Here is a 136195-nt window from a genome sequence, read left to right as displayed (position 1 = left end):
ATTTTGATTTTAACTGTAAATGTTTTAATCTATTATTGTAAGCTGTCTTAAAGCTTGAAGAAGGGTGGGGTAAAAATGTTGTAATAAATAAATACTGCTACAGAGAAAACTAGGCTCCATGGCCCTACAATTTATCTATTAATTAAATTATTTGTACCCTGCTTTCCCTCTTGACCTCAAGAATCTTTGCCTTTTAGAAAATCAGGTTGTAGAGCACGGCCTCCGCAGGAGGTTTAAGAAAAGAGGGAAGTACACAGAGTCTGCAGTCTGCTTCCATTTCTCTCCTTCCTTCCATATTTATAGCCTGCCCCATCTCAAAGGTTTGGGGTAGGTAATAAACGCAAAAAAAAAGTAAAAATACAAATTAAGGAATGGCACAACGCATGTTCCAGCTATTCTGACTGAAGAGTGAATGTATCTGAATATAGCTTGAGTATAAGAAGCAACAGTCTCTTATCTATGTTAGTCTGTGCAAGCTTCTCCCAGAGCCGTCCCCTATCTATCGAATCGAAGGCAGGGCCAGATCAACGAATGCCACATAAAAAGTTTTGGTTGGGCCGTTCAAACCTGCGTAAGCTAGCTGGAGAAGTGTTTGACAGTGATCTCTCGTGCAATGCCCTCTTCTGAAACCTGCTTGGTTGGGGTGTAGTATGTTGAAGAGTGAGAGGTTATTGATTAATTCCCCTGCTCTCCCATAATTTGAAAATATATTTGTATCAGGGATCCTACCCTGGTAGAATTTGGCTTCCTTCCCAAACCAGAAGAAAATGTGCTGTGCCCCACTTAGCAGAAGCAATCTCTCTTCAGTGCACTGCAGTTCAGTTTGTTCTGCAAAGTATTATCACTCACAAAGGGAGCATTGGTTTCTCGCGTGCCTATGAGCAAGTGATGACAGAGAGGCCCCTTGGCCAAGCACTCTGATCTCTGGATCTTGCCTAGAAAGCTCTAGCGCTGCGGATGGTGCCTCCGATTGAGTCACGCAGGGTGCGACGGAGAGACTGGAGAGGATTCTACCACAGTTTGAAAGTGTGTAAGAAATAAACTCAGGATGAAAGGGAAAAAATGGGAATTGAAAAAGAAAGCTGCTGCTATTTGCATGATCATGGTTAGAGATGGGCACGAACAGCAATACGAACAAAAAAAAAGCCACAAACAGCCCAATCTGCTGTTCGGGAACAAGCTGTTCGTGTGAGGCCCCATTCTAAACGAACAGGTGGTTGTTGCAAGCTTTGTTCGTTGCTGTTCGTCAAGCCAGACAGTCTGGCATCTGCAATCAGTTCCCATGACAACTCAGGCAGGGATTGTCTAAACTCTGTCTGAAGTCCTACTGTTGCCCTGGAAACCCCAATCTAAGACCAATTTAGCTTGATAGGCAGGTCTTCCTGGAGCTCCAAATTTGTTACAAGAGGAAAAGACCAGGGGGGAGGGGGGCTCCCTGCTCTGGCTTTCAGGGAGAGACAGCTGCTGTTAGAGAGACAGGGTGAGTGCATTGGAGCTTGAATTTTCTTTGTGTGTGGTGGGATAGGGATCTACCCCTTCAGGTTCCAGGGCTGTTTCCAGGCTCTGGGACCAAGCTATTATTTGTTATTGGTACATTTCCTGCTGCCTGCTCAGGTAGGGTTTCTGGGAGTGGTGCAGGAGGGATCTTGATGGCTGGAGGAGATGCTGCTGGCCCCCACGAACAATGAACAATGAACATGTTCGTGACAGGATCATGTTCGTCAGTGTTCATTGTTTGTTGTTCGTGGACGGCAATGAACAACGAACACCATATTCAGGTTTTTTTCTGTTCGTGCCCATGTCTAATCATGATGCAACTGTTCACGAATGCCAAGCTTACTCAGGATGAAGACTGACATAGCAGCCACTGATAAATTTCAAAATATTTTTTACCCCACCTTTCAAATAAAAATGTCAGCTGGGGCTTCTGGTAGTCAAAATAAACACATAAAATCACCCCCACCCCATCAGCCAGCACCGAGAGTCCTAGACCAATAGAAACAGCAATTAGCAAAGAGGCAGAAGCACCATCAGCGTTAAAACAACCAGGACTAAAAACAGCAGCCAAAGGCCATAGATCAGTAAAATCCATTAATCAATAAAATGAACAAACAGTACAGGCAAATTAAAGAATTTTTGCCGGGCACTTACAATACAAATGAATGAATGATTAAATGCGAAACAAATAACTAGGGGGCGGTTGCTGAAAAGGCCCTGCTTCCAGTAGTTTTCCATTTCACTTCAGAAGACAAAAACAGTTGTTTCCCATCAATACAGCGATGCAGTCAGCTTGGAAGCCCTCACTCCCAAGTCTTTCGGGCTCCATAACTGAGTTCTACAAAGTTAGTTCTGCAGGTTTGTAGCAAAAACCAGCTGTGTCAGCCCAGATTGGCTAACATCTGCATACTGGAGGGTACCTTTCCATTCCAATTATTATTGTGGGTGTCTTCTGCTTTTACCTTGTAACCCACTTTCTGCCTTAGACACATTGTTCCCTGATTCTGTAATCCTAGTTCTATTGCATTATTCATTTGTTATCTTGTGTTGTCTGATTCTGTTTTATATTCTGTAATCCACCTGAGTCTCAGCAAGAAAGGTGTACTATAAATAAAGTAAATGTATAATAAAATAAATGTTTGCTTTAAAAGATGCCAGACAGAAAAAGAGCCCCAGCAAATTTGTGACATGCCTGTTTATGTGCTCCGGCAATCTCAGATCCTTGGAGTAAAATAAGGAGTGTTTAAAAAGACACAAGAGTGCACCCATTCTGTGAAATGTTGCAAAGAATGTATGCACCAAATGCAACATGAGCCAGAGAGAGGACGTACTGGTGAATCCAAAGACCCAGAGATGCAGTGACCCTAACACAGAAGAAGGAAGTGATGATTTTCAGAAGCAAAATAGCAAAGAGTCAAGTAGCATCTTTAAGACCAGAGGTCATTTCGAGGGGGAATGCGCCAGAATGCAGATCTGGCAGTTCCCCAAAGAGGTCACATGTCAGGTGGCCCCGCCCACCTGACTCTCGGCCATTTTGGGCCCGTTTCATCCTGGATTGGGGCCGAAACGGCCCGGATTGGGCCTCTGACGGGTGGTGGATCATGTTCCTGTTCAGCAGTGGCCCAATCCTGACCATTTTGGGACCCTTTTCAGCCATTTTCAGCCCCTTTTTGCCATTTTGGGCCCAATTTCGGCCCAGAATGGCCAGGATTGGGTCCAAAGCAGCCAGGATAGGTGACGTCAGGGGATGTGGCATATGCAAATCAGCTACGCTAACAACACATTTCCAGTGATGGCAAGGGACGTGGCATATGCTAATATGTTATGCTAATTAGTTCCTCCAGCTCTTTTTCTACGAAATGACCCCTGTTTAAGACTAACCAACTTTATTGTAGCATAAGATTTCGAGAACCACAGCTGTCTTCATCAGATGCAACCTGATTGCATCTGATGAAGAGAGCGGTGGTTCTCGCAAGCTTATGCTACAATAAAGTTGCATCTGACAAAGAGAGCTGTGGTTCTCGAAAGCTTATGCTACAATAAAGTTGCATCTGATGAAGAGAGCTGTGGCTCTCGAAAGCTTATGCTACCATAAACTTGGTTAGTCTTAAAGTTGCTACTGGACTCTTTGCTATTTTGCTACTGCATCTAAGCACAGAGAGCTCTACTGTGGATTCATGTTGTCGTGAATTGTGATTAAATACCTTATTTGTACCTTTACTGATATATTAATTCTTATTAGTAAGTTTACACAGGATTTTTTTTCGTTTTTGGAAGTCCTTGACCATATTACTCTCTGTGCTTAGATGCAGTAGAGCTGTCCAGTATACAAAAATATCCTTACAAGAACTCGAACCCACAGTTGGAGTAGTAATTCATACAAGTGCTACAAGATTACAGACCCTAAAATATAAAGTGCTAGTATTAAACTGCCATATAAATATATTATTGCACCTCCCTTATAAAGTGCAAATACAAACTTAGCACTAGAAAACCATTCATATAATGTATAAAGGTCGTAAGCACTATGTATCCAAATGGGGAGGAGTCCAAAAAATATTTACTCCAGCGGAGACCACTCCAAGTGGCTGTGAAAAGTTCCAAAACGTTGCTATTTGTCCTCTGGTGGGTTGTCTAGATCATATTTAATCCCATTTCAAATTCCATTCAAGAGTACACAGTCAAGCATTATTTAAAGCAGTTAAAGCATTATTTAACATAAACCAATCGGCACCTTCAGTAACTGTATCCACTGTTATTGAAGGTGCCAATTGGTTCATGTTACTCCATTTTGTTTTCATTGCTGCTATGAATGCAAAGGCAACAGAGCTTCCACATGGAAGTTTTATGTGTATTTTCCACTGTCAACCACCCTGAATTTTACCCTACTACACCACAAAGAGCTTTTTGAGGCTTTTGAAAAACTGGTCAATATTTATTTACTTATACCCTGACTTTCTCCCCAAATGGGGACACAAAGCGGCTTACAACATTCTCCCCTTCTCCATTTTCTCCTCACAATAACCCTGTAAATTGAGGTTAGGCTGAGAGTTTGTGACTGATCCAAGGTAACCCACAGCAGGGGGGGGGGGACGGATTTGAACCTGCATCTCCCAGATCCTAGATTACTGCTATAGTGATTTTTTTAAAGCTTCCAAAAAGCCGTCTAGCAGCATGGTGAGGAAGAATGGGAGCCACAAAAAACTGATGACGCACTATCTCCCCATCCCAACTGCTCCCAAAATGATCGTAGCAAAGCCAGTTTGAGAGCCAAACTACAAGTGATGCCTTACACAGGTTGGACACTAGTCGGCTTCCCTCAAGTTTTGATGGGACATGTAGGCGTCCTGGTTTTACAGCTTGGCTCTCCATTACAGCTGCAAGACCAGGATGCCTACATTTCCCATCAAAACTTGAGGGAAGCCGACTAGTGTCTAACCTGTGTAAGATGTCACTTGTAGTTTGGCTCTGAGAAACAGCACAATGAGGACAGGCGAGGGACGAGTGTGGGTGATCCACCCCCACCCCCCAAAAGCACTCCAGTTTAGGTGCCAAAGTAGAGATAAACCTCCGTGTGGAAGCCTCTTAGAGTCATTACTGTTCTTTGAGCGTTAGATTATTGTTTTTCTCCGCAAGTGTGTAGGGGCATGGATTGCGGCATATAAGCATCTACCCTATTCCACAAAAATGCTGTGTAAAACAGTAATTTGGCAGAATTGTCCGTTTCTGAAAGAATGACCACAGCCTGACAACATTTTTTTCTTTATTATTCTAGCTACTGTAGTCCTGTTTGCTTTCCAGTGGGGGAATGGGCCTCCCGCTGGTATGTATAGAAGATAAACAATTGAGAAATTGAGCCGTTAATCAAAGCAGTTTGGAGACACAGAGACTTTGGCTCAAGGGCCTGAGTAGTAGAACAGGAAATAACAGCTAACGAACTGGCGACCAGAGATTTGCTTCACCTTGGATTTGCAGATTACTGTGGGCAGTGCCATAGGAAGAAAGAACCTGGGCAGGCTATGCCAGGGATCAGAGATGGGTCAAAATGGAAACTTTTGGAGATATGGAGGGGATCTGGAAGCTCGTCACAGCAGAAGCTGATGGGCAAAGGCAGAACGGAACCTGGAAAGTTAGGGGAGGAACCTGCCAGAATCTAGAATTTGCTGGAGGTCGGGGGGTTTATATCCTAGTATTGATTAGCAGACACTATTTGTTATTTATGTTAATGAAGAAAGAATGGAATGGAAATTACCAGGCTCTGGAGAAGATCAATCAGTAGTGATCTTGTCTGATCAATAAAAACCAAGGCTTTTTTTTCAGCTGGAACGTGGTGGAACGGAGTTCTGGCACCTCTTGAAAATTGTCACATGACCGGTGGCCCCGCCCCCTGATCTCCAGACAGAGGGGAGTTGAGATCAGCCTCTGCCCCGCTGGTGCCGCTGGCATGGAGGGCAATCTCAACTCCCCTCTGTCTGGAGATCAGGGGGCGGGGCCACCGGCCATGTGACCATTTTCGTTGAGGGCAATTTAAACTTTAAAAAACTCCTCCCTTGTTCCAGTTGACCAAAGGTGACGTCATTGTGCAGTCCTGAGTTCCACCACTGAGTTCCACCACCTCTTTTCCCAGAAAAAAAGCCCTGATAAAAACCATGAACTGTCAGCAGGGTTGCCAACTTCCACGTGTGGCCTGGAGATCTCCCAGACTTACAAGTGATCTCCAGCCTATAGACGTCAGTTCCACTGGAGAATATGGCTGCTTTGGAGGGTAGGTTGTACAGCATTATACCATTCCTGAGGTTCTTCCCCTCCTCGAACTCTGCCTTCTGCAATCTGTACCCCCAAATCTTCAGGAATTTCCCAACCCCAAACTGGCAACCCTATAGGATTATCAGTCCCCTGGTGAAAGTGGGGGACCCCTGCTCCCAGCCTCTGCCCCTCATCACCACTCAGCTGGCCGGCGGGAGGAAAAGCAGGGGGGAATAGGCCCAGGAGCTTCAAGCATTTCCTTGTTGGCTGGCTGATTCCGCACACGTTGGATAATGCACTTCCAATCCTCTTTAGAGATCATTTTGAACTGAATTTTTCACGTGTGAAACAAAAAATCCACTTCCAAACGGTTGCTAAAGTGCATTGAAAGTGCATTATCCAACGTTTGCGGAATCAGCCAATGAAGAGTTCTGGAGTGCACATGTGAGGTAAGTCCCCCCCCCACCCCGACAAGTGGCCCCTATGACCCCCTGCCCCAGTTCGGGCTCCAGAGGACCTGGCAACTCTAAGTGAATAACTAGGATATTCTTCTGACTATGCACGTGTCAAGACAAGGAGTATCTGCCATAGGGTAGATACTCTAGGATGGGAAATTCCTAGAGATTTAGGGACAGGGTCTGAGGAGAGCGAGGCTTGGGGGAGGGAGGAACCTTGGTAGGGTATACTGCCATACAGTCCACCCTCCAAAGCAGCCATTTTTTTCCAGGGAAACTGATCTCTTGTAATCTGGAGATCAGTGGCAATTCTGGGAGATCTTTAGACCCCCTCCTAGAGGTTGACAACTGTCATCTACCAGCAGCATTCAGTTCACCAGCCCTCTCCTTTCTGAGACTCAGACAAGCTGGCCACACTAATCCTTACCTTTGTAACCTTATGGTTGGACTATTATAACAATATTTATGTTGGGGTTTGAAGACAAACTTGACGTTGCAGCTGGTTCAAAACGTGGCAGCCTGGTTGTTGTTAGGGGCTAACTGTAGGGAACACATCTTGCCTTTTTAAAATCAGCTCCATGCGATTCCAGTTTATCACCATCGTCCATTCAAGATGTTTTGTATGACTTTTAAAGGCCTTCATGGCCTGAAGCTCAGGTTGCCAGTTAAAAGCTAACAACGTATCTTAATTTTGCTTTTGTGTAAATGGAGCAATGACCAAAAAAGAAATGTTAATTTCTGGTCTACCCCATCTTAAAAAAAATATGATGGAGATAGTGGAAGAGGTCAAGGAAAGGGCAACTGAAATGATCAAAGGATTGGCACATTTTGCCTTCCAAGAAAAGCGAATGCCTTTGAGATTCGGAGATTCGGAAAAAGACTAAAGGAGGGGGGGACCATGAAGGACTTTTGTCAGAATTGCATACTAAATGTAGATAAAAATTGTTTTCCATCACAAAAAATACTACAGCCAAAAAGATTGTAGCTTCAGGGCAGACAAGAGAAAAAATTTCTCTCATATGGTAACGATCATTAGTTAAATAATATTGCCACAAGATGTGGCAATAACCATTGGCTTAGCTAACCAATCATCAGTGACCTCTCATGTGGTGCCATGCCGCCAATACATTTCCTGGCAGCCGCTTCCTTCTTCCACCGTGCATCTTTCCCACATCTCACAGCTGCTTTGGAAAAGCCTTTGTGTGTGAGGGGGAACACCCATTCAGAAACGTGCTTCCATTGTATAAGGGTGCTTGGCCAGGAACCTCCCAGCCTTTTGTGATTGTCGACAACCACCCACGGCAGCCATTTTGTGGTCAACGGCACCCCCATGGCAGCCATTTTGTCATGGTGCCAACTACCTGCTCTCAAGACTTCAAAAGTGCCCACCACAGACCTGACAAGGTTGGGGGCTCCTGGGTTAGACCAATGCACAGAGGACAGGTCACTTAGAGCGGAACCACAAGTGACAAAAGGCACAGGTTGGACACTTGTCAGCTTCCCTCAAGTTTTGATGGGAAATGTAGGCAGCTTGGTGGAATGTTGGACAAGTGACAGTTGAAAAGTCCATTGGATAGCAGTCGGAGGGCCAAGCTGCAAGACCAGGATGCCTACATTTCCCATCAAAACTTGAGGGAAGCTGACTAGTGTCCGATCTGTGCCTTTTGTCACTTGTAGTTCCGCTCTTAGCTAAATGGAAGCAGGATGCCTCTGAATACACATACTGGAATCCAGACAGCGGGATGGGCTATAATCTCCATGCCCTTCTTGTGACCTTCTCTGAAGCAAGATCTGTCTGGCCATTCGGATGGAGACAAAAAGCAAGACTTGATGAACCTTTGGTGTGATCTAGGAAGGCTTTTTTGTTGTTGTTGTTCTGGTTAACTGTGATCCTTTGTGAGTCCTCATGAGAAACGGGGGCTCAGAAACTGCCCAATTCTTCCTACCAGAAACAGGTTTCTCTTCCTTTGGGGTGAGAGAACAGGCCATCCATTGTTTTAGGATTCCTCAGAATTACGGGGTTTCTGTTGAGCTCATTCCTTTGTCTAAAACGAGGGAAATCCTCGCCACAGCAAAACGTGAAACCTTAAAGGGACCCAGCCAGCAACAGTCATATATGTTGGGACAACAGGGAAGCGTAGCTGCCTCCTCCTCCTCCCTTTTTGGCTCCCAGGACTTTTGTCTACAGAAGTGCGGTTCAAGAGTAACTCTACGCCCTCTGAATGGACTTTTGGCCTCTCTCCTGTCTGGGTATAAGCCCAATTGTTTTAATTCACATTGGTCACAGTTTTTCAAATTAGCAGGCTCAAATAAGTTGATTTCTGTTGACCAAAACGTTTGTTTCTTCTGCTTCAGACAGAACTCCCCCCTCCATGTTCTTTGGGGGCTATTCCAGTTAAACCTTTGAGGGTTTTTAATTACATCTAAGGTTGGATTTTACTAAATTTATCAACTCTACAAATCAGCAGCTGTCATGGCTTTCCCTAAAAAATGTTTTTTTAAAAAAAAATTTTGGTGAGGCACTGACAATTATCATTTAGCAATCTCTAGTGCTTGTCATTCCTCCAGACCTACAACCCCCAAAGTTCCCTGTCAAGAGAAGTGATTATCAACGTTAAATGTGCAGTATGTATATTCTTATAGAGGCAGTCTGAGACAACGCTGCTGTTCTCTGTCCAGATGTATATCTATAACTAGGCAAATGTATTTAAACAGCCATTCACAGACGGGCCCAGAAGAACAGGAATGTACATAAACCTCACATAGCTCTACGGCCCGGCCCAGCGTGCTTCGTTTCTTCTTTTTAGGTCTTTCGGTTATGTTGGCGTAATAATGAAGACAGGCATGAGAGAAATCAGCACAACTGCTTGTTCGTAAGGTCTACAAAGGTGTTGGTTTGTGTACATACACACAAAATGTAGAATGTGTGTAGGATATACATACATTGGAACACAAGAATGATCTTCGTGTCAGTATTGGCCATTTTCACGTATCTTACCAGCCGCACAAAATCGTGCAAAACTCCTGGAATGACTGTGTCTTCCTGGCGTGATTTCCCATCATGACTGGTTCGTGTCACAATTGCACAATTTTTGCGTCATTTTGCACAATTTTGCATGGCCAGTAAGATGTGTGAAAACAGCCGTTGTTGGGACTTTGAATGGGAATTGGGGATTGTACATTTATTTCTACCCCACTTTTGTCCCCAATGGGGATCCAACCAAATTTAGGCTGTTTTAAGTCTTGAAAGTAGGAGAAATGTATTGTGCACTAAACACTCCTGCTTAAAATAATGGGGTTTCAAAACGGGACTGCTTAGGTACGGTAGGATTAGCACAAAGATTATAACCTATTTTACATGCTGCCCCCTTTCATGAGTGGTGAGAGATTCCAGAACCAGCACTTCATGGGCTGCTTTTCTTTGCAGGAGAAATGTGGACGAGTATGGCATTTTTGTAATATTTGCTTTGTTTACAGATATACAAGTAGTGCAAGGTGGAAGCAAAAAGGCTCTTCCAGAGGGTATCAGGTCTACTGCCTCCATCAGATCCCCAAAGATCTGCTTTCTGTCTCTACAAACCCATTTTTTTTCATGGATGGCCTCTCCCTTCAGCTGAGAAGAGGGGGGGACCCCTCCTCCAAGCTCTGTTGGGTGCTTCAGCTGAGTTAATGGGGAACTACCTCCTAACAAAAAGAGCCCATTGAGAAAACATTTGCAGTGGTGAAGAAATATTAACATTCTTTTGTTATACACTGGGTGGGAACTAGGGCCTCCCACTTTAGACCATGCCCATTCACGCTGCGAGCACAGAACAAATTTGCAACTACACTCAGGTGCGTGTGCGTCCAAGCATACACACACAGAGTTATCTGCTTATAACAAGCTGATAACAAACTTGCAAAACTATTTTTCTTTTGTAGCAATAATACACTTGCATAAAGAAACTTTTCTGGATTAGGATTAGAGACGGCATGAACTGAAATACAATCAGGACTGGTTCGGGTTCACAAACCAGCAGTTCATGGGAGCTCATTTCTCATGAACCGTGATGAATTTTAGCTTGGTTTGTTTGGTTCCTATTTCGGTCCATCACTGCAGACAGCCCGGTGCCGATCAATCAGTTTCCTAGGCAACGGGGGGGATGGGCTTTCTGCAGCCCCATCTGCTGACCCGGAAGTGATGTTTTCACGAACTGAACAAATTGGTTTGCGAACTGGAGCAAGTTCGTGGTTCATGAAACACATGGTTTGGAATTTCCCCGGTTCATGCCCATCTATAATTAGGATTCATCTGTAACACTTGGGTGGCAGGGGGAGGGGGGACTGTTCTCACTTCCTTAGGGGAAAAAGATCTTCCCCAACTACGAAAATCTGCTCTCTGCATACTTAAAAACCTGATTGGGCATAAATAATGAGGGACTTATTAATAGGCATAATTAATGGGCATAAATAATGAGGGACTGGAATACAATTTCTTCTTAGCAAGTTGGAGGTACTGCTTTACCTGTGCTTTAGGTTAAAAAGTGGCTCGGTATTTAGCCTTTATGTGCATAGAGGTGGGGGCTCTAAACTAATAACAGCCATGTCAGTCCCTAGGTTAATGAATTTTAGATATACCTGTGCTTTGGAGAAGTGGGCTGTCTAACGATTCTTGGTGAGAAAGATGGCTCAAGTAAATTAATAAAAACCCCCAACAACCATAAATGAATAATGTCGGTCAGGGCCAGTCCCTCCCCCCACAACCTGGAGTTTAAAATGAACAAGTACCTGGAAGAAAAGGCAACCGTTCCCTGGCCAGGGCAATTGCTTTGTTCACTAAGAGGGTGCCACAGATCTTGCTGTATTGCAGCAGGACTGGATCTCTGGGGTGGGACTATGGCTCAATGGGAGGAGCTCAGTGGTTGGTACAGCATTTTCTTTGCCCACTGAAGGTCCCAATTTCAATACCCAGCATCTGCCATTACAAGGACACGGTTATAAATGATATGAAAGGCCCCTTTCTGAGACTCTGGAGGGCTGCGGCCATTCTGAGTAGACAGCCAGGACCTTGATAGACCAAGAGCCTTCCTCAGTAGAAGGCAGATTTAGGTTATGTTATAGAGACACATGAGCGCATGCACACACAGGGTTGCCAACCTCTAGGTGGGGCCTGAAGATCTCCCAGAGATCAGGAGGGTGGACTCTGTGGCATTCAACTCCGCATAGGCCCCTCCTCTCCCCAAACCTTGCGCACGCCAGGCTTCACCTTCCAAATCTCTGTATGTGTGTAAACAGGGTTTTTTTCTGGGAAAAGAGGTGGTGGAACTCAGTGGTGGAACTCAGGACCGCACAATGAAGTCACTTGGGGTCAGCTGGAACAAGGGGGGAGTTTTTTAAAGTTTAAATCACCCGCGGTGAAAATGGTCACATGGCTGGTGGCCCCGCCCCCTGATCTCCAGACAGAGGGGAGTTGAGATTGCCCTCCGCGCCACTCAGCAGCGCGGAGGGCCATCTCAACTCCCCTCTGTCTGGAGATCAGGGGGTGGGGCCACCGCCCATGTGACTATTTTCAAGAGGTGCCGGGACTCCGTTCCCCCGCATTCCAGCTGAAAAAAAGCCCTGTGTGTAAGTGTTCATGTGTCTCTTTCCAAGCCTGAAAGGATTATGGTTTGTGGTACTTATCTCCTGGTTCAGACTGCTCAAAGTCTCCTCAGAAGTCTAGTGTTGGAGAGATCAGGGAATCGCTGCTCAGGGAGTTTAATGGTACCTGGCACAGGGAGAATCCAAAGGTCTGCCCACAGTTCAGCTTTGTAATGGAAGTCAACTGCATAAGCATGTTTAGCTGTTCTGAATCAAGCCGATTGAGACGAAAAGAAAAAAAAATCAGACCGTGCCGGGATGAAAACGCCTACTTGGCCGGCAGACAAGCTGTCAGTGTGATGGGGAACACACCAGAGCTCTGGCAGGGGGCTGTTAAAAGTCAAGATTACAAACAGGAGAAGCAATATCAGCAAACAGGCAGCTGGGCATAACTACAGACTAGTGGGAATACTCCAGAGATGTTCCTTTGAAGAGAAACAAAAATGTTTAGGGAGCCCTCCTCCGCCCTTGTATGACCTCTCAAAGATTTGAAAGCAGTTTTATAGAGCCATCATAGCCATATTCAGTTGTGAGGATTTTGGTACTCTTACCTCATATAATTATCTTCTCATTTCACAGAATCCCAGAATCCCAGAGTAGGAACGCTTATATACTGCTCTTCTAGACATATCAGTGCCCTACCCAGAGCGGTGAACAAGTTAGTGTTATTATTATCCCCATAATGCAGCTGGGGAGCTGGGGCTGAGAGGAGTGGCTCACCCAAGGCCACCTACTGAACTCATGGCAGGAATGGGATTCGAACCAGCAGAGTGCTGATTTGCAGCCCAACCATTTAGCCAGCTCTCTGACCGTGGTGTGAAAAGGGCAATGTGTATCTTTTCAGCTTTGGTACACATGGTCAGAAACCCTAACACTCCCTCCCATTAGTTTCCAATCAGTTATGTTGCCCTTTTCACAGAACATGGCAACCGTATTTATTGAGAGGACTGTGTGAATAGGTTTCCCAGATGCCTGTCAGTGGCGGGTAATAATCTCCTAGGGGTTTGCCCTGTTGCCCGCTGATCGCTGGTGGGAAACTTCCTGAAGTGATATCATTGTGCCAGCTGTGAGCATGCTCCCATACTTTGCTGGGGCTAATTTGGGCACCAAACGGGCTGTATTTGCCCCATGCTAAGCACGGGCGTATGCCCATGGCTGGTGTGATGATGTCACTTCCCAGAAGTGATGTCATTGCACAAGTGCCAGGATTACATCTGAAAACAACCATCAACAAGGCGTGAGGTAAGTGCCAGGTCTCTCCCTCCCACCGGGAGGGTATAGGGACGTTGCAACCCTAACTGTGAGGTAGGAGCACCAAAATCATTACAACAGAAGAGGGTTTGTGTAACATGAGTTTCTCTATCCAGATAGAAAGAAGCAGGGCTTTTTTTCAGCTGGAATGTGGTGGAACGGAGTTCCGGCACCTCTTGAAAATGGTCACATGGCCGGTGGCCCCGCCCCCTGATCTCCAGACAGAGGGGAGTTGAGATTGCCCTCCGCGCCGCCGAGCAGCGCGGAGGGCCATCTCAACTCCCCTCTGTCTGGAGATCAGGGGGCGGGGCCACCGGCCATGTGACCATTTTCTCCTAGGGCAACCCACTGAGTTCTACCACCACTTTTCCCAGAAAAAAAACCCTGGAAAGAAGTAACATTTCCTACTCATGTATTTAGATGAGGGTGGGTTAATTAACTGTCTCTATTACCCCAGAGGCAAATGAACTGACATCCAGGGTCTCATTAGTTGTGGCTGCAAAAAGTCCATGGCTGGGTAGCCGAGCTTCTGTCACTTTAAAGGTTTAACAGAACCTCTTCAGCGTCCGTATGTTGGCCACCTGCAGGATTTTGGCCACCATAAGGCAAAATTGGGTGTGTCATCCCTTTCAGGGCAAATTATGGAAATCTTCAGCTACCAGAGATTGTATTTTTTAGAAATGGGCTCTTCCTGATCAGCAAAGTAGATTTTATATTTTTGAGCCGTTTTGGCTCTTCAGGCCGAGGGGCTCCTAGGCAGGTGAGAATCAGCCACGCAGACGCAGACGCAGACGCAGCAGCAAGCAAACAACAACCTTCAGGTCTCTGAAGAAAACTAGGGCACCTCCTTGCTTTCTCTGGTGTTGTGAAACTACACACCGTCGCCAGTAGCTCTTTGTGCCGTCTAAACCACCCTGATAACTGCATAACCCCTGCCTCCTTCTTCAGCCACCCGTTGCATTCAAGATGGATAACAGCCACGCTTCACATCTAGTGTCCCCCAAAGCCATGGCACAAAGTCATACAATATTAATTCTCATTAAACATTTCTGTTTGTGCTGTTTACAGAGCAAAACAACTTAAAACACATATATACAATTAGTTCCCATTAGTCTTGCTGGGTTTCTTATTTCGCAGTATTTCTGCAAAACAATGGAGCACACATTACCCACCCACCCCCTGCCCCAGACACACACACACACTGCAGTCCATGTTGTAGTTCTAGGAGAACTGCAGGCCCCACCCTGAGGTTGGTAGCCCTGTGCTGAGTTGCTGCTAAGAAGCTGCCCTCATGCCGCTCTGCTTAGCCCCGTTGCTCGTCCTAACTGTTAACAGCGTACAGGTTAAATGTCAGGCTAAGATTCTGGAGACCTGTTTGAATCCCTGTTCTGCCACAACGCTCACTCTGTGACCTTGGAACAGTCACACATGCTCTCTCTCAGCCTAACCTACCTCGCAGGGAGGAGGAGAGAATGTTGTAAGCCACAGAAAAGCAGGGCATGTATCTGAATAAATATAAATAAATTTATGCCCCAGATGCCTGTTATACACTCTGTCTTGGTTGTGTCTGTGTTACATAGGATTGCCATCTCTGGGTCGGGATATTCCTGGAGATTTTTAGAGTAATAACAACAACAACAACAGTTGATTTATATACCACCCTTCAGGACAACTTAATGCCCACTCAGAGCGGTTTACAAAGTATGTCATTATTATCCCCACAACAAAACAGCCTGTGAGGTGGGTGGGGCTGAGAGAGCTCTGAAAGAGCTGTGACTAGCCCAAGGTCACCCAGCTGGCTTCAAGGGGAGGAGTGGGGAATCAAACCCGGTTCTCCAGATTAGAGTCCCATGCTCTTATCCACCACACCAAACTGGCTTGGGGAGGGGGAGGGACCTCAGAAGGGATGTATTGCCATAGAATCCACCCTCCAAAGCAACCAATTTCCTCCAGGGGAACTGATCTCTGTCATCTGGAGATCAGTTGGAATTCCAGGAGAGCTCTAGGCCCACCTGGAGTTTGGCAACCTTGGAGTCCCTCTTCTCTTACCCTAGTGACACTACCGGTGAAAATACTCTGAGTTCAATTCAGCCACGTGACAGTATTCTAGTCCCTGGCAGTATCAGAAAAGCCTTGTAGGTACATCCAGCCTCTAGTGAGGCCTGGCGACTCCCTTCCAACCAGTTTCCTGTGCTTTGCTCAACATTGTTTAAAAGGATGGAGCTGTCTGCTCTAAGCCCCTGGGCCCCCTGAGGTCCAGCTATACCAGCTTTCTTATCAGAACAATTTCGACTCATTAGCCTTTTCTCTTAATGACTTTTCACCATTGGAATGTGGGGAGGGAGCTGTTACCAGGGCCTCACTTGATATCTTGGAAGCATTATTGCAAGCTCATTCCTTAAGAAATCACTATGACTAACTGAGTTGTGCATTACTAGAAAAACAACACACTGAAGCAGGGTTGCCATGTCCCCTGACCCCCCTGGCAGGAGGGGGCACCTGGCACTCGCCTTCCTTCCTTTCCTCATGTGGGGGCGTCCAGCATGTGCTCCCAGCCCTGTGTGATCATGTCACTTCCGGGAAGTGGCATCATTGCTCAGGCTAGGGACCGCGTGCTCTCAAATTGGCCCAATTCATCCCCATGTGAAGCACACATGCGCATGCTCCCGATGTGGCACAATGACGTCACTCTTCGGAGTGATGTTGTTGCGCTGCCCTGAGATCACGCTCTGGAAGCCTGTTCCCCTGCTGGTCAGGTCAGTGGTGGTGTGGGGAGAGACTGGGAACGGTAGCCCTACATTGAAGCAGCTGGCTATTGGAATATTCAGAGGGCGTATTTGGGTTATGTACCTGAAGAAAGTGGTCAGAATCTAAAGATCCAGGAAACTGGCCCCGTGCACGTAATGGGGGTTTGAATTTCTCAAACAGCAGCTGCTCATGTTGCCATGTGAAAACAGCTTTGCTGGCTCACACTGGGGCCCATTCAGTCTGGCCTTCAGATCCCAAGAGCGGCCAACGAGATGCTCCTATTGTCGGTCCGCAGGGCTCTAGGACACACCCCACAGTCTTCTGCACGTGACTGCGCAAGAATAGCAGTGTTAGGCACGCTGTCTTTCAGGGAAATTTGTCTATCATTCCTGTCTCCGCGAGAAGCCTCTTATAGATGTTCAAGGAAGACCGGGATCCCCCCAAATACTGGTTGAAACCTACAGGCCTTCAGTACACAAATACTAGTAAAGGTACATGCCGGCCACTAGATGGCGCAGTCAGCCAGCCTTCACAAGGCAAAACACGGTCTCTTAACCCCTGGTCCTTCCTTTGGGGCTAGGACGACTTTCACAAAAGTGATATTTAAACAAGGCTCACCAACAGGTCAAAACTCATCCTTGTCTCGTGGGGGGAAAAAAAAGAGCACTGTGGAGTTCAGCCCACAGGCAATTGTGGTTTGGTGCCGTGTGTGATTCAAACCACACAATTTCGTAATGCTGGTTATGTGGTGAAACTGCAAAAAGTTATCTTTGGAAAGGTGTGGGAGACGTGTATCAGCTATGTTGAATACTATATGATGAAATCTCTTATCTTCCCCACCGACTTCAGATTTATATATTAGACCGGAGAATATCAGAAAGTTATTGGCTGCTGTACTATGTTAGTTCAGAGTAGGGTAAGTTTTAATTGACTTTGTTTTGGGGTTTTATAGTTCACTGAAGTGTCTGACAGACAGTATAAACTCCGTGAAGCAAATATCATTTACTGTTAATGTTTGAACATGAAAAACTATCTTAAAGGAGGAATTCATAGGGGGGAAATAAAGTGTTCAGCACTATTACCAGTCTAGTACTATAACTGGAGTCTGGACAGCCTATATCTGTAGTCTGTTTCAGCGGCGGATGTTGACGTCTCTCTGTAAACTTACTGTAACACTGTATGTGTATTTCTATATAAACTTTAAAAATGTGTGCTTTGCCTTTCAGCTGAAAGATTCAAGGAGACTTAAATAAAAACACATAATAAAACATTAAACATCCCACCTTCTCCAGATACAGTGAAAAGGCCTGTCCAAAACTATTACAATCCAATCTATGCAGCAGTAGAGGGTGAACTGCAGAATCAACATATTATTCTGCTTTTCCTTGTTCTCTGGCATCAGTTACAATAACAAGAAAATAAGCTTTGCCAAGGAAGCCATTTGCCTTGTGCCACTCAGTGAATTTTGTGGCTTGGGGAGGGGGATTGAACTCAGGGCATCCCGTTAAGTCTAGCTTTCTACCCACTAATGCTATACCAGCTGTCCACATATTAGTCTCGCTTAGGAGTATCTATTGTTAGAACTTGCTACGGGCCAGTGCAATATTTTACATGAACGCCTTGACTTTATAAGGCATTTCAAGGCCTTTTCCAAGAAAGAAAGTGAAAAAAGGGTTTTGTTGTTGTTGTTGATTAGGAAACAGGAGGGGTGGTGGTGCCAGAACAAGTCAAGGCTGCAGCCCTTGCAAATGCTTTGAAACGTGGTCTTGGTTTAATACTTGATTGAAGGGGCTCTAGGGAAAAACACAGCACACTTAAAAGACTATGGAGATTCTGGCTGCTGACCCGGCTTTAGGTATGCCGAACTACGGATTGGGATCCTCACACGGATCAAAAGACGCATTATCAGGCCTGACCTGAGCGTTCAGGAGCAGCAGCTGGCCGGATTCTGCAGGTCTGTGTGGCTAATGGAAGCGCTTCCCTCCAGTGCCAGAAAAGGACATACTGCTCAAGGTGGAACAGATCTGTGGAACCTAATGAAGCCTCCTCCTTCGGCACATGGCTCTCTCACTGTACTGGAGCAAAAGTATACTCAATGGGATGGATTCAATCATCCTACAAGGAGCCTGGATCCAGCAGAAGACCCACTTGCTGTAGAAATAGTAAACGCTCCAGTAGCACCTTTAAGACTGACTTTATTGTAGCATCTGACGAAGAGAGCTTTGGTTCTTGAAAGCTTATGCTACAATAAAGTTGCATCTGATGAAGAGAGCTGTGGTTCTCGAAAGCTTATGCTACAATAAAGTTGCATCTGACGAAGAGAGCTGTGGTTCTCGAAAGCTTATGCTACAATAAAGTTGGTTAGTCTTAAAGGTGCTATGGGACTCTTTACTATTTTGCAACTACAGACTAACATGGCTAACCCCTCTGGATCTATGACTTTATTGTAGAAAGACTTCAAACTGGAGTAGTAGCGTAGAGGTAGCCTCCACCCCGATTTGCAATGCTGGTATCGCATCACAGAACATAGTTTTATAAAGCATATTCAACGTCCTCTGAACACTTCAAGAGATGGCTCCCCTTAAGGGATCCTTCTTTTGGGAGAGAAAAGGCCTTATCTGCTGTGGCCCCATTCAGGTGGAACTCCTTCTCTAAGGGGACTTGAGTTGAAACATGCAAGCTTTGTTTTTTTTTTCCCCATCAAGCAGAAAAGCAGGGTAAGTCTAAATAAATGAAGTATGAAATCATGTTTATATAATGTTCAACATTACACAGCATTTCTAAAAGAAAATTTGGGGCAGGAACGTGGTGGCAGAGGCTGAAGGGCAGAAACAAAGAAGAAACACACCATGTTGGCAGAGACCGCAAGGACTTGCAGGGGGCATCTCATTTTCCCTTCCCCCACCATGTCCTTTTTCCCTCCCGCCCCCAATACTCCCCAACTTTCCCTGCTTCCGTCTCTCCTTCCCACCACCTTTACCTGCCCGTCTTCACCTTTCCCCCTTCAACTCCCTGAAGCCTCTCCCCTGTGGCCCAGTTGTATGGCGCTGGCTGAGCCGGGCCTAGTTGCACGGAGGGGGACCTGCCAAAGACTTGCAGCAACTATTTCATGTCCCCCTATATCCCCCTTTCCATGTTATTTCCTCTTTCCCTCCTCCTGGCAGACCCAATATGCTCATGTTTCCTTCCCTCCTTCCCACCCTAAACAACTTACCATTTATCTGAGCCCCATCTTCTTTTATATTTACTAGTTTACTTCACTCATATGCTGCCTGTCTCCACAGTGGGGATTCAGAGCAGCTTCCATCCTGCTTCTTGCCTCCATATTATCCTCATAAGGTTAGGCTGACAGAATGGGGCTGGATCAGTCACCCAGTGAGCTTTCACAGCAGTAGTGATTCGAACCTGGGTCTCCCACATCATACTCTGAAACTTGAACCATTACACTACACTGGCTGGGGGTGGGGGTGCTGTTGAGCATGAGCAAGCCTGGGTGTCATGCAAGTCCAGTGGGTGTTTCTGGGCCTGGTCCCAATGAGTTGTCCCTCAAAGGCCCAGACAGCCCTGGAAACGACCCTGCCCCCTTCTCCCCTGCATTTTCTGACAGAAACCAAGACTGGAATACTGACCAAACTGTTACTTGGTTGCCTAGCAACAGCCACTGAGGGTATCTGGTTAAAACTATAGGAGCTCCATTAATAATTTGGGTGTTTTTTTTAACCCCCAATGCATTTTTTTTTAGATTTCATATTTTTCTGCAAGCCCGCAACCCTTGGGCATTTTTCAGGTGTGTAGGAAGATCTGTCTTGTCCATTCACGGCTCCAGTCTCCAGATTTAAGTCTCCACAGATCAGGGCCACTTTATTGGCATATAAGATGTTCTTTGTAACAAGAGGGGCAGGTATCTTTCTGAATCTCCCATCTCTCCAAAGTAATCTTCAGCAGTTCCCAGTAATAAATATATATGTATGTTTCTTCCAGCATATATTTGTTATTAAGGTAGACCATATATGATGGCAGTGGTCTTCATATGGGCTGTTTCTGAAAAACACACACTCGTCATTTGACAGCACATGTGCTTTGTTCTTCGCTTTTGTAAAGGACTATTCCAGTTTTGTAAAGTTAATCTTTTTTGCCACAACACAACTCTCAGAATCCATTTAGACTGCCCAGGATTAACACCCCCCCCCCAATTCTTATAATGTAACTCAGAAGTAACATATACACAAAAATGTGAATGCGGCCTCCAAAACCAAATAGACAAGTCTCTCCACCCTGCCAAAATGAGGCTCTTATGCAACATGCTCACATCAGCTGGAGCATTCTTCCAATGGTTGTACCCGCAAAAACTACCTTATTTTAATCAATAGCCATATTTCAATCAAGAGGTTAAAATGGTTGTATTTTTGTTCTGTGGCTTTTAAACGTGCTTCTTCATTCCTACGAGTTATAGATGTACTTCCTAGGTATGCCTCGGTCTATGCACTACAGAATTACTGCTAGCTGGAGTTTCTGTCATTGTGGAGCCACATCACTCCAGAGGGGGCCAGACGATGTTACCTGAAAGGGCTCTGGACTGTTCTCTAGATCCTAAAGCATGCCACGGCAATAGAGAAATAGCTACCCCTGTATTGGACACCACCACCTCTTGTCATAGGCAATTACCCAACCAAGCAAGCAGTCCAGAGAAGGGTGCTTAAATACAGCTGCTCCCATGGCTTTGAAATCAGCAAGATTGAGGAGGCGTCACTCACTCTGGGTTACATTTCTAGTAACAAACCCATATATATCACTTCATCCGATTACAATAAACCACACACCCTCTCTCTTTCAAGGGCAGAAATGGTAGTCATTGTTATTTAAAGTACATAGAATGGATGCCTAGATAGGCATTATGATATGCCACTATGAAGTCAATGGGAAGTTATAAATACTTTATTAGGTGAGTTATTTAAGAACTCATCTTTGCATGAGTGATGCATATACAAAGGAGACAAATGCTACCTCTTTAGTGCATCAAACACACATGATCTAGGTAGAAGTTAAGCACTTTTAATTGTTCTTATTTTAAACGAGAACGTCAAGCTTTTGCTTAAGTATTTCCTACTGTGTATATAAATCAGCCTGACAGATATACAGCTTGTGAAGTGAGCTATGATGCAGGAAAGCTTATGTTTTGTTAATCTTTAAGCTTCTACTGAACTCGTGTTTTAGTCTGCTGAAATCAGTAAAAAAAGTGCTAAAAATCAGGCACCCTCATACTACTGAAAACTTTCTTTCCTCTAAATCATTTAGGATGAAACGGGCAAAACAATACACTGGGAAAGGAATGGACCAAGCACCTTAAGAATACATCAATACACTGTTTTTTTTAAAGCACTGGAATAAATAAAAATGAGATTGCACAACGGAAGGCGCTTGTAAGCCAAAGGTTCGTTCCTGAAGACATGAAAGCAGGAGGCGACGTCCCTGTGGCAATTTTGACAGCCACCTAAGGAACTTTTCAGCTCTTCACAGGCGTGGAGGTTGCTTTCATGGTCTTCTTAAGATGGTGGTAGTTGGGCAGGATTTTCATCAGGAAGTCCAACTGCAACGTTTGTGGCTAAAAAGGAACAGCACGGGGTTAGAGAGAATACAAGACAGAACACAAACCGGGGCCCAGTTAACAATGACGATCAATGAACAGGAAGAAAAAAATTTGATCTGATATATTCATCTAGAACTGTAAGAACCCTAAAGGCAGAGGGCTAGGGGGGAAAACAAACATGGCGACCTGAAGGAAAAGGAAGAATTTCAGGACCATTTCCATTTCCAACCCATCCAGAGTTCTGACCCAAAGTCCTTAAATCTCACTCAATGACAGCCTGTCTTATAGGTCCTGCCTTTCTCCTTCAGCGGGTTTCATGTTTTCATCAGGGGTTCAGGTAGCCTTTACCAAACACCCTTAGGCAAAGCGAGACACCTGAAGGCCTCCTTGCTCTATCCGACCAGCTGAACCATCTTCACAGCCGGCACAGGATCAGGAAGACAGGCTGGCACAAGGAGGGGCCCAAACGGGGCAGATTCGCTGCCTCCCACCCACCTGCGGTCTCTCGGTCTGCACTCGGCGAAGGCAGTCGGCGCCGTAGATCACGGTGTTCTCAGGGATGACTTCGTAGGTGTTGACATTGCAGCAGGCCCCGATGATGCAGCCGCCAGTCAAGATCACATTCCGACCTACAAATGCTGCGGAGACGAGAAGGTCTTCAAGACCTGAATTACCCAAGAAAACACATGCCTGGAAAGGGCAGAATTATTGATCCCAACCTACATCCCCGTGCATTCCCCGTCTCATATCCAGCCATAGCCAAGGAGAACATTAATGCACTCCATTCCCAGCCAGCTTTTCACAACTTCTCTTACTTCCCTTGTTCTACAGACAAGACTTAGATCTTCAAACCACTTCTGCACTTGGTGAGAAGATGGAAGCAGATCGTAGAGTCAATTCTGGGCAAGCTTCTTTAGGAGAAAGCTGTAGCAATTCCACCGGAGCTTATTTCCAAGTGAGTATACAGAGGATTCCCATACAAGAGGAATTCTCAATCTAAATTTCAGCCCTGGAGGGGCCAGGTTAGAGGAAGAAATGTGAGCAAGCACAGTTACTCATTCTTTGGTTTCCCTCTTCCTGTTAAGATCTGAGGCATGATCGCATTCTCCTTGTCTGAATGTCTTAGTGCAAAACCTTCCCCCACAGATTAATCTGCTGAGGAACTCTTGTGCATATGCCATGAAACACTGGCACATGGGCATGTTCAGGGCATATATTCAATTTGCATAACATGTGCTGGCCAGGCCCAAGGAATGTCACTATTTCTTTCATCATATAATAGCTGTGTTTATATGCTGTCCTTCCAGATGGATTAGTGCCCTATTCAGAGTAGTGAACAAAGTCAGTGTTACTATTATCCCTAGAATTCAGCTGGGGAGCTGGGGCTGAGAGGAGCAGCTTACCCAAGGCTCGTAGTAGTAGTGGGAATTGAACCAGCAGACTACTGATTGGCAGCCCAACCACTTAACTGCTTTGCTACAGCATGAGCGACAAGAGTGGCACGAAACATGGCCAACTTTCTCCTGTGGCTGTGCATTTCAGAAGGTCATCAGTAGCAATGGGTAAGCTCTTTCCCCAGGAAAGTTGTCCATCATAACCATCCTCTCACTGGAGACCTCCAGAGGTCCCTTGAAGTTATACTTTACTGGGACACTTAAAAACCTCTATGGATACAAACCTAAGCCTGCTACTATCTTATTAGTGGTTTAGTTCTTTTGTGAAGAAAGTTAGGCTGGAAAAGCGAATGGGTCAAGGTCACCCAGCGAACTTTGTGGGAATTTGAACCACGGGCTCCTAATCCTAGCCTGACACTGTAACCACTACTCTACATTGGTTCTTCCTCCAAAGGACGTACTTAAAAGTGCAGTGGAAAGACAAGGGCTGAGGATAAGTGGCAGAACATCTGCATAGTATGCAGAAGGCCGCAGGTTCAATCGCTGGAGTCCCCAGTTAAAGGGATCAGAGAGTAGGCAACGTGAAAGACCCTCTGCCTGAGACCCCGGAGGGATGCTGCCAGTCTGAATAGACAACGTCGATCTTGATGAACCAAAGGGTCTGATTCAGTATACGGCAACTTAATGTGTTCGTGTAACACTGTTTCCCACAGGCAACTCCTGTAAAAAATTTAATTTTAGAAGACTTCTTCGTTTGCATTTAGAAGTTAACTTAAAGTAGGTATGTAAAAGGCTGAAGAGTCCAGTTTTGCTCACTAGATCTTCTCATGTTGGGAAGACCTGCACTTGGCACCTTAATCAGGAATGACCAACCAGTTAAGAGGAGGCGCCTATGCACAGGCAAAGACCCCGGTCTCTGAGGAAACACATGGAAGACAGCAGCTTTACAGAAGGGGAGAGGTCTGAGGGGGCTCGTGGGGAACCTTAACTCAGACTGACTCCAATTCTAAGAGCATCGTAGGAGCGTCCGGAGGTAAAGGGTGGGAGAAGCAGGACTTCCAGGTCCTTCCCGGCAGAAGCCACCATAAAAAGAAACACGCCTCAAGAACCTAGCAAAAAGACTGAAACCGAGATCCAGCCCATTGAAGATTATTCCAGGCTATTACAGTGTCCCGGCTTTCCACAAACTTGGCAAAACTGAATTATGCAGGAGGGCTTTTTCGCTCAGGTAATAGGGCAGTGCTGAGAGAGATGGCTCAAGGGATGCTTTGGTAAAAGGACAGCTATTGTAGACTACACTGCTAGATACTGTCTGCAGATGTCAATTTTCCACATGGTTTAATATGTCACCTCAAATTAATTATATTTTGTTTCAACAATGTTTCATCTCCGTTATTTGGAATTATGCTGGTTTTCAAATTTCTGCAATCCAAACCTTACTGTATTGTTCAATGAAACATCCTAGCTGTTGGTTATATTGACTTACAATTGTAATCCTCCTGGAGTTTCAGTGAAAAAGGCAGACTATAAGTGGCATAAATAAAAATAAATATTCTGCCTCTCTCAAGCGAGAGGGGTAAATCGAAGGCCTAGTGAGAGAATAATTAATTTCATTTTTCTTTTTTGTCGAGAGCCGTTAGAAATTTTTGCTTTTTGTCCTTTTTTGTAACCAATAATTTTAATTACCACTTTTTTTTTTCCTTTTTATGCATTCTAAACATATGTAAAAAGCATAATGTGGCCCAATTGTACCAAAGTACATGGAAGGTATCCAGAAAAAGCCTTTCGGGCTGGTACTCAGAAAGTCTTTAAGGACCCCTCTCTCACCAGAAGTTTTGGTCCCAGAGGGTCTAAACTAACATCTTTCTATAAACCTCTGGGAACAGTACAAATATTCTCATTTGTGTTGGGGTGAAGTGGAACAAAGCTCGATAGATGAACTCCTTAACAGGATCTAGTGACATGAGGCAGCTCAGGAAATTCCACCTCCCATATGAACGGAGGTACGTGCGGAAGGTATTCAGTCCCGTGCTGGACGCAAGATCTTCATCTACTTTGCATCCAAGTATATGGTCATACAAAGAGGAAGTTTCCTATATAAACCATTCAGATACAGAAGTGCCTGCTAGAAACAGGGGCAACCACACAGAAAGCGTAACTACAGTGCAAAAGATAGCTCAACATGTTGGGAGATTTAATACTTAACCAGCAGATTTACCTTTGGACTCAATTACATTGTTGTCCCCTATTTTCATTGCCTGCGAATCTACAAATCACTGTTAGGAAAATTAATTGGAAAAATTAATTGGAAAAAATTTATTGGAAAAAATTTATTGTACCTGTTTCCTCCCAAGAACACTGCACCGCTTTTGCAGCCTCCCCCTATTCAGAAAATTCATTGCCAACACTACCTTTACAGAAGTGGAGTCCCATATACACGCTTGCTTTTTCAACCGCAGATCCTACTTTACGTCAATTCCCACTGAGTAAGAAGTTCAGAGGCAACTTACTGATCTGCCCTTGTACAGGAAGCCCCTGGAATAAATACATCCTGGTGGTCGACACGTAATGGGCCTTTTGTCTCCGCTTCATAATTCTTAAAATTATAAAGGGCAAATTGATGAAAGGCAGAGAAGTGGATTTAATAAATCTCCCAAACAACAAAATCGTCAACTCACTGTACCTGGAGACCATGAGCTAGAACACATTTAAATGAAGACTATGTCAGAAAACAGTCAGGAAATTTAAAAAGAATTTAATATAAAACGGGTTTTTTTCTGCTTGTGGGCAGTGGGAGGGCAGATGGATTTTTGCTTTGGACTGGGAGAGTTTAAATTTGAATTATTAACTCAGGCTGCAATAGTTGGTCCTTTCAGCAATAATAAATCACTCAACTTTGGAACTAGAAAAGCCGTATGCAAAGGACGTTTTTAAAAAAGCATGTTCCCTGTGAAGGCCCACTGGAGAACCCTCAATTAGTCCACACAGCCCCATACTTTAATAGGCATCTTCAGAAGGATACAACAGCCAACTTCAAACACATTATTGGTGCCAATGATCATTGGTTTCGGTGTCACATCCTCTGTATCAGGGGTGATGTTCTCGGGATAGCTGTAAAGGATTGAAGACTGCGTCACAGCATTTACGTCACAAAAAGCTAGAGAACTTTAAAAGCATTAATATAATGGCCTTTATATTTGGCATCTTAAAGGAGACACATTTATTTCTGTCACAATGGTTTTGGTATGTTGCTGTAAAAGAGAGAGTAAAACAGAGTAACAGTTTGCAGTTCAGTACCTCAAAAAGACATATAAATAATGGATTTGGCAATATGTTGATATAAACATAATCAGGTAAAAGGTGGACAATTAATCAACTAAAAACCCAGCTGACTGATTATTCAACAGACAGCCCTATTAAAAGTACAATCAACCTCTGTTACGGTAATATGCGGTACATATATACGGTAATTCAGGGAACAATTCCTAGATCAAAAAGTATCTTCCCCTGGCAACACTCTAGTTAATACCACTGATTTACATCATTTTGGACTAAGAAAGTACTCCATCCTGAACAGTACTAACCCATTTATGATCACTGCCTGTTCTTCTATGAGGTTACCTTCTCCAATCACTATCGGACCAGCTTCGGCCACAATCCGGGCTTTGGGATGAACCACCGTTCTGGGTCCTGTGGGGAAACACCTCGGGATTAATCCTGGCACAGCACTAGTACTGAAAAGTTACCCAGGATAGTTCAAGGAAGCGAAGGGCCTCTGCAGAAGACAATAACTTGTCTCAGAAGATTGTCACTGCATTCACCACTGTACATGGAACAAGCCCATGCAAAGGTGGATAAAGTTCATTTTTCACTGCAGAAGCTAACAGACATTAGGTATGTATTCTGAGAACAGGTCGTTTTCCTGCAAGTGCTTGATGTGGAGAAGGCAAGGATATTTCAAATCTCATGTAATTTTTCCTGAAGAACAGTGGCATTTATAAACAAATCATTGGTTCTATCCAGGGCTTTTTTTCTGGGAAAAGAGGTGGTGGAACTCAGTGGGTTGCCCTTGGAGAAAATGGTCACATAGCTGGTGGCCCCGCCCCCTGATCTCCAGACAGAGGGGAGTTGAGATTGCCCTTCGCGCTGCTGAAGCGGCGTGTAGGGCAATCTCAACTCCCCTCCGTCTGGAGATCAGGGGGCGGGGCTACCAGCCATGTGACCATTTTCAAGAGGTTCCGGAACTCAGTTCCCCCACGTTCCCCCTGAAAAAAAGCCCTGGTTCTATCCCCTGACTGATTATTAAGTCAAATTATTAATTCAAATTATCTTCCTCCTGTTCATGATGGGGAAGCGACTTCTCACCCAACAGGCACACCCATCCTATTGAGCATCAACACAGGACTGTAACATTTCACTAGAGCCAAAAATCCAGTCGCCTAGTGCCTAAGATATACATGATCTGAATGTTTTGCTTCACAGCAGTTAAGAAAAATATGGGGACCAAGAAATGGAGCAGAAGATTAGCTGTTTGGTTTAAATATTTAATCAGATTAACCCTTAAGAGACAGTCAGTGCTACACAAAATACTTTTTCTTACCAATTGTCACATCTCCCTTGATTTCACTTTCCACACAGACAACAGCTCCAGGAGCAATTTTGACACTGAAAAAGAGCAGCAACGGGAATAAGAACAGCGTAGGAGAGCTTCAACCACAGAAACACGTATGTGGAAATAAAGCACACAATCCACAAGCTGCTGTCAATTGTTCAGGAGGCGGTGAAAGTTTCTCTTGGTAGGATAACAACAACAACAACTGCACTTATCTGCCATTCTTCTAGACAGATGACTGCTCCGACCAGAGAGAACGGGTTAGTGTTGTTATGATCCCCGCAGTACAGCTGGGGCCGAGAGGAGCGGCTGACCCGAGGCCCCCTGCCGGAGTGGGATTCGAACCGGCAGAGCGCGGATTCGCAGCCCACCCACTGGGCTCGGGCAGCTCTCGAGGGGCTCCGTTGCCACGGAAAGCTCACGACGCCCCCGTTCTGCTTAAAGCGGGGCTGGGGAGCCCTTAGGAGTTGGGCGGAGGACAGAGAAACGGCGGCCAATTCCCCTCTAATGGGCTCACGGGCGCGGCCGCGAAGGGCCCTCGCAGGCCCACGGCTTCAAACCCGCGACGTGCTCCTTGCAGTCCAACTTACCGGAGCCCCCGAAGGCCCCGAAATGCTTTTGCCACCAGCCCGGAGGAGGAAAGACCCCCCGCCCCGCCCGGCCCCTTCCCCGGAGGCGATGCCCAGCTTGGCCCGCCCGCTTCACCGGCGAAGGCCCCGGTAATGGGTCGGGGGGCGGCCTTCTTCTCCCGGCTGTTGGCAACCCTTGCTGCGCTGCCAACGGTTGCGCGCAGGCCCCAAGCCCGCGGCCCATCCAGCCACTGGGCGCCGGCCTCGGGCCGCCGCGCTCCGCGCTCGGGGCGCCCCTGCCGCGGGACGAGAGGCGAGGCCTCTGCGGGCCCCCCGCCGCCCCCTCCGGCCCCTCCGCGCACCTCTTCGGCACCTTCTCCGCCATCTCGCCCGGCCGGCTGGGCCATCCGCGGCTCGGCTAGCGACGAAGAAGCCTGCTGGCACACGGGAACCGCCGAGCGGCAGGATCAATCCATCATCCCTGCGCTCGATTCGCCAGCCTGAGCCATTCGGAGAGACGCGCCGGCAACTCTCGCGATGTTCTCGGCAGCCCGAGGCTTTCTGCGCGAAGCGTCGAAGAGGCCCAAAGGCCACGCCCCTTCTCTTGAGGCGGCCCCGCCCTTTTCTTCCGAACGGAGCGCGGCCCCGCCCGGCCCGGCGGTTGCGCGAGGCTGGCCAGGGGCGCTTGGGGGAGAGGAGGCGGGGACGCGCCTGCCGCGTGTTAGCTGCCGACCCAGGGGAGGTAGCCGTGTTAGTGTGTAGTTGCAAAATAGTCAAGAGTCCAGTAGCACCTTCAAGATTAACCAACTTTACTGTAGCGTAAGCTTTCGAGAGCCATAGCTCTCTTCATCAGATGCAACTTTATCGTAGCATAAGCTTTCTTAAGCATAAGCTTTATTGTAAAGCATAAGCTTTATTGTAGCATAAGATTGGATGCAATCTGACCAAGAGAGCTGTGGTTCTCGAAAGCTTACGCTACAATAAAGTTGGTTAGTCTTGAAGGTGCTACTGGACTCTTTGCTATTTTAGTTTTGTTATTTATATACAGTACACAATTCTGCCAATTACTCATTCCCAAAGCGCTTTGTTGGAGCCCAAACACCAGCTTGAGAGTCATGCATCGATAAGCGGAGGGGCCACAGCCTGCAGTCATGGCTCTGCCAGAGCAAATGAGAAGCTGCAGGCAGTCTCTGGGATTGCCAACTCTTGCCTGGGTGATGCCTGGAGATTTGAGGGCAGTGCCTGTGGAGGGATTTCACCTACAATCTCTGGCACGCCACAGAACCTGTCCTCTGGCTCTGCCATTTTGTCCAAGGGAAACAGTGATACAAAATCGTGAAGGCTAACCAAACCACAGATGTAGTCAGTGAAAAATGTTTATCAAGCTAATAAAGCTATCACAGAAAAACCTCTTTGGTGTGCTTGTAATTATTATTCCACGATATTTATGTCATTTATAGTCCTCCTTTCTCACTGAGAATCAAGGTGGATTACACAGTGTGAGATTTGTACAGTCAATTTCAAGGACATTTCCATAAACAACGTCATAGGGTAAATAAACACAAGTTTACAAATACACAATGTTAGCCGTAATCCAATACAGAGTTGAAGAAATGCTGAAACAGAACATAAGCAATTCTAGGGCTGATATAGGAGCACGTGAAGCACAAATAGCTCATAGGAGCACATATTTAAGACAACAGGTAGTATGTAAGGCAACACAGTGGTGAAGTCTACAGTCCTTAAGTCATTAGCGAAGCATCTGAGAGCCCCTCCCAACCAATAAATAATAATGATAAATAATTTACCAATAAAGTCATTTTTCACAAACCTCTTCAACAAATAGCAAGTACAGAATTGTAACAAAGCATTTGCCTTAACAACATTCCATATGTCACACTGACTGACTCACAAGTAAACCAAGTGGCTAAAGTGCTTGTGCCAAGTAAACAATCATTACTATGTAAAAGAGTTCTTTTGTAATTAGCGCGCAAGCCCATCATAATCTTGAATCAACTTTTCTCTAGGCTGTCGGTGGTCTGGAGATCAGTTGGAATTCAGGGAGAATTCTGGCCGCACCTAGTGATTGGCAGCCCTACCTCTGAACTGTGTGCTCCTAAGAACTTAGCACTGGGCTATTATATATTAAGTATATTTGTATCTCTTCCTTTCTCCAAGGAGCTCACAGGGGCATACATGGTTCTCTCCTCCATTTTCTCTCTGTGAGGTAGGCAGACTGAGAGTAGCAGTTTTCTCGCCAGAGTGGGGATTTGAACCTGGATCTCCCACAGTGCAATCCTGTGCAGAGTTACTCTAGTCTAAGCCTAGGCAGAGACTCACAGGTGAACGTGGAGGCACTCCTAAAGGGCAAGAGATCAGCTACTCTGCATCATCCCAGGGAGAAATCCCGCATCTCTAAGCTGCTGCAGCCAGCTCATGGCATCGTCTGTCTGCTCCATCTCTCAGTTTATTCCAGAACCTAAACAGCTCTTTCTTCATACACAGACAGAAGAATTGCTGCCCGCAAGTCCCGAAGGGTGCTTGGACACGTTGCAATAGGCGACTCAGCATGCCTTGGACATTGAGGGGTGTTACACGTCTCTCTGTGAGTATCCATTACTCGGTTGCTAAGTAAGCGGCTTCTGACTCCACCTCTCTTTCTTTTTCCTTTGGGAGATTCTTTTTCTTACCTCATGGCCTTCCAAAAGGAAGGATGTATTTTTCAGAGCTCCTCCCAGGAATGCCTCATCCACACACGTGCATGCAGCTTCAGACCAAGGCCAGACTGAGAGCCAGTTTGTTGTAGTGGTTAAGAGCGCGGGACTCTAATCTGGAGAGCCGGGTTTGATTCCCCCCTCCTCCACTTGAAGCCAGCCAGGTGACCTTGGGTGAGTCACGGCTCTCTTGGAGTTCTCTCAGCCCCACCCACCTCACAGGGTGTTTTGTTGTGGGGATAATAATAGCATACTTTGTAAACCGCTCTGAGTGGGCATTAAGTTGTCCTGAAGGGCGGTATATAAATCGAATGCTATTATTATTATTATTATAAGGGTTCATGTAGCCCAGTATCCTCTTTCCAACAGTATGCCAGTCAGACACCACAGGGAAAGCCACAAGTGGAGCCTACAAACAGCAGCTATCCCTTGGTGGCCGCTTCTAGGCATCTGACAACCAGAAGCGTTCTGCCAACGTACCTGGAGGATGCAGAGAAAGCCCGTGTGATGTGCATGCTGGTTAGTGTTGGACCAGGGGCTGGGAGAACCCAGTTTGAATCCTCGATCTGACATGGAGGCTCACTGGGTAGCCTTGGGCAAGTCACACAAACTCCACCTATGCTACCTCGTAGGGTTGTTGTGAGGATAAAATGGAAGAGAACAACGTAAACCAGCCTGGGTCCCCACTGGTGAGAAATGCAGGGTAAAAATGAAGGAGATAATTAAATAATTGGGATAGCTTGCTAATAGCCAGCAGTAGATCGATTCTCCATAAATGTGTTTGCCCCCCCTTTAAATTAATCTGGAGCTGGTAACCATCGCCACATCTTGTAGCAGTGAGTTCCACAAGTCAACTAACCAGTGAGTGAAGCAGTATGTCCTTTTGTATGTGAAGTGTGGCTCAAATATGTTCGACAGCAGGTATGTCAATAGGCAGCTAAGGGCATATATGTGGAAAGAAAGACATGTGCTGGCAGTTTGGGTCAACATGCATTCACATGTACATGTGCAGAGTTTGTGTGTGTCTCTTCTGCCGAACATTTCCAGTGTGTCATCCTAGTTTAGTTTAGGTGGGTAGCTGTGTTAGTCTGCAGCAGAACAGCTGGATCGGAGTCCAGTGGCACCTTCACGACCAACGTGGTGGAACGGAGTTCTGGAACCTCTTGAAAACGGTCACGTGGGTGGTGGCCCCACCCCGATCTCCAGACAGAGGGAAGCTTAGATCGCCCTCCACGCCACTGGAGCAGAGGGCAATCTAAACTCCCCTCTGTCCGGAGATCAGGAGGCGGGGCCACCACCCATGTGACCCTTTTCTCTGAGGGCAACCCACTGAGTTCCACCACCTCTTTTCCCAGAAAAAAAGCCCTGGTCATCCTAAACACCCTTCCTAGTGCATTGAAGTCAGTGGGATCAGAAGGGTGTATAGAGTTTCCCTGTTAAAGTCTAGGAACCCAGAAGAGGGGGATGGAACTTGAAAAAATCTAGTGTCTGTACATAGTCCAAAAACATTTTGAAAAAGTATCCTGATATTTCCCTCCACTAAATTTTCTTTACTGTGTTTTCGCCTTGTTCTACCTCCACGGAGCTCAGAGCGGCATACAGGGTTCTTTCCTCCTCCATTTCATCCCCAAAGGTCATTTGGTAAGTTTCAAGGTGAGGGGGCGGATTCGAACCCGGATCTTCCCTGTCCTAGTCCAGCACTCTAACCACTGTGAAACCCTGGCTAGAAAATAACAACTGTGCCTTGTATCATACCTTGTATCATACCTGTCCAATGTGAAAATTATTTTCCATGCCTCCCACCCTTGACTTGGCACTATGGATACTTTTCTTACAACTAGCATTCATCTGACCGAACCACTGAGGAAGGTGCACAACAACGTACTCTTGCCACCCTCTGAAAGTGTGCTAATTGCTGCAACTGTTCCCCATGTCAGGGAGGGGTTGAAACCGCTTGGCACTGAGGCTGTTATCTCTGCGTTCGCCTGCCCTGGTAATCAGTATTGAAAAGGAACCTGGCAGAACACGCAGCTAACACCTGTCCATCTAAGCGCTCATGACACAGAAGCTCAGAAGAAATGGCATTTGAGGAAACAACACGCAGATTTTCTTTTTCTCTTCAGTAATGTATCTCAGGAAAGCCGGTGCATAGCCTGATCTCCTTAGCATTTTGGTTTCAGACTCTAAAAGACTGACTTGACCTTGGTTATCTTGGCTGACCCTCTGTCTCTAGTCCACTCCAATATAGGGGAAATGCAGAGATGTACATATTGCAGTTCTTTGTCTCGATTAGAGAAGAGTGGAAGGCCTTTGGCAAAAAAGCGTTATGACAAACTGGATCCCCATGAACTGGGAAAAGCTGTTTTTATACCACCCGACAGCTTTATACCAGCTGGCTGTTTTTCCTTTCGTTGGTTTCTTTCATTATTTATGGATTTCTCAGTGTCTGTCTATAAATGCAAGGTATGTATGCTTATTTTCTTTCTTTCTTTCTTTCTTTCTTTCTTTCTTTCTTTCTTTCTTTCTTTCTTTCTTTCTTTCTTTCTTTCTTTCTTTCTTTCTTTCTTTCTTTCTTTCTTTCTTTCTTTCTTTCTTTCTTTGCTTTTTGAACGCATTTCTGCTTTTTAATAAAGTTTGCATGGCACTTCATGATACGATTGCCAACTCTGGCTTGGGAAAGTCCTGGAGATTTGGAGTAGGCCCTGGGGAGGGCAGGGCTTGGGGAGGGGAGGGACCTCAGTGGGGCATACTGCCTCCACCCTCCAAAGCAGCCTTTTTTTCTCAGAGCAACTTCTCTGACAGTAGCATTCTACACATCAAAGGGACAGCATCAGATAGAGCGGAGCATCTTCCTCTCTCTCTCTCTCTCTCTCTCTCTCTCTAGTAAGCCCCCTCATAACCTGAGACCAGGAACAGCATACCAGTCGATGGTTGTTGGGGGTTTTCCGGGCTGTATTGCCGTGGTCTTGGCATTGTAGTTCCTGACGTTTCGCCAGCAGCTGTGGCTGGCATCTTCAGAGGTGTAGCACCAAAAGACAGAGATCTCTCAGTGTCAGGAGCATACAAGTCCTTCAGTTCTTACATGTAATACCTTTCTTAGGACAAACCCAATGAGTGCAAACTTTTGAGAAGTCCAGAACTTTTTATCAGTATAAGACCTTTTATTCGGACCAACTCAGTGACACAAGCTTTCAAGTTCTCCAGGACTCTTTTGTCAGGTCAGATGCTATAAAATAAATAAGAGGAGGAAAGCAAATTTTTCAGGTCATCACGATCTTAAGACCTTCTCCAGCCAGGATATAATTGGAACTTCTGGCAGAGCCGTTTTGCTGTGCTATCACTTACAAAACGCAGCGCTTGTTTTGGGGGCCCCTGCATGATGTTGGCCGTTTTCACACTGCTTACCGACCACTGAGCATCGCGACGAGTTCCCAGAACGACAGCGTCTTCCTGGCGTGATTTTGCGCGGGAAATGCCGTTCTCGCACAAAATTGCGCCAGGAAGACGCTGTCATTCCAGGAGCACGTCACGATGCTCAGTGGCCAGTAAGCAGTGTGAAAATGGCCGTTGTCTGCTAGAAACACCTCCACTGCCTTCATATTAGGTGTGAAATGCTGGCTTAGGGTGTTGTTGGTTTTCCTATGCTACGCAACATTTCATTCCATCGTCATTTTCCTTATTCATCTCTATTTTGGAACCTCTGTAAGAAATGGGGGATATAATTCAGACAGAACTCTACAGTGGGAAATTCTCAGAATGGTTGCCTGCCTGACTTTGGAAACACTTCTGATTTCTTGTAGGTACATCTGTCTGCTGGCGAGCGGTTTCCTGCTGGCCTGCTCTGCAATGGGGTGCTATGCACTGCTGGTATTTATATCTACCGTGGGTTCTGTTGCTGTAATCCACTCAGCCGGCCCACAACAAGCCCACAAATGGGTATTTTTCTTTCAGATGGCTTGGCAGACAGTTTGCCACATGGGTCTGCACTATAAAGAATATTTCCTGCACGAGGCTGCAGGCATCAGGTAACGATGCAACTCCAGTGTACAAACCTGGTGCAACAATCTGTGCTGTACATAATTTTAGGAGCCGCTTGCTTTGCAGCACTTTAACGCACATGGGAAAAGCAAAAACGAACAAGAATCTGGTGGCATCTTAAAGAGCAACAACATTTTATTCCCACATAAACTTCCATGGGCTAGAGCCCCCTTCATCAGGTGCAATGTAGCGGAGCCACACATAGGCAGATATCTATGAGTGAGGAACAGAAGGCTCAATACAGGGTAATCAACAATTTCGTTTTACGTTTAGCCAGCTAGAATCCAAAGAACAGCTGCCTCAGCTAGATGATCCATTCGCTTCATTCTGAGTGAACTGTATGGCAATTATTCTCCTATAAAAAGGAACAGGAATATTTTTTATCAGGAATAATTAAAAATCACAAAGTAGCAAGCTGGCATTTTGTGTCATAGCTTTTCTTTAAGCTCAACGTTAAAACAAAAAGAAAGAGAAAATAATGTCGCTGGTAAAAATAATGACATAATATACACATAATACTCCATTAGGGTTGTCTGATGGGGTCTGAGAAGGGGTGGCAGCACTTGACTTTAAAAAAAAAATTAAACATTTTAAACTATAGATCCAGAGGAGTTAGCCGTGTTAGTCTGCAGTAGCAAAATAGCAGAGTCCAGTAGCAGCCATTTTCTCCAGGAGAGCTGATCTCTGTGGCCTGGAGATCAGTTGCAATTCTAGGAGATCTCCAGCCACCACCTGGAGGTTGGCAAATCAAATCCCCCAGACTCCACCCTCTCCAGGAACTGGAGTTGGCAACCCTAGCCCGGACTCTCTGCCCCCCAGAACTGTCTCAAACGCTGTCAGGCCTTAACTCTTCCCCAGTCCACCGCTCCTCCTAGCTGGTTCAGGCGCTGCTCTGGTTGGATCCTGTGTGTGTGGGGGGCCCATTTCTGGGTTCTGCCTGTCACAACAGCTGTGCCTCCTGCTCTGATTTGTTTAATTAGCCATCCCCTCTTTCCACAGAATCTCTTGAACTGCGTGAGTGTGTGTAGGAATTTCAAGTGAAGGATTCCTAGCGCCTTCACTAAACTACATTTCCCACGCTTCTTTGGGACAGTTCAACATCTACCAATCTCTGCTCTGGTTCCAGATTTTCTGTGGCTCTTTCGGTGCTCATGATGATGACCCAGAAGGCGACCTCACTAGCTCTGGATATCCAGGAAAGAAAAGTGAGGGTCGAGTCTCCGAGCCTTGCAGAGGGGAGTCGGCTGATGCAGTACCTGCTGCGAGCGTTGCCGTTTTCTAGCTATCTGCTCTCCCCCCCAACTTTGCTGGGGGGCCCCCTGTGCTCTTTCCACAGGTTCCAGGCATGGATAAAGAATCCCAGCGCTCCGCCTCCCAAGCGCTTCCTCTGGGCTGCCGCACAGAAAGGCTTCGGTGCTGTGATTCTGGCCCTCTTGAAAAACCTGGTGAGAGGATACGCTTGCCCACCGGACAACCTACTCAGCTGCAGGGGCCTCGGCTGCATCCCTGCGCTATGGACTTCTGCCCTGTTCTTCAGGCTGGCCTATTACTCTCACTGGATGCTCGATGAGTCCATCTTTATTGCTTCTGGCTTGGGGCTGGAACTTGGTTGTGACCGATACGCAGGGAGTGCCGGTGGTGTTCTCCTAGACACAGACATCTGGACCCTGGAAACAACCAACAGGATTGCCGTCTTTACCCGATCGTGGAACAAGAGCACCGCTCAGTGGCTCAAAAGGCTTGTATTCCAGAGGACCCCGTCTCGTCCCCTGCTGGCTACCTTTGCCTTTTCAGCCTGGTGGCACGGCCTACATCCAGGACAGATCTTTGGGTTTCTGTGCTGGGCTGTGATGGTGGAAGCTGATTACCGCATTCGTTACTTTTCCCGGTCTTTTGCACCCTCGCAGCCTTGGAGGCTGTTGTATCAAATCCTGACGTGGTGTCAGACACAGCTGATTGTGGCCTACGTTATGCTGGCGATTGAAATGCGGAGCCTGTCCCTGCTTTGGCAGCTGTGGTTTTCTTACAACAGCTTCTTCCCACTGCTCTATGCCATTTCACTCCCACTGTTAGCAAAGAGAAGTACGAGCAGCCCTGTGGACCCTCGAGTGTCCCGTCATTAAAGCCTTAACAATCATGACTACAGATGGTTGACAAATGAGGTTCAAGACAGGGGCAAGATTTAAAGAAGCATCACAGCAAATTCTTCCCTCCCTGAGCAAGCCCAGTTTTGTGATTTGCATTTTAGGCCAGTTTGTAAGTTTTCTATCATCTTCTCTCCTGCATTAGATGGGCTATTTGTCATTTTTTTAAAAAAAAGCTCCTCGATATTTATTTGGAAAACAGACATCCACCCCCCCCCCCATAAAAAAGAATTTCACAAACATTTAGAAACCGTCGCAAAACTCCTCCAAGGTAGAATGGTATGGGAATGTTAGAAATGAGCTGATGATGTTACAGGTACTGATTGATGGTTGCCTCTTAACGGGATTTCCCCCACTGAATCTGAAAACCAGAAGAGTCTTTCTCCTTAGAACTTGCTGTAGGTGACAAAAAATGGCCCGAGGTTACCCAGTTTGCTTTTCATGGCAGAATGGGGATTTGAACCCGGGTCTCCCAGAAACTAGTCTGACTACACCACACTGGCTCTCAATTAGACATCAGTGTCTAATTCTTAGAAGGAAGCAAATTGTCTCACCCGTACCTCTCTTTATAAGTCAATGGGCTTAGACTGGAGTAACTCTGTTTAGGATTGCACTTATATTTTTTGCGTAATATATGCAAAATGATTTCCCCGCAAGCACATCCTATGCACATCAGTGCCAATAACTTTTTGGAAGACTTCCAACTTTATTTTGAAGGTTACAAACTTTCCACTATCCAACACATCTTAGTTAAACATAGCATTAGAAGGTTCAATCTGTATAGGACAAGGCATTCCCAGGAATATATTTAAAACAATTTTTAGTACGGTACACTGAAGTCTGTCAGTAGAGAAAAAAGTTTAGCTCCTGAATGCCAGCTGTGCAGGTAAAACAAGAAATGTATTTCCTGTGGTTAGCAAGCCCTGTGAGAAGAGAAACAGGACTGTGACGGACAGGACTGGCTCCAGCTCCGCCTCTCCTGAGAAACAGCCAATGGGAGTGGGTGGAATGCTGGGCCGATGGGAGTGAGGGTCGGTTGGAGGGATGGGAGGCCCAGGAGAGGCTGAGAGCCAAGCTACAAGTGACACCTGACACAGTTGGACACTTGTCAGCTTCCCTCGAGTTTTGATGGGAAATGTAGGCATCCTGGTCTTGCAGCTTGGCTCGCCAACTGCTGTCCAATGGACTTTTCAACTGTCATTTGTACAACATTCTGCCAAGCTGCCTACATTTCCCATCAAAACTTGAGGGAAGCTGACAAGTGTCCAACCTGTGTCAGACATCACTTGTAGTTTGGCTCTGAGAGGAGAGAGAAGGGCTTTGGCCCTGCTGAGGAGAGGCGGCGGAGCTACGTCTGGCTGGGCCCAAGCCTCTTCTGTTACACTGTTTAACTCCAGTGTGTTTATTCGTTTAACATCCATTCACTCCAAGTTCCATCTTGTCAATAAAGCTTATTTTTGTTTTGCTTAACCCTGGCTGGCTCGAAATCATCGGCTGAGGGGAAATAAAACACACACAGAGACTTCAAACACTCTGGTCACGTCGAATGGGCCAAGTTTAATCTAAATGTTGGCAGCCTATATAGGGCAGTGAACGAAGATTGTATGTGGGGGTGGGGAACTAGGGTTCCCAGGTGCCCGCCAGTGGTGGACAAACTCCCGGGGGTTTGCCACATTGCCCGCTGACCCGCCAGTGGTCGGTGGGAGGTGGCAAGCTCCCAGAGGTTGCCTGCTACCGGCAGGAACCTCAGGAATGTGCCCCATGTGCACACGCTCCTAACAGGCATGGCAATGTCACTTCCAGAAGTAATATCGCAATGGCCACGGGAGCATTCCTGCGCTTCGTTTGGGGCCGATTTGGGCCCCAAACGGGCCAAATCAACCCCACATGGAGCATGGGAGCGCTCCTGTGGCTGGAGCAACAACATCACTTCCAATGGTGACATCATCTCACAGGTACTGGAGTGCGCGCATGTGAAGAGGACCTCGCTGCCAGCACGAGGTAAATGGCAGGGCCCCCCCTTCCCGGCAGGAGGGTGTAGGAGTGGAACGTGATGGTACCTGCCTTCCAGGAGGGCTGAAGGTAGAATGTTGTGCAAGGGTAAAAATTCTCTGATATTTGGGGATCTCAAGGGATCTAAGAAAATCTGCTGGTTGGAAGCATTTGGCATACTGTAGAGTAATTGGATATCATATTTCTGTATCTGTGCCCTATCTGATTGTAAGGTATGATCCCAGAGCTGCTGTTTAACTGTTTCTTTTGCTTTTTGGTACCCAAGATGCAATAAAACTGGGGGTGGGGGGGAGAGGCCATATGCCTGGAGTTTCCCCTCTTTCCTAGGTTGAACGGTGGCTATCGACAAGGATGAAGGGTACTAAACTCACTGGAGTGAAGATTTTTACCCAATAGGAAGATGCGTGCAGCCACGTATGAGACTCCAAGGGGATCAGCCCAGTCTCTATTATAAAAAGGGCATTTGAGCTATATCGCGGGATACCAGGAATCTTTTATAGGAACTTTCTACAACTTCTGGTGAGCACCTTTCTTTGTAGATACAGACCTGAGAACCATATACAGCCTGGATCGCAGGCTAACGTGCCCCTCCAAACAACAGCCAGAACATGGGTATCCCATTCTCACTGACACAAAGGTAACTCACATAAGCCACAATCAGGGTTCATCCTTTAACTCATTTCTGGAGATTGCGGCAAAAGCGTTGGATTCCCCCATCTCCCAGTAGGTGATAAGTAGTTACAGAGCCAAGCTACAGAGCCAAACCAGGACGCCTACATTTCCCATCAAAACTTGAGGGAAGCTGACAAGTGTCCAACCTGTGTCAGGCGTCACTCGTAGCTTGGCTCACAGAGACAAAGACAGGAAAGGCAATCAAATTCACACACCAAGGAGGAAGGAAGTCAGAAAGGAGTATCTGACTTCAAGTCCCATGCGTCAGTGTCCTTAAGGGGGCAAATTCATTCTCTAGCATTCTCTAAGGCTAATACCCAAGCTTTCTTATCTCACTATAACATCACAGTATAGGAGCTGATACCACCTTTCCTTGGAAGACCTTGATTGCTGCTGGGATAAAGGAGGCTCCTTTTGTGAAGTAGAATCTTAAAATGGCAGAGGACGCATTATGGGCAGTCCCCCTGGCGTGCAATGCCTAAGCTCTCCCACGTCCAGATATTTAAAGGTTTGATGTTGTGGCCCTCTATTTGGGTCAGGGCTCTCTGCCTGCTATAGTGGAGGCTAGAGGGGGCGTACGGTGACCCAGCCTTTACTTGACTGGGAGGCCCCAGATCTGTGAAGGGAGGTTTGGGATGAGCGGCAAGGAGTGTGAAAGGCTGTAGAGGATGGGAGCTGGGGATCCCCCACTCCCGCTGGGGAATCTGGTAGCCCTCATCATAGGTGACATAGGGGACTGGCACAATCAAGTGCCTGGCAACCCATCACTGAAGAACTGGTGGCTAAGAATGATATTGGTGCTACTAGGGAAGCAGTGGCTGTCGCTCCTGGAAACTCTACAAGTGTTACATAAAAAGCCCTGTGGGATAAGAGCCGTGGTCCCTCTATCCAGCATCCCGATAGACCCGTCCTCCATGATTCTGTCTCCTCTCCCGTTAAAGCAGGCAATGGCTGTGGCCATCTCTAATTCCACTAGCAGTGTAAAAAAGTATTTCCATTCGTCACTTCATTGGATGCCCCTGAATTCTAATATTTTGGGAGAGGGAGAAGAAGTGCTCCGTACCCAGTTTCTCTACCCAATGCATAATTTTATAAACCTCTATCATACCCTGACCCTGGTTGTCTTTTTTCTAAACTAAAAGGCCTGGATTCTCCAACCTTTCCTCATAGGAAAAGTACTCCAGCGCTTTAATAAAGTTGGGTGCCCTCTTTTGTACTTTTCCAGGCTCCGTAATATTTGGTATTGCCAGGGCTTTTATTCTGGGAAAAGAGGTGGTGGAATTCAGTGGGTTGCCCTTGGAGAAAATGGTCACATGGCTGGTGGCCCCGCCCCCTGATCTCCAGACAGAGGGGAGTTTAGATTGCCCTCCGCGCCGGCAATCTCAACTCCCCTCTGTCTGGAGATCAGGGGGTGGGGCCACCGGTCATGTGACCATTTTCGAGAGGTTCCGGAATGCCATTCCCCCACGTTCCTGCTGAAAAATAGCCCTGGGTATTGCAAATGGACAACATAGTATTCCAAATGAGGCTGTATATAAGGACTTCTTGACACGGCTGTTTTATTTTCAGTCCATTTCCTTATCATCCTTACTGCCTTAAATATAACAGACATACCCTGTAATGAACACCAGCAGAATCTGGCAATCTATTCTGGCAGCAGCTCCCACTTTTGGGGAGGCAAAGGTTGTTCTAACTCCCCAATGGATGTTGGTGCCAACCTAGCACGTAGTACAGAAGTACACCAATGGCTTGGTGTAGCTTTGTTCCTCCCCACCCTTGCCTTCTAGCTCAGCAGCCAAGCGGGAGCAAGGAGGAGAAGCAGACAGAATGGCCAGCCTGCCTCTATCCATGCCCAAGCCACATTACTTACTCCCCCTGCTTAGATGTGCCAGTCCTGAAATACTTGCGGCTGGGGACCAAAATCAAGATAATCCTACTATGGCATTCCCTATTTCTATGTACAGATTGTAAAAGTTGGACAATGAAGAAAGCGGACAGGAAGAAAGTCGATTCATTTGAAATGTGGTGCTGGAGGAGAGTTCTGCGGAGACCATGGATGGCCAAATAGACAAATAAGTGGGTTCTAGATCGAATCAAGCCTGAGTTCTCCCTAGAAGCAAAAATGATGAAACTGAGGCTATCGTACTTTGGTCATATCATGAGAAGACAAGACTCTCTGGAAAAGGCAATTTTGCTAGGAAAGATGGAAGGAATAAAGAAAGCCACAGCCTCTCATTTGCAAGATCTGAGCAATGATAGGTTACTTTGGAGGTTGTTAATTCATAGGGTCAGCATAAGTCGGAAGCAACTTGATGGCACGTGGCATCCAAAGACGGCTCATAGCATCCATAGCAATCCAGAGGGTTGTATTCGATACAAAGCCCACCAGGTGGCAGCATGATCCAATATTTCAACCCAGGTCTGCATATCTGAAGGGCGGTTTTTATGCCCAAAATTCCCCTATCCAGGCAGCACATTGATGGTGTCGCACTAGCCATTGTTGTGCAAGCAAGAAATGTAGACTGGGCTACTGGAGTGGTTCCTTCTTCCGCATTATGTGACTGTGAACTTTCGTTAAATAATAGTCACTGGATGTATGCACAAGCAAATCTGCGCCTCCTTCCCGTGACACGCGTTCACAGCCTTTTTTAACGGCCCCTCCCTGAACAGGTATTTAAATCAACAGAACAGTTTAAAAAAAAAAAACAGCCACTAAAAGAAATATTTAAGGATTGCCAAGACCATTGATCACCACAAACTATTCACTGAACTATGGCGTGACCCACTAGCCTATATAACTTTTTAAAGGGACTGACAGTAGCTGTTTGTCTAGCTGTTATAGCGCAATGGAACCTCCATGTCCGACGGCCCTATACCTGTAACTATCAGCTTTTGTAGGGAGGGAGCGAGGGTGGGACTGTTGCCTTCATGCCCTACTTGTAGGTTTCTTAGGGGCGTTTGGCTGGCCCCAGTAGAAACTGGATGCTTTGCTGGACGGTTCTCATCCAGAAGTGGTGTTTTCTCCTTTGGGACCTAATAAAAGTCGAATATTAAACCACTGAAAGACACTTTAAAGAGGCAGCGCAAGCGGAGAGAATGCCTCCCCGTGCATTGCTGGAACCCTTACACAAAAGCCACCACTGCATCGGGAGGGGAAGGAGTGATTCCTAAAACGTGCAAGCCCCAACCCGTCTGTTAGTTAAAACCAGTAACCCGAAATTACTCCTGGGACACTCTTTGATGATAACGCCCATCAATAAGGCTGCCAGATCCTCAGTTTCGATCTGAAACCTGGTGGCCCACAGGACAGTCTGTATTCTTTCTTGGAGGAAATTTTAACCGCCCCCAACCTCATTTCCTGTGCAAGGAATCTGTGCATGCATACTATGAATCTACAGGGGGGCAAGCTCCACAGACTCCATGGTGGGGTGGGGGAGCAAATGGGCCTCAGTTTTTAAATGGGGAAAAATTCCAGGCAGAAGTGTTAAGCACCCCCGTCCCTCCCCCTGCTCCCATGTGCACAACCCACGCAGCCTCAGTTGTGGCGCCTACTTTGTGGATCGGCCTGCCTGTGGAGGTCCGAAAGGATCCCCCTCTACCATCTTTCTGCAGAATAGATAAAACAGAATTATTCAGGAAAAGCATTCCTATTAAAGTCGAATGTAAATGGAACTGGTGAGCAGGGCGCCTTCATAGAGGGTGGAGAGCGTAGTTTACCGTTTATTACCTTTTTGTGGTGCATTGTCTTTGAATAACCAGGAGGGTATGTTATCGAAGGAAGGGGTTGGAGTAAATGGACTTGGTTAGCTTTTCTACAGGGAATAGGGTTACAATTTATTGAACTGTTTGTACTATGGCTGCACATATTATAGTGTTCGTACCACATTATTTCATATCTTTGTAATGCAGTTGCCGCATTGTTTACAGACAGTGTATCTTAATACTGCTTTCTTTTTTCCTTTGATTCATGTTAATGTTTTAATCTGCTTAGTCTCAGTTAAAAAGGTGGGCTATAAGTATAGTAAATAAATACACAAAATTGCAGCTTTGGAAGGCTTTTTCCACCTTTAAAAAACCCCAGCTGGTCAGCGCTAAGTGTAACATGCAGTTTGCCTGTAAGCAGAAATTTTTTTTTTTAAAGACACTACGGGTCTTGGGGCCTCAACACATCACATTTGGATCTGGGAGATCCAGGTTTGAAGAAGTCACTGAAATTGGCTGGGTGACCTAGGCCGAGTTGCACACTCTCCATGTAACCTACCTCACAGGGTTGTTATGTGGATAAAATGGAGAACAATGCAAGTAGCTTTGAGTCCCCACAGGAGAGAAAATATAAATCAAGTAAATTAAAAAAGAAACAAAAATAACGCTCCCTTGACAATGTTCTGAGAACACAGCTGGAAAAAGTAAATGGCTTTTATGTTTAAACTTCTCCCACAGATTGCTTATGGTAGTATTCCTGTACCTCTTCTACCCCTTTACGACAATAAATACCAGCTTTCACCCCCCTGGTGCAGAGTGGTAAGCGGCAGTACTGCAGCCCAAGCTCTGCTCACGACCTGAGTTCGATCCTGGTGGAAGCCGGGTTCAGGTTGCTGGCTCAAGGTTGACTCAGCCTCCCATCCTTCTGAGGGCGGTAAAATGAGTACCCAGGTTCCTGGGGGTAAAGTGTAGATGACTGGGGAAGGCAGTGGCAAACCACCCCGTAACACAAAAGTCTGCCAAGAAAACGTTGTGATGTGTTGTCCCCCCATGGGTCAGTAATGACTCGTTGCTTGCACCTTTACCTTCTTAACTTTCACCAACAGTGTAACCTGGGGTGATCTGGTAGAAAGGAATAGTATAAAAGTTACCGGATAAAAACACCTGAGGCTTTGCTGAGTTGGGACTGGCTGCACATTCTTGTTGACTGTCCACACGCCGGCCTCTCTGGGCTTATGGCCACAGCATATGCAAAACAGAGTGCAAGGAAAACTCCTGGGGAGTAATGAAAAAAGTTTAAATAAAGCAGCATAAGCAAGGCCAGTGCATACCCCCACTATCAACGGTTGTGGGAGCTGTGTAAACGGATAGCTTATGCACCCGGCAGGTTTGGGTCAGCAAAGTCTGTTTTGCAGCCCCGCAGTTTTGCTTTGTCTCTTCCCAATTCCACCTCTAGGGCAAAGGCCTTCAACAAGGATGTTGTGCAAGAGTTTGAGCTTTGGCCAGCTGGCTTCAGCAAGCGCACCGCCTTACCTTTCTGCATCTTATCCAAAGATATTCTCGGAGAACAAGATAACCCACCCACTGGCTAATGACCTCCTGTCCTATGTGATGCGAGTAAACATCTACCTCCAGCTTTCCAGCTGTTGCTAGCCTCAGTGTACTACGACTGCATTGATTCTCTAAAATATTAATGTACACCCAATTCTTACCAGGAAACAAACGAGAGTATTTTCAGCGGGAATCTGTTAGGTAGATGATTCCTCCGCAGGTCCTGCATAGGCAGGATCGTGGCTTAGAAGGGAAGGCCAGGGCTTTTTTTCAGGGGGAACGCGGGGGAACGGAGTTCCGGAACCTCTTGAAAATAGTCACATGGGTGGTGGCCCCGCCCCCTGATCTCCAGACAGAGGGGAGTTTAGATGGCCCTCTGCGCTGCTGAGCAGCGCGGAGGGCAATCTCAACTCCCCTCTGTCTGGAGATCAGGGGGCGGGGCCACCAGCCATGTGACCATTTTCTCCAAGAGCAACCCACTGAGTTCCACCACCCCTTTTCCCAGAAAAAAAGCCCTGGATAAGACAAACAGGGTCTAGAGGCTAACTGGGGATATAAAAGCCTTCCGTACAACCTCTTTCCCATCTGGTGATTCTCATCCACCTCTCAACGCGTTCCAAAGTACAGTTCTTAAAAGCACCCACCTCTTTTTGGCTATTTATCCATTCTGTATGGAAAAGCTGGAAGCCGTCCAAACCAGAGATTCTGCAACTGATAAACCAGATACAGCTATTCTTATGCCTGGCACAAAGCCTGCAATGTAAAGTCTCGATTGTTCTTCTCCTTCCTCTGTGCACAATTTAGCTATCAAGAAGCGAACACTTCCTTGACGGCTTCAATGCAGCTTTCATAAAAGAGGATGTTTACCAGATTGCAGGCCCGACATCTCCAGAAAGCAAAGTTCCTTTAGCAAACGAGGCATACCTTGCACCACCCTTTGCATTGGCAAAACACAGAGAACCATCTTTGTTGGGAAATGAATGTGCTTTATGAAATGAATCCTTGCTTGTCAAAGTTACAAGGGTAGTGCAGTGTCAGGGAGGAACTTGCCAGAGCAACCAAACGTTCTGTCAACCTATTTGGTGAATGTTAATAGCTGCTTCTATCATTATAGGTAGTTTTACGTTGCAACCCCTCTGCAGAGTCACTCCAGTCTAAGCCAGCTGAAATCATAAGGAAGCAGTTTTTAAAATTATTTTATTTTCTGCAAGTTTTTTGGACTGGGCCACTTATATATCTTTTCCAGGCAAAGGCACTTTTGTGCTGTTCAGGCATTCCTTTTCCACAATCTGCTTCAAGCAATTCCAACACAGGCACGTCATATTGTATGATGTTTCCCACACAAACCCAGCAGTGCCCACCTCATGGTCAAGATCTAGCTATTAGTTACTGAGAAGGAACTCCCTTTCAGGAGGGCAAGCAGCCTAGCGTAGCTCAATCTCATCAGACCCTGAAACTAAGCAGGGTTGGTAACTGGATGGGGGACCCCCAACGAAGGCTCTGCAAAAGAAAGGAAGGGCAAACCACCTCTGCTCGCTTGCCCGAAGGGTCTCCATGAGTCTTTTGCAACACAACACAACATACCTTCGTACGCAACTCCCTTTCAACCAAATTTTCTCTCTCTGCAAGTTTCGCCCCATCCGTCCTTTCTCCACTCTGCCCCAACCATTTTGCCTCCAATCTCTCCCTCCCTTCAAGGTTATCTTCTCCTTTTCTTACTCTGTCCCATCATTTTGGTGTCACTCTTTCCCAGCCCCCCCCCCCCACTCTTTCTCTGCTCCCTCTTTTTGTAGAGTTCTTCTTGCTTCTTCTGACTTGGGCATCAGATTTCAGGGGGAGCTATTCTTTACTTTTAGATAGTAGGGAGAGAGCAGTGAAATATGAATGGTAGCATATACTAATAAAATGTTAAAGGTGTGCCTAACATCTCCCGCCAAGGTAAGACAAAATGGAAACAATTCCAACTGGGTCACTAGTTTAGCCTATTGTGGCAAAAATAAACTGGATACTTGTGGCACCTTAAGCACGAACACACACACACACACACAGGCTGATTCCGCACACGTTGGATAATGCACTTTCAGTGCACTTTAGCTATCATTTGGAAGTGGATTTTTTGTTTCACACTTGAAAAATTCAGTTCCAAATGATCTCTAAAGAGGATCGGAAGTGCCTTATCCAACGTGTGCGGAATCAGCCGCACACACTCCCTCTCTAGCATAAACATCTGACCGTGGCCTCCTGTATGCAAAAGTTTGTTAGGATTTTTTTAAAAACTTGTAAGGACGTGGAGAAATGCTTCATCCCAGGATTAGCCCCAAGAATTCAACCGATGGGACGGCGTTCTTTTCACGAGCCGCAAACTCATCGCTGGCAGAAAAGGGGGCGGGGGATGAGCCATCAAGCCCCGAGCACGGAGTCCTTTAGGGCTTGCTGATGCTGACGGCTCTGCCGGAAGTAGAACATTAGATCTATAGATCTGTTTCTTGGTCCGGCTAATGTGGATCAGAAAAACAGATCGACACAGATATTTGATGGAGAATAAAACTCGTGTCCCAAGAATGATCCTTTTTGCTATCAAATCATTATATTGGAGGAAAAACACCCAACTTAAGAAAGCACACAATTTGTTTTTATTGCCTCTATTAATTATCTAAAAACCAAATACTTGGTGGAAAGGGCACACTGTATCTCTTTACAATTTACAAACAATCCACAATGAATATTTACCCTGAAATTTACATGGGGCGTTGATCTTTTGGTGCGCGTTTCTGTGCGAAACACAGCCCTGTTTTACTTCACCTTCCTTTCACAAAGGGACCCACAATGTGTACCGTTTAGTATAAGGAGGTCTCCCAAGGAACTGATGTCATAATTTAAAATACTACGGCGATCAAAGCAACTGAAGAAGTTTCAGCGACTTGGAGAGAGAAGATGGATCCGCGGAGGCCAAATACTGACAGCAGAGCCAGTCCTCCAGCTCGATCTTCCGCTCGGCATCCACCGCCCTCTCCGCGAACTTCATCATGAGCAAGGCCCGCTTCATGTCCACCCAGTTGTGCAGAGCGCCATGCAGGGCCTCCTGGTGGTGAAGCGGCTGCTCCATTAAGTCCTTCCTGGGCCCCCAGAGCAGACACTGCAGGACCCGCTTTGCCTCGGCGATGCAAATGCGTTTGATCGGGTCTGCTTCCAGCAGGAGGTGAGCGAGCTGCTGGAGCCCCCGGGAATAAATAGAAAGGCTGGGGAGCGGCGGCAGGTCATCCGGACTGTACTCCTGTTCCCTGAGCTCAGCCTTTACTTCAAATGGGTTGGGCTGATGAAGAAGCTCATATATGAGGATGCCTGTTTGGAATTCATCAAACTTTTTGTACTGGGAAGCAGACACAATCTCCGGAGCCAGCCGGGCCCGGTTCTTTTTCACTTTGGACTCCGCAGGCCCAGATTTCTGCTTGGCTTTCAAGAAGTTGCTGATGATGAGCCTTGGCAGATGCTTGTCCTCTTTGGTTTTGTTGCAGCCAGGAGAAGGCTTGCAGTGTACCAGCAGCAAGTTCTCCAGGCAAAGGTCTCTGTGAATCACATTGTACTTCTTGAGATGTTCCAGCCCGTTGCAAAGCTGCAGGAGCAGGAAACAAACCCGCCGTTCGTACAGCTCGGGCTTAGTCTTATGGAAAGTCATGGTGTCCCGCACAAAGTCGGTAGCGGTCTGGTGTGGCACTTCACGGGTGATGACAACCACGCAGTCCTGCTCGGAGGTAACGCGGGAAGGACACTGGCTGTCCACAGGAGCATTTTTCAACATGCTGGAGGGTACCGAAGCGACAAAATGCCCACAGTCCTGCTGGATGTTGAAGTGAATGGGGACCGATGGGCTGCAGCACGATGAGGCGGTTTTAGTGTCTTGAGATTTACAGATCTGTGAACAGAAATCAGAAAAGTGACAGGAACAACAGCGGAAGAGCCCATACAGGGTGGGGAGATACAACAACGAATTGGCTCCAGAAAAATGTGAACGCTCAACAGTGCCAAGCTAACAGTCTGCACTTAAGCTGGTGCTGACCTGATATTCAAACTAAGAAGCCATCAAGCTGGTAAACAGGGACCTGGAGAGCAGCTCCATTTGCCCGATTGACAGATTGGGCAGTCTGGGAAATAGGGCCAAACTCTGAAATTTTAGAGGCTCAGGTAAAAGCCTATCGGTCCCTGTGTTATGGGATCCCTGATGAGCTGGTAGCTGCAATACCACCCTCAGCCACTTGAAGCAGTAGCTCTCAGATTAAGGCAGATGAATCTGCCTGCCGGAACCCCTTATATGAGGCCCCTAGCACCACACCGGAAGTCTGACATCATAACTATCAGGGCTTTTTTTCTGGGGAAAGAGGTGGTGGAACTCAGTGGGTTGTCCTCGGAGAAAATGGTCACATGGCTGGTGGCCCCGCCCCCTGATCTCCAGGCAGAGGGGAGTTGAGATTGCCCTCCGCGCTGCTCGGTGGCGTGGAGGGCGATCTAAACTCCCCTCTGTCTGGAGATCAGGGGGCGGGGCCACCAGCCATGTGACCATTTTCAAGAGGTTCCGAAACTCCGTTCCACCGCAGTCCTGCTGAAAAAAAGCTCTGATAACTATAATACCTATTTTTAAAGCATCTATACCAGTCTTTTGATTATAAAAAGTCTCAAAATGGTGTACAAATCTAGACTAACCTGTATACAGAAAAATTTAATCAACAAAAAAAAAAAATGTGTAGTAGCAGGAGAGAGAAAGACACCGGGAAGTCTAAAGATACGCCTATTTAGAAGTAAAAACAACCTCCCAAACCTAAATCCAGACTTGAAAGCAAAACTCAGAAATGGCTAAAAACAATTTTAAGCACCTGACAGAAGCGAACAACCAAACAAAAGGTTTTAATTTGGTGTTTCAATCTCAGCAGGGCCGTCCAAGCAGATCTCCCTGGAAGTGGGAACGCAGAAACTGCGGGTAAGACCACACCTGAATCGTGTGAAATGCTGTCTCATTCTCTTCCTTGTGGGCCTAGGGCCAGAAATGTTGTCATGCAGAGCAGTTAAGGGAGTTTGCATGTGCATAAGTCAACGCAAAGCAGCCAAAACTTACATGCAACTAGGCTAACGTTGACTGTGAGCCTAGAAGTTTGGCAGGTGAGAAGTGGTGAAAGGGAGAGCGTAAAATTCCCACCCAGGAGTGTTGTTTGGCACCATCTCTATTCGTTTTTAAATTTTATTTAGGCAGGCGTTTACCGCTACTGGCACACTGCTGAACTGACCTGCTTCTTGTCTCAGCTGCTCTGAGTACTTCTGGCCAAGTGGGTGGGCTCCCTAAGCTGCGGGGGACGGGACGGGACACAACGTCCTTAGGAATCAAGGCAGCACTGTGCGGCTATTTTATTTACTAGACCTTAAGCAGCAGGTGTTTTCTAGGGGAGATGCATTAATGGAGTTTTATTGTATGGCTGTAATTTGAAATCGTAAGATGCCTGGAGCTGCAAAGAAAAGGCAGGGATAGATGTGTTTTAATAAAGAAAGAAATAAAGCAACCACTTTAATAATAGTGACCTAGAGCAAACCACCTTCTCCTATAGAAACGATTCTGCACGTACTGGATCTTCCCCAGGAGGCTGTTTACTACTTGGCTAGCTTTGAGCCAAACGCATGTGCTGTGCTCACTGCCCCCAAGCCCCCTCCTTGCAGGAAAGATCACCAACAGCAAGAACAGCTTTGCACGGAGGGGTGGGAGTGGGCGCTGGAGAAGGGCAGGGCTTTGGGACACTTGTGTGTGCGATACAGAAGGGCTTTCGTTCACCAGGACAGGCTGGGGTACACTCAGGACAATGGGCTGCCAGCCCAGGGCCAGAGGGATGACGGAAGGTGGGCCAGAACTTAGCAGAATCCCTCAAGGGATCTTCTCCCGCATATGTAATTCTAACGTACACACACACTTGGCCGTCACCCCCCAGAATCACGGCCCTGTATGGCTGGAATTCTGAAAGCAAAGGACACGTTTAAATCGTCGTGATGCCTGAGTGACCCTTAACACCTTAGGCAGGGGGTGCCAGACGCATGGAATGCCCCGGGGCCTTTAGGGGAGTGAGGAACGGCAAGGGGGGTGTCGAGGCGTCGATGTCACTTCTGGCTAAAACTGAAAAGTGACATCATAGATCCTCTAGAATTTTGCCTAATCTCTTTGGTTTTTATCACAGATGTTGGTGCAATCCTCGAGCATGGGTGATGTGACTTCTGGGTTTTAGCTGAAAGTGATATTGATGTGTTGATAGACCCAGAGGAGTTAGCCGTGTTAGTCTGTAGCTGCAAAATAGTAAAGAGTCCAGTCAGTAGCAACTTTAAGACTAACCAACATAATTGTAGCATAAGCTTTCGAGAGCCACAGCTGTCTTTGTCAGGTGCAAGATGATGTGTTGATGATATCCTCCCCTTATTTTTCCCCACTGCTCATTTGGGCACCAGCAGGGAACAGAGTTGGTTCAGCGGGGGGGGGGGGAGGGGTTTCCAGTCAAAAGGAGACAAATACCCCCCCTTTCTTAGGCTCCTTCCGCTCAACAACCATCAAGTACATGAAGGTCTCCTGTTCTCTTAAATCACTCATTCTCCCTGTTTGCCCCTTGGGCCGTCCACATAGTATCACCTCTTCTTTCCGTTGCCTCCACAAACCCACCTTTCCTGTGATGTCTCAGGCTTAATTCTGCAGTCTTTTTCTCCAGCCCAAAGCAGGTCTGGTTTGCAGGGGGATAAAGTGGCAGAAACCAGGGACAGAGGAATGGCCTTGAGGGGTGTGTGTGCATCTGTGCGTGCGTGCATGTGTCAGTCACAGTTTGGAATATTCCGCTTGGTTAAAAACTCCCTGCAACTGAAAACCACCACAGCAAGTAAAGCAGGGTGGGTGGGGGACCATGAAAGTGATTGTACCCCCCACCATCTTCCCATCATGTACCACTCCCTTCCTTCCTTCCAGTTTAACATACATTCAGGATAACATGAAGAAGGGGGAACCATATATTCTGCTCTGAACTGTTGGACTCCAAAAATCGACTAAATATGTTTAAGGGCAGAGGTAGACATTTGGCAGTAGACCTGGGTAGTTTATATTAAGTGTTATTTTTTAAAGTGGTGGTAGGGGTGGGTAGGATTGGGAAAGGGAGGGGTGGTTTAACTTTCCGCCCCGTCATTGCCTGCTGTTTCTCACCTGCTCATTTTCTTCCAGTTATGGCAAAACATACCTGGAAACCCCCAACCGTGGGAAAAAAGAACAGGAGAAGGTAAAGGGGGGAAAGTGGTACAAAGGTGGGTAAGGTGAGTCAAGCACACACACAGAATTTGCCAGTTCTCTCCTCCAAATCTGGCCAGCCACCTGCTCCTTTTTAAATGTGGTGGGGAGAGCTAGGATCCATCCCCTCAGACTTCTGCAGAGCATCTAGTTTAATGCTAAAGTGAAGCATGGGAAATGACGGTATTTTGGCTCCCCTCCCTGTAATCGTGTTCATCATGCTGTATCTGAGAAAGAGGAATAACAGCATCTTGGCTTGAAAGAGATGACAGGAACTTTTGTCTCGGCTCAAAACTTTCCAGCAGCCAGGCCTGTTGAAGCCTGACTCCAGGCGACGATCGGATCTGTGGCTGCTTTCATGTCTTTAAGCCTTGCGCAACAATTCCACATGGAAAAAAAGAGGAATAACACAGCTTTCTAACCCTGAAACTACTGTCTATCTGAAATATTTCAGCAATGAAAATGAAAGCATTCCTGAAAATTGCCTAGCTACTTAGAACTCGTGTGAGGAAGGCCAGCTTACAATCTTTTGTTTTCTGGCTGGGCTTCAATGCGCCACTGTCTGCCAGCATCAGACAATAAAGGCACATTCTGTAATGGGAGACACATGTGTGGTCTACAACCAACACACAAAAAATGTCATCTCCATCTCTTGCAATCACACTCTTGTCTCGAGAAAGCATCCACTGAGAGTCAGAACCGAGCCAACTAACACAAGCGACAGGAAGGCGGGTCTTTCCCCTTTGTCAACTGGCGTTGGTACAGACGGAGATCCACGGGGTGCACTGAAAACGAGTGCCCAACTCAGACGCAGTGTGAAGGAAGAGATGCTGGACCTGGGAACTGTGCGCGGTTCAGACTCTTCAGACTACAGTTAGGATTTATTTAAAGAAAATGGGAACGGGGGGCAGGTTTAATTTAGAAAAATTAAGTTTAAAAAAGTTATTCTCCAGGCCTGATGACTACCCTATGTTGAGGGCAAGGGTGGTCACTGGGGGGGGGGGGGTTGTATTGCTTTATTTGCTCTTCTTAAGATCCTGAAATATTCATTGTTTAAATAAAAGAAGTACATTCCTGGACCTCATAATCGGGAAGAAAAAGTCAAAAAAACCACAGCAGTAAAAAAACATTACTATAAAATCACCCTGAAAAGCTCTGAGGAAATAAGGCTGCACGCACACTCATTTCCCACCGAAATCAGAGGGCCTAGTTACTGCACGGTCTGTGAAAGCAATGTGTGGTATGATTTCTTAATTTTAAAGCAGCCATGATTCTGAAATTTAGAGACAATGGGCTAGTTTATGTTGAATGTAAAGTAAAAAAAAAAAAGGCTGAACGTCACGATTAACTAAATAAGGGTTGAAAATTCAGCTCTAGCGGACTGCTTCATTTAATTTGCGCAAAACACTGTGACCACTGAAAAAGCGTGTTAATTAGCAGAGCTTGGTGGGATCGCAGCAATTCCCTAGCACTGCACACACATTCTTCGGCCTTGGGGCACAATCGACTGGAAATATCTCCTACAAAAGCAAATTGAAATGGGAGCTGCACCAAGCGCAACTGGCAGAAATGAGGCTGGCTACTTAAAAAAAAAAATTCTGTTCCTGCACCTTGATCGGAATCCTGATACAGAAATTCAACAGCAATGCTTCCCCTTACTATTTATTTGTGGGCTTGTGAAGAAGGAGAGACATTGCCTAGTACTGTTCTGTATGCCACACTATTGTTCAAGGGATATTTTAAAAAAAAAATCACCCTGTGCACATTGACTCTTTTATTTTGAGGGACCCCATGCGAGAGAAGTCCTCACTGAACTACGTTCAGGGCCTTGAAATGTCCTTTCACCAGCCTTCTTTGTCAATTTAACGTCTCATGGATTACAGGCAGGGCTTTTTTTCAGCAGGAACGCGGTGGAACGGAGTTCTGGCACGTCTTAAAAATGGTCACATGGCCGGTGGCCCCGCCCCCTCATCTCCAGGCAGAGGGGAGTTGAGATTGCCCTCCGCGCCAAGTGGCGCGGAGGGCAATCTCAACTCCCCTCTGCCTGGAGATCAGGGGGCGGGGCCACCGGCCATGTGACCATTTTCACCAAGGGTGATTTAAACTTTTAACCCCCCCCCCCTTGTTCCAGCTGTCCCAAAGTGACGTCATTGTGCGATCCCGAGTTCCACCACCTCTTTTCCCAGATTACAGGGATGCTTCATCAGACAGCGGGTGGGAGTCCTGCTTCGCTCCCAGCCTCCTCTCCTACACCTGCATGGAGAAGGTGGTTGCAAGCCCAGCTGCACCGGCTTGGCTGGGTTCCAGCCTCCCAGCCAGCCTCCTTAAGAAATGGGAGGAAGTTGCAGCCACGCTGGTGAACAGGCAGTGCAAGAATTTCGTCTCCCCTATGGTTCTTGCTAGGCAGCTCCTAGACTGATTCCTTGGAACTGACACCTGGCTTTACTTTGGATTTCTAAGTTGCTTCTGTTAAACATTTCAGACTAGCTTGTTTCCTGAGGTCTGATCGCTGTTCAGGCAACTCTCTGCACTGGGTTCTGAAGGACTTGATCCGGTCAAGAGAGAGGCTTGCTACCAACATTTTCCCTGAAGTGAAACTGGATGTGAACTGGGAATTTCTCCTCAGACCAAGATCTGAGATAATTCTAAGAAAGGAAAAGGTGTTTCCATCTGAATGGCAACATTGCTGAAAGTAGTTCTGGACACCTCTTGGTTCACAGAGTATCATGCCTCAAGTGAACTTTAATGTGGCTGTGGAACAGAGGTGAAGGTCACCTTGAAGACTAACAAAATTTTAAGTATCTTTAACAATAAATCTCTCTCTCGTAGGAATGTACCCACATCTGAAGGAGCTCTGACTCATGAAAATTTCTGCTGAAATAATTTTTGTTAAGTCTTTAAGGTGCCTTTGGACCTATCTGACCCTCTCAGCAGTTGGATATGGAAGTATCTTCATAGTCAAAACATGGGAGAACTTTCCAGGGAAGCCAAATCTATTTTGACTTGTGAGCTTCTGTCTCAAACCCCTCTAGGCTGACACTAGATTTCCTCTGGTGAAATTCCAGTAAAGATTCTCTCTCAGGCAAAACTTCTGAGGGATTCTGAAGAAAGCCAAATGAGCCCGGCCACATTTCTATGAGGGATTCTGTGTGCCTCTAGGCTGATAATGAATTTTGCTCTAAGGTCAAATTCAAATCAAATCCTCCTCAAGCGAAACATCCAAGAGAAGCCAAAATTTAGATAGCCGTTCTGAAATTACTTGGTGGGGGGAAAGGCTCACACATCCTACAAGAAGCATCAGACGGGCTTACTTCCTGATAACAGCAAATCAGAGCAACAAGGCAGAAATAATTCAGTACAAAATGGTGTCCTGCAGTTACGTACCTTGACAGCATAGGTGCTGGAGGGGTCCTTGGCGCAGGTGGCGCAGTAATAGATCGCGTCCCCTGAGTCGCAGCAGGGTTTGTTGCACTTCAGCTTGAAGAGGGACCAGTTGTTCTCACTGAAATGCAGTTTGCTCTTCTGTTCGCGCATGAAAGAGTCTTCACATTTCGCAACCAGGCGGCGCAAGGACTCTGCATAGAGCCCTCCCAACTTGGCGTACACCCCTTCCTTGTTATCAATGTTGCTGAGGAGGTTGTGGAGCTGGAGACTGGAGCCCGAGGAAACCGGGGCGGACGTATTGGGATGGGAGGAGGAACAGGGAGGCACACTTCTGTTCTGAGCGCAGCAGACGTTGCCGTTCTTACCAGAAAGTGGAACCGGGGCCTGGGATGCTTTGAAGGCTTTTTCTAGCGACTCAGATGATGAAAACGTTTTGTGGGTAGTTCCCAAGGTGGCGCCAAATAGAGATTCTTCACGGATGCAGACATTGCTTTCCGACTGACTGAAGTTCAACTTGGGGCTTCTGGGAATTGCTGTTCTAACTGGAGAGGCTGGGCCCCAGTAAAAACCATCGGGAGATGAAACCGCTCTGCTGACCGTTTTCTTTTGCGGCAGCGGAGGTGGCTGTAACGGTACGCAATGTGGTCCGTCTTGGCTAGAACACCCAGAGGCATCCGCTGGAGGAAAGAGACGTCTCTCAGCGTGAGTCGGCGAAGGAAGACTCCCCTTGCATAACTGTCCTGTTGTGGAGGTGGAAAGAAAACAAAGTGTGTCAGAGGTTCCCCAACATCCTACCAGCATGGGAAAATACAGATGGTTTTCAACTCGAGGCCTGCTATCAAAATGCATCTAAATACGTAAGCACACAAGCAAAAGAGAATGAAATTGTAACTAAAGATGGAGCACTTCGTATCTGAAGATTGATCCAAACACCGTTTCTGTGGCATGTGACCTCCTGAGTATGATTAAGTATAATTTGTAAAGAAGGACCAAGAGGGCAGACTAGGAGGCCGTAACAGCCCCGGAAACGCCCCCCCCCCCAACAACAACAAAGGGAGGAAGAAAGTTGCAGGATCGCTGCATCCTATCCCCCTTGTGTGGAGCAGGGACTTAGGGTGGCCGACCTCCAGGTTGGACCTGGAGTTTGACCATAATGATAATAAATCTGCAGACTACCAAGATCAGTTCCTGCAGAGCAAATGGCTGCTATGGAGGGTGGACTTTATGGCATTTTATCCCACTGAAGTCCCTCCCCTCCCCAAGCCCCATCCTCCCCAGCTTCCACCCCCAAATCTTGTGGAATTTCTCAGTCTAGAGTTGGCAATCCTGCAGAGGCTGCTGGTCTTCCACGAGGCAAGGGCTGCTGGTTTACGGTGGCCCTACCTCCTGCCAACCGCACACAGGACAGTCTTGGACTTGGGGTGGCTCCAGTGGGGAGCGGGGAGCAACTCCCCAGGCCGTCAGCTCACGACTTTGACTGGTGGCCTTAATGTGAATCTACCCTTAAGGGTTATGCAGGCAACCAACAGGCCCATGTGGGGGAATGGGTATACTTTAGGTAGGTCCAAGGAGGGCCTGCCCAGGTTTGCAAGCTCATTACCACTTTGTGGTCTGTATGTGTCATTTCAAAGACAAAACAGAACTTTCTGTGACTCGTAAGATTGTACACGTGGAATGGGAGTTTGTGTGTGCATATTCCTGTTGTCGCCCATATTTTGTTCTGAGCCCAAGGAAAGGATATTTCACAGCCTGCCCACCCGTGCCACCACGGGGCAACAGGGATGTGAATCAGCACTCCATGGGTTCAAATCCCACTACTGCCATGAGCTCAGCAGGTGGCCTCTGGGTCAGCCACTCCTCTCAGCCCCAGCTGTATTGGGGGGATAATAACAACACTAACTTGTTCACTGCTCTGGATGAGGCACTAATCTGTCTAGAAGAATGATATATAAGTGCAGTTATTGTTGTTGTTGTTATTTAATTGACTATTTTGGCCTCTATCTTGTTTAGTAACATGTAACTATTAGATGTGGTATGTGTATGCGTGTGGAGTAGTACTTAAGGGTGCTGGACTAGGACTATATCCCCCCTCCGTCCCAGAGGGTCACTGGGTGATCTCAGGCCTGTCGTTCTTTCTAAGCCAACATGCTCCGGCAGGGTTGCTGTGTGGACAAAGAGGACGAGAGGAGCACTGTGTTGTAAGTCACTTTGGGTCCCCACTGAGGATAAACATCTGAATAAACAAACAAATACATAAATGTTACTGTGCTTGCTGATTTCTCCTGTAAACGAAACTACAATCTGTTACCTGTGCCTTCAATTCTATTTTAAACTATCTCAGATTCTTGTAACGCTTAAATGGCCACCTTGCTTAGAAAACTCTCTATCCTCAGACGGTCTCTCAAGATGAAACTAAATGTGATTTAAGTTAGTTTTATCCTCGCTGGTACACCACATGAGACAGAATGTTGCACCCGTATTTTGACATTTCCAGCACTTTCTGCTGTAACCCTTATTAGCTTCTGCAATGTCCTTAGGAGTAATATACCATCTGAAGAACATTTTATACCAGGTCAGGATTCAAAGCATCACCAAATGCAGTACTTTTAAAGCTGTTTTTCACCTCTCTCTCTCTCTCTCAAATATTACGTATGTACCTAAGAATACTTTATAATGCCTTTTCCCTAGCTTGAGGAATAGCAAATGGCAAAAATCACTGGTCACAATCCAGCCAAGACTTTGAAGTCTTATTAATTTCAGCGGGAGACTCACTTAACTTTCCCTTTGAAACCAAACAGCCTTCCAAGTGCTGAATTGTAACCACTACGAAAATCCCAGGAAAAGTTCTGATTTAACACAAGTTCTTAATTTTTTTGCCCTATGCTATGTTTATGATTGGGATTTTATAATAAGGATCACATCTTACTATTTTCCCCACAGACGGCTGTCATATCTATGCTCTGATCAGAGCGTGGAGAAGTCCCAACACAACATGGGAACTATAGCAGCAGTTTTCCTTAGAACAATAGTAAAACTAGAGCTGTTAACCCTGACAGAGTACATTGTCAAAATGTACAGCCATAAAATATATCTGTGAACAAACCAATCCACATTTTGGGCTCCCAACCATTAGGAGAGTAGGGCGTTTGTTCACAGACTCCACCAGTCCCTTACAGTCAATGTCTTGTTCTCACACAAAGTTTATCTAGGGTGGGAGCACGACATCTCAGCTTTCTTTCTGAGGGGACAGCGATCATGGGGTTTAGCAGGTCCTGCAACCCCCATAGTTTAAAATCTCTTTCTCTCTTTTCCTCCAAGGAGCTTGAGATGACAGATTATATGGAATTGTCCCATTTTTTTTTCCAAAATGATCCTAGGTTATTTATTTTATTTATTTATTTAAAACATTTCTATGCCACCTTTCCACTCAACTCAGGATCCCCAAGCTAACATTAAAATATTCCAAACATTAAAATATTTCAAACATTAAACCAGCCTTTAAAATACATTTAAAACAATTAAATAATAATAATAACAATAACAACAACAACAACAACAACATTTGATTTATACACCGCCCTTCAGGACAACTTAATGCCCACTCAGAGCGGTTTACAAAGTATGTCATTATTATCCCCACAACAGAACACCCTGTGAGGTGAGTGGGGCTGAGATAGTTCTGAGAGAGCTGTGACCAGGGCTTTTTTTCTGGGGAAAGAGGTGGTGGAACTCAGTGGGTTGCCCTAGGAGAAAATGGTCACATGGCTGGTGGCCCCACCCCCTGATCTCCAAACAGAGGGGAGTGTAGATTGCCCTCTGCGCCCCAATCTCAACTCCCCTCTGTCTGGAGATCAGGGGGCGGGGCCACCAGCCATGTGACCATTTTCAAGAGGTTCTGGAACTCCGTTCCCCCACGTTCCAGCTGAAAAAAAGCCCTGGCTGTGACTGACCCAAGGTCACCCAGCTGGCTTCAAGTGGAGGAGTGGGGAATCAAACCCGGCTCTCCAGATTAGAGTCCCGCGCTCTTAACCACTACATCAAACTGGCTCTCCAAACTGGGAGGAGGGCTAGTAAGAGTAAGGCAACTCTAAATAAAACAAAGAGGTCTTCACCTGCTAGAAGACAGAGATAGAGGGAGAGCCAAAGTTTTGGTGCTGCAACCGAGAAGGCCCTTTCTTGGGGTGCCACCTGTCTAGCCTCAGATGGTGGGAGCACCCAAAGCGGGGCCTCTGAAGACAAGTGGTTAGGCTTAAAGCCAAACTAGACAGAGAGGCCTTGAATGTGTCCAGCAGAATGGAGTTTACTTTTTTATTTATTTATTTATATGTTATTTATAGTCCGCCTTTCTCACTGAGACTCAAGGCGGATTGCATAGCGTGAGATTAGTACAATCAGTATTGAGAACATTTCCATACAGAAACAAGGACATTTCTATACAGTGTTAAGGACATTTCCACAACAATGTCATAGAATTTTACAAAGACGTAGCATTAGCAAGGATCCAGTACACAGTTGAAGAATTGCTAAAACAGAACATAATAAATTCTAGGACTGATGTTAGATAAACATGAAGTACGGGTAGTATAAGAGTTCATATTCGAGCAACAGATAATACTCAAAGCAACGTAGCGGTGAAGTCTATGGTTCCTAACTCATTAGCAAAACATTTGAGACCCCTCTCTATAATGCTTCCCTCTGATCTGAGTAAAAAGCCTTTTTGAATAATTCGGTTTTGCATAGTTTGTGGAAAGCCAGGAGGGTGGGGGCTCTCCTGACCTCCTCAGGCAGACCATTCCATAGGGTGGGGGCCACCACAGAGAATGCCCGTGTGTGGGCTGCTGTTGATTTCACCCATGTGCAGGCCGGCACCTGCAAGAGACCCAGTTCTCTGACGAAGTGAACTGTGTTCTCGAAAGCTTATGCTATAATAAATTTGGTTAGTCTTAAAGGTGCTACTGGACTCTTTACTATTTAGCCCCTGGATGGTAACCCTACTCATGGTGTTCTTTACACTCCCATATAATCCTACTCAGTCATCTTCAGAGGCGCTGCTTTGAACGCCATACGGGGCTAGAGAGGTGGCACTCAAAGAAAGGGCCTTCTCAGTGACCCATCTCCCGAATCCTGGCCCGAGGAGGAGCGAGGGCGCTCCGACAGGTAAGACAGAGCTGAGGAGCTGGCTGCCTCCGCTTGCTCAGTTACACCAGCCTCCCTACTCCCATCTCTGGCGCCAAACGCTGGCCTCTGTGGCCGAGGCTGGCTGTTGGCGGGGTTGGGGGTGCAATCCCTGCCTGTGACTCCTGAGTCGCTGGGTGGCCTGGCAATGCAGGTGGCAGTGTTGGGCCAAGAACACCGCAGGGCTGCCCACGTTTGGTGCCCCTGGTGCCACTGCTTAGAGCTGCCTGGTGTCTGGGGCGCCTCTGAGTGTAAGACTGCTGTTCACACAAGTATCACAATCCACACCTAAAAATAATTTAAAAAACAACTACCTCCGTTTCTGAATGCATTTGTGTCCAAATTCAAACTATCTGAGGAGCCCGCTGTGAAAGTGACGTGGATGGCCTGGAAAGGCGGGCTGTGGTTTTCTGCTGAGTCACCACTGAACTTCTCCAAGTCGGAATTACTCTTGTTCATTTTTAAAAAATGCCTAGAAAAGGGAAAGAATTACATGTAAGAATGTCAAGAGTTCACATCAGATATACATTGCACCAGGCTTGGAAGACTGCAGGGGCGTCTATACTAGACCCAGAACAACGGAGCTTTGGACCCGGTTCGTTCTGTTTCAATCCAGTCTCTCTCATCTTCTGCCCCTGACTCTAGAAAAAGAGGGGCACAAACTAAGTAGGTCTCTTGCTCCTTCAGTGCGGAGCATTCCAGAAGAAAAACGGGATAACAAAGGGAAGAAATAAAAAGCACTTGCTTTTGAAAATTCCTGGTGACAAGCCGGTGCTTATTCATAAGAAAGTAGGCAATTAAACCGGTCACTCAAAAATGCAAGTGGCAACATTTACTCACAAGAACATTTACTTAACGCTGCAGCATGCCTCAACATTGGGGGCCAAGGGTCTTTGTGATGTCTATCCAACATTCATATGCGCGAGGGTATTCAGCCTGCCTCACTGGCTACCCACACTGCTCGCTTCTGCATCTGTGTCCCCCAGTTCTGCACTGCAGTTTTGGGATACGTTACAAGACAAATCTGTAGCTCCACTCTACTAGATTCCTCTGTTTCCAGCCCGTAGAAGGATTGTGCCTGGGTTTCTGCATGCGGAAAGCACGGAGCACATTTAGTCTTATTTTCCACACACTGCACAGTATCCTAATCATGTGCTTCTGGTGACCAAATTGGGTTGAAAATTTATTTTTTAAAAAAGAGCTCATCCCAAGGGACAAGCCATCTTTCCGATTAAAAACAAACTTCTTACCTACCCTGATATTTCTTTATTGGATAGCTGAAGATCCCAACAACCCCCCTGCAACAACTATGGTCGCACACTGCTATGAATCAACTTTCTTTCTGCTGTAGGCCGTGCCCTCAGATTTGCCAGAAGCCCTTCTACATAATATTTATGAATGACACTTTCCCCAAACATTCTAGATAATATCCTTTAAAAGTAGAACGGTACTTTGATAGTCATATTGGAGATAAAGCGGATGCATGTTTGGAATTCTGTGTTTGGAAATCTGGGTTATTTAAAAAAAAAAAATTTAACAATCAGGACTCTGGAGAGGAAGGGAGGCTTAAAACCTTTCCTCCGGGTGGTCCAGATCGGAATCACCTCCTCCCGTGGTCCCTGAAAATTAAGTTTTAAAAAAATCTCCTGGAGGTGTGAACACAACGTTCAGCACACGTCTGGTCTGGCCCCTACGAACAGCGAGCCAGTGGCTTGAGACACTCATGTCCGAGGAGACATTTGGACTGCGGCCGCTTCTACAGAGCTCTTCCTCTGCATTCCCCAGCAGCGGTTTTTATTCTTGTTTCTGTACAACACTCTTCTTCTTCTGCACCAAAAGCAAGTTTGAGGAAAGTGTGAATGGGAAAGTCCAGATTTCCTCTTCCCTCTCTACATCCATCGCCGTTTGCAGGCATTCCCCCCTCCCCCCACCTCTAAAAAGTATCATTTGTAGGTACGTTACTATTTTTTAAAACTCTGCCAAATGGCAGAAGGGGAAAAGTACAGAGAAAATCTCTGGATGGAGGTTTCACTGCAATGTCAGAGAAACAGAATCATCCCCATGTAGAAGCATCTTGGGGCTTCCCTGCTCTCAGCTCATGCTGTTAACTGCTATGCCCACTTGGCAATAGTCTCTACCAGGGCTTTTTTTCTGGGAAGAGAGGTGGTGGAACTCAGTGGGTTGCCCTCGGAGAAAATGGTCACATGGCTGGTGGCCCCGCCCCCTGATCTCCAGACAGAGGGGAGTTGAGATCGCCCTTAGCGCCGCTCGGAGGCACGGAGGGTAATCTCAACTCCCCTCTGTCTGGAGATCAGGGGGCGGGGCCACCAGCCATGTGACCATTTTCAAGAGGTTCTGGACTGGAACTCCGTTCCACTGCGTTCCCGCTGAAAAAAAGCCCTGGTCTCTACAGACGCATCTCGAAGACTTCAGCTCATTGTTTTTCTCCGTCCAAAAAACTAAACCAAAACTATGAGATTGGTTATGTACTTCCCCCAAACTCCTTTTCTTTTTAGAGAAAAAGGGAGCACCACAGACCTCTCTCATCATTCAGTTTTATGAAGGAAAATGCAAGTAGAAATAGGATCCATGTCTCAAAGATAGGGACAATTCTCAGTGTCGGCTGTGATCAAATCGGGAAAACCAAGACACATTTCAACTTGGCTACACTTTTGAGGAAGTGAAGTCTTCATCAATTTCATCACATTTAGCTCCCAAATAATTTCACTTTCCTATGCTGAGTTTACGACCCCAAAGCTATCATCCTAAGCATATTTAGTCAGTCCCAGCAGAACTTCCTTCCAGGAAACATGTAAAGAATCCGTTTTCAAGCATGTTGCATACATTTATAAGAAAAATCAAACTTCACCATCCCTCTCCCACACTTTTTGAGTCACCTGATAATAAGGGGGCATGGTAATGTGATTTTTTTTTAACCTGTGCATTTTTAAACCACTAGAAAGGGTCACATGGCAGCATTTCAAACACTCCATAAATTGCGTTTTTTTAATTTAAGAGTTTTGTTCGAATGATAATGGGATCAGCTGAGCCCAATTAAAATGAATGAGGGAAAGCAAAAGGAGGGTTAAACACCCTTAACAGGTTTGAGTTTTTTAAAATAATTGTGGGCCAAATGTCAAGGGCTGGTAGGATCCTGTAAAGGATTAATAGGATGCATAACAGGTCACATTAATTCACAAGCCTCAGACATATTCCCTGGAATATCCCCGCACTGGTAACACTGAACCTTAATACAATTTCTTATTTTCCCCTTAAATTGATACAGCTGTCAAATACCGTTTATTAAAAAAAGTCTTATTTGACCTTAACATTTGATGAGTAAATTGATTTCTATAACCCTTCTGGGCTTATAACTGACATCTTCAATGCCTACACAAGACAGATAAAGGCCGTTTTCACACTGCTTACCGGCCACGGAACATTGTGTCCAACTCCCGGAACGACAGTGTCTTCTTGGTGCAATTTCGCACGAGAACAGTCGTTTTCGTGCGAAATCACGCCAGGAAGACGCTGTCGTTCTGGGAGCTCGGTGTGACATTCCATGGCCGGTAAGCAGTATGAAAACAGCCAAATTCATGTGGCTTGGAGGCCTTCAAAAATTTCCTGCATGTGACAGGACTTCCTCCCACGGAGGGTGACTCCCCCACCTCCCCATAGCTGCCACACAAAATGTCCCTCCAAACGCTACTCTGCAGAAACAGCACGGGTGCTGGTGGCTGAAGGGCTGTTACAGGTGCGAGAGAATCTGCAAAAATCACCCCCCTCCCCATGAACACAGATCTGCTTGAGTAGATTCATGATGAGATCTTTACCAGAAAAACAGTTTTTTGCATACGAACAGTTTAGTCCAGGGCTGCCTCCAAACAATCAGAGACAATCAGAGACAATTCAATTTCAATTTTATTATTCCCATTTTAGTATATGTGCTGCCAAAGCGAGCACCAATTTTATTATTACGGTCATTGACCAGTAAACAGTTTGTTAGAAAACAAACAACAGTTAAAATAAAATGATGTTAAAAAGAGAATACAGTCCCATATAAGCAAAGTTTTAAAATTCAAATATTCTAACAATTAAGATAAATATCAAAATTGGAGCTAGATTTAAACCTATCTGTACATCTTTCTCTCTCTCCTAATTCGATAGGCCAGCCATCCAAATTTGGCAACCATCCTGGTTAACTTTTGATTATTACCCGCCAGCATGATTGACAAAAGCATTCTTCGGTTTTGACCTGGATAGGCATTGATAATAGGTTTGATAAAAACTTCCCTAATATTAAGGTATAAACTACAGTAAAAAATGACATGTTCTAACGTTTCATCAATTCCCATCCCACACAGACAGTCTTTCTTCAGGGATCTAGTAAATCTTGTCTCCAGGATAGCTGAGGGTAGGGCATTAGACCTTAAAAGGGTAAAAATCCTCCTATAATTAAAATTCTCTAGAAATTTAATATATGAACTTAAAATTATCTTATTAGAAGTACTTACATCAAATAGAGGATTCTTAATACTACTCACATTTACCTGTCGTTCAACATCTACAATTCTTTGTTTTAAGATGGATCTAGCCTGAGCATAACCCAAAGACTGTAAAAATTGTTTAGTAAAACCAGAGTAAAACAATTTGTCCTCTACCGTCTTCCGCCCTGGGGGAACAAAGCTATCTTGCATCATGGTCTGAGTAAGGCCAATGGGTGAGAAAATCAATTTTAACCAATAATAAAAAGCAGAAATCCATAGTTTTGTTTCTACTGAAACCAGACCAGCCTCTAGACGAACTGCAGCATTTGAAACCCTCGTTGAGACTTGGAAGACAGCTCTTAAGAATTTCGATTGCGTTCTTTCAAGAGCAGTCACATCAGTCTGAAGGGATAAAGGTGCTCCATATAATAAATGGGGTAATACTTTAATAGAAAATAACTTAATAGCAGCTTCTAAATTATGGCCACCTTTAGACTCAAAAAACGTTTGGATGGCACCAGCGCTTTTCTGCACATTAGTGGCCAGATAATCAACATGGCCTTTCATGTGACCGGACGACTGGAATACAACTCCAAGATACCTATAACAGCAGACCTGTTCTTTGGGACGAGTGTCTATAAACCAGTTAAACACCCTAGGCTTGTTGGCAAATGCCATTATTTTGGTCTTAGGGTAATTTATTTGCAAACAATTTTGTCCACAGTATTCAGAAAGAGCATGTAAAGATCTCCCATGGCCAATCAGGGTCCGAGAGAGCAAAACTGCATCATCTGCATAAAGTAATAATGGAACATGCCTATCTGGAAGCCTAGGAGGGTGGAAATCAGGCTCATGCATATCGTTAATATAGATGTTAAATAAAAGTGGCGCCCGTATACATCCTTGTTTTACTCCTCTATTTGTAGTGACCATCTTTCTTAGGTGTCCTTGTGGATTACATCGTTCCCTTATAGAAGTATTTTTATGCAAAGCTCTTAGAAGGAACAATAGGTGCCTCTCTAATGTAGTAGATTTCAACTTATCCCATAAGATAGTTCTTGAGATAGAATCGAACGCAGATTTAAAATCTACAAAGGCTGCATACAAGGAAACTAGAGATCTTGAGGAACACTTTGAGATTAAACGGTCCAATATCACACATTGATCTAAACATGACCGTCCCTCTCTAAAGCCTGCTTGCTCATGTCCCAAAAAACCTTCCTGCTCCATCATTTTAACTTCCATTGTAGATGTTTTGAATAGAGCTTACTTATTACGCTCAAGAGACTGATTGGTGGGATCCTCTCTATTTCCTCTTTTATAGATAGGCACAATTATTGCTCCCCCCCCCCCACAGTCCTTAGGTATTCTACCAGTTCTATCTATAGTTGTAAATAAAAGAGTAAAAACCGGGATCCACCACTCAAGGTTTCTCTCAATCAGGTCCGCTGGTATAAGGTCAGAAGAAGATCTGATAGATTACAGTTAGAGACCATACACCAAAATAAAGAATGTTTATCTTCGACTGCTGAGCTAAGTTGATCCCAAGCAAGGGCTGAGACAATTCAGCATTTCAAAGGATATTCCACAGAATGTTTTCAAAGCCATAAGCCTGATTTTGAAAGCATTTATATAGCAAGACATTCCTGTCAAAACCCGTTCACACAGAGACTTAAGCTATCAAACTTGCACACATTTCCCCTGGCCAAAACATTCATTGGCTCAAACCACTACATCCACAGGCAACTTACCATCCCAACACAGAACGTAAAAACAGATCAAACTTTTGTTCAGAAGACGATGACATCTTCATGCATAATTATCCCAACACCATCAAAGCCACGCTGACAGAACAGAAGCATTCTGTGGCACCATTTTGGGATCAGAAAGCGAGCTAGTTGCATCTGCTGTGAAGTCACATGAAAGGAGGCCTCTCTTTTTATGCCCACTGCCTTATGTAAAATGCACTTTCTGAATAGGGGTAAAGTGAATAAGAATAAAACTGGCTCTTAAGTCTCAGCTATTCCTGCCATGCCAGAGCATAACCTCCAGCACTTTCTGGAAAGAGGATTTATAGGACCTTTAATGTAAATGGCATTTTACGAAGAAACATAGGCAACAATTACAACCGAAAGCTATGGCCCCTGCCCCAAGGAACTTACAGTGTATGTGGGAGAGACCATTAAAGAAGGGAAGGGAAACAAAGAGTCTCTCTACATAAGACTTCTGACACGTGTTCTTCACGTGTCAGGAGACACAAGATTAGCCGGGAAGCATAGTTTTAAATGACAGAGCCAGTGGAGATTCTCTTACAGCCCTTTGCTGCCTCTGGCGTGCCAGACTGTCTCCCCTTCTGGAGCCTTTGCCCAGCCAAGGGTTGGTGAATCCAAAGTTTTAAGCAGCGAGGGCGGCTAACATTGCGTCTCCCGGCAGTTAACCAACACACGCCCAGGCTTCTCAAGTAGAGACACTAAAAAAGGGTAGGGAATGGACGTGAGCAAATGAGATGATACATACGTAGCTTCAGACAGCCACTGTACTCTAGTGATTAGATCAGAATTGGGACTTCAGGGTACAAACCCTTATTTCAGCCATGACCCCGGACTATTCGCTAACTAGAGGAAATGGCCATGGGGGGCGGGGTCTATTTGCCCTGATGTGAGGCCCCACGTGCAGTGATCTGCAGCACAAGGAGCCCCACAGCAAGGCAAGTATTTATTTATTTACTTTCATTCTCCCAAATGGGAATTCAAAGCAGCTTACATTATTCTCCTCTACTCTATTTTATCCTTGCAGCAACCCTGTGAGGTAGGCCAGGCTGAGCGGGTGTGACTGTTCCAAGGCCACCCAGTGAGCTCCCACGGCAGAGTGAGAATGTGAACCTGGGCCTCCTAGATCCTAGTCCAACACTAAACACCGTACACATGTTCCCCCCACAGCCTTTTCGGCTTGGGAAAACAGCGTGAGAGGGAGGGCTGAAGACCGCCCCCCCGGCCTCTCTGCCACGCCCCCAAGCAGATTCAGGCCCACTTGGGAACATTAGTTCCCTGACTGCAATTCGGGGGAAATGAAATCCGGCCTTCAAGTCAAAGCTGACTCATGGTGACCCCTAGTGGGGTTTTCATGGCAAGAGACTAACAGAGGTGGTTTGCCATTGCCTGCCTCTGCAACCCTGGTCTTCGATGGATGTCTCCCATCCAATTACTAATTATGGCCAGCCCTGCTTAGCTTCTGAGATCTGATGAGATCAGGCTCTCCTGGCCTATGGGGGTCCCATTCTCCTAGTGGGGGTAGGGGATACACAGTTCCCTGCCTCCATCCCCTACCACCTGTCACCTGGCTGGTGGGGAAAAAAGGTGCGTGAATGAGTCAGGAATGTCCCAGAGCACACTCCAATGTGCTCCGGATCGCTTCTGTGCCGTGCCAGGAATGACATCATTTGCGATGCGGAAGTGTTCTGGAGTGTGCAGGCGCTGTGTGCACCAGGTAAATACTCCTGTTGCACCCCCCCACCCCCTGGTTTAAGTAGCAGGGGACCTGGCAACCAGCCAATTTGGTGTAGTGATTCAAAAGCAGCTGGGTGACCATGGGTCAGTCACAACTCTTCCAGAGCTCTCTCAGCTCCACCTACCTCATAGGGTGTTTGTCGTGAGGATAATAATAACACTTTGTAAACCACTCTGAGTGGGTGTTAAGTTGTCCTGAAGGGTGATATATAAATCAAATGTTACTGGAAGAGGAAGATTCAGCGCTGTCCCTTTCCTGAGGTTTCAGAGGGGGACAAACCAAAGAGTGAGAAAGATAGAGAGGTCAGGGCACTCTGTTTACTGATTACTGCTCTGACTGTCCTTTGATATGCAGATTGCTGTTTTCAGGATTTCCTCCTCCTGACTTCCTCCCTCTCACTTCTTCTCTTCCTGGCTTTAATCCAGGCAACCACCGTTCCCAGCTCAAACTCACCCAATGTATCATCAGCGATCTACAGCCCATCCTGGAAAACGATGCCTCTCTCTCACAAGCCCTGGGTGGAAGACCTCTCCTTGCCTACAGACAGCCCCCCAACCTGAAACGACTTCTCACTTACAACCATTTAATCGGCCAACAGAGTTATCTCTGGATCTTACAGCTGCTCATCCTCCAACATGATATATGCCCTCATGTGCCAACAATGACCATCTGCTCTGTACATAGGACAAACCAACCAACCTCTGCGCAAAAGAATAAATGGTCACAAATCTAAAATCAAAAATGGCAATATCCAGAAACCGGTAGGAGAACACTTCAATATACCAGGACACGCCATCGAGGACTTAAAAGGTCACCATAGTTCAACAGAAACATTTCAAAAGCAGAATCCAACGGGAAGCTGCTGAATTGGAATTCCTATGTAAATTTGACTCAGTCAAGCTGGGATTGAATAGAGACTCTGGATGGCTCTCTCATTACCAGAAGTAACTGCCTTCCAGACATTCCTTTCAGATTCAGCTATGGAGGGAAGGGGCCACACCCAGCCTTGATTGTGCACTTCACCTCTTTCGTGACTTTTGCAACTGATTTGCATCTAGTCCCCCCTCCCCTCACCACCTATATATATCTGGCCAGTTTCTTCATACCCTCCATGCATCTGACAAAGAGAACGGTGGTTCTCGAAAGCTTATGCTACAATAAAGTTGGTTAGTCTTAAAGGTGCTACTGGACTCTTTTACTATTATTATGTGTGTATGATTTTCATTAACTCTCTCCTCCTCTGCAGACCTCCACATCATGCCCAGCCCAGCCCCCCAGTGGCGGGTTCCCAAGCCAGGGGGCACCATTTCAGGGAGCACAGTGGACTGTGGCAGAAACGGGAAGTTCCAATTCAGGCCAGAGGCGGGGCCTGAAGATCTCCCAGAATTGCAACTGACCTGCAGGCCACAGAGATCAATTCCCCTGGATAAAATGGCAGATTTGGCATTGTATCTTGCAAAGATCCCTACCCAGGCTCCAGGAATTTCCCAAACTGGAGTTGGCAACCCTACCACTTGAAGTTTGTTGGGTAGACTTTGTACTGCCACATCTGGAAGAAGTAGCAAGCGTGGCTTTGGGCACAGTGTAAGCTGGGGAGGCCACCTGGTTTCTGGTGGGGTTTATATGGTCCACAAAGCAATTTTATCTTTCCCCCAGTTTTCATTTCATATTTTAATCAAGGTGTTTTTTATTGAGATTCTGTATTTCAATGTTACAGCTTCACGAGGAAGTTGAGTTCTGCAGCCAATTTTTTTCTCTTGCTTCTGCTATGACTGCTAACACTAACTAAACAAATTTACTTACCTGGCAGCTTAAGTGCCTCTGATGTCTTAATGCGATCTATTCAGGCCACTCATCAAGTTACTCTTTAAAAATGTTTACGTGGTCGTGAAAAAGCCAACTGACACAATTCTGGGGACGTGCCTAGCCATTATCTTTCCAAACGGATATTTTCATCTGCTTACAATGCAATTCTCAGGAAGTCTGAGAAGTAAATTCCACAAAGTTTAACACTTACTCCCAGGCAGGGCTTTTTTCTGGGAAAAGAGGCGGTGGAACTCAGGACCGCACAATGGCATCACTTTGGGTCAGCTGGAACAAGGCAGGAGTTTTTTAAAGTTTAAATCGCCCTTGGCGAAAATGGTCACATGGCCACCGGCCATGTGACTATTTTCAAGAGGTGCCAGAACTCCGTTCCACCACGTTCCCGCTGAAAAAAAGCCCTGCTCCCAGGTAATCTTGCACAGAATTACAGCTGTGGTTGGTGGTAATTGACTGGACACTCTATCAAGGACATAAACGCAAAATATGCCGTTGCTCCACCTACTTTGGCACTGTGAATAGCCGGCAAAGTGCAAAGTGCAAAAAGCACTTTAATCTTTAATATAAATTTCCCCTTTCAAAGGGGTCATGGCATTCCCACCAAACAGCCAGAGACGAAGGGTCTCCACCTGTGATATGGAGCAGGCAGTGGGGCAACTGCTCCTCCCTTCTTAAAAGCCCCCATCTGTAGTGATGTGCTAATGTGTGGTTTATGCCTGCAACAGTGTTCAGATAGGCATGCCAGAAGCCAGACTAATAAGGAATATCCACCAGTAATATAAAAGGTAGTATCCGCCTGCCCAAAGATCAGTCCTCATTCATCCAAAGAGATTCTTGCAAACCATATTAGCAAATCAGTACTACGGGCTTGTGAACTCCAGATTCCCTCGGAAGCTCTTGCAAACTCTCCGTACCCTGAATCCCAGCCGTCTTTATTTGGAAACAAGTCCTGCTAACTTCAATTGTGCACACAGGACTTCAACCTTATATTTAAAACCAACCAAATCAGAATCCTATTGACTGGTTTTTAAATCAGTCAGAAATGGTGGCACATGCATCTTCAAGGACACCCCACATTTGTCAGGTATCATTCTAGTGGGGATGAAGTCTCAATACAAAACGGAGGGAGAAGGCAGACAGAAATGGGTGCAATATCAGTGTACAAAAGGAGGGGGAACATTGGGCTGCATTGAGGCATCATGTGATTAAACAGGGGCTTGTCAGTGCTGGCCTTAAAAGTGGTTGGATCATGTTATCATTGCACTACAGCAAGCCTTTGCAACTGGATTTTCCAGTGTAGATAAGAAAATCCAACAGGTGCAGGAATGCCAAAGTGCAAGGATACCATAACAAGCCCTTGCTTGGAGTGATCCGCATGCTCACTGCTCTCCTCCAACCTTCCTCCGTGCCCAGAGCTTAAAGGGAAGTCCTGGTTTGATCAAGCTCCAATTTACTGTGACTTCCAAAGGTGTTTGGCTGAATTGGGAAGCCTGTTGACTCCTTGCAAGCTGAGAATCCAAACGGGGATAAAGTCCCAAATCCCAACCCGTGGGAAGTAACCAACCGGCCCACTTGATTGCCTACACCCAGATGTCATAGTAAAGTGGAGTAGAGTGAAGAGGAAGTGCAGACAAGCTCCGCCTCCACGAGAAGGAAGGGGAGCTTAAGAGAATCGTAACAAGCTGTGCTTGTGGCTGGATCACAGTTTCATTGCAGGTTGCCGCAGTTTGTGAATGTAGTAGACAAGTGAGGGGAAGAGAGTAAGAGAGAACCCACAAATGTTTCAGGGCCAAAGTAGTCTGGAAAGAGAGAAAGAGAGAGATGGGAGAAATTCTCTGTGGGACACCGAGTGAGCAGAGACATTGTGTGTTGGCTACAATTTTCACAACAGCACTCATCTGACATAATTTTGCCCTGTTCTGACTTAACACACAAAGGAGTAGAGATGAGCTGCTGATTTCTGTTGTGTTTCCTCCTTTCCTCTGAGCAAACCAGGTTATACACTAGGAGCTTCCGCTATCCTCTAAGGTCTTTATAGACAGGGAGAAATTCGCTACGGAGGTCATTTTTCTCCTGCTCAGTTTCTGGGGCCAAGGGTGGGAGTTTGCTTGCTGTGGGAGGGCAAATGGTGAACTTATTATCAACTGTATAACCTTAGAATATAATGGTGCGAAAGCAGCTTCCCTCCTTTTGACATATTATTCTTTCACACACACTGGAAATGCACTTTCAGTCCACTTAGTGACTGGATTTTACTGTGTGAAACAGGAAAATCCACTTGCAATCCATTACTAAAGTGCCAGAACTGACACTCTGACAATAAAGTATCCGTCACCTTGAAAAAAAATAACCTATCAGTCTCTGAGGCTGCGTTCCAGAGAGGTGTGTAACCTATCAGACCACTGAAATCCAAATAAGTTTGGTGGAAAGCAGGGCTTTTTTTCAGCTGGAATGCGGTGGAATGGAGTTCCGGAACCTCTTGAAAACGGTCACATGGCTGGTGGCCCCGCCCCCTGATCTCCTGACAGAGGGGAGTTGAGATTGCCCTCTGTGCCGCTGGAGCAGCACAGAGGGCCATCTCAACTCCCCTCTGTCTGGAGATCAGGGGGCGGGGCCACCAGCCATGTGACCATTTTCCCCGAGGGCAACCCACTGAGTTCCGCCACCTCTTTCCCCAGAAAAAAAAAAAAGCCCTGGTGGAAAGTCATGCATTTCCTTGTGTTTGCAGTCTTGGAAATGTGGCAGAGCTGTTGGTAGTTTTTTGAAGACGCGAGTACAAATTATTAAACGTCCCTAATTTGGATTCACAACTTCCCCCTGCTTTTCAGTGCAAAGGAAAAGAAAGGAACCACATCGGTCCTGCTCAAAGCGTGCCACATCTTCCTGCTTTAATTACACTTTACAGTCCAGAGAGGGAGAAGGCAGGAATGCCAAGTGCAGACAGCCCGCAACTTGCCAGGGGAGCTGGGGTGTGCCAGGTTTAGGACTTTGGCCGAACTCGGGAAGCTCGCACAATTAAATTCCTACACTTTCCCAAGGAACACAAAGCATCGTCCCTACTTTACCAAAGCTAATGGAACTAAACAAGCATGATTTTTAAAAATCAGATCACACAGTTTGTCTGAATAAAGCAATGGTCCTTTTTGAAAGTAGGGAGTCCTTGTTTACCGAATCAAAAAGAGTCCAGTAGCACCTTTAAGACTAACCAACTTTATTGTAGCATAAGCTTTCGAGAATCAAGTTCTCTTCGTCAGATGCATAGTACAGAAACTGGCCAAATATAGAAGAGGAGGGGAGGAGAGAGAAGATGCAGTTAGGGGGGGGAAAGGGAGGGTGCAACCAAAACATTCCTTTGCTAGTAAATGTAAACATCTCCTTTTGGTGTCCTTTCTGGATCTTGTTTACCGAGAAAGTAAAAACTGACCAAGAAAAATGTTCTGCTGTAGAAGTGAGCGTTCACAACCCAGAAATTTTGTTTCAACATATGACATGCTTGGGCAGGAGGTATCAAAGCAAACTATACAGCACACAAAGCAAAATCATTAAGATATGTAAAAAATAAAACTGAACCAAAATGTGAGAGGTTCACAGATTTTAGTAAAGAAAATGATTAATCTTAATGACTTCCTAATTTCAAAGCAATGATAGATTTGAGAGACTGCTGTGAATGACCTCTAATTAATAATTTAGCGACCAGAGATTGGGTGTGCTGGGTAAAGCCTTTCCTCTACCAAAAAACTATCGTGGGAGAAGACCAAGGGACATCATCCCATACTTTAGATGATGGAATTGAGAACTGGTAGTCTTTACTGTGGACATAAACTATTTTTAAAAGCCCAAACTACATTACGAACAGTGTTTTTGCCATATATCAAAGGAATCACTGATCAGATGGGAAAGCTTATGAAAAAGCACAACTTACAAACAGTATTCAGACCCACCCGAAAAATACAACAGATGCTACGATCAGCAAAAGACAGTAGAGACCCCCTCACCTCTGCAGGAGTATACCGCATACCCTGCAGCTGTGGACAAGTTTACATCGGGACCACAAAGCGTAGCATCCAGACAAGAATAAAAGAACATGAAAGACACTGCAGACTTGGCCATCCGGAAAAATCAGCAGCGGCTGAACACAGCCTAACTCAAACAAGACACAGTATCCTATTCCAGGACACTAAAATACTGGACAACGCTTTCAACTACTTCGTCAGATTGCACAGGGAAGCCATTGAAATTCATAAGCATAAGCACAATTTCAACAGGAAAGAAGAGACTTTAAGAATGAATAGAGCATGGTTTCCAGTCCTGAAAAACACCAGGCTAACAAAATACTCTATACCCGACAATAGCCCTGCAGAGAAGATTAGCACATCAAGCACCAATCCATATGCAAAATAACCTCCTCAGGATACAGTGAAGCCTCCCTCCATTAGCATTCCACCCCCTAGGAAACTCTTACAGGATGACTCAGCCCAAACCCACCATCCTGAGTAGATATAAATTACCTGCCAACATCTTCTCCACACTGTGACACTGAGAGATCTCTGTCTTTTGGTGCTACACCTCTGAAGATGCCAGCCACAGCTGCTAGTGAAACATCAGGAACTACAATGCCAAGACCATGGCTATACAGCCTGGAAAATCCACAACAACCATCTACATTACGATCCCTGAGCTTTAGAAGGTCCCTTGGTTCAAATTCTTAGTAATCGCTGTAGTAACAGTCTTCCTGTGGGTAAGGTAACAGATGATAAAAAATTCATACATTCCAAATTTGGCCTATAGTAAGTTATTCGTTTGGCCTCAAGAAAAGAAGAAAACGGTATCCTAACATGACCTACCACTACAATTATAAAACAGACCTCAGACCAGAAGCAATCCCCCCTCTAATTTAAAGCCTGAGCACAACAATGTGTTTTGACCTAGCACCTAAATATAGGTGCCAGGTGAGCCCCAAAGAAGGACAGCACTCTTAGAGGCAAGGTGCAACCACAGATAATTCCGTCTCTAGTCACTACTCACCTCACCTCTGAAGATGGGCACTTTTTTTTTTTTTTGCATTCTCTCACACATGCTTGCTCCTGACCAAAACATAGTTGATAATCCAAAAGCCAAACCAGACACTCAAAATTGGCACTGGAATTTCATCCCCCTATCACACACCTGGCAGTTCCTGATGAAGTTAACAAAAGAATGTCTTGGGCCTCTGCCAGGACTCTCCCGTTTCTGTTACCTAGTTCCTGATGAAGGACTAGAAGAGTGTCTCGGGCCTGTGAGTGCCCTCCCTCTTGCCTACAGGATGTGAGAGAGCCTCGGTTACTGGGAGATTCCAAGTTAATGCCCCCTTGATCCTGAGAGGCTGAAATTTCTTCAGAGGGCACGAATTCAGGGCCTGCTCCTGATTTTCCTCCAGGAGGTGTAGGTCTGCCAGTCCCGTGGTGGGAGTGGGGGATCCTCTGCTCCGAGCCTCTGCCCCCCCCCCCGCCACCAGTCACTGGTCAACAAGGGGGTGGAAGGCCCAGGGAATGGGCCCAGGAAGCAAAAAACCCTAGCTAGAACGCACAAAGAAATATACACGCATCCCAATTCCATGCATTTGTTAAAGAAGTTGGTTGTATAGTTTGCATCTCAAGTTAAGTGGGCACAGGACTACAACCTTAAATTTTTCCAATTTAGTTTGTCAGTAGAACTGGAGTTTCCTTGAATTCAGAAGTGGGGGGGGGGGCGCGAGGGGGGGAATGTTCATGTTGTCAACCATTACCATTGTATATGGCTTTTCTACAGTTCCCCTTTCAAAGGGGTCACGGCATTCAGTACTAAAAATAACGAAATGACTGTTGACTCTCTTCCTCTTCTTTTAAGTGTTGCCTGCGGCATATTTCTGGATAACGCATGAAGACTTCTCCCCCCACCCCCTCCCTTGCCTAACACAAATTGGATTATTACCTTTTGTGGGACTACTTGCTCACTGACCATTAACAGAAATGAAGGTTTGTTCATATCATCTGCTCCATACACTTTAGAAATTCTAAACTATAAAATCTGAACCTCAGAATCTAGGACTACAGTATATAACACCTTCTGTCATTGTCATTTCTTTATTTACCGTCATATGACCAATTATATAACATGGTTATACTAAAAAGAAAAATTCAAGGCATACAGTGAGACAAATAAAACAGTTTAGAATTAAAATCTAGTTGCACTACCATATAATTTCCAAGACCTGTTTATCACCAAGCAATATCTGCCTACGTGGTAGGTAATCTTGGCATTTCTACTGGACAGCAGATAATCAAGTCTAACTTTTTCAGTGAGACGAGAGATTTCACTTAATAGCAGCGTGATCATCTCATCACGCGCTTCCTTATAATATGGACAACTGAAAAACATATGCTCTACAGTTTCCACCTCTCTTAACGGACGGGACAAAGCCTTTCCAGATAAAAAATATTATTGTATCTTCCTTCTAATACTGCAGAAGGAAGGGCCAAATATCTGGCCAGAGTGAACATTCTTCTGAAGCTGTTTATTTCTAAGGATGTTAAATAAACTGCCAGCTTCACAATATTTTGAAAATTTGACCACACATACTCATTTTGTAGGCTAGTGATGAGTTTGCTGTTCTATATTCTCAATCCTCTGTTTAACTAGTCTCTTTGCCTGATCATAGCCACAGGATAGGACATGAGGAGAAAAAACAATTCTAGCAATATGGTTTTGAATAGACTTAAGCCAATGCGATTGAAAATTATCTGTTTATAAATGGAAATAAACCTTGAGGATTAAAATGTCCCTTTGGCCACATGTATATAGATAATATACACAGGGCTTTTTTTCAGCTGGAATGCGGTGGAAAGGAGTTCTGGCACCTCTTGAAAATGGTCACATGGCCGGTGGCCCCGCCCCCGATCTCCAGACAGAGGGGAGCTGAGATTGCCCTCCGCACCACCAGCCATGTGACCATTTTCTCGGAGGGCAACCCACTGAGCTCCACCACCTCTTTTCCCCCGAAAAAAAGCCCTGCTCAGTACCATTACTCAGTCAAGTGGAGAGCAAGTGAATGGAATACACGCGAGTCTGTTCACTTGCCAGGCAAGTGTAATTCGTCACTTGTAGGTTGGCTCTCACTCCTGGACGAGGGATCCCCCCCATCTGCAGCAGCCTCTCCTCAGCTCTGCTCCCTAGGAGTGAAGCCCCTCCCACTGTGGGCGAGGCTTTTTATCCCTTCTCTCAGGCACCACCCCCCCTACTTTCCTATTGGTGCAATTTCCCCCTCAGAATCCCCTTACTCAATCACAGGGGCCAAAGGGAACCTAGGAAATGTAGACTCTGCAGTCACTTTAGTGCAGGCTTCCCCAGAGCCACTAGGCCTCACTAGACCTCACTAGGCCCAGGCTCATAACACAATTTATAACTTGGGTAACCTTTTTAAATTTTAAGCTTACACTTCCTCCAACATACTTCAATAAAGTACCCATAATAAGGTTTTGGTGATGGGCAGATCTGATGAAAAGACAGATGATTAATCAAACTGTAAAGACTTTAGAGGACAGCCCATATTTCTGTCAAGTCCACAGGAAAACATTTTCCAGCATTAATCATCCACGTAGCTTGCTTAAAGACAATCTCACAGGCTATCTTTTAAAAAATTCTGTTTCAGGCCATGTAACTGAAAACACTGCTCCTTTGAGCCATTCGCCCAGATGACTCACTCCAGTGAACTGTTTTTACCTGCATGCAGCCTCCGGAGTAATTCCAAAAGGCCAGCCTCGAAAAGCTTCACGTTACATCCAAATCTCACCTGAGCATCAGCTTGCCAAGAGCCTCTGCTTGGTCCTTGGATCAGCATTTTGGCTTACCATAAGCAGACATCAGATAAAATGGAAGCTACCAAGGAACGCTGATGCAATCGTAAACTTGCTCCCATGCTCAAAACTAAGAAAACTGTGATTTTTAAATGTTCGCTCTCTCTCTCATGCACATGGTTTAGCTGAGGGGGGGGGGGCTCAGCCAAATGGGAGGGGAAAAAAACCTGAACACTGCAACGAGAGCCAGTTGCCCGTGTACAGCAGTCTGTACAAATTCCAGAAAGTGGTCTGAATGATAGAAAATAAGCACATCAGTGCCATGGTCCGGGCAGGGCAAAACTGGGATCATTAAATCCAGAGGGAGGAAATTGATTGGAAACATGCTGTGCTGTGACCGCGCAGCTCATTTCCTTTGTGACTAGATTGCTAAATCTGATTCAGCAACTTGGCTTCAATCCAGTCGCTAGGATTTCCTGCACAGATCTGGCAGCTGTAACCCCTGCCGTTTTTCCTTCTTCCACTTCCTCTGACAGGGCAATTTTTAAAAGACAGAGCATCTATGAATGCAAATAGAGAGGAATGCAATGGCTGTATTCTAGCATCGAAACAAACAAAGCGTAGTTTGTTCATTATGAGAACACACAAAGAAATCCTTAGGCTTGTGTGCCACTCATCCCTCTCTCTTCCCCTCGGTACAGGCGCTGGGAAATTGAAGATTGCTTGGTTTGGTACCAAGTCTAGTTTGTTGAGATGTCCAAACTGGGCAAAATTATGAACTGTGGTTTATTCTCTTGCTTTAGGGTTGCCAGGCCCCCTCAATCTCCTGGTGGGGGATAGGGACCTGGCACTTCCCTTGGGGGAGAGGGGGGTGCTGAAGTCACTTCGAGAGTGACGTCATCGCACGGCCCCTGGGAGCGCACCCAGGCTCCGCAGGGGCTCAAAACAGGCCCAATCCATGCCAAAACGGGCCTGTTTTGAGGCACTGCAGAGGGTGGGAGCGCTCCTGTGCTCGACAGTGCCTCAAAACGGGCCTGATCCGTGGCAAAATGGGCCCGAAACGAGCCCGATTTAATCCGAAACAGGTCCGTTTTGAGGTGCTGCGGCACACAGGAGTGCTCCCGTGCTCCACAGTGGCCCCGATCCAGGCCAAAAAGGGCCCAATCCAAGCGGCTGCTGCGCACAGGAGCACGCATGGAAGGTGCACCCGCTCTGGCTGGTTAAGTAAGTGGGGGCAGGGTGTGGTGAGCGGGGGATCCCCCGCCCCCACCGGGAGTCTGGCATCCCTATCTTGATTATACACCAAGATTTTAAAACTCCCCCTGTTTAGCCAACCTGCAAATGCACATGCCCCTATTTTCTTGGGTGGAGGGGGTTAATGGGGTTTTATTGCATTGTGTGCCGTTTTAATTTGGAATTGCAAGCCACCTTGAGCTGCAAGGGAAAAATGGGAGAATATATATTTTTCTAACTAACTAAATAAATGAGCAAATGTTTAGCATAGCGCTTCTCTAATGTGCTACTTTGTGATCTGCACAGAGCTTTTTTCATGGGGAAATGTTTTAAAAGATAAGACTAACCTCTCCTATAAGTGAAGTGGCAAATGTGGAATTCTATGACATTATGACATCTATATCCCATGCATACTGCCTCTAAGAATCTCTCAGAAGGAAATTAATATGGCTATATCTATACTATCTAATATAAACCAGTCTGAAAGTGGTATAACTGTCACTTCTAAATTATCCTGTAAGAAATATTGGAAACAGACACAAGTCCTGCCAATTCACACTTGCGCAATACAAATGTGTAATATGGCCAATGTAGTAGTAGAAGCAGTAGTAGTAGTAATAATAACAACAACAAAATTTGATTTATATATCGCTCTTCAGGACAATTTAAGACCCACTTGAAGTGGTTTACAAAGTGTGCCATTATTGTCCTCACGACAATCACCTTGTGAGGTGAGACAGCTCCAAGAAGCTGTGACCGATCCAAGATCACCCAGCTGGCTTCCAGTGGACGAGTGGGGAATCAAACCCTGTTCTCCATATTAGAGTCCTGTGGCTCTTAAACACTACACCAAATATAGGATGTATAAATATAATGGAAAAAATTCTTAAGATTTCCAAGAATACTGAATATTAAATGAATAACATCTGAAATCCTAATGTAATACCACTGGTCAATATAATGGTTATGAGAGCAAACCTAAGCTGTCCCATGTTATTCAATGGGCTTTATTTCTCAGGAAAGAATCTTTAGGATTGCAGCCTACGAGCATGGCTGTTTTATATAACAAGGTAATCTTAGAAGATCAGATACAAGTTCCAATCAGCTTTTCCACTGGTGAAAAAGTCAGGAGGGAATGCCCTTTGACCACCAAAAAGAAAATGTTAGAATCATAGGATCCCCATGGGCAAAATCTTGGGGGGCAGAGGCTGTAATAAGGAGGGGAACTGAGCATGGCTGTGTAAAAAAACCAACCTATTTTTTTTAAAAGGACATATATATTATGGCTTTAACAAGGAACTATAGTTTTGCAAGGATGTTAAAATGCTTCTGGTGAGTCCTGTTGCAATTGCTAGTGCGCTTTGAGGGTACATGACAATTGTGCCCCTCTTCAAATGACAAAGGCACACTGGAATCAGTGTGCGTAAAGGGGGGTGGGTGGGTGGGAACAAATGCACAGGCTTCCCTCCCCATCCCCCCCTCTGCATAACTTCCAGAATGAAAGCGCAGCATCGATACATCTACAAAATACCCGTGGGTCGGATGCATCCTTGCGACTGGGAATGCTGTTTCCCCCATCATTCATGAGAGCAGAACCTGTGTGTGTACAACATGTACGCACGCAAACCTGATGCCCATATCCCAGGCAAGAGGGGCTGGCACACTTGTTCCCACTTGCCCTCTACATGTATTGATTTCAGTGAGTGCATGTTGTTGGACTAGGGGTTCCATCATGCAGAGTCAGTTAGTATTTTGCCTGCAGTGTGTTCAGTTAGCACATCCTGGGCACTAAAACCCCATCTTCTACGGCTGTGATTTTTCCGCAAAAAGAGTATTTCATGAGATAGACAAATCAAATAAATATTAAAAGATTCCCCAGGAGGAAAAAGCACATTTCCCCCTGGGATGGGGGAGACTGCTGCATCTCTACCAGGCAGACCTGATTTGGTAATCTGGAAACCTATTTATCTACCTATCTACCCTTTTCTACACCCAGCACCTACCCATTTTCTACACCCCTTTCTCGGTAGTAGCCCCCACCTTATGGGATGGTCTCCCTGATGAGATGACGAGGGCTCTCAATCTTCTGGCTTTCCACAAACTATGCAAAACTGAATTATTCAGAAGGGCTTTCTTACATATGTAATAACATTGGGCTGTAAGGAAATAGTTCAGAGAGATGTACTGGAATGGGATAGGGACTACAGACTATTCTACTGGATACTGTCTGTTGTTGTAAGTATGCTCCTGGTGGATAGTTCCGCATTGTGTAATATGTCAGGTCAGTTTGCTTATGTTTGGCTGTCAGCTCTGTGTCAGATATCTGCTTCCTTTCAAATTTCTGTATTCTTTATTGAATGTTTACTGAATGTCCCGTTTATCGAACTGACCTATATTGTGTCATTTGCCTTGAGTCTCAGTGAGTAAGGCAGACTATAAACAGCATAAATAAGTGAGTAAGTAAATACGTATTTTCTGTACCTGAATTGTTTCTTGGGAGGGGGAGGAGGTGGTGCAAAGTCATCAATGCCATTCTTGTCCTTGGGGAACTCAAAGGCAAATGAAGCAGATTTGCTCATTCCACCGGGCTTGACCTCTTGAGCAGAGCATTTCCCACACTCTTGCTGATCATCAGGAGGACCAATTACTCCATTCTCCACGTCTGTCTCTTTAGTATTTTTCGAGATCCTCTGCTCTCCTTCCTCCTCTTCCTCCTCTATTTTGCACTGCCTGCTCCAGGACAGGTTGTAGTATTTGTGTCTTCTCTCAGAACTGGAGGAGGACAGACTTCTGTGGGGCTCCTCTAAGGAGGTATTGTTCACCTGAAGGGGGGATGAAGGCCCAACGACTCTGCTGTCCGCCTCGTTTTGCACAACATCCACATGACCACTGCTGTCACAGTTTCCAGCCCCAGGAGAGGTGACCAGTTGTGCAACAGGCCCTTCGTTCCTAGGCGAGCTCCCTTTGGATAACTTTGGGGGAACAGCAGGACCCTCACCCCCCAGATTCTTGCCAGCCATCTGAGCCTGAAAACCGGGGCTGTTTCCCCTCGAACTGATCTCATTGCTTTCTTGAGGCCCTTCAATGTGCTCAAAGAAAGATGACATTTTCCCGGTCTCTGGATGAGAGGTGGGACTAACACACGGCCACTGAACGCCAACAGCAGAGTCTGGGCTGCTAAGAAAGATTGTCCGGTTGTCTTTCTCTGTGTGGGTGGCCATAATAGTAATTGTTGCCGCTACCTGAGCGGCGGACTCTTGGAACTCGCTTTCAGAGCTCAAGCAGCGCGTCCTGTCCCTCCACTGGCCATCTGCTTGATCTTTACAGGGGCTATACGCTAAAACATTGCTCACTGAATGTGCGCCGGAGTTACCCAACTGCACCGTTTTCCTCTTTGTGCTCTCGGCATAGATGGGTTCACTCTGGGGAAGGCCCACAGGGCAGGCAAGGGGCCGTCCTGCAGAAGTGTTTACATTTTCTGTATGCTTACCTTTGATTTGATCAGATGCCCCATCCAGAGAACAGTAATAATTTCCCTGGCACAAACCACCAGGGCTGCTGTTTTTTACTATGGTACGCAAAGGAAATGCTAACGTTTCTGTTTCAGAGCGCAAGTGGTTGTATATGGAATTGTGCTGAAGTTTCTCCCTTTGAAAGTCTGAATCTGGATCCAGAACTCCACTTCCTTCTTCGCTGAAAGTTAACACCCTGGACTTGGCTTCTGCCTTGATGTCTCCATCTTGCCCCAAAAGCTTCAGAATGTGGTTTTCACTTTCAGGCCGCGTTGGTTTGGTTTCCGTACTTCCTAGGGTCTGGCGAACAAGAGACTCTCCACAACAGTCTACAATGGAACAATACTCCCCACCTTCAGTTTCCAAGTCTGAAGAGTTGCATACACCAGCTTTCTCCTCTGTCTGGTGCGTAGAAGAGTACCCCACAGCCGAATTAATGTGTCTGTCACTAAAGACGGGTGGCTTGTGATAGAGGCCCAAAGATGACAAGAACAACTTCTCTTTGCCAGGCACTTTCGTTCCCTCCTCTTCTACCTCCACCTCACCCAGAAAGGTCACGTTTCTTTCTGCCTGGCTTGCGGGACAAGAGGAGCCAGCCAAGGAAGGGCCACTAGGGCTGTGCGAAGTACAATCACTTGAACGATGCTGACCGAGTGGTTTCCTTAGGACATGACTGCCGAAACGGTTTATGTACGCTCTTTGCTCTTCTCCGGATTCCACCAAAACATGCTTTCTGGGTGCTGTTCTCTGGCTGACCTGTGTTAATCAAAAATAAATATATTCAGGCATTTTAATGCCAATTTGTCAGAAAAATCCGAAGTACCTTCCTTTAAAAAAAAAAACCTAGCAAGCAAACAAAAAAACGTTCGATTGAGAGTTGTGAACTTTAAGCAGACCACTGAGGTAGGTACAAATCCAACAAAATCAGCAGGACCTCCTGCCTAACAGTGCAGTTCTAAACAGAGGTAATAAGTGGGCCTAGACAGGTATAACCCTGGTCAGGACTGCAGACTATTTCACACACGATCACACTTTCCACATTTACTGGGCGGGGGGGTGGGACCATTAGGTTTCATTTCATTTGGCTGGAGGGCGCCACCTGAGTATGTTATGTAAGACAGGTATTACCTCACCTCAAGGTTGTCAACAATTAAGTATTTTACCTGCCCTCTTGGTAATTCTTGCCTCAGGTCCAGCATGCGCTTTGTTGAATAAACCCGGCATCCTGACTCACAGACGTTTTAAATAAACTGGGTGTTTTAACCGAGGAGCTTTTGAAAAAGTTTGACTGCATGAGCCGTACACTTTGATCTACTAGGTTTTGCCCCTTGACGAGTCAACACAAGGAACCAACCAAAACCCCAAAGGTATTTTTCAAAACTGCATGTTGTTAACCCTATTTTGTCCTCTTTTGGGTTTCCCATTAAGTCATGGTGCATTCAGAACACAAATAATCCAATGAAGTATCTACTGAAGAAACTAAAACCAAAGAAGGACAAATAGCCATTCTCCATGATATGCAAAATGCAATATTACCTTATTTTTAGCCTGGACTAGCTTTGCATATACTTTTATTAAGTACTTGACCGAAGTAATAAAATGCAATACTGCACCACTTTAGACCGCAGGCTGGATTGGTAGCTCATATGTTTGAATGTACCCTGCATCTAGCAAGCTAGTGCATCAGAGAGAAAAAAGTTTAGTGCAGCCCTTACTCCATGCATATGATAAACCAGCTCCTTGGGGTCCCCCCCCCCCCATATGGGGAATGCATTCAAAAACATGACCCCCCCCCCATCTTCACAATGAAGCTCACAGTTCAGAATTGTACTGCTTCACTACTTCTCATTCTGCATAAACAAAGGAATAGCTCCTAACACATTTATAACAAAGAATTAGTTCTTTCCTTCTTTCCCTCTCTCTCCCCTCCTCTTCTGTATGTGGCCAGTTGGGATCAGGCATCTGACGAAGAGAACTTGATTCTCGAAAGCTTATGCTACAATAAAATTGGTTAGTCTTAAAGGTGCTACTGGACTCTTTTTGAAAGAATTAGTTGTCATTGAGAAGGTAAATATTTATGTCTGAGCTGTAGTACTTCAGACAGCAGATGAGGGCCATGTGACTAAATGCTCCTCCGCAGAAAGAATATTCCCTGTACACAAAAAAGCTGAGTGGCAGGGCAAGGATTCTGCTCCAGAGTTCTTCACAAACTAGTTTTCTATATAAAGTAGGATCACTCTATCATGGGATACAGACAGTCTGAATTGAGGCAGCCCAGACAGGAATTTTACCACCTCAGTAGGCCTGGATGAATGGACGAGAGAGAAAAATACTCACTGAGGTTACCAGTGCGTTGTCAGCCATTTTATTACAGAGGGAGGAAATTTGCTGATTTGATATTCTTTGCCCAATATTAGAAAGAAAAACAGTTACTATCAATAAAAGACCAGATGTGAAAAATCTGGCATACTATGTTTGCAAACAAATCTATAGATCTGTAATTGCTTTGCCACAAAGACCCAGCGATCCATGGGATCAAGGACCACAGATCCTTTCCCTCCCTCCAGCAGTCCTTTTGGATCCCAGGAATGAGTGATTTCCCCCCTTCCCCATCTTCAGTGCAGGCTATGCAGGTACAGTGACCTCAGGTTGCCAAATGTGGTTTGAGAAATTCCTGGAAATGGGGGTGGGCGGGCTGGGGGGTGGAGTTTGGGGAGAGGAATTCAGTAGGGGTTTGATGTCACTCTAGGGCAGGGGACCCCATTGTGGAGCCCACAGGTGCACCAGCCAAGAGTTCTTAGAAATGGGTGGGGCCAGGTGGGTTTTTTAAAAATCATGTAACGATAGGGTTGTCAGCTCCAACTTGGGAAATTCCTGGAGATCTGGAGGGTGAAACCTGGAGAAAGTGAGGTTTGGGGAGGAAAAGGGCCTTCGCATGCCATAATTCCACAGAGTCCACTCCCAAAAGTAGCCATTTTCTCCAGGTGAGCTGATCTCTGTGGCCTGGAGACCAGTTGTAATTCCGGGAGATCTCCAGCCACTACCTGGAGGCTGGCAACCCTATATAACGATGGCTTTATGCAGGGCTTTTTTTCTGGGAAAGGTGGTGGAACTCAGTGGGTTGCCCTTGGAGAAAATGGTCACATGACCGGTGGTCCCGCCCCCTGATCGCCAGACAGAGGGGAGTTGAGATTGCCCTCCACCCCACAAGGCGCGCGGGGGGGGGGGGAATCTAAACTCTCCTCTTTCTGGCAATCAGGGGGTGGAGCCACCGGCCATGTGACCATTTTCAAGAGATGCCGGAACTCCGTTCCACCACGTTCCTGCTGAAAAAAAGCCCTGGCTTTATGTAAAATTCTTTACCTGTGCAAATAGCAAAGTGATATTCTAAAAGAAGCAGGCCTTGATTCTGACTAAACACAATTGGACCGTAAGGCTAAAATGCTTAATGAACCTAACTGGAATTTCTACAGAGGTCATCTGGTCTTCCCAGTTTTAACGTATTTTTATAATTCAGGTGGAAGTTGATAATAACATCACTGCATCAAATTTTTTTAAATTATTTTTTAAAATTTTAATTATTCTTAAAAATAATTTATGTTCCTATCAATAGCTGGCCAGAATCACTCTCTTACTGTACACATGAGAAAGGAACTTTTACCAGCAGTTTAGCAACAACTGTCATTGTTATAAGTAACAGTTCAGGTTAAAAATGGTTGGCCTCTTGAGAAAAATAGAATTTCCCCCCCTTTTTCATAAGTGTGTTAGATGCCTGCAAAATGAAGACAGATGCTACCAGACAAGGGCTTCTCACCTAGCCCAATATGTATACTTATTTTTGTGTATGCAAGAAAATATTTTAAACACCACAGTAATTTTAAAAGATACCCCATTAAACAGTGCTCCTCTCTGAAATGATGAACACCTAGTATGAGAGTTATGTATAACCTCACCCTTACATTGTGTGGTTGGCCGTCCCTCCTGTGGCAACCGTCTTATGGTTGGTCCACCACCCTATGTCAGAATTCCACAGGTGCTAAAAGCTGAAAATGGTTAGGGATCCCTGATTTAGGGCATCCCTTTCCCCTTGGCTCTATGGTTTACCACAGACCCACTCTCCAAAGCTGCCATTTCCTCCAGAAAATTGATCTCTCTAGAATGGAGATTTGTTGCAATTCTGGGACAACTCATAACACGTTTTTTTCTGCTAAACCTCTAACACTACCTGGAAGTGCAGCAAGGAAGGAAACAAGTGAAAGACCTTCATCAATAAGCACCTTTCACTGATTGATCGCTGGATCCAATCCTCGATGAGATATTAAGGAAACTTTTTTCCTAGAATAAAGGCATCCGCTCTTCCTTTGTTCTATAATCCAGTCAGATGGATAAGAATATTAGACTAAGTTTAAATTACCAGCATTTTATTTGTATTAATTCCTTGTAAATCATTCATAATTTAAATGATATATACTTTTTGAAAGATACTAATCCATTATAATTTGATAACTAACCCCCCACATCATTGTCACATAATTTATAATCAGAATATTTAAAGTAAAACTTTTCAGTTGGAAAAAGTAGAGGCTTAGATATTTTACTTGCCTCATAATTCATTAACACATACGTCACGTATTATTCATAAAATCCACGTCCTTGACTGACAGAAGGTTACAGATTATTGGACGCGAATGATGGCATTCAGGCAACGTTTGATATTAAAGTTTAATATGTCAGGGTTATTAGAAGCAATATACGACTGTCTACGGATTAAACTAATTTTTAGGTGATCAGTCACCTGTATTCCACTCATATTTGAATAAATCATCTAAGCTTCAGTATGGGAATCATGTTGATGTACCATCATTTTGAAGTAGTGCAAAGAACTAATTGTAATAAATACAAGCTACCACTCCCTGTCAAAAATGAAAGGCCATTTTCAATATCTGTATCGCCTATTACACTGATACTCTGACCTAGATAGCCCAGGCAAGCCCAATCTTGTCAGATCTCTGAAGCTAAACAGGGTCAGCCGTGGTTAGTAATTAGCTGGGAGACCTCCAACAAAGACCAGGGCTGCACAGCCATGAAAACCCCACCAGGGGTCGCCATAACTCAGCTTTGACTTAAGGGCACTCTCCACCACCACCACCACGGGACAGAGAGAGAAAGTGGAAATCAAGGGCTGCCAACTTCAGCTTTGAAAATTCCTTGAGATTTGCAGGAGGCACTTGAGGAGGGCAGAAATTCGGCAGGGATGTGACGCCACAAAATCCACTTTCTAAAGCTTCCCTTTCCTCCTGGGGAATGAATATGTGTAATCTGGAAATCTATTGTAATCCCCAGAAAACTCCAGGTCTTGTAAATTGGCAACTAAACTATGTAATCTTCAGAACTCAAAATGTTAAACCGTACTTGAAAAACATCAAATAGGTTTCACAATCAGAAAAGCCTAGCATTGCCTTTTCTTTTCCAACGTTGTGGCTTCAGGAGATACTGCTGCCTCAGAAAAGAGGGCTAGAAAATCGCTTTTAACAACAAATGGAAAAAAAGATCTCTAATGTTCTAACAGAAGCCCTTCAGCACCACAAACCCACCCTCCCACAACTCCATTACTATTTGATATGTTTAATTTATTGACAGACAGTTCAGCCGTTATGTTTGAAGGTTGGGATTTACAAGATACTGAGCTGGCCATTAACTGATTTCCCACCCCCCACCCCCGCCCCATGAGAAACTAAGTCCTTTCAGCTTTGATTGTGACATAAATTGCTTGTTCTGCCAATCTTGATGCTATTTCCTTTACCGAAGAAGTCTTATCTAACATTAAGAGTTACCACCACATTTTGCATAAAACAAAATTTCAAAGAAAATCTTGTACAGAACACTGTATAGGCAAAATATCTGAAAAATGTCAAGGGAAACAAGAGGGAATTTTAAGGTGGCTACCCAAAGTCGCAGGGCAAACATTCAAAAGAGTCTTATACTGAGTCGGACCCTTTAGCCCATTTAGCTAAGAACAGTATTCTCTGTGCGAAGAGAGAACCCTTCTCAAGATCTACCAGCCAAGATCTTTTAACCGAAGACGCTAATGATTGAATTTGTAACTTTTTGTTCACAAAGGAAGGTCTCTTAACTCTGAACTATCACTTCTGCCCAGTCCTGTACATCTCTACTTGAAATCATTCAGGTCACACTCTGAGCTTTAGCAATGATGAACTGTTTTGTAACCTGAAACAAACTAGCACCAGCATGTTCACAGAGCCTTTTCCACATTCCAGGCATTTATATTTTTTCTTTCTGTTATGGGTTTTCCAATGCATGTTAACAGATTTGCAATACTAAGTTTAATTGATCATGAACCAGAAGAACTATGGGCTGAAACCAGAGAGATATTATCAAGAAAGAATGTGCAAAGACTATTCCTGTAGCCAAAAAAAAGGAGAAGCCTAAATGGATGACTGAGGAAACTCTTAAAATTGCTAAAGACAGACGAGAAGCAAAAGCAAAAGGCAACAGAAATAGAGTCAGAATTCTAAATGCAGCTTTTCAGCAATCTACACACAGAAAAAAATCTATTATAATAACCAGAGCAAAGAAATAAAAGAGAACAACAAAAAGGAAGAACAAGAGATTTGTTCCACAAGATCTGGGAAATCAAAGGGAAAGTCAAGCCATGGCTTGGGATGCTAAAAGATCAACATGGAAATACAGCATCTGATCAGGAAAAAATAAAGGAAAGATGGAAAGAATACACTGGAGAACTATACAAAAGAGATGGAAGGATGACAAATACTTTTGAAAAAGAGTCCTTTTGATGAAGAACCAGAAATCTTAGAAAGTGAAGTAAAACGTGCACTCAAAGCAATTGGGAGAAACAAAGCACCTGGAGCAGATGGAATACCAATAGAGCTCTTTCAAGCTACAGAAACTGAGTCCGTCAGAATCTTAACAAGAATCTGTCAACAAATATGGAAAACAAAACAATGGCCCACAGACTGGAAACGCTCAGTCTACATTCCAATCCCCCAAAAAGGGGATGCCAAAGAATGCAGCAACTATTGAACAATCATGTTAATTTCCCAGAAGTGATGCTCAAGATTCTACAGCAAAGACTCTTACATTTATGGAACAAGAAATGCCAGATGTTCAAGCTGGATTCAGGAAAGGAAGAGGCACCAGAGATCACATCGCAAATTTACTATGGCTAATGGAACGCACCAGGAAATTTCAGGAGAAAATCAGCATGCGTTTTATAGATTACAGCGAAGTTTTTGATTGTGTGGATCTTGAAAAGCTATGGATAGTGTTAAAAGAAATGGGAGTGCAACAACATCTAGTTGTTTTGATACGCAACCTGTACCTTGGCCAAGAGACTACTGTCAGGACAGAATATGGGGAAACAGAATGGTTTCCAACTGACAAAGGTGTCAGACAAGGATGCATATTATCTCCCTACCTGTTCAACTCGATGTCAGCTTTCTTTACTGTCCAGCTTTCACATCCATACATTGTAATGGGGAATACCGTTGTTTGGATTATCTTGATCTTGGTTCCCAGAGAGACATCTGTATCCCTTTTGTTTCCCTTGACATTTTTCAGATATTTTGCCTGTACGGTGTTCTGTACAAGAGTTTCTTTGAAATTTTGTTTTATGTAAAATGTATTGGTAACTCTTAATGTTAGATAAGACTTCTTCGGTAAAGGAAATAGCATCAAGATTGGCAGAATAAGCAATTTATGTCACAATCAAAGCTGAAAGTACTTAGTTTCATTTGAAATGTGGTGCTGGAGGAGAGTTTTGCGGACATCCATGTCGGAGAGGCAGGATGTCTGGTGCTCAGCATCACCTGTCATACTCAGCCACCCCCTGCTGTTGTGACTGTAGCCTAATGCTTTATGTGCGGGTGAAATGCTGAGGATTCTGTGCTTGAACTGCTTGGGTTAATCAAACTACAGCTGAGAAAATATGCAAGGGAGGTCGTTGTTCCTGCCGTTATCTTTATGCTTCCTTGACCGTACCGGGAGTCTCTCTTCTTTGCTTGGGAAAAGGCGCCTACACAGCCTTGGGAAAGCCCATACATCATTCCTATAGTTTTCCTCGCTTAGATGCTTTGCCACCGAACTCAGATGACAGTTAGACTAGAGGGAGGAGTGTAGGGGGTGCCCATGCTTTAGAAACCTAGGCCGATTCCAGACAGCCCTCCCCATCCCGAAACGCCGCGTGTCTTCGTGTGGAAAACGCGAAATATCGCGTTTTCTGCGCGACGACGTGCGACGTTTCGGGATGGGGAGGGCCGTCTGGAATCGGCCCTATATCTGTGTGATGCTTGCATGTAACCATTATTCCTGGCAAAGATTATCATGATACTGGCAACTTTTCAATAAAGCTTTTACTAACTGCAGTGGAATCTTTCGAGAGTTGCTTGGCAGATCCTTACAACCATGGACAGCCAAAAAGGCAAATAAGTGGGCACTTGAGCAAATCAAGCCTGAATTCTCCCTAGAAGCTAAAAATGACAAGACTAAAGCTATCGTCGCTTCCTCCCCCATTTGAGAAAGACAGTTTTTGGCCAGGCAGGTCAGGAAGTTGCATGACCTTGGACACGTGGCAGAGGAGGAGGAGGAGGAGGCAGTCTCTGCAGCTAAGAGCTGCCATGGGAAGCAGAGTGAGGAGAGGGTGATGTAACCTGGCCCTGTTCCCCACATCTGAGGCCAAAGGGGGGAGCCCTCCGAGGGTGATGGCCCTGGCCGCCAGGCAGCCAGCCTAGGAGAGAGTGCCCTGGGACACAGCACATCACGAGAGCAGGATGGCGGAAGGGCAGATGGTAAGCCCCACCCTGGAGGAACCTCACACAGTGGATAGACTTCCCTTAGAGACCAATGATAGGTGCCATTTGGATGAGAGAGAAGTTGTAAGGGAGGCTGTTGTGGCTAGATTTTTGGAGTTACAGAACTGCTGATAATTCAACTGGTTCTTGGAGGCTGGGTGCTGAAATTTATTTTATCTAAGTAAGAATTGCTGCATTTTTTGTACCTGGAGTTCTACATAACTAGGAGAGAATCCAGCGTGTGGGGTGCATGTGGGAAAAACATCCAACCCTTTAATGATTTTGGTTGCTCTCTTCGGCACTGTCTTCAGATCTGCATCAAAGATCTATACAAGGGTGTTATAATACTGGGCATCTTATTTTCAATCCCTTCCCTACTAATTTCCAGCACATTCGTATTATCATTACTAGGAGCAAAGTATAGCAATAAAACTCTGCCCTTAAGTAGTGCTTTGAGATGTATAAAACACTTCACATATTCATCTCAATAAACCTTTACAGTACTCCTGTAAGTCAGACAGGTATTATTTCTGCTGTCTTTTAAAGGACAGATGGGGCTCAGAGAATACTTGCTTGATTAAGGCTACTTAAAGAGATCCAGCAGTAGCGCCAGGGTTTTCGGTGGCTGTGGCCGGCTGGTGGGCCGGGCGCCGGGCGCGTGCCGCCAGCCTGATTGCTGCGGCAGGTGGCTGGGACGGCACGCGAGTGGCCTCCACATAATGATACTCTAGGAATTTCTCCTAGTTTCTATGGTGAATACCAAAGAGAGTAGGGAAGGAAGCCTAGAGACCACCCCCGCCAACTCTGCCCTCCTCGCCAGATCTGGCATTTACTGAGGCAGTGTTGGGAACCCTAATGGGACCCCAATTTGTCCTCAGGATTAGTGCTGCTAGTTCAAGAATGGCAGTACTGCTATTGCTGTTGAAGTATATAAATAGAATTGGTTGAGAGTATTAGTTCCCTATGCTAGGCTTAGTTACTCCTACTTCCTATGTTAATGCTACTATCTCTGAGGAACCATAAAAATCTTTCATGCCCCCAAGGATAGTCTGCACCATGGAATTCAGATCAATGAAACATTTTAGATTTTTTTTCTTTTTCAGGTTTCTTTGAACAAACATACGAGGAAGCTGTTTTATACTAGGGCAGACCACTGGCTGCTCCCCCCACAAACATGTTGCTCTGCTTTAGCTTCCAAACAGGAACACCTTTTTTATATATATATATATATATATATCCACATAAGATCATCTTCTAATGGTGCACTCCCTGGATTTCCCCTGTTTTGGTCCAATCTTTCTGAAAGAATGCAGTCTAAGCACATTACATGCTGTCTGGATGGGATGGAATACGTTTTCAAAGGTCCCACTCAAATGGGCACCATTTTTGTTCCACGAACCTCTCCTGGCTGTCATTTCACCTGCCACACCTCTGGAAAGCTTCATTTAAAACTGGTAGTAGTTAATGTCATAATGAGCTAGAGCCGTCAGTAGCTAGTTCTGAATCCCCAGCTTTCATGAAAAAAAAAAGGTTCTAGCCCTTTCACTGCAGAGTTATAAGGAGAAAGGTGCAGGCATTTTTTGTCCACACTGCAGGGGAGAGGGGAACCTGCAGGATGGCTGCAGCCAGGCAGTGATTCTATGAGCAACTAATCATATAAGCATGCTCTTCTTGGTGTTGTGAAAGTCTCTGTATTCACAGCAGTAATGAAAACAGCATGAAGACTCACCACTGTACAGATGCATCCGCTGTCCACTCTGAGTGGCAGAGGCCCTCCCTTGTCTCAGCTAAACATCTTCCAGAATTGCCCTTTATTGCTGATTCCAGGAATCAAACCTTGGGCCTTCCGCACGCCAACTACATGCTCTGAGCCACAACCCTTCCCCTACAGAGCAAGTGCCATAAACAGAGGCAATATTTACATTACACCTGCCCTTCATTCAGACAATACCAGTTAAAGTTCTCTATTCAACTTCTCTATGGAAATGGCAAATTTATTTGACAGCAGGTTTTACTGAAAACAATGGGACTCGAGCGTTAAGCTATTTAGCAACTAGTAGGCCGAAGTACTGGCAGACAAACAGCCCAGCAGAGCAGGGAAAATAAGCAGGGTCAGACATGGTTAGTACTTGGATGGGAAACCACCAGGGGTCACTATGCAAAGGAAAGCAACAGCAAACCACGTCTGCTCATCTCTTGCTTTGAACACCCACTGGATGGAGGACCTATCTTTCAGCAATTTACCTACAATGTTCAGTAATAATCTGACATACTAGCAAACTGTAAGATCACTGGGGCAGGGAGTTGTCTTTTGGGTTTTGAGGGGCTTATGTTAACAATTTACCTAATATTTTCAATACTAATCCAATATACTAGCTAATGTATTCCCTTTGACAGGCCCGGTCCTCTCTAGAGATGAATTCTACCTTACTGCTGCTCGTGTTATCTAAATTTACGGCAGAACTGGTAGGAATTTATTCATACATTCCATTCTTCCTTTTTTCCTAGCTGAAAGAAGATTACATGAGACTTTCTTGGGAAATCTCCCAGCCTGACACTGACCGGGCAGAGTCTTCCTTCATTAAAACATCACCACGCGCCCTCCTGGCCCCAAAAGAGAATGCTACTTTAACTATTCATGCTCTGAATACACCCAGGGACACATACAGAAAATCCAAAATTGGATCCATGTTCATATTTCTTGGCCTGACATTTTACACATGGCTCGAACGAATCAACTAACATAGCATACACATTTTATGGACAGATTGGTACTTTGTTAAATATACTGCTTACTGTGATGAAATCTATGACCAAAAGAGTAAACAATGGATGAAGTGACACATTGGTAACAACTGACATTACCTTTAGAATTGAAAAATATAAGATATCATCATGTGTCAATAAAATTGCTATCTCAGTGACTAATCTAGTAGAACCTTTTACCCGAATATGTAATTTGAATAGAATTTGAATGTCAACTGAATTATAGCAAAACTTTTGAATGTAAAAAGAACGTGCAGAAATCTCAAGTTATACTGCACAAGTGTCCCTTCTGATAAGCAAAAGGGGATCACAAATATTTGTACAGTCTCTTGGAAGAAGATGGAAAATGAAATATTTGAGAACCTCTTTGTTACTTAACTCTGCTGAGGGTTTTTCAGCAGGCTCAACTTACAGAAGGTTTTCTGGGTATTCAGCTCACAAAAATCGGGCCCGCTGTAGGCTTCTGTAATTCCACACTCGAGACACTTGAACTGAAACGGCATCTAGTTTTTATTTCCAAACTTAAAAAGATGCTCCGTTTCTGCTGCAGGCTTTCTGGGGGATGAAGAGGAGGTAAGGGATTTTGTCAGGGTACCTTTTTTGTTTGTTTTTGAGTGCAGCAGTTACAATATTGTTTCTCATCCTGTACTTGTCTGACAATGATTGGACAGTGTTATTTCAACTCCTAATTTATCAATATTTCTGTATGATGATTAGCTGAGGTATTCTGGAGGGAAGCTTTAAAATATTAAGTGGGATTCAGGGCTCTCTGCAGAGTTTTTCTGGTAGCCATTTATGACATAAGCCACATTCACTCCCCTGCTAGTAGACAGATTTTCCCTCCCAAACAGTCAGGATTGCCTGCTGTGGTTAGGAAGCCCCTGGCATGCATCTCCGGGTACAATTCAAATGTCTTTTTGTTCCACACTTTACAACATATATATTTTTGGCTTATATCCCAGCCCAAATATTTTGTAGGGGAGAAACAAGAGCCCATGTCTTCTTTAAATGAAATGGCACTAGAAGCAGAGTTCAAAAGGAAACAGCAGGTTTATTAAACAGGCAGGGTTGGTATATCAGTAGGCAGGGAAAGAAAAGCTGAGGTAAATTTTGATTGTAGAACAGAATACTTCACAAACATAGGGCACAATAATCTTCTTAAAGCTTAAGTTTCAGTAGTTACAGATCTTAAAAGTGAGAGTTTGGAAGTTTCAGACTTAGGTTATTTTAACAAGTTTCCTTCCTAGATTTCACTTTACAGCTTAGATGTTCTGACTTTAATATAGTACTCTTTTCCTTTTACAATACACTCAGGGTCCTTTTTAGAGCCAACCCCTCCTTTTTAGACACTGGGCAGGAATAATTTTTCTCCAAAAGACATATCACTTGGTTGAAGAGTATCCTTTCACAACCCACTTCCTTTGCCAACAACACACCCTCAGTTCTATCTTGTCTATGTAAATTAGTGCTGGCTTTCACACATATTTACTTTAACTAAAAGTTCTCCTTAAACCTAAAGCTGTCCCAGTTAGGGCAAACTTTTCCTTTTTCCTCACATAGACGGGTTACTAGTCTGACCCTCCTTGTCAGACTCCAAACTTCAACTCCGCCAAGAATTCTGTCAATGCCAATTATTGCCTTCTCGCTGGCCAGTCACAGAGAGCAGGGAGCAGCCTGTCAGTCATTCTCCCTTCAGGCAGTATTTCACTCCACTCTCTGGGTGTTGCATTTAGTAAAACTTTAATTTAAAAGTCTATTCCATCACACCATTGCAGAGCTCTGTTGTTCTGGAGGCCAGAGTTTCTGCTTTGAATACACAGCAAATGATGAGGGTTTCAAAAGCACAGGTGATGTTCTTGATTCAGCTGATTCTACTCACTCCCCCACCCCCCACAATATTGTAATGTTGTTATTTTAAGTAAAAGAAAAAAGCAGGGGCGGGGGGACCAGACTAAAAAATATAGAAAACACAGACTCCTATATAAAATGTCATCCTAAATAGCTTGTGCAGATGAGAAGAGGATTTACGTCATACTGCCAAGGATAGCATGTATCAGGGCTTTTTTTCAGCTGGGACGCGGTGAAACAGAGTTCCGGCACCTCTTGAAAATGGTCACATGGCTGGTGGCCCCGCCCCCTGATCTCCAGACAGAGGGGAGTTTAGATTGTCCTCGCGGAGGGCAATCTCAACCACCATGTGACCATTTTCTCCTAGGGCAACCCACTGGGTTCCACCTCCTCTTTTCCCAGAAAAAAAGCCCTGGCATGTACACACAATATGTAACACATAATGATGACATTTAATAATTATTTTTGTTAAGGAAAGCTGAGGGCCAAGAGTGGTGGGAAAGAAAGTGGGGGGGAAGGGTGTGGTTACTGTTCAACTGATCTGTATGCAGGGGATAAAGGGGAGGGTTAAAGGCAAGTACGGGGCTTACACTGAATGTGTTCTGCACTTCAGCTGTCTTAACTGCTTAAAGAAAAAAACATTGGGGTATATGTGCAGGGAGAAAACCCACAGAAAACCTGGGAGGAGAAATCATTTCTACAGTAGAGGCAGCCTTTCACCAGACAAAACTTGAAAGAGTACGGGAAGCAATCTGAGGACTGAAACTAGGTATTTTGACTACGTGGAATATCCCCAAGTGGTTCAATGGTAAGTATCAGGCCTTTTTTAAGGGTTTGGAAAAACAGTCAAAATTGTATATATCTTGTCTTTAGAGAACAGCATTATGGAAAATTAATGTATCACCAACATTTATTTTTCTGTTACTACCTCTTCCTACTGAAAAACTAAAGTTTTAATCTGACCAGCTTTCTAGGAGGGAGGCTTGCTAGGAGAAAGCAAAGTGCAATGAGAAAGATCCAATTAAACGTGACCTGGAAACACCAATTATTATAAAATACTATCGTGCATTTCAGCTATTAGCTCTAGCTTATAGGCTTACTTCTGAAAGGCCTCTTGCTCTGCATAACATTGACCTAAACCGAGCAACGCATGCCATTATGTGCTTTGTGTTGGCAAGAAGTAAGATATAAAGGCTTAAATCCTGCGGAAAATCTCCAGTGACAGAATGGAACGGAACTTCCTTGCCTCTTTCTCCCGCTACGACCCCAAATACTTCTCGAAACACTGCTCTTGGGAGACAGACAACCCTGCCCCGCCCAGGAATGGCATGAGGGGGGAGCGGGAGGTCGACACTTAGAGGGGAGAATTGGCAAAGTCTCCCCCACCCTGCATCAGCGGAAGTTTACTGCTAGATCCAACCTGCTGTAGCAGAAACACTGTCTCTCCCTCTCCACCTTTTTTTCCTGGATCCAACCTACTGGCTATTCTGTAAGAAAAAGAACCATTTGTCTACTGAAAATATGGGAGGATAAAAAGTAAACTATTTTCTCATTTGTCTCCTCAGAGGAGACAACTAGATATGCTGGCAGGAGAAATGTAAACAGGTCTCCAGCTTTTCATAACAGCTACAGAGGTAGAAAACTTGCTTTCCACATTCAGTCCTTAGTGTCTCCAGGCAGCTGGAAACAGGGTTGTACACCCGGGAGATCTTCGGGGGGTTGCCAACTCTAGCTGGTAAACATTTTTCTTTGTCTGGAAAACTAAAGCTACTGCCAGTCAGGACAGACTGTAACTGAGACAGATGGACCAATAAACATAGTTGGTATAAGCATTTTGGAAATGAAAAGTAAATTTCAAAGATGCACATACAGAATTTATTTAATTTCATTTCCGTTTAGAATGGAACTGTGGTGCTCTCTGGACAATTTCCCTAATTATGGATCTCAAATGTCACACTTGGTCCCAAGAGGCATGCATTCTTCTCCTAATACCTTCTGAAAATATAACGTGCATGAGTGCTAGTTTCTTACACATTTGGTGGCATTGTGTGAAAAATCTAACTTACTGGGGAAATACAGAATCAAGATTTTACTGATTATTGGATAAAGGCTTCTGGTGTTATCCGAAAGATTTAATACATTTTGATCCCTCCCTTCCTCCAACTCTGGACAAGTTACACTAATTTTAGCCTCACAACATTCCTGTGTGGTAGGTTAGGCTGAGAGCGACTGGCCCAAGCCAGCTTCCACGGCAGAGTGCGGAAATGAGCTTGGACCTCCTGGACGCTAGCCCAATGACACCACTCTTGCTGGCCGTGGGTCAACCAAAAACGGACAGCTGCCAAAAAGGTTATCCTAGTTGGACTGAAGATCCTGCCCACTCCAGGTTAGTTCACCAGGAAGTTGTCACTTCTCACTCTAGCAGTATTGTAAACATGCTTTTACTTCAGTTCAGTGTTCTGTTCTATATAGCTTAATCTCTATAAATCTGGGCTTCAAGTGTGATGCAGTTAAAGGATGAGGAATGGAGAAGAGACGAGTCTACTCTGGGGTGCCTCATTCTCTACAGAGGTGATCCTCCTATTCTCTATTCATAGACCTCTGGGCAGGGCTTTTTTCTGGGAAAAGAGGTGGTGGAACTCAGTGGGTTGCCCTCGGAGAAAATGGTCACATGGCTGGTGGCCCCGCCCCATGATCTCCAGACAGAGGGGAGTTGAGATTGCCCTCCGAGCCACTCAGGGGGCGGGGCCACCAGCCATGTGACCATTTTCAAGAGGTGCTGGAACTCCGTTCCACTGCGTTCCAGCTGAAAAAAAGCCCTGCCTCTGGGACTGGGCAAGACATTCCAGCTGTTCCTCAAAGAGTGCTTTAAGTTGAAAAAAACGCCTGGAAGGAGTTTGCTTCCGTCTCAGAGTAGCTGGAGCCAGACTAGGGTTGCCAGCCTCCAGGTGGTAGCTGGAGATCTCCCAGAATTACAACTAATCTCCAGGCCACAGAGGTAGGGATTAGGTAGGGATTGTCTGAACTCTGTCTGAACTCCTGCTGTTGCCCTGGAAACCCCAACCTAAGCGGATAGGCAGGTCTTCCTTTCAAGTGTGGAGCTCCAAATTTCTTACAACAAGGGAGCAAAGAGCAGGGGGGAGGGGGGCTCCCAGCTCTGACTTTGCAGACAGTGGAGAGACAGTTGTTGTTGTGATTTTGATAGAGAGAGTGCATTGGAGCTTGAACTTTCATTGTGTGTGGTGGGATAGGGATCTACCCCTTCAAGATCCAGGGCTGCTGCCAATCTCTAGGGCCAAGCTATTATTTATTATTGGTACCTTTTCTGCTGCCTGCTCAGGTCAAGTTTCTGGGAGTGGAGCAGTAGGGATCTTGACTTGGATGATGGCTGGAGGAGAGCCTGCTGGCCCCCATGAATAGCCAACCACGAACATGTTCGTAAACAGGGCCCTGTTCGTGGTTGTTCGTGAGTCCCTGTTCATGGATGGCAACAAAAAACGAACATCATGTTCATGTTTTTTTCTGTTCGTGCCCATCTCTAATTCTGACACTGTGTGGTGGGCACAGCAACAAAATGGCTGCTCCAGGAAGCAGAGCCAGCCACAAAATGGCTGCTACTTCTTACCTTCAGTCACACAATGAAGATTCTTGTGCTGTGGAGGCAGTTTCAGCCAAAGCAATATTTTTAAAAATCTTCATGGCCAATCAATATTCTAATGGCCCATTAGAAGCCATGCTTTGCAAAAGCCCCACCTGGTCCCACCCACTGTCTAAAAATATTTATTTATTTATTTTTATTTTTAACCTGCCCTCCCCACAAGCGGGCTCAGGGCAAGGTACAACATTGATTAAAATACAACTTAATACAATCAATTATAAAAACAGATAAAATACTGTGCCTTCGGGGCAACCAGTGGGAGTGGACTCTCCAAATACCTGGCAGGCACCAGGAAAGCTGTCAGCGGGCACAGCTTTTGGGGACCCCTGGGCTAGAGTGTCAGACTAGGACCTGTGAGGCCCATTTTAAATCCTCACTGGGCCATGATGCTCACTGGGTAATCGTGGGCCAGCCGCTCTCTCCCATTATAAACTACTTCTCAGGAGGACTACTGTGAGCATAAAATGGAGAGAGGAGAGCCACATATCCCTCAGACTCCTAGGAAGGAGGACGGGATCGAAACGTAGAGAAGGAAAAAAGCAGAATTGTGTGAGTCCATTTGAAGAGCAGCAAGGATTCGTCTGGACACAGAAGAAGCCCTCATTTCTTAAGCAGCATTCAGAGCTTTCATGAAATCAAAAGGGCTTTGCCTACACCCTGAAACCATGCAACTGTTTCCTCAGTTACTTCCTTCAGATACTAACAAGCAGGGCTTTTTTTCAGCAGGAACGTGGTGGAACGGAGTTCCAAAACCTCTTGAAAATGGTCACATGGCCGGTGGCCCCGCCCCCTGATCTCCAGACAGAGGGGAGTTTAGCTTGCCCTCCGCGCTGCTGAGCGAAGGGCAATCTAAACTCCCCTCTGCCTGGAAATCAGGGGGCGGGGACACCAGCCATGTGATCATTTTCTCCGAGGGCAACCCACTGAGTTCCACCACCTCTTTTTCCAGAAAAAAAGCCCTGCTAACAAGCAATGCTGGGGCAGGTTCCCTTTGTTTGCAAAACTAACAGCAGGCTCATATTTACAAGGAGTCTTGCCACAGCAAAAACCAGGACTCCTCCAAGGCAAATGCAAATGTTACAACGGAAGCAATCTTGTAAAAATGCACCACACCCCTCATTAATCATTACCTGTGGGATATCTGCGCTCAGGTTTCCATCCGCCCACACCTCAGAAATATCCGAGTTCATCATTGTCGGTTTCACTGCAATTGTCGGCTTCGAGTAAGGCAAGGAAGTCACACCTTCATCTTCCAGAGGGTCAGGTTTGGCTCGGATTCCACGCAGGTCCTGCGAAAGTTCGCTGCTGCTTCCCAGGTCGAGGGGGGATGCCTGCAGCTGGTGAAAGTGTCGGGGACCGAAGCAATTTTTGCAGGAGCCAGGCTTCCAGATGTGTTCCACAAAGTCACTGCACACAGACATTTTCAAGCCCTCTCACTTCACTTTGACGGCCCTCTGGATCTTGCACACAGAGCGATGCTGTTCATTCTGCGGCCCCTTCCTCTATGCAGTTGGTCTGAACTCTTTGGTTTGCCCTATAACCGAGTTATCTGCAAAGACACAAGGCAGCATGGCTATTAAATGCAGACTCAAAAACATGCGGAAGCGCTTTATGCGATTGCCCTTCTATCTCTCTGAACTGCCCCACCATCACATAAACACATGAAGCTGCCTTAGGATCTCAAGAGGGCAGGAGACCCCAGCCCATTACTTGCTTTGATACCACAAAATCGAGGCACAGACGACCCTCCTGCAGGTGTCTTAGAATGCCCCCCACCACCACCACAGGGCCCGTCCTACAGTATTAAGAAGCCAGTCCACTCAGACTGGCCTCAGCTCTTCAGGGCCTCTTCACATCTCCTAACTGAAGATGCTGGGAACTGAACCTCTTCCACTAAGCCACAGCCAAGGCAACCAACATTGTTTAAGGGGGTGTTTTGTATGCATTTTAGGACACAATTTGAACAATGAGATATTTTTTTACACATGGGTTTCCGTCCCTCCAAATATGCAGAACTTTCAGCCCCCTTCTGAAATGGCCTCGTCGCAAGGCTTGCACCATTGACACGAGGTCAGGACTTCAGGATTAGAAATAGGGATGAGCAGGACTTTTTTTCAGCTGGAACGTGGTGGAACGGAGTTCCAGCACCTCTTGAAAATGGTCACATGGCCGGTGGCCCCGCCCCCTGATCTCCAGACAGAGGGGAGTTTAGATCGCCCTCCGCGCCACTGGCGCGGAGGGCAATCTAAACTCCCCTCTGTCTGGAAATCAGGGGGCGGGGCCACTGGCCATGTGACCATTTTTGCTGAGGGCGATTTAAACTTTAACCCCCCCCCTCCTTGTTCCAGCTGATCCAAAGTGACGTCATTGTGCGGTCCCGAGTTCCACCATCTCTTTTTCCAGAAAAAAAGCCCTGCCCTTAATTAAAAAGGCTTTTACATAACAAATAGAAATTATATACTGAGCAATCCACAACAAAGTTAAGCACTTTAAATCATATTCAACACAGTTAACTATCCTGTTGAAATTAATGGTACCTAAAAGTGCCTGACTGGATTTTGCCATATTCACAAACACACACAGACACACAGTTCCCCAGTATTCCATTACTCTTGTATGTGACCATGAAACAGAATCCACTAGAAGGGTCTACTGACCGAAAGAAGCTTAATTCTCAATGGTTCCCTTAAGATCTATAGGATAAGTAGGGTTACCAGTTCCCCGGTGGGAGCAGGGGATCCTCTGCTCCCAGCTTCATCCCCCCGCCACCACTCACCTGGCCAGTTGGGGACGGGACAGGACGGGGAATGGGCCCAAGAGCTCTGCAAAACACCCACGCATGGGGACTTCACTTCCTTGTCGTGCTGGGAATGACAAGGAAGATCTCCAGAGCAAGCGGGCGCATGTTCCGGAGTTCCCGGGCCCATTCCTCCTGCCAGCTAGGCGAGTAATACTGTCCAACCAAAGTGAAATACTCTGAAGTCACATTGATTTTAGGGTGAAAGACTGAAGTAGGCACTTACGTTCCCTACTGAAATCAAAGGGCTTCATTGTGCTTAACTATGGCTGGATCACGCCCCAAACGTTAGGATTATTTTTACAATACATTCCACCACAATGACCTTCAACAATGAGCAGTTGGAATTTACAAGGTTTGTTGATAACTTGGAGATAAGCTTCTCTAGGTTTTTCCCTACCCCTACATATTTCATCCCATGACCTGGTCATTCTGCCCCCGCAAATTAAGTGGGAAAGTGAGCAATGGGTGGGGGCATTTGAAGAAACAGTTGTTTTATGAATTTGACAAACATGAACAACTGCCACACAAGGAGGCCAGTTGATCTATAAGTCAAATCATTCCACCACAACTTATGATCTCTCTCTGTGCCATATCTAACAACATCCCCATTACGACCAGTACCTATTGTCACCACTCACATGGCAGATGAAAACCATTTTTTAAAACTAAGATTTCAAAATCTTAAATTAGACTTCTAAAACTTTTGCTTAAATCATCAGCTGTAATAGATGTTCTTTAAAAATATGTCCTTGCTTAATGTGGACACTGAACTCAGTATCGAGATTCAAGTCCAGTAGCGCTTAAAGACATCTTTAAGGTGCAAGTGGGCTCGAATCTTGCTGTGCTGTTGCTGACAAACACAGCTACCCACTCGAAACTAACTGGATTCAACATAATATCTTATGGTGTGAACTTACCTCTCAAAGCTGAATGTGGCATGTGATTCCCCTTAGGGGCAAAAGTGATTTTTTACTGATACTGTCTGTATCGCAGGGCTCAAAGTAGAATAGGGGAGGCACCATTTGAGCCACTTTCTTATCAGTGTTCCATACGGGCTTACCTTCACCCCTAGTGACCATGAACGATGCCATCAACTATGGGACACACCACCAAGGCTCTGAGAGAACCCAGCTGGAGCGGACTTTCCCACCTTTTCTGTGGCTCCTTAATGATCTGTATGAGAAGAAGGCTGAATCAGGAAATTCATGTCCTCTGCTCCTACAGAAATGATCTGAGAGAATTCTGCCATTTTACTGTGGAGTATTACCAAAAGTGGCATACGAATGCACCGAAACAATAGAAGGGGGTGCAGAGTTGGAAAGCTGGCTTTATTATCTGTCCAAGAACACACTTGGTGGGCATGGGTGGGGTGGAGCAGGATATGACTTTTAACCCAAGTATTAGGGACACATTATTATATTTATGAATCATCTCTTTTTCCGAGGGCACCTGAGACAGTGAACCACAATTAAAAAATAAAAATACAGTTCCACAAAACCATAAAACCATTCATCTTTCCATATCCACCATATCTATCACATTGTAAGATTGGGTTGTCAGCCCCCCGGGGGGGGGGGGAGATCCCCTGCTCCGGGCCTCTGTCCCTGCCACGACACACCTAGCGGGTGGGGAGAAAAGGCAGGGGAACACGTCTCCTGGGGAGCACTCCCGGTGCGGTGGGACAACGTCACTCCCAAGAGTGATGCCATCACGCAGGCCCCAGGAGCGCTCCCATACTTTGCACTAAGCCAATCTGGCCCCAAACAGGCCAATTCTTTAAGAACTGGCTCGGTGTGAAGAGCGGGCGCCCTCCCAGGGCCTGCGTGATGATGTCACTCCCAGAAGAGTAAGAAGGTAAGCAACTAGGTGTCCCCCCCTCCCACCAGGAGGGAAAAAAGTACCCTATTGTAAGCCTTTTCTTCCTACAAAGAGCTACGTGCAGAGTACAAGTTTCTTCTTTTCTAATTTCATCATCACAACAACCTTGAGAGGGAGAGAGAGAGAATGATTGGCCCAAGGTAGCAAGCAGAAATTTTAGAGAAAACAGGAGGGGGGAGAGTTGTGGAGGGACTGCCAATTTTTTTTTCAATTTTTCTTTATGGAATGATGAGGTAAGGGGGGAGCCCTATGAAACAATTAGTCTTTCTGAAAATAAAATCAGTAAAATGCTTTTTCAAACAAGGTTTTACTGAACATGCTTACCAAGAATTGTGGAATATGAAGACTTTTATGTAAGACCAGGGCTTTTTTTCTGGGAAAAGAGGTGGTGGAACTCAGTGGGTTGCCCTCGGAGAAAATGGTCACATGGCTGGTGGCCCCGCCCTCTGATCTCCAGACAGAGGGGAGTTGAGATGGCCCTCCGCGCCACCAAGCAATCTCAACTCCCCTCTGTCTGGAGATGAGGGGGCGGGGCCACCAGCCATGTGACCATTTTCAAGAGGTTCCGGAACTCCGTTCCACCGCGCTCCTGCTGAAAAAAAGCCCCGTGTAAGACAATCAATAGATTAGATAATGGTAATTCCTGGTGTACTGGAGACGTATTCAAAATATTTTCAAAGCTCTCAGTTGCCCTGGAGGAAGACAAGTTTATAAATATTTTAAATAATTCAAATTACTAAGATATATTTATTGTTTGAATGAGAATAGTTTTGCCCATGGTTATGCTGCGTGTATGATAATATGCTAGCGAAGATGCCTGGTTATTCAATGCAGTCTAACTCAGTATCCAAACCTGCTGAACAACCCTCAACACAGGGGCCATACAAAGACTAAGCCCAAGTAACGGCCTATTTGTGTTTTGCTACAAAACGTATGGTTCTATTTTTGTCCCTCCTCTCCCTGTACTTCTCAGGTAGCAAAATGCATGGTATATTTTCTTAAGTAGCATAATGCAAAGCAGTTGGCTCTCTTTGGTGGGTTCTGTTCACACAAATAGTGCAATCCTGTGCAGAGAAGATTATAGGAATCAGTGGACTTAGGATGGAGTAATTCTAACACTGAATTGATTTTCAGTGCAGTCACAATTTTAAATGTCATAAATATGCCAAACATCACAATTTTATATACTGACAAAGTTGTGGATAATGAATTTTATGTTCTTAAAGCAGTAAAGTTTATATTTGATAAAAAAGTAAGTATTGCATATATTTCCATTTTCTCTCAAATTCCATTTTTTCTTTAAAAAAAATAACTGTGGCTTCATAGTTTCAGGTGGGTAGCCATGTTGGTGTGTAGCAGAAGAGCAAGATTTGGGCCCAGTAGCACCACAGAGATCAACCAAATTTCCAGGGTGTGAGCTTTTGAGAGCCGAAGCTCCCTTCGTCTGATGAAGGTTTGATTGATTCTCGAAAGCTCACACCCATTAGTCTCTATGGTGCTACGGGGCCCGAATCTTGTGGCTTCATAGAAACACAGAGCTGGAAGGGACCAAAGGGTGAGCCATCTAGTTCAACCCCCTGCACAATGCAGGAAATTCCCAGTTACCTCCCCCCTACTCCCCCAGTGACCCCTGCTTTATGCTCAGAGGAAAGCAAAAAAACCCTCCTGGATCCCTGACCAATGTGGCCTGGAGCAAAATTCCTCCCTGACCCCAAAAGTGACAATCACCCCTGGGCATGCAAGAAAGGGACACGAGAGCCGAGTGCCAGCTCACCTCAGCCTGCCCCCCCTCACAATCTGCCTAAATTCCGACTGGTCCAACCCTCTGGGGCAAGAGAAAACAACTCTGTTCCATCCTCTGTGCGACAGCCCTTCAAAGAATTGAAGACGACTATCACCTCTGTAGGGTTACCAGGTCTCTATACCCTCCTGGCAGGGGGAAACAGGGCTTTTTTTCAGCGGGAACGCGGTGGAACGGAGTTCTGGAACCTCTTGAAAATGGTCACATGGCTGGTGGCCCCGCCCCTTGATCTCCAGACAGAGGGGAGTTGAGATTGCCCTATGCGCCGCTTGGCAATCTCAACTCCCCTCTGTCTGGAGATCAGGGGACGGGGCCACCAGCCATGTGACCATTTTCTCCGAGGGCAACCCACTGAGTTCCACCACCTCTTTTCCCAGGAAAAAAGCCCTGGGGGGAAAGGGACCTGGTACTTACCGGGAAGGTATTCTTCCTAGTGGGTCCAATTCTGAAAATCGGCCCAAAAGGAAGTGTGGGAGCACTCCCGGGGCCAGCTCAATGACATCATTTCCGGAAGCGCCGTTGTTGCGCCTTCAAGGAGCGTGCGCACCAAGTGAGTTCCTGTGGTGCCTGTTGGTGTTGAGTGATCACCAGGTGACCTGCAACTTCCAGCGGGCAAGCAGGCAAACCCCCAGGAGATTGTCTGCCACAGGCAGGCATCTTGGATCTCTACCTCTCAGACATCTCTTCTCCAGGCAAAATATGCCCAGCTCCTTCAACCTTTCCTCATAGGGGTTGGTCTCCAGAACCCTCACCATCTTTTTTGCCTTTCTGTTTTAATATAATTTAAAAATATAATATAATTTAAAAACTGTTTTAATAAAATTTCTATGGTAATGTTTTTATTAAACTGTAATCCGCCCTGAGCCTGCCTGTGTAGGGAGGGCGGAATATAAATCGTAAATATAAATATAAATAAAATAAATTCCAGCTTGTCAACATCCTTCTTAAAATGTGGTGCCCAAAACTGAACACAGTGAGATCTGACCAGAGCAAAGTGATACCATCGCTTTGCATGACCTGGACACTATACTTCTGAGGATACCGCCTAAAATTACATTTGCCCTTTTAGCCACTACAGCACTGTTTATGGTCTACTAAGACCCCGAGAACCTTTTCGCACATACTACTGCCAAGACAAATCTCCCCCATCCTATAACTATGCATTGGATTTTTCCTATCTAAATGCAGAACAACATTTACATCTGTTGACATTCATTTTGTTAGTTTTAGCCCCGTTTCCCAGCCTGGTTAGATAACTCTGAATCTTGCTTCTGTCTTCTACCGTATTTGTTACCCTTCCCAATTTAGTATCATCAGCAAATTTAATGAGCATTCCTTCTATTCCTTCACCCAAGTCATTTATAAAGACACTGCATAACACGTGGCCCAGGATAGATCTCTGAGGCGCTCATCCAAGAGGATGAGAAACCATTTACGAGCTCTCTTTGGGTGCGATCTGCCAATGAGCTACAAATCCACCTAACAGCATAGGTTCCAAACTATATTTTACCATCTTATCCACAAGAATATCATGTAGAACCATATCAAAAACCTTACTGAAATTAAGATAAACTATGGCCACAGCATTCCCTGACCCAAGCACTAGTTCTCAAAAAAGGAGATAAGGTTAGTCTGACATGACTTGTTCTTGAGGAAACCTTGCTGGCTTATTCCATTACTCAAGGTGAAATGTGAAGAACTGCATAGGCGATCCCCTGAAGGAGCTTAAGGCGTAACGTGTTAGGGATCAAAAAAACCTTAATAAACTCTTCCACCTTGCACCGGGTTGTTCCTTCTTAGTGATCCCAGACATCTTTTCTAAATACTGAAGGACTGACTGTTTGATGGTTTGTTTTAAAACCTTTCCAGGTATGGAAGTCAAGTTGCCTGGATCCTCCTTTTTCCCTTTCTTGAATACGGGGACAACATTTGCCCGCCTTCAACCTTTTGCCACCTCACTCATTCTCAACGATGATAGACTAGGCTTGCCAGTCCCCCGGTGGGGGTGGAGGATCCCCCAGCCTCTGCCCCACCCCACCCCCCGCCACCTCTCACCTGGTCACAGACCTACACTCTGGTTCCAATCCAATAATCAGCAATTAAAATTCAATGATCAATGCCATAAACAGACAATATGATCAATATAGCATGAATAGGACAATAGAGCCCCTGAGGATGGGCGGTTTATAAATCGATATAATAATAATGATGATAATAATGATGATGACTCTTTAGAATTATTAAAATTATGACTATTTAGAACACTCTCACAGTGCCACTCTAAGAACACTTTCCTAGGGGTAAGCCCTATTGAGCTGACCAGTAGGACTCTGTGTTCCCATAATCGTCTACTTCTCCACTGCTTAAAGAAATACCACGCTGCCTGAAGAAGCAATGGGGGGATATGATACCATAGAGCCTGCCCTCCGAAGCAGCGATTTCTTCTTTTTTTTTTTTGAAAAATTTTTATTGGGTTAGAATCCATTATTTCCACATTTACATTCAATTTTCCCCAATTTTTTCATCTCTAACCCCCTCCCTTTCCCCCCCCCTTTTTGTTGACTTCCAACAGCTTTCCAACCCTTTGTCCCCTTTCCCTTACTTTTATTAGCTTCCTCTATCTAAAACAAATATATATTCTCCATTATTCTAAGCAGTACATCCTTAACTATTTTTAACATTATATGCCCAAACTGTAAGCCTTTGTTTCTATCTTAGATAAACAATTTATCCCAATTTTTCAATTTCAGGTATTTCTATATATCATAAACCATATAGATCATACATTCGTTTATATCAAACAATTTGACTTATTCTCTATATATATTACTCATTCTATCTTTTTATAATAGTTCTATATATCTCTCCTCACGTAGTCAATCAATTTGACCCATCTATATCTTCAGACATTCAGTTTGGTACAAAACTTGTCAGAAAAAAAAGAAAATATTGTTAGTTAATCGCTCCTTATATTTAGTCCTTATAATTAATTATTTTCTCTATGTTCTGTTTGTTAACCTATATATATCTATATATATGTCAATCTATTAATCTGACTGCTTATTAATTCACATTTATCTCTTCTCCCCCCGGTAAAGTCTCCCCCCTCTACTTCAATACTTCAGTAGTTCTCAAACTGCCACAGTTTTCCTCCCACCTCCCATTTCTTCTCCAGGTATTGTTTCAGCTTCTCCCAGTCTGTGTTGAACTGCCCTGAGTCCAGATCTCTCAATTTTCTTGTCATCTTGTCCATTTCAGCCATATACAGCAATTTGTAAGTCCAATCTTCAATAGTTGGCACTTCTTGTACTTTCCATTTTTGCGCATACAAAAGTCTAGCTGCTGCTGTCATATAAAATATCAACGTCCTGTGTTGGGCTGGAATTCCCTCCATTCCCAAGTTCAGTAGCAGGAGTTCTGGGTTCTTATTAATTTGAAATTGTAAAATTTCACTCATTTCTCTTATTATTTCCCCCCAGTACTGCCTGGCTACCTCACACGACCACCACATATGATAGAGGGAGCCCTCATGCTTCTTACATTTCCAGCATTTATTAGAAGTATTCAAATTCCCTAGCGCAATCTTCTTTGGTGTCATGTACCAACGATAGATCATTTTATGAATGTTCTCTTTGATATTAATACATGTCGTTGTCTTCATTGTAGTTTTCCACAAGTATTCCCATGCCTCCATTGTTATTTCTTTATTAAAGTTTATAGCCCATTTCACCATTTGTGTTTTAACTATCTCATCCTCGGTATACCACTTCAACAGTACTTGGTATACCTTGGATATTCTTTTCTTATCTTCTTTAAGAAGGGTCTGCTCTAGTTCCGAATTCTCTATTCGTATACCTCCCTTTACAGAGTCCGAATTATATAAGTCTCTGATCTGTCTATACTGGAACCAATCGTAGTTAGGTGATAGTTCCTCTTGTGTCTTTATTCTAAGTTTGGATGCTTCAGTTTTAGTTATTTCTTTATACGTTAAACATTGTTGTTCATTATCAACAGCTCTCGGGTCTATCACCTCATATGGAACCACCCACAAAGGGGTTCCTTCTTGTAGATAAATTCTGTACTTCTTCCAGATTATATATAGACTTCTCCGAACAAAGTGATGCAGGAACATCGAGTTGACCTTTACTTTGTCATGCCATAAATATGCGTGCCATCCAAATATTTTTTTATATCCCTCTAGGGCTAATAGTTTCTTGTTCTTTAATGTCATCCATTCTTTCAACCAAACTAGGCAGATTGCATCATGATAAAGTCTCAGATTGGGCAGTTGCATTCCGCCTCTTTCCTTTGCATCTTGTAAAACTTTCACTTTCACTCGAGGCTTCTTGCCTGCCCAAACAAAATCTGATATTTTCCTCTGCCATTTTTCAAATTGTTTGGAGTCTCTGATGATTGGTATTGTCTGTAGCAAAAACATTACTCTTGGTAACACATTCATCTTAACTGCTGCAATCCTACCCAACCATGACAAATTCAATCTATTCCATTTAATCAAGTCTCTCTCTATCTGAGTCCATAGTTTTTCATAATTGTTTTTGAATAGATCTATGTTCTTTGCAGTTAATTCGACTCCCAAATATTTCACTTTACTTGTTACTTCACAATCCGTTGTTTCCATTAACAATTGTTGTTTCTGCTTAGTCATATTTTTGCATAATATCTTTGACTTCTTTTTGTTAATGAAGAAACCTGCCAAGTCTCCAAACTCCTTGATCTTATCTATCACTCTTGGCATGTTCTCCAATGGGTCCTCTACAATTAACATTATGTCATCCGCAAATGCTCTGACCTTGTATGAATAGTCCTTTATTTTTATTCCACGAATTTCATCATCTTGACGTATTTGTATCATCAGAATCTCCAATACTAAAATGAACAACAATGGAGATAACGGGCAACCTTGTCTTGTTCCTTTACTTATCGTCAATTTCTTGGTCAATTCATCATTCACCACAATTGCTGCAGTCTGGTCTCTATAAATTTCCTTAATTGCTCTGATGAATCTTTCTCCCAATTGTAGCTTTTCCATAGTGGCAAACATAAAGTCCCAGTTTAAATTGTCAAACGCTTTTTCAGCGTCAACAAAGAAGAAACCAACCTCTTTGTCACAACGCTTGTCATAATATTCAATAGCATTGATCACTGTCCTTAAGTTGTCTCTTATTTGTCTGTCTGGCAAAAAGCCTGCTTGTTCCTCCTCTATGACTTCCGAGAGCCACCCCTTCAATCTCTCCGCCAATATCTTCGCAAAAATTTTGTAGTCATTGTTGAGTAGCGATATAGGTCTATAATTTTTCACATTAGTCAGGTCTTGGCCCTCTTTTGGGATCAATGATATATTCGCTTCACTCCAAGTTTCTGGAATCCTTTGATCCCTTAAAACCCCATTCATCACCTCTTTTAGGAATGGTGCCAGTTCATTAGCCATTGTCTTATAGAATTTAGCCGTAAGCCCATCTGGCCCTGGCGCCTTTCCTAGATTTGCAGATTGTATTGCCTTACTTATTTCCTCGTCAGTTACTTCACTATTCAACTTATTTCTCCAAGCTTCCGAGATTTCTGGAAGTTTGGTTTTCTCCAAATATGACGCTATTGATTCTTTGTTTACTTCTTTTTTATTATACAGCTTAGCGTAAAATTTATAAAAGGCTCTACTAATGGTAGCCTGCTCCAAATACGTTTTGTTATCTTCGCAAATTTTATTTATTATCTTCTTTTCCCTTTTCTTCTTCAATTGCCATGCCAGGTACTTCCCAGGTTTATTAGCACCCTCAAACGCTTTTTGATTCAGTCTTTTGAGATTCCACTCCAATTCTTTATTGCTCATTGCTGTTAGCTGTTCTTGAAGTATTTTAATTTCCTGGTATACCTTCTTTTTCCCTGGTCTCTTTTTTAGCTGTGTTTCTTTGGCTTTTATTTTCTCCTCAATCTCTTGTCTTTTCTCCTCTTTCTTCTTTCTTGCTCTACCATTTAAGTCCATTAGTATGCCCCTTACAACCGCCTTGTAAGCATCCCAAACTTTATTGGTTGGTACTTCTTTATTCACGTTGTATTGTATAAAAAACTTTGTCTCTCTTCTCAGTATTTCCATATTCTCTCTTTCCTGTAACAAGTCCTCATTTATTCTCCATGCTTTCCTTTTTCTCTTTTTTCCAAATTTCCACATAATTGGGTTGTGATCTGAGCCTACCATAGGCATTATTTCTACCTCCTTAGTCCATAATGCTAAGTCTTTTGAGGCCCAGATCATATCAATTCTTGATAATGTAGAATGCCTTGCAGAATAAAAAGTAAACTGTCTGCTTTTAGGATATTCTCTCCTCCATACATCTTCAAGAGTCTCTTGTTGAATCAACTCAAAAAAAAGCTTTGGTAATAGTCCTCTTTTCTTTTGTGCCGTTGTAGTCTTTTTGTCTAGTTCCAAGTCTGTCACTCCATTGAAGTCTCCAGCAAGAATTATCTGGTCGTATGCAAGATCGTCTAAATGCTTCCTTAAATCCTCAAAGAAGCTTTCTTTTGCACCGTTAGGTGCATAAAGTCCGACTACCAACACTCTCTTTAAATTCCAAATACATTCCACTGCTACAAATCTAGCTTCCACATCTCTCATAACAAATTTTGGCTGTAGCTCCTCTTTTATGTACAACACCACTCCTCTTTTTTTCTTGTTGGAGGCCGCTACATATTCTTTGCCCAATTTTCCAGATTTTAAATATTTTACATCCTGCTTTCTGATATGGGTCTCTTGCAAACAAACAATGTCACATTTTTGTTTTAGTAGCCAGTGAAAAGTATTTTTCCTCTTATTCGGTGAGTTTAGTCCATTTACATTCCAAGATAATACTTTACACTCCATACTCATGATCTTGTTGGTAAGTCTTTTTCATTGTCCTTAATAAATCGCTCCATCTCTCGCTCAGATCTGATGCGTTTTTTGGCCCCTCCAAACTCAAAGGACACTCCTTCCGGTAACTCCCATCTGTACCTGATTTTCATGTCCTTCAAAATCTGAATTAGCACTTTATATTTTTTCCGGTCCAGTAACACTGATCTGGGCAGTTCCTTCATTATAATAATCGTCTTGCCATCAATCTCCAATGGATCTTGAAACTGTTTTGTCACAATCCTCTCTTTCATATTTCGTGTTGTAAACTGCACAATCACATCTCTTGGTAGTTTCCTCTGGGTTGCTATTCTCGAATTCACACGGTATGCCACATCTAGGATAGCCACAACTTCCTCCTCCTCCTTCCCCAGGTACTCAGCCAACACCTCAGTCATCTGTTCTTGCGCTGACTTTCCTTCCACTTCTGGCAAGCCACGAAAACGTAGCTGCTTCTCCATATGTTTAGTTTCTGCAACTGACATTCTCCCCTTCACCAATCTCATCTCTGTTTGTTGCGTGTCTGCTAAATTCTCCATCGCGTCTTCTACTGTTTTAACTCTCTGCTGCGTTCCTTGTAATTCACTTCGTATTGTTTCCATACCTTTTTTCACTTCTGACAGCTCCGATTTTACTGTCTGTGTAACCTCTTTAACCTCTTTTATCAGCTCCAATTTCGTGTCCTTAAGTTCTTTAATCATATCTAAAAGTTTTTTGTCCAGGTTTTTATCCAGGTTTTCTATTGCCGATTGCCACTCTTTTTTTGACATCGTGGGGCTTGCTTTAGCTCGCTCCCACGAATCCGCTCTCTTCCTTAACTCCGTGGCGTAAAATTTAACGTTTTTCTATTTTAAATGTCCCGGTCTTCTTATAGAAATTAAGTTTTAAAGAGTCCAAAATGTCGGGCGTCTTTTCTCTATGGTTTCTCTATGATTTTGTAATCCAAGATGGCCTACTTCCTCTTCCGCTGAAGCCGCGACCCTTCCCCTTTCAAAAATGGCGATTCCCTACTTCCTGCCCTCCAGCAAGGGCCGCTTCTCTCCAGCCACTCTATTGTTATTACGCACTTCCTGTCTCCCGTCTTCCCACAGCAGATCTCGCGATGGTGTCTTTTTCTCACAGCTCCAAAGCCACAGGTATTCAAAACAATAGTCTCATTTCTTTAATAACTTCTTTAAACTTAGTCTCTTTTTAAATTCGATTCCTGCCGAGTCTTCCCCTCCTTTTCACTAGTCTGTTGCAGTTTAAAAATCTACTTTTTTTCCTCTCTGTTTTTATCAATCTGTCCCGTCTCAGAAGATAATGATCTTTACCTTCTCTTCACTTTTCTCGGGTTGTAATCGCTGTTTCGATTTTAAGTTCTCCTCTCAGCTTCTTCCCCCAATCGATGCTTGGGTATGTAGGTCTTATGCCAGCCGAATTGGCCCCAAAACTGCCGCAGAGATTATAGCCGACCCGTCGCAAGGTGGGACCTCAAGGATCGGGGGGAGACTCGCTGTGTAGAGCCCCCCCTCGTCCGAGATCTAGCTCACCCTAGGGTCTTGAGCGTTCTTTGCCTGCTCCCCGCCTGAGAGCAGTCGGCCGCGGGCTATTTTCACCCCGCCGGCCGGTTAAAACGGCAGTCCGGTCAGCTCCGCAAGTGGAGCTGCGTTAGACCTCCATGGATCCCAAACAGGAAGTCCGAAGCAGCGATTTCTTCCAGGGGAACTAATCTCTGTCAGCTTGAGATCAGTTGTAATTCTGGGAGGTCTCCAGGCCCTACCTAGGGGTTGGCTGTCCTCGGTGTTATATCCCCTCCAAATGGCATAAGATATTGCTGTGTGTTGCCCCCCTTTCTCAGGTGGGGCCACCTCTGCAGCCAGCACAACTTTAATCTGTCATCTGCCTATCTTATACACGTGAGCCTTGACCCCATGTTTCATTTAGCACTGGGATGAAAAAATACGGCCTATCCCAGCTGTATTTAGTTCAGGGCTTTTTTTCAGCTGGAACACGGTGGAATGGAATTCTGGCACCTCTTGAAAATGGTCACATGGCCGGTGGCCCCGCCCCCTGATCTCCAGATAGAGGGGAGTTGAGATTGCCCTCCACACCACAGCATGGAGGGCAATCTAAACTCCCCTCTGTCTGGAGATCAGGGGGCGGGGCCACCGGCCATGTGACCATTTTCACCGAGGGCAATTTAAACTTTAAAAAACTCCCCCCTTGTTCCAGCTGACCCAAAGTGACAACATTGTGCGGTCCTGAGTTCCACCACCTCTTTTCCCAGAAAAAAAAGCCCTGGTTGTAACCTTACATGTTTTAACAGTTACAACATCTAACTGCTATGCATGCTCCAGAAATTACAAAACAGGAAAACTGATTTACATCTGCTTGGGGCCTCCCAAAGTGGAGTATAAACTGTATAAATAATAAATACATTAGATACAGTGTTTGAAGCTAAAAATAATCTAACAGTTCATTCAATTATACAAATTCTGCAGCAAAGCAACAATTAGAGCAGGCCATTAATTTTTTTATTCCCCCCTTCTTTCTCATCATCTCCAGCTCAAGAAATAACTGCTTACATTACACTGTGTGGCAATTTTTCCCTTTTTCTTGAGCTGATTTTTCCAGTGTAACATATTCTGGGCACTTCCCAGATTCAGCAAAATATCAGAATAAGCTACACTTTGATTAAAGAAACGGGCATTACATTGCCACAGTTGACAACCATCAGTTGTGATGGTTTACAAAGTTCTTGACAAAACATGGTTGGCTTTTGCCCATTTCACATTAATTTTTTCCTCCAATTAGGCTGTTGATCCACAGTCTAGCAGCTAATTGCTTTAGCTCACTAAATGTTTCTTCCCCCAACAGGGTCAAATTCTCCTTTTGTACCAATAACCGGATCAAAACGAAGAAGAATGAATACAAAAGGATAATAATGGGAAATGTTAATTGCCCTCATTTAAAAAACTAGCCACACTGCTAATCCTAAAAATCACATGATTAACTGGGAAAACTGCATTGTGTTGAGAGAAAGCGAGGAAGAAAAAAACATAATTAACAACCTACCAAAGAAAAACGCCAATAAATGAACTGGAAGACAGATAGAGATCCAGATAGATAATTACATATTTTGAATTACTCCCAATCACTAGCGCAATTACTCTGGAGTAAGGAGCTAAAAAGCTTGAGGCCTTGAACTTTCATGAACAACTTTACAAATAATGAACTACCAACTCTGGACCTGAAGATTTCCCCAGGATTCTGCTTCAGGGAGTCACGTTAGTCTACATTACTGAAGGCTGTCACGAAAGCGCACTTACTGTACTATATCCTGCTCAGCTAAGAGTAAAGCCTTCCTACTAAAGGAAAGAGCCTCTTCCTCTGAAGGAAGTCCACACACGTAGCTAAGCACTGCGGTAGGATACAATCCACTACAGTTTCTAACACAGAGTTTTCTCAGGGGAATGTAACTCAAGGGTAATTTGTTTTGTGTATTTGTGCACTGCCTCTGCACATGGAGGCTCCATTACCTGATGGCTCATAACCACTCAACACTAGTACTGTCTATAAAGATTTGTAAACATTTTCCTAGTAACCAGCATATCCCACGTATCTTTTGTTTCTACAGTTTTAGGTGGGTAGCCGTGTTGGACTGAAGTAAAACAGCAGGATTTGGGTCCAGTGGCACCTTACAGACCAGCAACATTTCCAGGGTGTAAGCTGTCAAGAGCCAGAGCTTTGAAGAAGAGCGTTCTGCCTCTCCAAAGCTTTCAGCTTGGAAATCTTGTTGGTCTTTAAGGTGCCACCGGACTCAAACCCTTTTGTTGTTACAGAATCTTTTCTGATTGTTCATTTCATCTGCTATCAATCACCTGAAGGCAAAATACTTTTCATGGCCAAGTTGAATTTTAACCGGCACCACCTTTGTGCCAAATCTACATAATCATGCTATCACAGCTATTTCAGAGCAGATCATGTAATGAAATCCATATATAACATGTAAATTAATTGTTTTAAAATACTGATTACTCAAAGGGTGGTATGAAATGGATATGCAAGTTACATCCCCCCCCACCCCACTGTTTTATTAAAGCTCACGCTGCATAAAAAACAGATTCCTGATACATTTGGAAGTTTTACCCACCCAGCAGACAAATCGTCTGGAACTACAACTAATCACTCTAAATTTGTTTTAAACTGAAGAAGGACTTTGTAAAGGAACTGAGCCATTAGTATTACTAGATGCATAATCTTCCAGGGAGTTCTCATGTGCCAGTCCCACTGGAATGAATGGAAGGCATGAAAGAGCACACATGTGCTGTTTCGCAGAGTGAAATTTGAGCAGGGTAACTTCCCAGAGGATTGAGCCCAAGCATGCTCCTAGTGGGAAGAGATATCATATGGCTGTACTGTTACATGTAATGCTAGACCTTATCAGTGGAGACAATGTCTGCTATGGAACCTGTTGGACATATATATATATATATCCAACAGGCTTTTATATATATATATATATATATATATATCTTAACATCAAGTCACATCAGTCAACAACAGTTTTATTTTTGTCACTGTAAGTAGCTCCCTACTGATCCAAGAGATACTTTCATTGATGTATTAATTGTTAATTATTACTGCGAACAAAATAAAATACAGGTCCTAATATGTCTTACTGAATTCAATGAGCATGTCAGGCTATATGAAATCAGTGGGGCATTGTGGGAACTAGGCTTTCTCTGCATGGAGGCTACAGTGTGGGAGACTGACAATCGGTAACCGGTTACAAACTTATTGACGTCCATGGACCCAGAAGGGTGTAACTCTATTGGGGGGGGGGGCAATGCAAGTCCAGGAATCAAAACACAACTCACTTATCCAACAAAACCTTGAATATTAAACAGACGGAGCATAATCCAGCCAAGTCTAAGTGTCAAGCACGGTTAAATCCCACTAATTTCAGTGCAAGAGTTTTAAGCACACACTTCTCACTGGTGTGGAAACTGAACTCAGCTTTGGTTGGATCGTGCCCGTTCACTGGGATCACCACACCCGTTCTGAAGGTGAGGGTGTGACACAGGCATCAACAACAACATGACCCTCCAACCCAACAGCAGCCCACATCAGCTGTGTAAAGCTGCTGTAGCACAGCGAGTGGTTAAGTGGCTGGGATGCAAACCAGCACTCCGCTGGTTCAAATCCCACTCCTGCTATGAGATCAGCAGGTGGCCTTGGGCAGGCCATTCCTCTCAGCCCAGCCTCCTATATGTATCCTGACATAACAACTCTGACTTTGTTTACCACTTTCAGTGGCGCACTAATCTGTCTAGAGGAGCAGTATATAAGCAGTTATTCTTATGTACTGTGATCTAGCAGGTACACACCAGCCTCATATTTCTTAGTTCTTGGCAGCCAGCAAAGACCAGATTGCCAAGCTACTGGTGAGCCACCATTAGGTTGCCAACTGGCCTGTAGAAAAATGTCGCATATCTATAATACAAGATTAATGTTTGGAAACGGGCAGTTTAAGCTTTTCAAGATAAAGAGGGGATAATATCACTGGTAAATAACATCCCCTTAAGACTCTATCAAAGGGACAGGATAGTTTTCTCCAGCCCGTTGGCAACCCTCCCTCATACATGAAATTCCTATTTTACACATCAAATCTATATTTGTTATGCCGTATTGAGCTCGGTTGCACAAGTTGTGCGGCAGATGATCTCTTCTGGAGGCAAAGAACAGAAGGGCCGAGGAGCTGAGGAACAGCCTTGCCAACGAGGCTACTAGTTAGCAGCCTTCAGCATTTCCACTAGCCCCTTCACCGTTCGCACGCAAAGACGCACCAGAGTTTGTGAGATGCTCGCATCAGAGAGGACTTTCCAGGGCCGCTGTCTACCTCGACCGGAGTAACCGCCGCACAGACGGCAGCAGGAGCTGAAACCGGCCCGGGTGAAAGACGCAGGACTGGCACCGGCTCCGACGGCGCGCTGGAGCTTCACGGCGGAATTGCCTCTCGCTTTTTAACCCGCTTCTGAGCACCGGCAGCGGACGGCAAAGTCGCGCCGGGCCGGGCCGGCGTCGGGGCGGCTTTTCTGCTTTTGTCAGCAGCCGCCGCCGCCACGTGCTCGTAGCGGGGCGCGCCGGCGGCCCTCCGGCCCCAGGGAAGCGTCCCCACGCGCCCGGGCGACCCGGGTCAGGCGCCTGCCTCGCCGGCCACCTCCCTCGCCAGCCACGGCCCGGCCCTTCCTTCCGCCCGGGCCGGCCGCGCCCGCAGCGCCCAGCGAAGCGCTCCCGCGCCCGCCCAACAAAGAACGCGGGCGGCGGGGGGGGGGGGGGCTGCTCCGGTTCCCTTCTTGAGACTCGGACGCAGCCGGGCTTGCAGGGCCCCCTCAAGGCAACACGTGTGCGCGCGTACACACGCGCAGGGCAGGCCCCAGCGAGAGCACGCTCCGGCGTCCTGCCTTCCCTTGCCATTATGAGGGCGCCTCTCCTGCTCGCCCCCCGCCCCCCCTGCCGCTCTCCGCACGGGCGGCGGCAGAAAGTTTCCGCCCTGCGCTTGAGCCGCCGCGGGGGGCTTTCGGGCAGGAAGCGCCGCCGCGCCGCTCCCGGCCGCCCGCGAATGAATGAATGGGCGGCCGCGCGCCCCCCGCTGCCCGGCCGGCGCCCTTGCGGGGAAGCAGCCGCCCCGGGCCCGCCACGGCGCGGAAGGGGCCGCCGCGTCGCCGCAGCCGCTGCCCGGGCGGGAGGCTCGGAAGGGGCCACGGCCGGGCTGCACACTCACCTCCCAGGCCGCCTCCCGCGCTGCAGCGTCCTTCCTGCCCGGCTTCGGCGGCGGCGGCACCAGGAGCCTCCGCAGCCCGGCCAGCGCGGAGCGCCTGCCCGCCTTGGGTGCGTGTGCAAAGCGGGAGGCTCGCCGGGCTGCGGGCTGCGCCGGCTCCTCCCCCCTCCCCCCCCAACCCCCAGCTCGGAGGAGGGGGGGCGAGTCGCCTGGGCGTGCGGCATGCAGGCAACGCTGCCCGCCCCGGACTCGGCATTGTCGGTACCCCCGCAAGAAAACGGCGCGGGCGCGAGAGCGGGCACCTTAGGAGGCAGGGGGGGCTCGCTCTCAACGCCCTTTGCACCCTCGAGCCCCGGCTCTGCGCCCACCTGTCCTATCTGCCCCCCCCCCTCGACGCCTCGCTCCTCTTTCTGCACCCCGCAGGGATCTCCCCCCTCCCCCTCCGGGGCTCTGTTTACCCCCCCCCCCGTCCCCCCGGGTCTGCCGCCTGCCCTGCTTTTGTTCCGTTTCTTCCTTTGCTCTGTCCCCCAGCAACCGCGCACCTGTCTTTCACTCGCCCGGCAATTCACACAGGTGGGCTGAGAGGGATGGCTGGCACCAGCCCCCGCCAGTCGAGGGGGAGGAGGGAGGATGTAAAGAGACTGATTCGGGCATTGGCTTTTCCACAAAAGGCAGCTGCCAGCGATCCATAACTAGCCACACAGGACGTGGTAATTGGCCAGCAGGTCTTCCATTGTGCAGAAGACCTCCTCCAGATTATTTGCTAGCTGCCGTTCTCATTTTCTACATCCTTTGGCAGCATTCTTTACCTCTCTCTAGAGGTTCTCCTAGATATGTCTGTAAATTGCCATAATAAATGGCTTTTGGTTTCTTCCTCTTATGCTCCCACATTTTCTTTCAACTGCATCCATTCCTTTATTTTCAAATATTTTGGAATGTTGGGTTGAGTGGCTCTGAGCATATGCAGAGTTTCTGGCCTCAAAAGACAGCAATTTTTTAAAAAGAGGGCATAATAACAACAGCAACATTTGATTTATATGCAATCCTTCAGGACAACTTAATGCCCATTCAGAACAGTTTACAAAGCATGTTCTTATTATCAGCACGAGAATCACCCTGTGAGGTGGGTGGGGCTGAGAGAGCTCTAAGAGAGCTGTGACTGATCCAAGGTCACCCAGCTGGCTTCAAGCGGAGGAGTGGGGAATCAAATCCGATTCTCCAGATTACAGTCCTGCCTCTCTTTACCATTACATCAAACTGGCTCTAAGGATGGAGGGCCCCTGAACATGTGCAGAGTGTCTTCTCATAGCCCAAATTCCTGCCAGGAGGGAGGCATACAATGAAGGTGATTCAGAATAGATTCAAGACAAAAGGAAATACTTCCTTACTCAATGAGTAGTTAAATTGCAGAATTCACTGCCTCTAAATGCAGCAATGGCCATAGTCATAAAGAGCTTTAAAAGGGGGATTAGACAGATTCATGGAGAGGTCCATTAATGGCTACTAGTCATGGTAAGAAAAGGGAACTTCCATATATGGAAGCAGCAAACACATCCCAGTGGAGGGAACTCTGGAGGCAACATCAAGGGAAGGCCTCGGCTGCTATGCCCTGTCTGTTGGCCTTCCAGGGCGTCTGGTGTACCACTGTGTGAAACACGATGCTGGAAAAAATGGCCCACTGGTCTGATCCAGCAGGGCTCTTCTTCTTCGAAGGATAGGCTTACCACATTTTTGTTTCTAAAAATACTGACCACTGAGGCTGAGAGCCTCTGTGCATATAGTGAGCGGACTTGCTGAAGCTGACCTTGATTATTTGGCTGCAGCTGCTAAGAGCCTTGCTACAAGTGACATTTTACACGTGAAGGATAAAGGATCATTTTTGCAAGTCTTTCTGGGAACTGAAGTCCCTCTCCCCCACCCCTTTTCCTTCTGTTCCTTCCCCTCGATGCCTGAAGAGACAGAGAGAGCCTACGGCAACATCAGCTTTTGCAAATCGTCTTGCTGGGGGCGGGGGGAATGCTCTGGAGAAAGCTGAGAAAGTTGCAGCTGCCTGCCCCCAAAGATCGTTGAGAGCAGGCTTGTGGCTGGAGGAACAATTTGCAAACGTTGCTGCTGGCTTTCTCTCTCTCTTCAGGCAGCGATTCTAACAGAGAGGGGAAGGAACAGAAGGAAAAGGGGTGGGGTAGAGGAACTTCAGTTCCCAGAAAGACTTGCAAAAATGATCCTTTATCCTTCACGTGTAAAATGTCACTTGTGGCAAGGCTCTTACTCTGCTGGCCAGCTCCCTACTGCTTTGGTGGTGGAGAGTGTCATTAAGCCATAGCTGACTTCTGGTGACCTTGGTGGGGTTTTCACGGCAAGAGACTAAGAGGAAAACTACATGAGATGCATTTGATAATGTTTCTTGGAAATTTATTCTGAAAGCATTGCAAAGAATGAATTGGATCCAAAGTATTTACACCAATCAGCAAGCTGCAATTTTAGTAAACCGTTCGTTTACAAAGAAAATTGAAATAACTAAAGGAACACAGCAGGGATGCCCAATATCACCACTATTGTTTATTTTAGCACTGGACATTTGGGCAGTGAGAATCAGACAAGACAGTAGAATTGCTGGAATAAAGGAGGGGGAAGAGAGATAGAGGATGAAAAGCTACGCGGAGGATGCGGTCATATCCGTGATGAATCCACACACTTCCCTGATTTATGTAATGGAACAAATATCAAAATTTGGACAGTATTCTGGATACAAATTGAATAAGAAGAAAACAAAGATAATGTTACTTTTGACAACAGAAGAACGTGAAAAGATTGGAAAGATAACGGACTGTGCCATTACTACAAAGCTGATAAAATATTTAGGGATAAATAGATCATCAGGAAATGAGAATCTCTATAAAAATAATTACCAAAAAGTTTGGATAAGTATTATCGAAGGTTTGCAGAGATGAGAAAAATTAAATATTTCATGGCTAGGCAGAATCTCAGCTGTAAAAATGAATATTTTACCTAAATTGAACTTTTTATTTCAAATTATTCCAAATTATATAGAACAAAAGATTCTCAACAAGTGGCAGAAAGTAATAAATGACTTTATATGGAAAGGAAAGAAACTAAGGATAAGATTTAAAGTACTATAGGATGATAAAAACCAAAGAGGACTGGCAGTACCGAATATCAAACTCTATAATCAAGCAGCGGCGTTAGTTTGGATAACAGATTGGATTATAAATCCAAGTAGCAGACAGATCAAATTGGAGACAGTGGATGCTAAAGAAGGCATCCACAATTATTTATGGATCAAGAAATCCTGGAAATCTATTCACAAACAGGATGGGACCTGTATTATAAGGGATGGATTGCTTAAAATATGGTTTCAATGTAGAAACAGATTGAGTCCACTGATCTCCCCATTGACGTCACCAATTAATATTCACTATGACACAGCCATGAGAAATAGAATTGATCAGCTCAGCTATGAATCAATGATAGGTAAAAAAGGAAATGTGAAAACCAGGCAAGAAATCCAAGCTCAAGGCAAAAATGTTCCATGGTTGATGTATCATCAAACAGTATCAAGACTAAAGGAACAAAGAATGTGGTAGATTGAGAGAAAAAACTGCAATATGAACTATTAATATCTGGAAATTGGAATCCTCTCTTGGGGAAGATTTACAAAATCTTATTGCAATCTCACACAGAAACAGAGCAAGTTAAAACTTGTATGATAAGATGGATGGAAAACTCTGGAGAAACTATCCCGATGAACACATGGGAAAATGTATGGACTACGGACATAAAATGTACAGATTGTCAATTATTGAGAGAGAATTGGTATAAACTGTTCTTTCGATGGTATGCTACCCCCAAAGACATTGTGAGAATTAGTAAGGGTGTTACAGTGGACACTGTTGGAAATGTCAAAGCATGGATGCAACATTTTATCATATGTGGCGGACCTGTAAGAAAACGTGAAAATATTGGATAAAGATACATGAAGAGATGCAGAAGATTCTGAAACTTACATTTGAATTAAATCTGAAAAATATGCTCTTAAATATCCTACCAACTAATGTTAGAAAAGAACAGGGAGATCTTTTATGTTACATGGTGACAGCAGCAAGAGCATCATATGCAGCAAAATGGAAAACATATCTGTCCTGATGTGTTAGAGTAGAGGTAAGATTTATGAATATGCATCAAAGGCTAAAATCACTACCTATCTACATAACAGACCGATAGCCGAATGTTGGGAAAAATGGAAGGATTTCTTTGACTACTTAGATAGAAATTAACTAATTAAGGCAATTTAGTATAAAGACAAAAGCTGATACTGTAGTTTGTAGAGGTGAAACTAAGCAAGGGGAAGGAAGGAGGGGAGGAAAGGAAAACTAGTATGCAACTATGTTTACGTATATCAAATGCTGAATATATTCCTTTATTAGGTTAATGTAAGTTTGTGTAGTGCTTGTACAAGTCTTAAAACAATTTTATATGTACTGTTTATAAGATTGTATAAGTCTTGTGTATAACTACACAAGATGCCTGAACTCATATCAGGTCATGCAAGGTTCCCTGGGTAGTGTAGTCTTCAAAGAACAGTCAGTCAATGCAATTCTCCACTGGGGGAAGAGCATTGGGAGGGCTAGACTATTGCAACTCACTACGCTGGGCTGCCCTTGGGCCTGACCCGGAAGTTACAGCCGGTCCAGAATGCAGCGGCACGTGTCCTTACCGGAATGCCAATGTGAGCGCACATTCATCCTGTGCTGTGCCAGCTGCACTGGCTCCCAGTGGAGTTCCGGATCTGGTTCAAGGTGTTAATCTTGGTGTTTAAAGCCCTTCACGGACTGGGACCTGCATACCTGCGGGACCGCCTCTTCCATTACGTCCCCTGCAGGGTGTTGCGCTCTGCAGACAAGCAACTCCTGGTGGTCCCCGGCCCAAAGGACATCCGTCTGGCCTCAACCAGGGCCCGGCCTGGTGGAATGCTCTCCCGCTGGAGATCCGGGCCCTGCGGGCCCTGTTACAGTTCCGCAGGGCCTGTAAAACGGAGGTGTTCTGCCGGGCCTTCGGCTGAGTGCCAGTGGGTGTCCTCCTTCTTCCATCTAAGACCACCACTTCTTCTGGGGCTGCCCTCGGCCATCTGCTATGCCCGTATACGGACTCCCAATATTTGTTTAAATAGCCTCCTCCTAGACTATTTTAATGACTTTTTAAAAATTATGGTTGATTTTATGGTTTTGTGACTTTTAATGTATTTTTTAATGTTGTTAGCTGCCCTGAGTCCATCTGTGGGGAGGGCAGATAAAATAAATAAATAAAATAAAATCTTTCTCTTTCTCTTTGGCTTGGGTTTTCCTCCAGGAGCTTGCAGAGAGGGGAGGGGGGCAATAAAAGTAGTCAAGAAATCCAAGGTGGCTTTTTGTGAGAGAGAGAATCCCTCCCATTGCTCTTCTCCCAATGGAGAATTGCATCGAGCAGCTGTTCTTTATAAGACTACACTACCCAGGGAACCTTGTGGGACCTGACATGGGAAGAACACGTGTCTGGCATCTCATGTAGTTTGGCTCTAACAGAGGTGGTTTGCCAATGCCTACCTCTGCAGCCCTGGTCTGTGCTGGAGGTCTCCCATCCAATTACTAACCAAGGTGGGCCTTGTATTGTCGAAGGCTTTCACGGCCGGAGAACGATGGTTGTTGTGGGTTTTCCGGGCTGTATTGCCGTGGTCTTGGCATTGTAGTTCCTGACGTTTCGCCAGCAGCTGTGGCTGGCATATTCAGAGGTGTAGCACCAAAAGACAGAGATCTCTCAGTGTCACAGGTGGGCCTTGCTTAGTTTCTGAGATCTGATGAGATCAGGCTCACCTGAGCTATCCAAGTCAGGGGCCCTATTCCTTTACAACAAGTATTTCTATGAATGTTTAAAGGGCTTGTGTATTAGGTAGGCAGGCCAAAGCCACAATGCCTAATCAGGACGAGTATTTGACCGACATCACTCAACTTTGCTACAGTTATTATGAATCATAAGAAGCAATCACAACAAATGGCTTTAAACTACATTATCTAATCCATCTCCCCTTTCTGCACTTATTCTTAAATGCATCCAAAAGGAGACTGGTGAATCTTGCTGAGAACCTTCTCTTCTCTTCCCAGCTGTTTCAATCTCCTGGATAGGTTGGGCTCCCATCCCAAGCACAGAGGTGGCTGAGAAGCCAACAAACAGGCTGGTAGAATGTGGTCCTTATGGCAAATCTCCAGAATGGCAGTACAGTGTGTATACATTCCCAGGGTATGAGCATGAGTATGAGTACCTATAGAAGACTTAAGTGTGCATGCATGTGCATGCACACCTCCCCATGATGCCTTATTGAGCAATGGCTGCTTATGCACTAAGAGCAGAATCCCACCCCCCACCCCCCGTTTGCAATTTCCAACTTTGGCAGCAGACCAAGATACCAGAATGAAGATCAAGCCTGGATAGCTGTGCTGTTCCATCAGTTCCTACATTCACCCTGATTTACAGTTCAACAGCCAAGCTAGAAGTGACAAATTACACTTGAATGGCAAGTGAACAGACTCACATGTATTCCTCCCTGTTCACTTGTGCTCCACTTGATCGCATAGAGATCGAGTGGAGCGCAGGTGAACAGGGAGGAATACAAGTGGGTCTGTTCACTTGCCATTTAAGTGTAATTCATCATTTCTAGCTTGGCTCCAAGGCACCTGTCGTTTTTGCCATCCCTGGTAAGTCCCTAGTACTTGCTCAATGACTTGCAAAGAGCCATATTTGCTAATATCAACAAAAAGCCACATCTCTGGCAGGAGGCCTGCACCTCAGGAGGCTCGTAGCTTACCCACACTTCCAGAAGCAGTGGCTGTTTCAAGGTGAAAACCATCTGGCAACCTCTGTTTCTACCAAGCCAGGGGTTTACCCACTTTCCTCAAACATGAATCAGGTGCCACATTGGGGAATAGTGCCCAGACCACTGAGTCTCACTGGTATAGATCTTTACGAGAGCCACACAGTCCTGTTCCCTCTTGAAGACTTGTTGGCACCTGAAGGTGTGCCTCAAGCCTCCTCCAAGTACATTTTTCAGTCTCGTCTGCCACTGACTACTAGAGTTGCCAATCTCCAGGTGGAAACAATCGTGAAAAAACCTGGCTTTTCCCGATGTAACACTTCCAGAAATATAGGTCCTAAGACCAACGGGAAAACAATTATTTATCAATCATATATTACATATACATAATCATTCTTTTAATATCGCATATCAAAATATTGCAGCCAATTTTTATCTTTGTTTTACAAGTTTCAGCGTATAACTTATATTACATATATCATTCAAGAATCCTCCCCAGGAGGATCAAGGGGTGCAGCGGCAAATTAATGACTTGTACTATATCAAAGTCCTTTCAGGAGCTGGTTAGACAAGTTCATGGTTTGTTCCAAGATGAAAAGTGGAACCTTCAATGGTGCCCGGAACTAAGGCCGGCAATTTCCAATTAGTTCTTCGTCCCCACGGACTTCCTCAGGAGCAACCATTTACAACCATCCAAAGTCATTTAACAGGCATACCGTCAGTTCACCCAATGATGTGGAAGACTCCTACGTGAAGTAGGGGCATGAAGATCTCCTGGAATTATAACTGATCTCCAGCCTACAGAGATCAGTTCTCCTGAAGAAAATGGCAGCTTATACCTGCTGAGGTCCCTCTCCTCCCCAAATCTCGCCTTCCACAAACTCCACTCCCAAATTTCCAGGAATTTCCCATCCTGGAGTTGACAACTGTACTGATTAATAGCTATTTTATTTTTTTTAAAAAAAACTGGGCCAGTGGTTCACATGCTAGCTAAAATCTCAGGCCCAATTCTTCTCCCACATGTCTGTCCTGTACCTGAGGGCCATACTCTCCTCTGGGAAGCAAGCGTTGTGTCCCCAAAGTTGAGTTTTTTTGTCATCAGGTAATGCAGTGCTGGGGGAACATGTACAGGAGCACACAAGCAGGCAGGAGAGCTGTGCTTTCTATGCCTGCTCTTCCCCCAACCCCATCAATTAAAAAAACCTTTAGAACTGAGCCTGGATTGGAGGAAAAGGACCTTGTTTACAGATCTATTGAGCAATTAATCTAAACATTGAATGGGAGTCCTCCAAGGAAGATGACGGCTGCAGAGGCTGGCAATGGCAAACCACCTCTGTTAGTCCCTTGCCATGAAAACCCCACCAGGGGTCACCACAAGTCAACTATGACTTGAGGGCACTCTACACCACCCAAAAAACCATGACCATCCTATCTGATGATCATCAGGTGTGTTTCTCTAACTTCAGTAAATCATTCATATGAGAAGTTATTGGTATGAGTGAACTGGCTACTGAACTGGTTCAGTGAATCAGAATTTCAGTGGAAATCAGATTATTTTATTTGCTTCCTGGATGACTGCGAGCCCACTAGGAGGCCCGCCCTTATCATTTCACACTGCTGGTGCGCTGAATTTGGTGATATCACAACTAGTTTGGCCAGTCTTGTGCTCTGACTCACACCATCTTTCTTCCCAGTTAATCTGCACACAAGTCAAACTAGCCCTTTGCACAGTCAGACAGATGTCTGGTCCTGTTTCACCATCTGTCCTGAAGAAGAAATGAAATGGAAAGTAGCTTGCTAAAAGGAAGTGGAGAATTCTGGGTATCAGTCTCTTGAGACCAGCCTGAGTATGAGTGAATCCATGGAAGAGGTCAGCTCATGTAATGGAGAATCACCTCTTGACTTAAGAATGGAATGTCACATAGACATTGTATTGTCAAAGGCTTTCACGGCCGGAGAACGATGGTTGTTGTGGGTTTTCCGGGCTGTATTGCCATGGTCTTGGCTGGGCTGTATTGCCAAGACCACGGCAATACAGCCCGGAAAACCCACAACAACCACATAGACATTGTGGCACTCAGGAAGAGCTGCACGCCAACTGTTGGTGTATGGCGTCCCGCAAGGGGCAATACTCCCCACTTTGTTATTCAACCTTTATATGCACCCCTTTGCCCAGTTGGTGTGAGGTTTTGGACTGAGTTGTCATCAATACACGCATCTAACAAAACAAAGTTCCCACACTAGATTCTTTAAGCCTGTAATGTAAACAATCTGATATTTATATAAAGTGCTCAGTGTTTATTGTTAATAGAACAACATACATTCATAATTTTTACACTTCACTGCATATGACAGTAAATACAAATCAATAAATAGCAATTACTTCCAAAATACAATATTAACCGGCAATAAATAAATACATTCAAAGCACACTCCATATAAAGTGCAATCCACTTCTATCTTCAAGGTTGGTATTAGGTCTTTCCTCACGTGGCTCTTTACTCTCCTTGATCATGTAGTGACTTCTAATAAAGCAGAGTGGCTTGTAGCTTCAAATCTCACAGGTTCCCATGAAAAGCACATGGTTCCAAGTCAGCCCGCTGGATCTCCTTTCAGAAAAAAGTCCCCTTGCTCCCCTATCATGTTGTCATTTCTGTTGTTGTTTGTGATGCATATGTCTTTTTATGTACGGATGTAACAAATCAAAGCTGGACCTCAATTTCTGTCCCATTAACATTTCAGCTGAAGATAGATTTGTAGTAGAATAGGGCGTAATCCTATAAATTGAAGAAATAACGAGCGAGCTTCATATTGAGACTTTCACCCAGTATTCTGGAAATATCTTCCTTAAAGGACTGCACTGCATGTTCCACTAGTCCATTTGATTCTGTATGACGTGCAGACGTAACACACTGAATGCCATTTTGTTTCATAAATCTTTTGTACTGTTGACTAGTAAAGGAACTTGCATTATCTGTCACAAGTATTTTAAGTAGTTCTTGTATACTGAAACACATCCTTATGTTCTCAGTGGTATCTTCACTAGTTGATGTAGACATAGGATCAATCTCCACTCATTTAGAATGTGCATCCTCCACAATACACATCCATCATAGATGCTGAATTCACACCAACATTGGTAGAATAATATAAGTTCTTTGTCTTTCAAAATATGTGGCCACCCCCCCCACCCCCAAATTCCCTGACTTTGGCTAATATAGGATTTGTATCAGTCCATGCTTTTATCTGTCTGGCTGTCACTGGCAGAGAGGCAAGGCAGTCTATGAGTAAGACACAATCGTCATTGTTTACAGTTGTAGGCACTACAGGTAATGGTAGGCAGCTCAAAGCATCTGCATGGCCCAGTTCTTTTCCAGCTTTATACACAACAATATACTCATAGACTCGCAAAGTGACAGCCCGTCTCTGGCCAGAGAAGCATTGACAAATTAGGTTAAAACTTACTATAATAATTAAGCAATCCTAAATATATTTTTAGCTCAGAAGCATTCTTTGGTCTGGAAGCATTCCAAATTGCTTGGATTTTGTCCATCACAGGGTGTAGCCCTTGACCATCCACTTCGTATCCTAAATAGATAATCTCCAGATCCAAAAAACAACACCTACTTCTCTTAAGGCGCAATTCTCTCACATTCAGTCTGCTTAAAAACTTCTGTCAAATTTTGTAAATGTTCACATGTTGTGATCCCCATGATTAATACATTACCCAAGTAAACAATTACATGAGGAATCCCTTGAACAAATCCTTCCATGGTCCTTTGAAAGATTGCTGGGACAGAAGAGACTCCAAAAGGTAAGCAATGATGCCTGAAGAGACCATTATGTGTATTGATTGTAACATATTCCTTCAAGTCTTCATCTAGAACAGGGGTGGGGAATCTTTTTTCTGCCAAGGGCCAATTGGGGAGTGCCCTGTTTCCCGCACGCGTGATGATGTTGCTCCCAGAAATGACACCATCACGCAGCTTGCACGATGACGTCACTTCCGGGAGCAACATCATCGTGTGTGCAGAAGAAAGGGCACTTGTGTCCCCTTTCTCCCTGCTGCCACTGCTGCAGCCTGCTCGCTGTCACTGCCACTGCTTGCTCTCGCTGCAGTGGCACAGCCGCTTTTGCCAGCACTGCAGGTTGCTCTCAGTGGCAGTGGCAGTGGGCAGTACTGGTGGCAGGAGGTGGCGGCGGCAGCGAGAGCTGCCTGCTTTCACTGCTGCCACCTGCTTTCGTGGTGTGGGAGCACGCCCCCCACCAAGTGGGTAAGTGGGACTGGGGAGAAGGGTGGGATCGGGGGATCTGCCCGCTGTGTTCGCCCACAGCCACTCATCTCTCCCCACGGCATCTCCCCACCAGCAATGGAGCTACTGGGCCTGTTCAAAGCTGGACATCTAGGGCCAGACCAAATAATTTCACAGGCCATATATGGCCCACAGGCCAGACATTCCCCACCCCTGATCTAGAACAAATTGTTGCTAGCATGACATGTAATTTTGTAAACAACTAACCTCCTGTTAATGCTGTAAAAAGATCTTCTATTTTGGGAATAAGGTATTGTTCCAGCTGTGCTACCCTGTTAACAATCCATTTGTAATCTCCACATATATGCACTGAGCCTTCTGATTTTAACATGGGTACAATTGGAGCCGCCCATTCTGAAAACTTTACAGGCTATATAATACCTGCTTTTAATAATCTTTTCAATACCATTTATACTTTTTGTCTCTTTGCAAAAGGAACTGATTTAGGTTTAAAATAATGAGGCATACTGTTTGGTTTTATATATATTCCTGTAACCATACCTTTCATAGCACCTAATTCTTCCTGGAAAACCTCTTGGTGCATAGATAAAACATCTTCCAAGAAAAATCCCTTCTCCAGGCTGAAAACCTGAAACTGTTCATCAAAGCTGAAACCCAAATCAGCTAACAATCCCCTTCCTAGTAAAATTGGGGTCACTGCCTGAAACCACTACCAGTAGTAACAGTTTTACTTTAATTTATAGGACACAGTAACAGCATCACCTAGTAACTTAAGTGTTTCTCCTGTATATGTTCTCAGTTTAATTGTACTAGGCTGCAATAAGAGTGCCTCCCCCTCCTGCCATAAAGCCTCAAATGAGATTTGACTCATAAGAGACACACAGCAACCTGTGACCAGTTCAAAGGATACTTTCTTGTCCTTTACATCTAATGTAATGCAAATAGGGTCCACCTTAGGAATTTTTGTTCTATTCAAATTGTAAATGGTATAGGTACATCCTCAGCCACACTTACAGGACTTTCATCTTCTACTGTGTGCATCCTATGAGTTAAAGATTGATGTTTCACATCTTCCAAGAAACATCTTCCAAGAAAAACCCCTTCTCCAGGCTGAAATCCTGAAACTGTTCATCAAAGCTTAAATCCAAATCGGCTAACAATCCCCTTCCTAGTAAATCAGGATCACTACCTGAAACCGCTACCAGTCACATTACTTTATGTCATAGATCTGCAGACTCTTCTAAAGTGGCCAAGGAGACCACAACTGAAACATTTTGCATCTTTAAATCTACAGGTTGTGGAGTCATGGAACCCAGCAGAACGATAATAGCTGTCTTGATCTTTTTGTCTCTTTTCTTGTTCTTTGGTAACTTCCAAAACATGTCCAGGCATCCCTGGCGTGGGATCCTTCTCTTCTTCATATAGGAGGAGAAGTCCTGCAAGTCCGGTACATTTTTAGTCACAGATTCCATAGCCAGGGTCAATGTCAATGCCGAAACAAAGGTCAAGGTGGATTCAGATGTAGCCTCCTCTGGAGTCTCTCATCATTTACTCCACAGACTAAACAATCCCTTAATATCTGTGTCAATGTGGCACCATAACTGCAGTTTTGAGGGAGCTTCCTCAGTTCAGTCACAAACTGCCCTATGGACTCCCCAGACTTTCAGGATTGTGAATTAAACTTAAAACACTCCACTATCTCACTAGGATTAAAGTGGTTCTTCAACAAATTTACTAACTCTCCAAAAGTGTTACCACTGGGTTTTTCAGGTTGTGATAGATTTCTCATTAAACTATACATGGAAAGCCTCACACTGCTGAGCAGAATTTCTTTCTTTTTATCCTAATCGGTTACATCATTTGCAGTGAAAAAATGCATCATAAATATTTCACAGTATTCTTCCCAAGTTTGTTGCCGCGGATCAAATTGTGACACAGTCCTCACAGTGGCTGCCATTTTCTCCTATCTTGAGGAATTACTTCCAAGATCAACTAAAAATAGAGAAACACCCTCTTCTGAGTAGGGAATTAGACAGCATAAGATATTCAATAAACAGAACAATAGGACTAGAATTGTAGAGTTCAAAAACGATACAAACAAAAAAACTGTCAAAGCCATGACACACCAAAAAAATACAGAAAGTAGATTACGAGAATAGAGCAAGGCAAGTAATTTCCAGCTTTGGTACGTGTTTGTGTATCCTGAAGTTAGAAATTTGCTCATTCTCCTATTCACACAAACAGTGACTGTGCATATTGGAAGGATTGGGTGAGGATGGAGCGGCAAAATAACAACTGAGCAATCACTGTGGCATAGCAATTAGAACGTCAGGCAAAAATTGGGCTGAACCCTAGTTCAAAAGCCATTACAGTCATTGGATGACCTCGGCCCTTACTTCTCAGGGCTGGTATACGAGCAGCAAGTTAGGGAGGAGCAGGGCTTTTTTTCAGCAGGAATGCGGTGGAACGGAGTTCCGGCACCTCTTGAAAATGGTCACATGGCTGGTGGCCCCGCCCCCTGATCTCCAGACAGAGGGGAGTTTAGATTGCCCTCCATGCCAGCGGCGCGGAGGGCAATCTAGACTCCCCTCTGTCTGGAGATCAGGGGGCAGGGCCACCGGCCATGTAACCATTTTCACCGAGGGTGGTTTAAACTCTTAAAAACTCCCCCCTTGTTCCAGCTGACCCAAAGTGACATCATTGTGCGGTCCTGAGTTCCACCACCTCTTTTCCCAGAAAAAAAGCCCTGGGGAGGGGAGAATCAGGTTTGCTGTCCTGAGCTCATCAGATAATGAGATTTTATACAGCAGACAATTTATTTCCATTAACTTGAAAACAATCCTGGGTTTTATTATTTGGCTTTAGCAGTTGCTATTGTTAAGGTTTATCAATGAATAATTCTTAAAAACCTCTCTCTGAAAGGGTACCAAAATATATACATTCCCTTCAATCAGGCACAGTTGTTTTACTGTATACATTCCTTTTCTTTCATTTCTCTGGAAAGACTACTGTATTGCTAAGACAGGAGTTTTAAAAAATTGACTAAATATATGATGAAACCTTTTCCCAGAGGCTTCCGAATCTTTCCCAGTAGAGGTAATTCTCCATTACCTGCTAGCTAAACACCCAGCAGCCAAAACAATTAATCACGGCAGCCTTTCTTTAACATCTGTGTGAAGAAAGCTTTATGAATATTAAATAGTTCATCTCCATGGAACTGTGAGACGCAATGGGGCTGTTTTGTCACCATTCAAGCGGCAAGGCCTGACGAAGTGTGTCAGCATGAGTCTCGCTGGTTTTTTTTCTTCCAAAAATGCTTTTATTTTTAAAATGCTGCTAATGTATTAACTGCTGTTAATACAGCTATTTCCTTCATTACTCATCTTGTTGTGAATGTGTAAGGCCGAATAGTTCTGAGGTAAAAGTTCCCTAGTTCTGAAGTAATTTTGCTCTGAAGTATATTTGTTAATAGCTGTCTTTTTCCTTATCTTTATTTCCAGGTACCACCAATCAGAGACAGTGGGAATCAGAGAATGGTGAATTTGGGGCTGCATTCAAATTTCCTTTTTAGCCATGACGTCATTAGCCCGTCCTTCATTTTCAGCATGACCTACCTGTTAAGATTGTTGCATGAAATGAGATAATCCACTTTGTACTGTCCTTGGAGGAAAGCCAGGACAGAAATGTAATAAAGAAGTATATGCATACCTACCATTAGATTATGGATGTCTAAGGTCTGGGATCTTTTAATTTATGACAAAATAACAGACCAAACAGCCTCGACAAAGCATCCCTGTTAACCACCCTATTAAAGATTATACTGTACCTAACAAATATGTTGACATATGTCTTTACTGAATGTTAATAACAACATTTGATTTATATACTGCCCTTCCAGATGACTTAACACCCACTCAGAGCAGTTTATAAAGTATGTTATTATTATCCTCACAACAAACACCCTGAGAGGTGGGTGGGGCTGAGAGAGCTCTGAGAGAGCTGTGACTGACCCAAGGTCACCTAGCTGGCTACAAGTGGAGGAGTGAGGAATCAAACCCGGTTCTCCAGATTAGAGTCCTACCACTCTTAACCACTACACCAAACTGGCTCGGTAAATATGTTTATTATCTAATCTGTATATAAGGTTTTGTCGTTTGGAATCTTGTTATTGTTGTGTTACTGTTTTATTATTGCTCAAAATTTAGAAATACAAAGTTATTAGAAAGAAAGAAAGAAAGAAAGAAAGAAAGAAAGAAAGAAAGAAAGAAAGAAAGAAA

The 136195-nt window shown here is 45.1% G+C and overlaps 3 protein-coding genes across 5 annotated transcripts; 1 reads left to right on the top strand and 2 right to left on the bottom strand.

Annotated features, from left to right (window-relative positions):
* Positions 1-21235: 21235 nt before the first annotated feature.
* DCTN6 (dynactin subunit 6) lies at positions 21236-28942 on the bottom strand. 2 transcript variants are annotated; one of them, XM_054987424.1, is made up of 7 exons: positions 28841-28942; positions 27898-27962; positions 26882-26987; positions 26320-26408; positions 25516-25563; positions 22399-22559; positions 21236-21918 (listed from the first exon to the last, which is right to left on the bottom strand). In XM_054987424.1, exons 1-7 carry the CDS (start codon positions 28861-28863, stop codon positions 21820-21822), a joined length of 591 nt encoding a protein of 196 aa, XP_054843399.1. In that variant the 5' UTR covers positions 28864-28942; the 3' UTR covers positions 21236-21819. The 2 variants fall into 2 exon arrangements, with proteins under 2 accessions (XP_054843399.1, XP_054843400.1); XM_054987425.1 differs by having other exon boundaries at positions 22399-22541.
* A 4594-nt stretch (positions 28943-33536) lies between these two features.
* Positions 33537-37353, top strand: MBOAT4 (membrane bound O-acyltransferase domain containing 4). The gene is made up of 3 exons (XM_054987627.1): positions 33537-33655; positions 34993-35217; positions 36357-37353. The coding sequence occupies exons 1-3, from the start codon at positions 33537-33539 to the stop codon at positions 37351-37353; spliced, it is 1341 nt and encodes a 446-aa protein (XP_054843602.1).
* A 10569-nt stretch (positions 37354-47922) lies between these two features.
* Positions 47923-120859, bottom strand: PRAG1 (PEAK1 related, kinase-activating pseudokinase 1). 2 transcript variants are annotated; one of them, XM_054987372.1, is made up of 6 exons: positions 120786-120859; positions 101764-102182; positions 82503-84289; positions 61477-61634; positions 55988-56727; positions 47923-49225 (listed from the first exon to the last, which is right to left on the bottom strand). In XM_054987372.1, exons 2-6 carry the CDS (start codon positions 102052-102054, stop codon positions 48206-48208), a joined length of 3996 nt encoding a protein of 1331 aa, XP_054843347.1. In that variant the 5' UTR covers positions 102055-102182; positions 120786-120859; the 3' UTR covers positions 47923-48205. The 2 variants fall into 2 exon arrangements, with proteins under 2 accessions (XP_054843347.1, XP_054843346.1); XM_054987371.1 differs by lacking the exon at positions 120786-120859 and adding an exon at positions 119848-119894.
* Between the last annotated feature and the right edge of the window lie 15336 nt (positions 120860-136195).

Source organism: Eublepharis macularius, chromosome 8 (assembly GCF_028583425.1).
Source record: "Eublepharis macularius isolate TG4126 chromosome 8, MPM_Emac_v1.0, whole genome shotgun sequence".
Lineage (NCBI taxonomy): Eukaryota > Metazoa > Chordata > Lepidosauria > Squamata > Eublepharidae > Eublepharis > Eublepharis macularius.
Note: the sequence above shows the minus strand (reverse complement) of the source record. Positions and strands in the feature narration are given on the sequence as shown.

Bases quoted from the DNA above. Each gene is read 5' to 3' on its own strand.
- DCTN6 (XM_054987424.1), bottom strand. From the start codon at position 28,863: ATGGCGGAGAAGGTGCCGAAGAG. The intron at 26,409-26,881 runs GTTAGTACTGTT...AATCCTTTACAG, and splicing joins CAGGCAGTGATCATAAATGG to CTATCCCGAGAACATCACCC. The intron at 21,919-22,398 runs GTGGGTGGGAGG...GTTCCTTTTTAG, and splicing joins TGCAGACCGAGAGACCGCAG to CCACAAACGTTGCAGTTGGA.
- MBOAT4 (XM_054987627.1), top strand. From the start codon at position 33,537: ATGAACTGGGAAAAGCTGTTTTTATACCACCCGACAGCTTTATACCAG. The intron at 33,656-34,992 runs GTATGTATGCTT...GATTTCTTGTAG, and splicing joins TGTCTGTCTATAAATGCAAG to GTACATCTGTCTGCTGGCGA. The intron at 35,218-36,356 runs GTAACGATGCAA...CTCTGGTTCCAG, and splicing joins CACGAGGCTGCAGGCATCAG to ATTTTCTGTGGCTCTTTCGG.
- PRAG1 (XM_054987372.1), bottom strand. From the start codon at position 102,054: ATGTCTGTGTGCAGTGACTTTGTGGAACACATCTGGAAGCCTGGCTCC. The intron at 56,728-61,476 runs GTAGTTGTTTTT...CCTCCACAACAG, and splicing joins AAATGCATTCAGAAACGGAG to GACAGTTATGCAAGGGGAGT. The intron at 49,226-55,987 runs GTACGTAACTGC...TTCTGTTCACAG, and splicing joins CCAGCACCTATGCTGTCAAG to ATCTGTAAATCTCAAGACAC.